At 41.3% G+C, this 130,166-nt stretch overlaps 1 protein-coding gene and 1 long non-coding RNA gene across 2 annotated transcripts; one reads left to right on the top strand and one right to left on the bottom strand.

The window, feature by feature from the left end:
• The first annotated feature begins 18,472 nt into the window (after positions 1 to 18,472).
• On the top strand, positions 18,473 to 76,769 carry MYZAP (myocardial zonula adherens protein). Its single transcript, XM_074917463.1, has 15 exons — positions 18,473 to 18,604; positions 24,509 to 24,598; positions 33,901 to 34,059; positions 36,498 to 36,590; positions 39,205 to 39,318; positions 40,172 to 40,324; positions 43,133 to 43,258; positions 44,102 to 44,230; positions 46,390 to 46,475; positions 49,141 to 49,246; positions 61,698 to 61,781; positions 62,207 to 62,307; positions 71,365 to 72,060; positions 72,701 to 72,923; positions 73,816 to 76,769. The coding sequence occupies exons 1-15, from the start codon at positions 18,521 to 18,523 to the stop codon at positions 73,951 to 73,953; spliced, it is 2,382 nt and encodes a 793-aa protein (XP_074773564.1). The 5' UTR covers positions 18,473 to 18,520; the 3' UTR covers positions 73,954 to 76,769.
• On the bottom strand, positions 27,653 to 35,534 carry LOC141965628 (uncharacterized). Its single transcript, XR_012634489.1, has 3 exons — positions 35,230 to 35,534; positions 33,135 to 33,249; positions 27,653 to 27,757 (listed from the first exon to the last, which is right to left on the bottom strand). It is a non-coding gene; the product is annotated as an uncharacterized LOC141965628 (long non-coding RNA).
• Positions 76,770 to 130,166: the final 53,397 nt, after the last annotated feature.

Raw genomic sequence — 130,166 nt, 5'->3', positions numbered from 1 at the left:
GGGAGAATATGTGAAGAAACGTGGTTGTGAGACATACAGGCCCTAGAAGTTTGTACAAACATCAGAGTTTCTGGTGTATTAGACACAGCTTGAATTCTGAGCTCTAGAGACCTTAATTTTTCTTCAGTGCTACCATAATATCTCATAAACAAACAGACCCAAGCTAAATCACTTTTGATATAAGCTTTAACCTGATGATTTATATAGTGGAGGCATGTCTCTCAGTGTAAGTAATCTCTGATGAACAGTGAACTTTTCTGTCCTCTCTGGGATTAATGGCCTTTTATATTCCACTGAGATTTTGACTGGGTTTATGTGGTGAGAGATTTTTCTATAAAAACAGCATTTCTTCGCATTAAAATTCTATTGTACCTAAATATACATGTTCTTCAAACAGCTGTGTAAGATTAATATTGCCATCTTCAATTCCTGACAACTTGTGCCCTAAGAGGACTTATATGGTCGATTATAATTCCTGGTTTTGAGAATCAAATCCAAGTTCTGAGTATTTTCCACTAATCAGTTACACTCTGGCAGATCCTCTTGATTTTCTGAGCCTACTTTTGTAGATGGGAGAACACAAGTTAACTTCTACAAGAGCCTTTTGATGTTTTAAATGGCTGACATCTGGCAAAGTGCAAGAAGATCTTTCAGTGGCAAATGCTATACAATGCAGAATGTGTAGATGTAAAACAAACAAGTGAACAGCATCCTCCTGCTGTCCATAGACTCCTCACTCACTGTCCAAGTAATAAAATTAAGGATATTCATCACATATAAGGGATTTTAATGCCCTTGAGTTTGGAAGGCATCTCTTCATAAAAGCATCAAGGACTTTCAGACATCATAGCTCCTTCCAGTGCATGGAGAAAGAAAAAGGAAACCTTGTCCTCTTGCTGTCCCCTGTACCTGCTTCCCTGTGCTGCACTTTATTTAAGGAAACCCCTATACTTTGCAAATAATTAGCTCAGCATTGTCAGTTGCTTTTTCTTGTTCAATCACCAGGCAGGTTTCCCCCCCCAACAATGTAGTCTCTTGGTGATGAGACTGTAACTTGTTGATTAATCTGCGAATTCCTCTGATTTATCCTCATTCTTCTCAATTTAATTCTTTCCTTTTTCCTGATTAAATAATCCGTTCTGATTTATAGCTGATTTTCTAAACTATTCTGAAAGCCATGTGCATTCCTTGTTTTTTACAGACCAGCTGTGTGCTTTGCTGAGTGAGCTACGCAGTGCCATAGCTTCAGCTTTTAGGCCTCTTCTGGATCACACAGCACACTGCAGTAATTAAATGTTGATGTTTTTAGCTTAGTGGAGCTTCCTATCCTATGAGTAGAGCTACACATCTCAGCTGCTCAAATTCTACCAACTGTAGTTATCAAGTAACATTGCAAAATGTTCAAAGACTTTGCTGAAAGAGAACATTCTTTTGAAAGTGCCAGGGTTTGTAACACATGTAATTGGTTCTTTTATCCATAAGGTGCTGATTAGGTCACATATAGTAAGGTTATAGTGGGGAAGATTTCATTGTTATTTCAGAATTTATTCATGAGCACTGGGATATTGGGAAAAAGTCATAGAAATTAATAGAAAGGGGTTTTTGTATTACAGGTTTTTCTCTTAGCATGTAAGAAAGGAAAGACTGAAGGAGTAAAGTTCAACAGACAAGGACAAATGGAACAATGAATTGGGCTCACATCCCTCAGAAGTGTGACAGCCCCTTGATGGTTAGTACCACTGAACCTCCTGTGAGTCAGCAGAGACTGTATGTTTTATGTAAGAGGGAACATCTGATCTCCTATCCGCTTCTAATAACTGTTTGCTGTCTTACCCAGCTCTGAAGCTTCATGCCATTAGCAGAAGAACAGGCGATAAAAAAATTTTACTTCTGAGCACAGGTGGATGATGGAAGTTTAAGCTTTCCAAGTTGCCAATAAAAACTGTAGGAACACTTCTATGTGAGTGCAGAGAAGGGACTCAGCTCAGGTAACTCAAGTTTTTCTATGCTTTCTGTGTACTTCTGCTTCTTCAGCAGAATGGGCTCTCTGAATAACACTTTCTGTATTAGGTTACCAAGCTAGTTTGACTAGTTTCAAGCAGTCCTTTTACTTTGGCTGCATGCAGTCTGGCTAGGTTGAACCAACCAACCACAGCATAATGTGAAGTAAAGGAGAAAGCAGAGACCGTCAGAAAGATCAATGCAGGATCCAGTTCTGATTAATTTGATTTTGACCTTCCCTTCATTTCTCTTAAACAGCCTGGCACTGAATGTGGCTTAAGCCATTTTAACCTACAGATACCTAACTGGAGTTGGGATGGATGTAAGATTTTATTTCCAGAGACTGTAGAGGTTCAAGATGAGGATGGCAGGGAGCACACTGAAGAAGTGCACGTTGAAGTAGTGCTAGGAAATGCGTATTTCCTGTATGCATTTGCAGCAAGGATTCTCAAGAGAGTCCAGCTGAGACAAATGACAGTGCTGAAAAAGGAGCAGCATATGTTTCTGATATTTCTGTGGATGCACTGTTAATGGAGACTGATTAGCTGCATACCCCCGCTTAGCACGGGTAGTTCTGTTTTGCAGAATTGCTTTCAGCATCTTCAAACCTTGGGTACCCAAGTGCCTGCCAGTATCAGAGGCACCTATTTTGTGTGACTCGCATCTTATCTTTTTTCCAGAAATACATTGGGTATGTAGTTCTGTGTTTTCCCTTGGATTTGGCTTTTTGTCAAAGATGTGTTTTTACTTCTGTGGGGTTTTTTGTGAGAGAGAAAGAAAACACTGCTGCCCTTGGAGTATAGAGATGAGACTGTTTGGGACTCATCCCTGGGAAAACTCAGTCTGTGCCAGAAATGAAATTTACTTTCTAGAAAGCACTTCCACTGTGCATAGGAGACTGAGCTGTTGACTAAAAGTTCACCTCTCACACCCACAGAGCTGGCTGTTCTCAGCCCAGCCTGGCCTTTATTTTCCTGGGAGATAAGGACTGAGACCTGGAACTTGACTTGGCTGAGGCTGCCAGCATCTGATCTCTGTGCTACAGATGAGATTGAGATTGGTATACTTTTGTTCTTCAAGTCTTTTGGTTAAAGTACAGCAAATATTATTTAAGGAAAAAGGACTCATTGAGTATTCATGACTAGAGCACACACACACACTCTCTGAAGGTGTAGAGGTGGATGTGCATTGCTGGAAGTGCCGCATCAGCTGATTTGGTGCCTGCCTGAAAACATAATCGTGACTGTTTAAAATTGACACAAATTCAGTGGCTACGGCCGCATGTGGTTACTGTAAATCCACAGTTCCACCACAGCACAGACCACCTTCATCTGAGGTCTGGCATTTTCTTGGATATCTACTGTGTAAAAGAGTCCCAGTAAGCCTCTTAATTTGTCTTTTGAATGCTTTACCAAAAGGAAAACAAAGGAAGCTGAACCATCCAGAGAAGACAGGGTGCTCTAATAGTTGGAAGTAGAGCACTGGGAACCAGGAGGATTCTGATTTCTAATCAGTTTGAGCTGCTGCTTCAGTCCTTGACCTTCTCATGCTTTTGTCAATATGCCTCGAAAATAGAGCACAAAACTAGACCTTGAAAACTTGATACTGTGTCTGCATTGAAACTTCCTGGATAAAGATGCTCAGAGGAAATGCCAAGGATCTGGTTTTTCAGAGAACCTGCTTTCTGTGCTGAGGCCAGCCCTCCGCCGTGCAGCCGGTGCTGTGCTGCAGTGCTTTACCGGTGGGGAGCTGTGTCACCTGCCACGCATCCGAGACTGAAGGTCTCGTGCTGGCTCTGCAGTAACCAGCAGGCTCTGTGGAATGTCTTTGCTGCAGGATGACAGCCTTAAAGCTAGATCTCCTTCCTTTATGGGGAATTTCAAATTTGGTTTTCTTCAAATAAGAAAATGGTTTACTGTGTAAGAGGTAGAATGGCTATGAAAAGAGGGAAGGAACAAATAAAGTAAATACAATAAAACTATGTAAAAGCTGTAACATCAACCAAGCAAAGAAAGGAAGCTTCCTGAATCAGGCTATGTTTACTTTAAACATAGCTCACTGTGCCTTGCAGTTTCAGTACATATTGTGTGTGGGATCCAGCTATTTTAAAGATAAGATCAAATTCACAATTGAGATCAAAATGTCTCTCCCAGCTGTGGAATTCTTGAGCATTACTAAGAGTCACAGTGGAAGACCATGGTCTGTGTGGTGCTCTACATGATACTGCATGAGGATAAATATTTGTCAAGATGGCCAAGGGCAGTCTGGGCCTCCTGTAGAGCTCAAGAGAATTATCTTTTCAGTCTGCCTGGTATTCTTTGGCTAGGAAACCTTTTCAGATGGACTGAATTTAATAAGTGTTGTGGGATAAGCAGAGAAGATAAAGGAATGAGTAACAGGGCCACTGCAGCTGCTACCTCTGTGAGGAGAAAGGAGTCCTTGTAGGTGTGCACAAACAGGCCTCCTATATGCATGTACCACACTGGTGCTGTGGATGTAGAGTGGGGGTGGCAGAAGGAAACCTGCAGTCGAGTTAATCAGCCTCCTTTCCTCTTCTGCCCTTACTGCTGTTGCTGGCTTTACTGAGAAAAGGAGCAGCAGGGGCATTGGGACACCCCTGCTCGGTAGTCTCTGTAGGAGAGGAAGCTGTACCTTTGTACATGCATAACAAACCAACTCAAAATGCTCCCAGACTCAACTCCTTCTTTTTAAAATGGAACAGCTTCCATTTAAAGATATGTCTATGTTTGCAGTAGGTCCTGTGAAAGTATTTTTTCAAGGACAAAACTGGATTTTCATCAGACCTGTTGCCCTGTGACAACTACCATGAAGCAAGCCCCAGCACTGTCCCTGCTGGGCCGCCTACTTACCTCATAGTAGCCCTACAAAGACGTGGGTAAGTATCTCGGGACTGCCAGTCCGTGCCACGCTGTGGTGTGCTTTCTCACGTGGCACCTGGCTGACGGTCTCTCTTGCACTCGTCCTTCCTTCAGCAGTCACGAGTGCAGACACTCCACTGGAAGACCCAATGCATGGCATTAGATGCACCAGGACAAGGAGGAAGGGATGAGTCCTGACCACCAGATATTTGGAAAACATAGAGTTAATGTGAGCTTATTCGCAGCAAACACAGGCTCCCAGGTACTGACAGAAAGGTCTGCCTGTTTAATAGGCGGCTGTTGGGATATGTCGCCTTTTGGGGCAAGTTTGGAGTTCTGAGGAGTTTTGTTTTGCGTTTTGTTTTGGTCAGAGCTAAAAAAAAAAACCAAAACCAAAACTGAGCCTGGGGAGGTTTCTTTCTTGGTTGTGTTCCCTAGGTGCCTGCTAGGCCTTATCTCTTTAGTGGGTGAAATCTTCACTACATGTATGGGATGTTTTTAATGTTTTTAGCTTACCACAAGAAAAGTGAGAGGCAGGCAGTATCTGCAGGCTGCTAGTATAGGCAATGTCATGGTGCACTATAGGATGACATTAAACACCTGTCTTTCAGCTTATTTGAGCAAAATAATGAGCTTTTTTGTACCCGTGCGATTACCGCTTACCCAGCCTCTTCTGGAAACGTGTTGTATTCACCTGGAGGGCTTTTATGGAAAGCTTCACAGGGCTGTTTCCAGGAAAGGCAGGTGTGATGACTCAAACGTGGGATGGCACAAGCTTCGGGAGCCTGCGTGTGAGCTGCATCCGTGGGTGTCGGTGTCCCATCAGATGAATGACATTAGCAGTTGCATCCGAGGGGCAGTGCAGGTGGCAGGAGGGAACCGAGTACCTGGAAACTCAGTGGGGTGGGGAGTCTGCCTGGATCTCTTCTGTGTGGTGTCAAGCTTAGCAGTAGTGCACAGGATGAGGAGCTCCTGACAGGGTAGGTCTCCACACTGAGTGATTCAGGAGAGCTCTACCTCCTGTCCCTGCCAAGCCTAGAGCATCAGATACCAGGTATTGAGCTTTGATTCCAGAAACTTAAATGTTGTTTTAGCTTTTCTTCTCAAGAATACCAAGGTGCCACCCAGACAGGGGGGTGCGGTTGATCCCGTTACCCTGCCACGCTGCAGAGCGCCGGCGGGAGCGAGCTCGGCTGCGCGCAGCGCCTGGGAGGCAGCGGGCCGTGCCCTGCACCTGCCGGCAGGGAGGAGATGGAAGCAGCGCGCTTTAACTCTGACTGGCGCTTTATCTAGCCAGTGTGATTGTTCTCGTCGCCTTTATAATTTTTATAAATTTAGAAGTAATATGGAGCAAAATGGGAGATTGATGCCCATTAACTTTGCTGCCCCTCTGAAACTTGTGTGCTTAGCAGAGCTTGACGTTTGAGAAGAATGGGGAGGGGGGAAGGCCATAAAAAGGGAAAGCTGGCACGAGTTTTCTTGAAATAGGAGGACTACTTTTCCACAGAAAACGTTTGAAAGTCTTCAACGTGGGAAGTGCAGTCGAGACCGAGGAGTCCCTGCGCAGCAGGCGGCAGCAGAGGGCAGCGGTACCCGGGGGGAGCCCCGCCGTAGTCTCAAAACTTCTGCGAATGTGCGTCCCAGTCCCATTTTGCAGGTATGTTTTAATAAATACATCGTGAACTGTGTTTACTGACACAGCGCCCTCTGCATACCGTGACTGCATGCCTTCTGTGAAAATACAGGGGTTTGTTGCAAGGAGTCTCACGCTGTGTGGAGCTGGTGACCACTTCCCAGGGGGGTGATAAATTGCCAGTGGCTCTACTGCCTTATTCTGTTGCTGGCTTCCTTCAGTCTAGTGAGGATGACGAGATTCATCCCTCTGCACTGCTAAGCAGCCAGGAGTCCTGCTGTGGCTGTCCCTGCAGCTGAGGTGTTGCACCCTCCCTGTTGGCTTGGGTTAATCATGCCCTAGCAGTGCACCTTTTGTCTTGTTTTCCCAGGCAGCAACTGGTGTGCAGCCAGCTGTGATGCTCCCTCTGCAAAGAGGGTTCATATATAAACCAACCTAAAAGAGAGATTGACAGGCTAAAGGGTATCTTGAAGCTTTAGAATCTTGAGATTGAGCTCCTGCCAGAGCACAAGTTTCTTGCAGGATGGGGGAAATTATTTAATCCTCCTTGGATACCAGTTCTCCAGTGATGAAATACAATACAGAACAGCCAGGTTGACATCGAGAAGTAGTCTGTACAAAAAGTGACCTGCTGCTCAACAAAGATCCTTTTCAGTATAGAACCACAGTCTAAATAGCATTCAAGATGTTAAGGTGCATGAAGTGACTAACGTGAGGATGGGTATGGTGCTTTCCTATGAAAGTGCAGCTGCTCTAAGAAGTACTCGGATACAATTGTGTGACTCTTGAGAAAAAACTGGAGAAATCAATTTACAAAGGACAGAAGGAGCATGGATAGCATCTGTTCTTTACTGGTTTATAACACAGAACAGAGCAAGGAGAATTAAAATTGGTATTTTTATACAGTTTGATTAGACACACTGGTGCTGATGGTGACAATTTATCAAGAAACAAAAGTTCATAGCTGGCAAGAATATCCATTATTCATGAAAATGTGTCAGCAGGAGTTACTAAACCTATAATTCAGGAAGTAAGACAGTCTGTAATGATTAGAAATCCAGGGAGATGTTTGGAGGGAATGGAAGGATAATTAACATCTATCTCCTGTGAAATTCTTGCATATCTTTCTGAAACAGGAAATCCTGGCCACTGACAGAGAAGACAGACAGCAGCTCTGATGCGGTCTGGGCATTTGTACTACTCTGCATAATACTGAGTGACAACCTGGGAGGCAGTATGAGGTAGTTTGTGGCTGCATTATGACTTGACAGAAAGCATTTATCGCAAACCACGTTGTCTTTTGTCTCAACATTTTAATGTATTCTCAAACAAATTATTTTCAATACTGCTTTAGACCTGGGTTCATTTCACCTAACTTCAGGGACTGACCTAGGAAGATGTCAGCAGTGTAAGAAAAGTATAAGCAGGTATGTTCATGCTTTCATTAGGAACTGGAGCGTTTACACTTCTTGTAATCTTTCTCAGAAGTTTCCCTTTCCTATGTCTGACGATAGATCCTGGTGTGTCTCTCTTTCACTGAAAACACGGTACGTTTGATGGTTGCTTACTGGAATAGGGGTCACCGCCAGTGGCCCGCCCAGTTGCAAAAGATACTGTTTGTCAGAGTAAGACATCTGCAGACTGGTGAGTTTTGAGCAGTCACCATTTCACAGTGCAGGCCCTAAGAGTTCCTCTGCTTTTCCAGAGTTTGCACAGGACAGTGAACTGTAGTGAAAGGTGTGTGGTTTGTTTACTGGTGGTCTACACTAGCTGTGTCATCAGGTATCTGTAAACTTTTATAGATTAACAAGACCACAGTTTCTACTGGAACAGGTTCCCCACTTTGTATCACCAAGCTCTGTACAAAGTCATGCTGTTCTACCCCAAGAGGGACCTCAGAATTTCTACACAGGGAAAACCTTACTTTGTTGGAAGGTTTTACATTAAAACGATCAGCTAAAAATTCAGCCAAAGCAGTTATAAGCATCTAGACCATATGTGGCTAGAGAAAAGATGGAATTCAGGTTAAATCTACATAACAGGGTAAGTCAGTGAACCTTTGCGTTGCTGTTGCAAAGCGGTTGCCGGTACCCAAACATGCTAACTCAAAGGTAGCCAGGAAATCTGACCTCTGTACTGCAGCTGTTTCCAGCACTGTCAGACAAAGAGCAAGCTAACCACAGGCTGAAAACTTTCCAGATAATCTGATGGGATCTGTGGAAACTATGCCAAACACCTGTGGTATTAATAGAAAATTAATAAATAACATTATATATATAAATAAATAACAAAAAAGGTTAAAAACTGAAGAAACTGTATAGGTTCTGTAGATGGGGGAATTAAAAATTGAACTATGCCAGCAGTGCCAATTTTGGCAGTACAGAAACAGATTTCAAACATCTTAAAGTATTTTCTCTCTCTTGTTAATTCATTAAAATACTGAACGTGAATATTAACACAGGATACCCCCAAAATTCATAGACTTCATAGCTCCAGCTGTATGAGCAGTAGGAAATGTACCAACACTACTCCTTAGGAGCTTGTTAGCCTGCCTGCTGTCCGAACAGTTCGGTGTACTTCTCATTCTAATGCCTTAGCAGAAGTACACTCTGTGTCATAGGACTGTGGATTCAAGATTTCTAAAGTGTTTGGTATTCCCCCAAATGATTTACTCAAAATGAGCTAGAAAATGAACAACCATCAGGTGTTTTCGATGTATCCAGTGCATGCTAATAATGTATGATATTAGTGCATTGTAGCCTCTGTGCAAGGTCTGTAGAAATTACTGGGAATTTTTCTACTGATTTTAGAGAGATAAGGATTGGACCTTGTGTTACTATATTAATCCTTTGGTAAATATTTCTCTATAAGGTAGGAATATAGAAATTTCCAGGGGCAGAGTGATGGTCTAACATCCTGTTTTCAGTAGTGGCCAGTTCCCAGGACCACACAGGAAGGCAAATCCCCTCCTTTCCTTCCCGCCATGTCTGGTGTCAGTTGTCTCACAGGAGGCTGCTGTCAGTCTCTCTCTGGTCATTGCTAGCCTTCGGGTAAACCCACTCGATGGCTCTGCCTGATTTCATGCCAGCTAGCTCACCATTTTGTCTGACCCAAACCTGTATACATATCTGTATGTATCTCCTCCTTCAACACCAGTAATTTCTTTATTCAGTGACCTATGGCAGCAATGGATCTTCAGGTTAATTATAAAAAGCAATAAGATACTTCCTTTGTACTACTTTAATTCTATTAACCCACATTAATATCCAGAGCACCTCCGTTTACTTCTTGGTTATTATCAGACAGATGCTAGTAAAAATGAGAGCAGAAGTAGGGCAATTGTCTTTTCGTCGTTTTTTGTGTCTTTCTGTTCCTGTTCTGCAGTAGGAGAGTGGGTGTTCCAGGCAGGTCTGTTCTAAGCATTCATTACCAGCTATACCCCTCTTACATCTGCTTTCTCTGCTTACATTAGAAGAGCACTGCAGTTCTAAAACCAGCAAGATCAAATTGTACTAACTAAAAGACATTGGTAATCAGCTGTCACGCGTGTGACTCTGTGTGTCTGCGTTTATAAAAAGCTTTGTGGGTTAGACCTGGACAAAGCTGATGGGAAAGGAACGCCCCTTGCAGAAACTGCATTTTGGAATAAATACAGCAGCCCCTTAGTGCTTGTTTTCCATGCTGAAATGGAAAAACCAAACCCACAACAGGGAAGAATTTAACTAGATCTCTTGAGAGATGCCATGTCTGTTTCCCCATGCCGGGTGAAGAGGAGATTCTGCCCAGCAGGCTATCGGATACCCGCCCCACGGGGCCATCTCTAGGAGGCCTAACGGAATCGCAGTTGTCTCTCTGTCCAGCCACTCTGGTAGCTTTTCAAGCTTTCAGGTAATTCCTCTCAAAGATTTTTAGAGGTGGGAATGGTACTCTATTAACCTCTAATAGATTAACTTCTTAAAGAAATAATCTGGGTAGGCCAGAAGTGCAGCAAAATCCCTAAGCACGGTGAAGTTATGAGAAAATATTAAAATTAATTTGGGCAACTAAAAACTTCAACAAACATGGCCTGAATTTTTTTACAAAGGCATGTCAGAAAGACTAGAGGCAGGGCCAGGTATCTGAATAGAAAGAGTAAAATAAAGTGGAGTTAAGAGCAGTACGAAAGAGAACCGGCCTTCTCCAGAGCCTGCAGAGAGTTTGCCATGATATGATCACTGTGCATGGCTTTCTCTGTACTTTTTTTCCTGCATTTCTCTTGGATTCAAGTAGTTATATTAGGCACAGTACATTTTAGACACATTCTGAAATGCAGGGGGAGCAGAATTTTATGGAGACTTCTGCCATCCAAATGTCCTGACTGGAATAAGTTTACGGAATAAGCCAAAACCCAAGAGAAGTGTTTTGATCAAGTACTCGCTACTTGTTTGTGGTTTCCTCTGGAGAGAGAAACCTGATGGGAATAGTTCTACTGCAGAATCAATTTAATTTCACAGTAGAAACTTTAATTTCTGAATTACGAGTGATCTTGCAAACTGGTTGATTTCCTTTTGTAGACCAGCCTTTGTCACTCTTTGTTTATTTAGATTTCCCATTATCATCAAGCAGTCAGAATGTCAGGAAATGCTGCTCTACAGGTCCAAGTCACTGATACCAGCTTGATCTATTTCAAAGTCTGTAATATTTCTTAAAAGTGCCTTTCTGTAATAGTTCAAATCTCTTGCTCTGTGATCAGGACCCAGAGACATGCTACTCTCAGCTGCAATGTTGCTAACTGGATGATGCACTATATGCAGGTGAAGAAAAAACACACTCCTCCTCCTCCTGGGCTGGAAACCTGGGGAGTGGCCACCCAGACCCACAGATAGAGTGTGTGACCAGATGAGTAAGTGCTTAGGTGTGTGAATCCATTTCCTTCCAGACTGGGTCTGTCCTTAGAGGGGCATTTCCCAAAGTCATACTTAGTCATCGTGGTTGAGCTATTAACAAGTACCCTTAACTATTTAGTCCTCCCTACACTCCCTCCTTAATAACTTTACTTCAGTTAGGCCCAACAATATCCTCTGTACTGATTAGAACTTTACTTCTTTTTCTATTATTGTAACGATTTATGCATTATGCATGGAGGAAATGAGACAATTCTTGGTGACAGGATAAGAAAATTTCATTATATTGTAGATACAGGTAGGTTTGCTAGAATGTTTTTTGGAGCTGGAAGGATCAAAGTTTTGCTGATGAAAGTCCCCTGACATCAAGAGTCCATGTGACCTGATGTTTTATAGTTAAAAATACCTCCTCTTCCACCTTATTTTCTTTTTACATGACTTCTAATAAAATTCTTTTTAGTATGTAGAAATAAAATAAATAGAACCAGATCTTCCACTTGTACTTCACAACTATCAGAACTGTCCCAGCTACGCGTGTGAGCAGGCAATGGGCTGGGAGAGTCGCTGAGAACTGCAAAATTCCCACGTGTATCGTTCTGTGATGGGGAACATGGAGGCCCTAAACCAAGGGGGAGGCCAAGCAACCAAGAACTTCTGTAGCATCTGTGCAGATGTTCTAGACAAATGCCTGGTTGCTTTGTTGGTTAGAAAAATGCTCCATCATCCTCTGCCCTAAAGCGGAGCTGAACTCCACCACTGCTGTTCTGGCCTTCTGTCATAAAATAGAATGGAAGCAGAACATATTTTTTCCCCTTTTTCCTCTTCTGTGTTTCCTTTCCTGTGGAGAAATAATGCTGAAGTGTGTCTTGTCTTCCCCTTTGTAAGCTAAAAGAAGTCAGTCAAATACATGTCGTGTTTTCCTGTCCTTAACGCTCCTACTCCCTGACGTATGTCCATTCCTTACACTCACAGAAGAACTTGCACTCCACAATTTATTTCCAACTCAAAAATTTCCTTATTTCCTGCCACAATGACAATACTGAAATCAATCTTTCAGCAGAGATCTGTCCTTTGGTATTACCTTCAGGGAGTGGACTGCGATTTTAAATGGAGCTACCTAACAATGTACCTGTGGTGCTAATGGTGGGGCGTGCCTGTTTTCTGCTCTCCTTCCTACCCTAACCAGTTCAATTACGTGACCTGGCCGAGTCCCACCCCTGTGTGAACAATGCTGCTGCTCCTCCGCTGTGTTATTTTTACATGACATTTCTGCTGAACTGTCCTGCTCGCGTGGGCTGACTGGAGCAAACCCTGCTGCTGCGTGAGCCGCGGGCTGCTAGCGTGGCACGTGTGTGGTGGGGCACGCTGCTGAGGGCTCTGACCCAGTTGTTAACTCGGTGGCAGACCTCCGTGAAAGAGGAAATGCTGAAGATGAATCAAGGGGTGGTGCTTTTTCTGCTGAATCAGAACTGGATTGCTGCCCTATATGCTTCAGCAAAATCTGAAGTGATGTTATCTAAATCCCTAAGAATTCATGACTGAAAAATGACAGTGCTATTTTTTCATTCATATGCGGCCACATATTCATGAGAAATGAAACTGTCCTATATTTGTTTCAATATATTTCATATCTCTCAGTTGATTTTGGTAAAGTACAAGCTTTTGTCTTGTATTTAGTAACATAAAAGCCATGACTATAGCTCTGTAAACATTATGACTTATAGACATGCTCAGTCAAAAGCCATCCCAAATGAAGCTAAAAATATCTCTTTTTCCTGAAAAACATGCCCTTCTAGGGCTTTGGAGCCTTCTTTAAAATCTTAGCAGTAATTTTTATTTCACTATAAACTGCTTTTTAACAGTCTGAGTCTGCAATTCATAGCTACCAGGTGTAATCCTCATTTTTCTAACTTCCAGATACACAAACTGTGTGAAATACACCGACAGAAATTATGTGCATAAACGTACAGGGCAGAATCCTGTTACCATTATTACCTGATTGTATTTGATGGACTCGCTCTATGCTCTTGCCCAGATACAGCTTTGAGGGACTAACTTATTCTCGTTTGTCCTTTCTGTCTCTTCCAGGGGAAATGATAGTGCACGTTGCATTATATTATTTGTTGAGCTATCTAGCACTGTGACTTTATTGATACACAGTTAACAAGTACTCTGAGAACCTCAACAAGAAGATGGACTTTAAGTAGACAGTAGGACAACAATTAAAAGCAGAAAACATTAAAACAAGCATTTATTGCAATTATTGCAGTTATAGTCTGTGACTCTACATTATCAGTAAATATGGAATCAAGCTGTTATTGTAAGTAACTTCAGGAATTTCTTTTTTTATTCAATTTAAATGTAACTAAAATAATCACAGAAAATGGGTACTGAGGGCTTTGCAAAATAAAATGCATATTCTGCTTTTTAAACTCCTGCTGTGGGAATTGCTAATTACAGATTTGTATATGAGAGATCAGCAGAGCAGGCTCTGAGTTTCTGTAGCAATCCTGTATTAGCCATGTACCAAGATTGTTAAGTGACAGCAAACAGTTATATTGTTAGGTTCGAGGAGTGAAATGATGCTTGCAGCTAAAGCAAGCTGGAATTCAGATAGCTCTATGTGTTGTGTTGCTTCAAAAGGGTAACTGCAAAACCACAGTAGCTCCAAATGCAGCAAAGATGTATTTCCCAGTGAAAGACAAAATATTGCTCAAGACAAGGCATATTATGTATTTGTTTGTATATTGCATATAGGGCAGCCTATGACTACTGAATTTGGGGGCTCAGTTCTGATACATGTCCCCTAACAAGCTGTTTTATCACTGTTAGCAGGCTAAAATTTTCATGCTAGCTGCAGTGCCCCAAAAAGAGAGCTTGAGAGTTACATGATGCTGAGCTAAGTGTGTGTCTGTAGAATACAAGGGTAAAAGCTAGCACAAAAAAAGGAACAGCTCTGAGGAAAAACAAGTGATCAAGCCCACAGGTCTTACTGAGCCTGGTTCTGAAATATTTTACATGCATCTGTCCATTTGATAATCTCTGCAATAAATGAGTTTCATGCTTTAGGGATGATGGAAAGCAGAACAGATTTTAATCCCCCTGGAAAGTAAAGGCTATTAGAAGTTAATTATAACACCTCATTTTTGTAGCAATACAAATGGGACTTTATAGCCTTAATGACCACAGGTGTGAGTTCTTGTTCAATTTGTAACTCTGCAATTATTCCCAAATCCCACAGGATTAATATTCCAGTTGATCGAGTGTTATTGGAACTTTTCTTCTTCCTCTGGACTCTGTCAGCAGTTAGCCTGAAGATGGAGAGGAGATTTTAATGGGAAAAAAAAAAAAAAATCAGCCTTTTATCAAGCTCACATTTAGGCAATTTGTTGAGGTAAGACCAGGCTACCCGCTCCTGCAGAGATTCTTTTATGATCTGCTGTTCTGTGAGGGCAGACCTACTTCCCACTCCATGTACTGAATGCTCTGTGGCCCATCCTGTGACTGAGGGCTTTTCATGTAAAGGCCTGTTGATTCTGGGACATCCTCTTTCATTTTTCCCAGAGCATGATGATTTTTGGGCCTCCAGGGAAAAGTAAATTTCAGTCATGTTTGTGATGGGGAACAAGGTAGCCTGCAAAAAAATGAAGGTGCTTACACTTTAAATTTCTTGCAGTTTCTGTGTAATTATATTAGTTGTTTCACAGCAACTATTGCTCCAGATATTCATCCTATAGTGTGCTCTTGTAATTAACCTGCTGTGCCTTTGGATCACTGCATTCCCAAAGCACTGGCAGGTTTTGAACTGAAAGCTCAGCATCCTGGCCAGATTATGTTCTGCCATCACACTGGATATTGTCTATGAGCAGTCTGTATGACTGTGTATACCTTTTGTGTAGTCTGTCCAACTGTAAAAATCAGTAGAGTAGTGTGGTTTTAGTCAAACCAGTTCCCAAGTAGTGATTTACTTTCTATTCCCCCATCCTGTTTCTGTAATCAAGTGCCATTTCCAAACCACAGACAGCATGAAATGCTCACGACAGCTTACTATGAGCCTTGCAGGGAAAGAGTGCTGTAAACTGTGGCAAATCTACTTCAGACTGTATCCCAACCAGGGAGGTAAGGTCACGGGTCCTGGCAAACAGGGACAGGCTGAAACCAAGCAGACATTTCTCCCTCATCTCTAAGGGAGTGGAAGGAGTGATTCTGTGGATTGTCACTTCCTGGCTTAAGTCTCCTTTTGGGGTGAGAGAGAATGGCAGATGTGGAATAATGAGCTGCAGCCAGAAATACATGCAGAGCTTGCCCCTAGACAAGGACAGATGCTGGGCATGAGAGCTCCTCTCAGAGCAAAGGAGAACTGGTGCCTGCTAGAAACCTGTCACCTTCACCACTGCTGGTTGGCAGTCTGTCATGTTGAGGCTGAAAAGACAGTGGTCAGAGGTCCTGTCACAGGGGAGCTGCCAAGAAAAGAAACCCACAATTCAAGGACCTCCTGAGTCAGCAGTTGCAGGCATATCTTCGTGTTTTACAGCCCTCATAGCTTGTCTTCCATCAGACTATCCAGCTGTGTTTTGAGAGCCTTTATGCTTTTCATGAGTATCCTCTGTCATAATTTAATTTCGCACATAAATGTGGTGACTCGTTTACTTCAAATCCATTGTTCCCAAGGGTAGGAAATAATGACTAGCCATCCTCCACTCACTTCTGCATACCAGTCATGATCTTCTACACCTTCCCCACCATTGTCTTTTGTTCAAGCTGAAAATCTTAAATCTGTTTATCCTGCCTTCATTCAAAAATAATTTTGTAACTGAGCTTTTTTGCAGCCTTTCTGTGTATGTCTCATATTGCTGCAACATCTTCTCTTGGGCTTCCTATTTCCTACCTGGGGGTACCAGCAGTTCACTCAGTACTAGCAACTGGCTCCATAATCTCTGCAGTGTATCAGAGCTTTGGCAGTGGAGGAAAAGTTACTCCAAATGTTGCTTTCATGCAAAGAGAGGTATTTGTTGCTTTTTACCTTTTCTTGAGGCTCACTTCTACATGTTCATCTCAACCTTGGCGGAGCTTAGAGATTATAAAGTATTTTCAAATGTTTACTACGCACGTAGGACCACACAGCCTGCACAAGGACTGAAGGGATACACAGCCAACCAGCAATGCAGGAAAGAAAACTAATTAGACTCCTTACTACTACACTTGTGCAGCTTGCTGACTGAGGGGGAGGGAAGGAGATGATTCACAGAGCAGCCAAAAAAAGCAAAATACTAACTGTGCATGCAGGTTATTCTTTCTTGGAGGATTTTAAATTGAGGATGTGCCCAAAAGTAGATGCTCCTGTTCCAACAGATACTGATCACTCAGGTAGACATGTCCTGGTGCTGTTTTCTAAGAAATGGGGAGAGCTGCTAGTAATGCAGACAAAACTGAGAAAACTGTATTATCTGCCTTTGTATTATCCATGGACAAGTCTTTTCCTCATCTACACCAATAAGACTTCCATCAAATTTCCCCAAGTTATGCAGACCTTGCAAATTCTCCCAGAGATCCGATCACTGTGCCTTACTCTCTCCTGCTCTATCATATGGGAAGGAAGGTCCTTTCCCACAGGGGGGCACAAGTTTAGTCTCTGTGCATGTTCTTAGAAAAGCAGTTCTCCTGTTTGTAGCTTGCAGTGACTAGGCAGCCCCGTGTACACACCTTTTCCCAGAGGGGAATGGACTCCAGAGGCACAGCTTCTCACTAGCCAGGAGAATCTCTCGGGTATATGAACTCCTTCCCAGCTGAAACCACAAAGGCCACCAGCTGGCTGCATACCGGAATTGAGTGGAGACATTTCTGCTCACCAGAAGGACCAGGAACAAGTAATGACCAGTGCTGTGGAAGAGCCCAGAGGGTATGTTGAAGATAAATGTATTCTCCACCTGCAAACCTACTCTGAAAGCAGCATTACAACCAGGAGCTAAGACAGTGGATGATTCATATGGAAATGCAGTTGTTTGTATGCACAAGACACCTTTGAACAAAATAAAATAATCGTTTAACATGCTGCCAATTTTGAGTTGAGAGAAATCCAAACAAGAGTGTTTGCCTTGGGCTATACGACCTTCCTCAGGTGGAGAAGAGAACAGTAGCTGGGAAAACAACAGAAAAGATGCTGAATACTAAGTGGAGACCCTTCAGTGGTTCCTCTGGGCCCGAGCAATGCTTTCTTCCTCTCTTCCCCAGCTCCCTGTCATGCTGATACTCAGCGTTTTGCCTTGGGACAGGGAACCCGGGCAGGAGAGAGCAGCCCCACTGTGCACAGACCAGGCACCGGGCGTTCAGTGCCGTTTCCATTTTTCCAGTGCAAATCTCTGCCCTCTCTCCAGCACCAGCGTTAACGTCCCAACAGGAGAGACACCGCGCAGACCTAACTGTTTTCTCCTGGCCTTAAGTATTTCCAGGTAATTACTTGGAGACAGAGGATAGTCTATTTCCAGACTGCTGTTACATGTATTTGTTCGGCACTTTCTTCCAACCAGAAGCACCTCCTTGGGTCGCGGCCCCCGTGCCGCGGGCGGCAGGCGCAGAGGGCTGCGGGGGCCGCGGCTGGCGGGTCCCTTCGCCGGCCCCGGGCATCAGAAGTGCCCGAGTCCGCCGCGGCGCCCTGCCTGGGGCCCGCGCCCTCCGGCGCGCCGGGCTCGCCTCCTCGGGGGACCTTTGGCCCTCGGGCTCGGGCTCCGCGCCCCGGGGCGGGCCGGGTGCGGGCTCCCGGGCGGGCGCAGGGCGCCGGCTCGGCGGTGCCCCCGGGCCTGGGGCCGCCGCGCTGGCGCCTGCGGAGGCGGGAACCGAGAGCGGGCCCGGGCTGCCCGGCGGGGCCTCGGGGGCCGGCGCCCGGCTCCCCGGCAGCGGAGCGCGTGTCCCCGCGCCACAGGGACGAGCTTGCGGCGCGGCCCTGGGCGCCGCACGGCGGGGGCGCAAGTTCCGCGGGGCCGGGCGGCGGCGGGGGAAGCGGCGGCGCCTCCCCCCGCCCCGCCCCGCCGGGGCGGCCCGGCCCCTGCGGCCGCCCGCGGCCATGTGCGCGGGGGCGGAGCGGCGCCGCCGGCCCGAGGCAGCCGCAGTCCGCGCCGGCCCGCGGGATGCTGCGCTACGGCTCGGGGCTCACGGTCACCGCCACCACCCCGCGGAGGCCGTCCGGAGACAGCGGCCGCGCCCGGCGGAAGGTGCGCGGGGGGCGGCGGGGAGGTCCCGCGGGCGGCGGCGGGGGGCGACGCGGCGGTTGACACCACCACCCCCTCACGCCTCACCCGCGGAGCGCTTTTTTTGGTCTTTCTAACATCGCTCGTTTGGGTGTTTTGAGGTGCAGCGTGTGGGGAGCGGGTGCTGGGACACGGAGAGCTGTCGGGGCGTCCTGCAGGGCTTTTGCTAGCGCTGGCCCCCGGCTCCGCGGGAACCTGCAGCGGGGCTTGTGGGGACCCCCCCGCCCTTGAAATGCGCCCTCACTGCCGAGAACCTGCTCTGCCTCCCGGGAGGAGCCTCCCCGCAAGGGTTTAGGTGGCAGCAGGAATTTATGTTTACAATCGGTTCCTCAGATACAGAAATAGGAGTTACTGATGTGTGGTTTTGTAATTTTCGTAACTGGGATAAACGGAGATTTACTTCTCTGTAGGGAAATGTTTCTGAAAAGTTGTTAAAACTCCGGCATATACGACAGGAATGTCTCCACAGCCACCCCGCTTTAAATAACCCCTTTTTGCTGCTGGAACCACGCTGCCGTCATTGGGAGTGCGCATTCCACGTGTGAAGAAAGAAATCAAAATATGTTATAAGCTTGTCCTTACAAAGAAATGGGATCGTGTGACCACGACACTTCTTGAATTGCTTAGTGATTGTTTTGAAACTCAAAAAAATACGAGTTCATCATTGAAACAATGAAAAATGGCATGTTGCCATGTTTTACATGATAACGTGAGGGTCGGGCTCTTCTACAGAAAAAAAATCTCTGGCCTTCAAAAAACTGAAATTCCTCATGTATGTGGAAGAACTAAGATGACCTAGAAATCATAGTTATGTCCTGTATGTGTCTTCTGTGTTCCCGTTAAGTTTTCTTGGTTAAGTATTTCTTAAAGAATTTAAGAGAATTTGTGTTTAAGTGATAATTTTCTTGTTTTCCTCTGCACAATACATTTCCCGCGGACAACGTAAAATGAACTGTATTTAATACGTTCTTTTTAAAAGAAACTGGTAAAAACCTAATTTGGAGTGGATAAAACCCACTGGCAAGCAGCTGTTCCTCTTTTTTTTTTTCTTTTTTTTTTTTTTTTTAAGTGAAATGTGACTCCCTTGCCATGAGTTGTCAAAAGAGGGGAGGAAGACAGTTAGAATAACTGCTGAATAAATGAAAGATGTGTGTCACATTCCTGTGTGCCTGTGGTTACAGGAAAAGTGCCCTTTAATTGTGTGGTGAATGCCACAGCAGAGATTTCATGAACAGAGTAGGCTAAGCAACAGATAAATGACCAAATAAAGTACTTTCTTTGCTTTTTAGGACTGACTGAAATTAAACACCCGCTCTTTTTCTACTTTCACCTTCAAAAGCTTAAAACTAACATTGGGTCTTAGGCAGAGGGAATGATTTTTGGCTGTTGAGCCAGCAGGTTAGCAGACAGTTACTCAACAAATGTGTTATCCCCAAACCATTTTATTGTCAGACATTAGAAAGATCAACAATATTAAATTCTGATGATGCTAACTCTAAAGCTGATTTGAAGCAAGATCAAAATTGTACCACATCTTCCCCTGGGTGTACTCTCAAAATCTTAGAATGGGATTGATTGTTGGTAGAACAGCTTGAATTTTTCTGTTGCTGTACTAGTAACTTAGGTTATTCTGTGAAAACATTGCTCATTTTTTAATGCTCGTTCCGTTTATTTCAGTACATAGAAAGGCACTGATCATAGTTAACTAGGTGCTTTGGTTTTTAGAAGGGGGGAAGAAGAGGCTGAGGAACGTTACTCAAACTTAATCTGTCATCTGTATTTGCTTTAAGTTCCACCCTAGTGATTTGAGTAGGATGGTAAACATGAATGTGGATTGTGGATCTGGGCCATAAATTCTTAATATTTTTAACTCACATAAATTGGCTTTTCTCTGAACTGCCATACTGTGGCTGCTCTCATCTGTGCTGTCCCACTCGCCTCTTAGAAATTTGGGAAAAAGCATGTCGTCACCTGTTCATTTCATTCAGCAAACTTTTGCTGTCTGGTGTTGTGCTGGTCTTTGTTTTCCTGTCTACATATTTGTTTCACAAACGATGTCAGATGAGCTTTGGAAATACCACTTGTGGATTGTTGGTGTCAAAAAGCCAGGAGCAAACATAAAATGTTGGCGCAGTTACACTTACATTGTTGGCTTGTCAAAGCCACAGGTGCTGCAAATCAAACTAAAATCTCTAGAAAACTTGATACCTGGTTCTTCTTCTACCCAGTGTTTCTCTTTGAAAGTTACAAAGCTACAATGTCGATGACATAAGGTGGAGGGGAAGCCATGTCTGCCCCTGTTTTTCCTCACTTGTTCTGTCAGTCAGCAGTTGAAGGAAATTGAATCACAGCCTTTTCCCTGCTAGGGGACTCCTATTTCATTATCCTCCCTGCTTTCTCTCTGCATAACCCAATTTGTTTCTGGAAATTACTCCTTCATCCTCAGTTGCACATTATTCTGCCACTGTTTGGCACCAAGTCAATGCTCTTCCTGTTAGGGTTTCATTCCCATTTTAAGGCATCACTGCAGCAGTGTTTTGCTGTTGGAGTAGGGCTTGCTGCAATTTCCCTCTGAGCCTGCTCATTCATTTGGTCAAGTAGACTCGCTGACAAATAGTACAGTGTGTTGTGCCTTCAGGAAGCGCTGCATAGCAAGAATTGTGTAAGTCCAGTATTCATAATTGCTTCTGGAGCTTAGAGGAAAAAGCAGTGCCTGTTGTTTTTCCCTTCCAATCTCTCTAGTGTTCTTGAATTTTAACAGGTTGGTTTGTAGCTCTGTCCTTAGGTAGAGTGCATCAACTGTGGCCTGGGAGTGGGAGTGAGTAGCTACTTTATACAGTTGCTGTTGTTTCCCCAGGGATGCTGAGGAAGTCCTGTTGTTACAAACAATAGCGAGAGTACAGCCTGTATAAGTTTGTCCTAGAATTGGGTGGTACTTTGCCACTGCTGTACAAGCCTCACTGGGCATGACTTCAAAGCTGAAATCCTTAGATGACCGCCAGTGCCACCCTTTGTTTGGCATTTGCATGCAACAGGCTGCAAAGTGTAACATTAAAACTTTATTTTGTGTCAGAAACACTGCTAAAACTGATTTGAGGTGTTTTAAATGTAGTGTGGAAATGAGGAATGGGGGGGAAATGTGATTCAGTGGGTTAGTAGAGGAGGCAATGTGAAGATAAAAGGGCAAGAAAGTTTAAAGGTTAACAACCCTTTGTACAGTGGTTTTAGTCTCAACAAATTACTAATTTATATTTCCAACCCAGTTGTATGATTGGACTGCCATCTGCACTGGACTTGTGTGATTTCCTTCACAGCAGCCCTGTAACACATCAGTTGCTGTGACGTGACAGGCAGTCGGGATTCACTAGCTGGTACACAGGTACATGGATAATTGCCGATGTACAGTCACGGCCCTGTGGAGCTATAAGCGTGTTGGCTAAAATTAGTCTCATACTGGCTTACCCGGCCAGCCATTTACCAGCTTCGGACGATCATGCACAAGTCCATTGCTTCTAACGTTGGAGCTGCTAGCCATTATCTGGTTTTATTTATTTGAGGTGTTTTTCATGTTTTCTCCTAACAATCCTTTCACTCCTTTTAGTCTGGTTTCCCTTCATTTGAAATCGCTGTAAGAAAAAGCTGACCTCATCTATCACTTCCTGCACAGCACAACACAAACTCAGCTCTGTTTCCTACTTGTGGGTCTGCTCTGTCCTTGCCGACGTGGAGGAAGGCCAGACTCTGTTTCCTTTCTTGTTGTAAACAGGCATGGTTTTGCTAAGCTGATGAGAAGAAAGAGCAGGGGGAAATGGAAATTGAATAGGTGAGAAAAGGTGGTATTAATTACCTTATGAATCAGCAAGCCCCGAAGTTGAGGATTTTATTATTAATGTATCTTGATAGCTGGCAAGCAGGAAGCGCCTCCAGCTTCTGGAGTTATGGACAGTCTGGTGTTCTCAGAATGAACATACCAGTCATCAGTGTCTAAACCCAGTGTGCAAGGATTCATAATTTTTAAATGCATTTCATTGTTTCAGAGTTCTTTAGCAAATATGAAAGGATAACCTGCTTTTATGCTAAGTTTGGGGGGTTTATGTCACTTTCTCTGTGGCTTCTTGTTCTAGATTTGCTAACGTATGGCTGAATGATGATGTCACAGTCAGCAGCACACTGCACAAAAATTAGCCTCCACAGATGTGTCTAAAGAGTTAGGTTATATTTCACCTTACTCTTATTATAGACTTTTTTCTTTATAATACAGACACAGCTCACGTATTTTATAGAACTTGCTCTGTATCTGAGGACACTGTTCCTTATGGATAGAAGACCCTGCAGACCTAAAAGACCAAACTGAGAGCAGAAGGTGGAAGGCCATGCAAAGCAGCATTTTCTCAATGCAGTGGTCAGCATACCAGCAGTCTATACACTGTTGATTTGTTGTCTCAACAGATTTAAAGAAAGGCTGGAAGAAAAATAGTGAAAACGCTGCAGATATTTGCAGATAGTTCTTCTACTTGCTTTTGCCTGGGAAGAAAAAGAAGTTAAAGCTTGTTTGAAAAGTTGAAAAAGGTCCATTGTTTGGAAAAGGAAAAATGGGAATCTTTGTCATGATGCTGAGTAGTGGTGCACCCTCTGTGGAGGTTGTGTCATAAAGAGCCTTGAAAGGAAAGTGAACTTAAGTTAGCTTAATTGATATGAGAGACAGTTGGAAGAAATGAATTATAAAATAGTAAAATATGGGGTCTATGAAAAGGACTTTGCTGCTGTGATCTGAATACCTGTGAGCAGAACACGATTGCCATTTTCAGGGCTAAAGGAAATGACCAAGACAGGAGCTGTGAGCTTGGGCGGGTGCAGGGGGAAGGTGTATTTCAGAGGGAAGTACACACTCAGCGTGACTGCGGGTACGTAGTTAGGAGAGACGAGAGAGATCTAGGTCAGATGAGATGCTGGGCTTTAGAAGAACAGTGATGATGGCCCAGAGTAATCATGAGAGAGATTTTAGATATTTTCAGGAAGAGCTTGAAGAGCCCCGTTTGTTGCCAACAGACAGCTGGGATTTCATGGGTAGGTATTGTGTAGGTTCAAATCTGGACAGACAAATTTCTCACTTCATCATTTGCTGTGCTCTGTTTAGGACTTGCAGTTGTTTTCCACAAAAATGTCTCATAAATAGGACTCAGACCGAAAAGTTTTAACTATGTTTCTTGTATGAAATACTTTAAAAATATCATTACACCAAAGTTCTCTCAGCCAAAAGCAAGGGAAACTGAACTGGGACTAGAAAGGTATCAACCCTATTGGCCTGTTTCCTGAGCAAGAGGATGGCTTTTCTGAAATCAGATAGAAAACAATACCTCTTACATTTTCTCGAAGCATTCTGAACCTTAGTTTTTGCAAATAACTTGTATGTGGAATTGCAGTACTTGGTATCCTTGGATCAAATACTTGGATATAGACTGAATGGAAAAGAAATATTCACTCCAGAATACAGTTTGTTTCTAAATAATCCCTTTTGAAGATTAAGAGTACACAAAATCAGCAAACAGAACTGAGAAACTAGAAAATTATGTCCATTGTTCTGTTATCTCAGCTCTCAATGTCATTTATGAGTATATAAGAACATGTTGATAGAAATGGATTTTTGCTATTTCAAGTATGTAATGATGGGGATGCCCTTGAATTATTTCTTGCCAGCTATAAACCTCTCCAACCTTTAAAAAATAATCTTTCATCAGCTATGTGACAGGAGGTAGAAAATAGTAAATTAAAACTTGAATGTTAGTACAGTTCCTTCTGTAAAGCAAGTCATTAAAACAATTTTTTGTAACACTTAAATCTAAAAGCAAACCTTTGCTTTTCTTTCAGATGAATGTCTGTAGATTACGCTTAACAGTTCCACCTGATGGAAGCTCACAGCCTGAACAGGGAGCAAAGGAGCCTGAAAGAAAGAAAACCGTAAGTTTTAAGAATCAAAGTTAAGTCCTATATAAAGGAGGAGTAACTATTGCCATTCACAGAAGCTGTTATTAGTTGTTTTGGGAGCCCAAAGCCTCGTCATCTTGGAAGACTGAAGAATGTGTGGAACCTGATCAAGTCAGCTGTGAACCTTGAGCCTGAGCCTTAGAGCCGGGGATAGCAAAACTGCACGTGAAATAAGAGAGTAGTAGAGGAACAGCACAGAGACTGTAGGTGATTCGTGACTGAGGTACCTTTAAGACTTGATTATTTAATATTTATATATTAAAGAGTAGGAAACTGCTATCAAGAGCAGGGACTTGCCTTAAACAGGATCTTGATCCTCACCTGAAGGGGATTTTATGTTTCACGGAGGCTTACCAGTGTGCAAGATTTGAGCCTTAATGTGTATGGGAGCTGGCTTGCCCGGGATTTAGGTGTGTTGTTGTGTCAGCTGATTTCGGTAACAGGTGGTATACTAATAGTACAAAATAAAGAATTCAGGATTGTTCTGAAGTGAAAGTGATTTGAATATCAGGTGCATAGAAGGGTTCAGAAGGGCAGTTGTTTTGTAGAAGCAAGTAGCATGCACACAAAAAAGTCTTACAGCTGCTTTGGTGCAGAACTTGTTCTTTAAGAGCTGTTTCAGAGCAATAGATGATGTTTAATTTGTCTTAAGGATGGAGATGAAAAAGGGAAGCTGGCCAGGCTCCACAACTTCAACACATTTGCACTTTGATCAACGAAAATCAAGCAAGAAGTTGGCTAAGTTTATCACACCTGGTGTTTGAATGGCAATGTGGCAATAGGAAGCAAAACAACGATAGGATTTATTTGAAATTATTTCTTAGTGGTACTCCAAAGCAAAAGTACATGTAAGATGACTCAGAAAGACTAACATTTTAAAGCAATAAAAATAAATGCAGAGTAAAATGGTCAGGTTAAAGATTCCTCATGAGATATTTCTTGTGCTGGAATCTTGTATACACCCAGCTTTGCATACACGGCTCTAGCAGAGCAATGGGTCCTTGAGGATCTATATTGGTTACAGAACGGAAAAAAGAGGCCTTAATGCAAGCTAAATTTGGGCCACCATTAGGTAGTAATAATTCATTTTGTACAGAGGTGTGTAGCTGTAGCACTGAGAGTAGCTTCCCCCACCACTTTGTCAGTCTCTTGCCAGTTTGTATGGGATCGCAGAAACCCTCAGCCTGGCCTGAGCATGTGGGTCATTGCCCCAAGAGTACTGCAAGTTTGTTTTTGAGGAGGATAGGTACTGACTCATGGCTTACTCACTTTACTGTGCGAGTAGTGTAATAATAAGAAAGAAGTGTGAATGATTAGGGCTTGGACAATTTGCAGTGACTTTATGTGACCAGTTCTTCCCTCTGTGGGATCTTGTGTTCAGTGAGAGCTGTATTTCTCCCCTAACACAAGTAAAGGCATGTGAGTTTATATCAGAGAATGTTAAGGAGAGGATATGAGCAGTAATAGATACATTATTTGGCTCATTTTACATTCCAGTATATTGCATAGTGATTTTTAAGAGGTGGGTCTTTCATAGTTGAGACCAAAAAGTGGTATGTAATTTAATTATTGTGTGTTCTGAGGAGTTTTCTAAAGTTCAATACTTTTAAACAATTTAAAGACTTTTAGAAAGCATACATACATACAGCCTTCAGAGCTAGATGGGACCTAATTAGTCAATATCCTAGCAATTAAAAACCAGAGTAATTGTGCCATCTACTTGTGTTTTACAGTCTTTGTGTAATTAAAATAAAATAGCCCTACAGACTGTACAGCCATAGCATATAGAAGCAGCTACACAAAAATCACTGACCATGAACTGTGTTTTCCTCATGTCTCAAATGAGATGGGTGATGTATTACCTGTAGATTTTTATTGTCTATGTAATGTAGTGCTTTATGTATTTGAGTTAGTTACACAGTAACTTACAGTGCACACAGGACTCGACTAGTAACGCTGTGATACTTTTCTCTTATGGTAAAATGTAATTTATTAAAAAAAACCCAACATCTCCTAAAAGCAGCGATCAGGTATCTCTGCTGATCCCACCCATGTTCAACCCACTAGTGAAATTGCTGAAAGCACTTTGAGACTGACAGATTTTACAAATGTTAGGTAATTCTCACACAGTCCTGTGAGAACCTGTCTTGGAAATAGGGATAAGAGAGAGAAATTAGGAAGCTACTCATTTTTCTGCCTTGCACTTTGCAATTTAAGGTCAAAAAACCCACCTTCACCAAGAATCAAATTTAACCGCAGGTCTCTTGTTGGAATCCAGAGTTCTGTGCTGTCTCCAGATGCTGAGTATTGAGAAAATGGGAACGTGGAAAATGGTTTTGGTAATTAAAATATTAGTGTGATTTACAGAAACTGCAGGGATCATCTGTGGGATTTTACAGTTTTTGCTGGAGCCCTCAGGCTGCCAGGCACTCTGCTCCTTGGGCAGGACAAGCGCTGGGCAGAGACAGACCCGGCCCTGCCTGCTGCTGGTGGGGGAGGAGGGCAGAGCCTGTGCCAGAGGGAATGCCGGGGCACGGTAAATGTACCATGGCATGACATGGGGTTGTAATCGCCTCTTTCCACCTCTCATTAGAAGAAGGTGATTTTGAGCTGCCCTGATGTGACAGTGATGGCTTAGGGACTACTTGTTACTTGTCTGTGTCTTGCTGCTGCTCAGTACCATTAAGAGATGTTTCTGTTGCAGAATCAGCTGGTGAACTGCACAGAAGCTCCTGTGGTGCTGGTCCTCCCAATAACTTGTTTTGGAGCTTGATGTTAGATCAGAACTGGTTCTTGATTGGTTATGTTAGTAGCTGTTAGCTTAGCCTCTTTTATTGCAGTCCAAGCTTAGCAGAAAATGTATGTTGTATTTCATGAAATCTGTGTCAGTGCATTAAGTTTCTAGATTGACTTTTTTATTGCTATACATCCATGAAATGAAAGTGATGGAGCTGGGCAGTTTTGTTACAACAAAATTGCTGCAGGCATTACTGTACGAGGATGCCCTGTCCCGTCTCCTGTGGAAGGCTGGCAGACGGAGCACAGGAGTTGATCTCAGGGGCTGAAGGGGGAGTGAGCTCGGGCTCCAGTGTGTCCGGTTGGGTTTTTATATTCATATTTAGGCTGTGATACCTTGAAAGAAGCATATGAGAACTGAGGTCACAAGTAGATGTTGGCTGGTTTGTTTGTTTGCTTTTTACAGACTAAAAGCCTACTGCTAAATATCTCTGAATTGTTAGTGCTTTAGGTAGAGAGAATCTGGAACTATCCCGATTTTCTTCCATGACTTGTGGTGATGATAGACAATGGATGACAGCAGTGTGAGGCTCTTTATTTCACCATGGAGTACAGAGGAATATTGTGCTTGTCCGCTTGTATGCAAAATCTCCATGTCCTGAAGCCTGCCTTGTCTTGCATAATAAAGGGCTTCCAGACAATTGCATTGTCCCTGTTTGGGATTGGGTTTATTTTTATCCATCAGTCCCTTTCTTCACTGTCATGGCTAAATTTGGAAGCGTCACTGGAAGCTGCAGCTAGGCATTTGATGGCAGAATGTGGAGATATGTGTAGACAGATTTTTATTTTTCACTCGGACACATGGACAAGAGAATGGAAATGAGACAACACTCTAGAAATTTGTGTCACTTTCCTGTCTTTGTAGCTTTTAACAGAGTTGGAGCAGTGTTTAGTCTTAAACTCTAATTGGTGCTTTGGCTGTTTATATCCTCAAACTTTGCTTCTGTTTTTAAAGCATCACAACCAAGAGCTGAAACTCTTTTTGTTTCATAAGCAGGAATACAAAGCATAGCAAACATTTTTTCCCCAGAAAAAAAGTAGGCTGTAAAGAAGCCAGAAGGGGAATTTGCTCCTGTATGTGATGGAGAATCAAGCAGAAACTTGTGTCAGGCCTGGGTCAAAGAATCTGAGTGCAGTGCACGTGGGGCCGTGGTGCACACTGAACCTGGGACAGTGCCTGTTCCTCTGCTCATCTGCTGCCGCCAGCCCACTCCCATCAGCACACCACGAGTCGTGTGGTAACAGATGCGGTTCATCTGCTACGGGGGGCTGATGTTACTGTTTCTCAGCCTCTCCAGCACTGATGGCTTGATTTTTGGTGTGTACTAGTTAATCAACACCTTCATTAAAACCAGCGCTACACAAAAACCACAGACAGGATTCCACTGACTTCTGTGGTTACTGTCCTGTTTGTTGTATCTTATTTTCTTAGCGGATAGTCGCTGGTGTTCTGTGTGCAGATTTTGTTGATCAGATATGTCTCTGTATAATGCCTGTCGCTTCTATTTTTTGAGATAGGCACCTAAATTCTACATTTAAAGGAGCTTAAAAGTTGGAATGTGTTAAACTGATTCTTACTTAGTGTCATGAGTTTAAGAACACTCATGTCTATGTCTTGGCATATTTTCCCTATTTTAATACTATTCATATATGAAGCATCCCTAATTGTAACGTGAGTTTCATGGGCTGTAGAGGAATACGAAAACCCATAAAAACATAGCTAACTTTTCTCCGAGCACAGTAACGTTCCTTGGTGAGGTCAATATCATAAATTTGTCATTTTACAGAACAGAAAATATGTAACCTAAGTAACAAGATGAATGTTATTTTTCCTTACATAACCAGTGAACACACAAAAGATAACTGGATATTTCAGAAACCTCTGGAATTTGACAGCTGACAGAAAGATAAAGCCTTACTTAACTGATATAGTGAAGAGTTTTTAGATGGTGTAGGTAAACAGAAGATTATGATTTAGCAGAATTTTAAGGAGATACAAGTACTAACCCCAGAATTGTGCTAATCATTACATTAGATGTCCTTTTTCCTCAAAATAAGATACCTCTTCTGTCTTTCTGCTTCCAATTTTGGGGCAGGGGGAAAGTATAAAGTATGGGGGTATCTGACATTTATTTCAAAAACTGATGGAGATAGATTAGGAAGCAAATCATCCCTCAGTGTTATTTCCATAATACCAATAAAACGATGGGCAATACAAAAAGCAGCTAACAACTCACATTTAGGGTTTGCTTTTACAGTGTCTTTGCTTCACCTGTTTCATGCTCCTTGTGCTACTTCCTTAGACAGATGTAAACAGGATGCATGGCAATTATCAAGACTTGCAACCTTGGAGTGTAGGCTTCTGTTTTAAATATTTATTAATTAAGTAAACACAGTCTGCGTTTCTTTAATACCTGCTGTGTGATCACACCGAGTGCAACTTGACTGTTGCTGCAGCACAGACAAGGCACGTTCCTGAAAGCTGCTATAGTATTCACATGCAGCAGCAAGATGTGTTCTTGCTGTTACCTTGGACTGTCATATATAACTGACGAGGTGAAGAGAATTACTCAGAAATTCCTTAAGCTAAGTCTGCCTTTTCAGATCAGCAGCTCACCTGAGAAGGGAACTGTGCTTGTTGCAGTGCCGCAAGTGCATAGGCTGGTGGGGAGCAAGAACTTCCCTGTACTCCGGAGCTGGCTGATATTTTGACCATAAACAGCAGTGGTTAACTGATTTAACAAAACCTTCCATCTTCAAGCACTTTTCTTGTTAGCTTTACAGTATTTACTTGTTCCTAAGTACTTGCATGTGTTTACTTATTCTGTTGTCATCACTGAGATCTCACTGCAGATCAGAGTGGGGACAGGTGAGGACCTTCTCAGAAAAATATCTGAGTTCTGAGAGTGAATATGTATGGGACATAGAGGAAAACAACAAAAAGTATTTGACTTTAAAAGCATTCTGTAGTCCTTGGGGGTGTAGAATATCCAGGATTTTTGGAAAAGGAAACATGGGAGAGAGAGAAGATGTGACAGAGGAAGAACAGAGGACAGGGCAGAAAGGAAGAAACACTGAAGGGAGAAAAATAAAGGTGGGTGGAAATAGCTTAAGAGCAGAAACAAACTGGTGGAAAGTATACTTGATGCATACTTAGTGATGCAGTGCTGTGGAGCAGTTTGAGAATTGAGCCATTCAGCAAGGCTTCCTTTAGAGGCAAAGGTGTATTAATAAAATAGTCCACAATGAAAGTGACCCATCCACCTCTCAACCCTGCACTGAGAAGAGTTTTCTGATGGCGACTCTTCCTCTAAGAGGAGACTGCATCAGGTTAGCCCTTTTTTGTCAGGGCATATGCTGAACCCTGAAACAAGGGGTTACTGGGGGGAAGTTAAGAGTTACTAACGAGAGGGCAGTAGAAGGTAAGCATAGCTGGAACAGCAAGGAAAAAGACTAAAGAAATACGAGAGCGGTTATTTATATAGCTGTTGGTTCACATAGCTTTAAATCAAGCAAGAACTGTACTGAAATTTTAACAGGTGCTTGCCTGGGGGTAGCGGTGCCAAGGAGGAATAAGGAGGGGGTAAAAGCAATATCCTGTATTTTAAGTGGCACACAGTAGAACTGGAACACTCAACAGAGGATGGTGATTCTTAGAATCTTCTGACAAGAGAAGTGACAAAGGCATCTTGGGAGGCTTGTGCAAATATAGACAACAGGCAAGTTTAGCATTGTTGCAAGAGACATGTAACCAGTCTGGCTTTGTGCATGCTTAATCCTGCATGTACTGCCCATTATGATGTAAATTTAAGTCTGTTCATCTGTGAAATATCTAAGTGCCATGGGTGATTCACGAGCAGCAAACCCATTGGTCTGAATTTGTAGATCTTTTTTACTGGGAAGAAAATCCTTCAAAGCATTCCTTAGTAATGTGTTTATAATATTCTAAAAAATAAAGAACTTGGTCATAATTTTCATGCAGAACTCTGCAAACAGCACTTTAAACAATTCTGCTAATGTTTCAGAAGCACAAAGGATCTTGGTAGTTGCTGGTATTCAGCTGTTCACCTCATAAAAAATGAATGATCATGGGTAAAGGGTATGGATTTATGAATTTAGTGTCTGGTGCCTTAGTAACCTCTAAACAATTAAAGCGATTATTCATTTGGTTATCAGGAAGATGGAAACTTGGATGTAATCCCTTTATCCAGATGCAGGGGAGGAGCTGTGATGAAACTATTAAAGAAACTGTCCAACCCTGGAAGCAAACAAACACAAAGTTTTGAGTTGTGTTCCCATCTAGTTTCTGCCTTTTCTCTACTCTGAAAAAATCAGGTGTGGGGGTTTTTGTTTGTATGCATCCAGACAGCAAAACAAAAACCCCAATAACACGTAATTACGAAGCTTCTGATTATCAGGATACGAAGTTTTTACATACAGTGTTTCCAAAGTGCACAATGGTATCTTGTCTAAGTAGGGCTGGTTGCTCAATGTTTTTCCATTAAGTGGTTTTAAGGCTGTCTTTTTAGAATGATTGCTTACAGCTTTGTTGTTCTTTGCCTGAAACATTCTTTATCAGGTGTCTGCTCTGTGATTGCTCCCCTCCCAGCCCTGCACACACACACCCAGAGCTTCAGCAAAAGGTTAAGCTATTAATGATATGGTAAAGGAAAATGGGTGGCATTTACAATGTTGGGAAAATCTGTCAAGGTGGGAGGGACACAATATCAAATAAGTCTATCTTTACCCATTCTTCCTAATGCAAGTAGATTTTCCTGCTCATTTTATGAGAAGAAGTATTTATTCTTACTTTGTCAGCATAGTTCTGTTAGTTTGGCTGCTAAAAACTGAAAGTGCTCCTGCTTTAGACTGCAGATGCTATCATCACCATCTGTCACGGTAAGGACTGGGAACTCTCTAGGATGCAGCTGCAGATATAAGATGCTGAACTTCTTCTCTTCCAGCCTCTGTTTGGTGTCAGAGAGTATTTAGATACTGCTTAGACTCTTAATTTAGTAAAGAATCTCAAAGTTTGTTGGTTTTCATACAGTGTCATTACTGAACAACAAAAACAAAACCAAACATATTCTAAGGTCAACGTAGAAAATATTCTCAAATCTACCCGTATCCTGGTATATCTATCATGAGGAAGAAAGTACAGTGAAATTACCTGTAACTGATTTGTCGCCAGCACTGGTCTTTCAAAAACAACGTGCAAAGCTAAGCAGTAACAGCCCTGTGTCCAAGGTTGTGTCTTTTAACTTTCTGTTCAGAAATAATAACTAATTTATGGTTCCTAGTTTGCAAATATTCAAAGCTGGGTAAGAATATTTTTTCCCCTTCTTTTTAAAAAGTTGCAATGTGGATGTCTTCATCTAAGCTAGTTGTTTAAATTCTTTGTAATCAGGAAGAGAAATTAGTGCTTGTGCAGGCTGACTCATTTCAGATGATTGCTACAGAATGATATTTCTCTGGGTTGATGAGAAGGGAGGCTAGGTGAGTAGTGAGGTCAGATACTTATTTACCTGCTGAGGGAAACGATTCCTACTGCTTGCATGAGTATTTTCTTACTGAGTGTATTGATGAGTAAGAGGAGTCTGTTGCAAAGGGTCCCTTATAGAAAGATACACAATTATTACAAGTACATTTTACAAATTTCTGCGGATCATTAGAATAACAAATGTAGGCACTTGAAAACAGCCTTTCTATTTACCTGTCAGGACCTGATTTCAAAGTTTATTCTCCTGCTGTAGTTATCACACCGGGACACCCCGCGAGTGCTGTTCCGTAGCTTTGCTTTGGCTCTTCCAACGTCAGTTCTACAACTTCTGTAAGAGAAATGCAGCCGAGAAATGAATGTTTGATTGTTTTGGATATCCTTAGGAGATTGTTTTGGAGATCCTCTAAATGGGAACGGAAATTCTGCTTTATTTCCAGGATAAACATATTTTCTGAGCTCTGTTTCAGAAACCTTGAAGAAGAAACTGGTAACATTCTAAAATTTTTTATTAAGCTTGTGAATTTTTGTATCTCCTGCAGCAGGGAGTTTGGGGAATGAGGGGCAAGTCTGTGGTTGCAAGAGTTTAAAGGGAACTATGAGAGCTGACAGTGCTGGAAGGATGTAGAAAAGTAACATATGTCCGTGAATGAAAACCAGCCAGGATAACTTTTTCTCTCACGTGCCTCTACCTCTCCTTGCGTAAATCCAGTTCATTGTCTCTAGCTGTACCAATACTGCTGTCATTAAAGTCAGTGGAAATTAGACATGTCTATCAATTATATACTGGCCATTAATCTTCCCCAAAACATGAAGGTTGATGGTTTGGCCCCAAAAACTCAGGAACTAGTGTTCTTAGGTACTGTTTTGCTTTCACTATAGTCGGCTGTTTTTCTTGGCCCTATGTTACTGTATTTTTTGTTTGTTATTTTTTAATTCTAGTACTGATTTTAAAGTAACTTTTCTTTTTTTTACTTTTAAGGAACTCTACCATGTACCAAATGGCATGTCTCCAGGGAGGCTGTCTCATGGGATGGTGTATGGTGTAGTGCACCGAACTGACAACAACCATAAGAGAGAAATGGTGGTTTATGGCTGGTCAGCTGATCAGCTGAAAGAGGAGATGAATTACATTAAAGAAGTGAGTTATGCTTTCAGCTTCAAAAATTGTCAAGTATCATTTACATATATTCGTGTAGAGCTGTGAGTGGATGTAGGACGACTGATGTCCAGCCCAGCACCTGAATTTGAACTGGGAACCCACTCTGAAGCTAGAGCCTTGCCTTGTTAGTACTCAAGTTGGGAAGAAAGCATGCTATGTACCTGGGAACTGTGTGGTCCGGACTCTGCCAAGTGGCACTTGCTAATGCTTGCTGACTGGGCTACAGCTGGGCAAGCAAACTGCCAAACAGATCTCGGGGTTCCTGTCCTGAAGCCTTCACAATTTTAAATGTGATACAGAAGAAACGATGTAAGCAGACACCTGAAAGGATAAAGTCTCTCTGTTCCTCTGCTTCCCCTGTCCCCAAACCCCCAGTTTTGAAGAGGCTCCTCAATTAGGTGACATATTAAAATCACTTGGGTATATTTTGGGGCAGCCTTAAAATAGTCAGCCTAATAAGGATGACTTTGTACTACTTTCTCTGTGCATGCTCACTTACTGTAATTGGCAGAAGGTCTCCTAAAAAGAAAGAAGGAAAAAAAAACCAAACCAAACCACTTCTGATGCTGGTGGTTTCTGTGCTTGAAACTTAGTATCTTTGCCTGTCAGTCCTTGGCTCTTGGGCTTTGGCAATAACCCCCTAATTAGCCCAGGGCACATAATTTGACCTTCTCTTTCCATCTGCCTTCACCACCCAGGAAGCTGTTGGTCAGTGCTCATTGTGTGACGCTGATTCAAGTGCAGACTGAGTTGGTATAAAAGGGAGGAACACTGACTCAAGCCAGGCTGTAATTATGTGTGCTCTTAACACCTGCTGCTCTACTCGCTTCTCTCCTGTATCACTCACGGTTCGGAGCTCCCAGCACTTGCCATTCTCAGGTTCCTGCACTCACAGGTGCGCTGTGTCACCCCTGCAGGGCCGGCGGGGCACAGGGGCTGCCGGCCTCCTGCCTGGGGACTTTCTGCCCCTCTGGGGGGGTGCCAGGGGCGGGGGTGCGCCGATGGGGAGCAGGTCCCGCTCCCCAGGCTGTGCCCTCGCTGGTGCGGGCAGAGATTGCTTGGGCAGCACCCGCTCCCTGCCCCTCGGGCCAGGGGAGCTGCCCGGCTGGTGTGTGTGCAGGGAAAGTGGGAAAAAGGGAACGCACGTACCGGCCTTGCTCTGCCGTGCTCTGGACGCTGCACTCAGCCGAGCTAACCTCCGCACTCTGGTCTGCCGAAGGGTTTCATCTTTAAAAGCAGCATCTTAAACAAGAGTCCTCCCCTTACGCCGCGTATACGCGGATTTAAACAGGCCAGAAGCGATGGGCTGTGTGGGAGCCGCCGGCGGTGCCTCCTGGCCCTGAAGGAGCTCCGCGGCGCGTGCCCGAGGCGGCTGCGTCCCGCGCTGCGCGTCCCCGGGCGGGCCCCGCCTCGGGCGGCCTGTCCCCGAGCGGCGGGCGGCCTGTCCCCGAGCGGCGGGCGGCCTGTCCCCGAGCGGCGTCCCGCCTGTCCCCGAGCGGCGGGCGGCCTGTCCCCGAGCGGCGTCCCGCCTGTCCCCGAGCGGCGTCCCGCCTGTCCCCGAGCGGCGGGCGGCCTGTCCCCGAGCGGCGGGCGGCCTGTCCCCGAGCGGCGTCCCGCCTGTCCCCGAGCGGCGGCAGGAGGCGTTCCACCACGGCCTGGGCCGGGAACGGTCGGCAAGCACCGGGCTGGTGCTTACAATGTGTGCTCCTGAGAAAACCGGTTCTGTTCGTGATTGCAATGGCATGTAAACCCAAGCTGGCTTTCAGCATGACTTTTTTTTGTTGTTGTTAAATTTAATTTTATTTTTCTTTTTTCCTTTAGAAAGGCGAGGTATACTTCACATCCATAGATCTTAAATAAAATCAAACCAAGTACTCTGGTTTTCAGATTTCAAATTTCATTGGTAAATTTATGCTAATATCTTGTTTAGCTAGATACAAGCTTAAAAGTCAGAAATTAAAAGGTTTATCCTCAAATGATATTCAGGAAAAACTAATTAACCACTTCTAAAAGTATGGAGGTGTATTAAATCTGAAGGTATATTAAATCCACGTGTGGATTTTTTCTTTCAGAAAGAAACCATTATATGCTCCAATTAATTCTGATTCCTTTAGTGATCAGGTTAGAATGAGTTATAGATAATTTAACTGAAATTCATTTTTAAATTATTAATTTACAAGTGTTTAAGTGTGTACAGGGAAGTTTAGAATTATTCAGATGTTCGTTTGTATCATCCCCATGTAGACAAATCTTGGGACTTACGGTTTTGTCTTGTTTTTAAGAGTAAATTGTTGCTGATGAAAAGGTGGATTTATAATGGAAACTGCTGAAAGTAACAATGAAGGACATAGAAAAAAAAATCTCCTAGTATAAACAGAATTATCAATAAGTTTGATAAAGGTTTTTTCTGACACCAGGTGAGAGCAACTCTGGAAAAAGTAAGAAAGAAAATGTATGGTGAATATGATGAAATGAAACGAAAAATACAGCAGCTCACGAATGAACTGAAAGTAAGTGTATGATCATTTGTAGGGAAAGCATACAAGAATAACTGCCCCAGTTGGGTTTTGTTTTGCTTCAGCAGAACAGAAATATTTTCTCAAACCACTCCAGTTCATTGTTTTATGTGACATCTATTCTTTATTTATTTATTTTTCCCTCCAGGAAGGTAAAGTAGGACAGGGATGCTTTTGCATATGGAATTACTCATTGCTTGCTTCTCAGGAATAAAAGAATGATCTTGATAGCATTGGCTGTGGGTATCAGTAATTAGTGGAGATGTTTGTACCAGAAGGTGCCAGGTGAATTGAATAAATAATTTAGATAATTAAGAGCAATGTGCACCTTGGTGTCATTTCAACAGACTTTGCTCTGTTTTACTGACTTTATTGTTTAAACACTATAGTAAAAGAAGTAGCAATATTCTTTAGTATTAAAGTGCTTGACAGTTCTAAAAATTATTTACCTTTTGGTTCTTAACTGAACCTTGCAATGGTCATTCAGTGACCTCCCTTCCTTCTGACATTAATTTAGCAATGAAAACTGCTGCAATCTGTAGAGATATCCTTCCTATTAAACTGCTGATTTCTTTGGTCCAAAAAATCTCCTGGAAAACTTGCTGTGGATTTAAATTCAATGCTGATTTTCACAGTCCTGGTTCAGATGAAGCTCTGGGCATGGGACTGGGGCCCTGACTTGCACCCTTCTGCCATCCCCATTTGGAGGCTGTCCGTTCCCTGCATGCTATGTTACATACCAAGATCAGAACTTGCTGTTAAACTGGTACTTGTATTCCGTGGTAACTAGTCTCAAGAAAAAAATAAAACAAAACAAAAAAACCCAAAGAACCAACCTCCCCCCAAAAAAACCCGAAAATCACCCTGATTGGAGAGGAGGAGGGAGATAAAACTGAATTTCTGTAAACTCTGTTAAATAGTCTTAATGATGCCAGAAGGTGCATCTCCCACCCAGTATTCTTGTAGACAAATGCTGATTCAGATGCAGTTTTGTCATCTTTGCTGCTGGCCCTTCCTGAACAGCCGTGGTGATACCCTGCCCTTCCAGATCTTCTGTCAGAGCACTAGAGATCCAGCATGAGCCTCAACATGTCTCTTAATTAAGGATTTCTGACCAGCTCTGACAGAATCTCCAGTTTTGCAGCAGATGAGCAGGTTATGAAGCACTCCTGATGTAAATGGCACGTTTTGAGACACTCTCCCTGCTTTTTTAATACTTTAGACTGCCTGAAAGAAAGCACAAGTGTTTTTCTACCTAATAATATATGCCTTGGTTGGGTTTTGGTTTTATATGACTGCTATCTTTCATGCTATTTGGGGATTCTGTTTAAAACCCATTATATACTCTTTCCCTCAGCTTTGAATCACTATGCTTTTTTTCCATCCATTTCCAGGACTACTTTTTGTTCATAAAGTTTGTTTGGAATTTGTACTTCCAGTATCCTGCCCTGGGCAGTGTGCTTCTTCACACTGTCCTTAGCTTGTAACTTCCTTAACCCATCCAAAGCATTGCTGCTTTTGTTTGTTTGTTTATTTTTACATGAGCACACATTCATATAGGGTTAACAGTAACTACTTGGCTTCTGCTCCCTGTGCTGACCTAATCGGGGTATGACTTGGTTACTAAACGGTCATTGTTCTCCATATCAGTCCCTAGTGTTCTTACGTTTTTATCAAGAAACAGATCTGGTCCATCTAAGAATGTGAGTTGGGCTGGCCTTCATTAGTAACTTTTTTTTTTCCTCTCTTTGTTATTGGATGGTTCATAATTATTTATGCTGTTTGGGTTTTGGTCTCTTCTTAAAGTATGTAACTTTGTGCCTTTTTTGCTTTTTTCCCCTCCAGTTTTTAAGCATGTGTGTATACATAACCGAAGATGACAGATTTTCACACAACAAAGCCCTGTATTGTTTCACAGAATCATAGAATCATTTTGGTTGGAAAAGACCTTTAGTATCATCAAGTCCAACCACTAGTAACACTGCCAAGCCCACCACTAAACCACGTCCCGAAGTGCCACATCTGTATGTCTTTATGTCACACCTGTGGCTCCAGGGCTGGTGACTCCGCCACTTCCCTGGGCAGCCTGTTCCCATGCTTGACAGCCCTTTCGGTGAAGAAGTTTTTTCCTCATATCCAATCTAAACCTCCCCTGGCACAGCTCCTATGTCTTCTTGATGTTGCTTCTTTACATACCTGATTAGTCAGTTCCTTCTTAACTAAGGCTGTTCTACAGTTCCCCCAAACCTTTTTGGATTTCCTCATTTCCTGCATTCTTCTGCTTTTCACTCTGATATTTTACAATCTGCCCACTCTGCATATATAAACTTTCTGAATAGACACCTGCCAAGTGTCCTCTTGTCCTTTCAAAAAGAACGGCTTTTACAGTGATAACAGACTACTGTGCTTTATTTCTGTTAGCATATTTGGATTCTGTTTTGTTTGTTTGTTTCTGAGGTTCAAGAACATGGTTTGAGGCCTGTATATTTTAAGCATCCAAGTGCTGTGAAAATTAACCTTGGGGTCTTTCTCTTCTGTAGCTCCCTTTGAAAGAATAGGTAAACGTGATCATTATTCTATATAAAACTTTTTTTTTTCTTCTGCTCAGGTGACAAATGCTCATCAGGAATCCTTAGAGAATCATGTGCGAGTGCAGGCTGCAGCCTTAGATAGCTTTAGTGAAATGAACAGCTCCTTGACATCAGCATCAATAGACTTGCAGGTACATTTTAATAGCTGGTTCACAGCTGACAACTGCCTTTTCTGACATGGATTTAAAAGCATACCTAAAACATGGATGACAAATACAGATTCCAACACTAAACAAGCCCATGAAGTACTGTCTTAGATATCTAAGGCAGCTAATTTAGGAAACTGAGAAAAAATAATTCCAACACCTGTGGTTTTTAAATACCTGTTAGAAATAGTGTGCAATAAAAGATACTGATCTGCAGCAGACTGGTGCCACTAGTCATGTCTCTACAAAATATCTAAGGTGAATATGTGAATTGTTCCATGCTGTGCAAAGCAGTACATCTCCTGACTTACTCCTGCCCGCAGTGGTGAACAGAAATGGATTTGGCATGTTTGGATGCGAAAGAATCAGAATTTATATACATGTGAAATGTGGGGGGAGGGAGAGGGTGGGAATTAATTTTCTGTTTTAAAGACTTCCAAATTTCCACGTACCTCAACTGAACGACTTAATGTTCCTGCTTGCTTGTATGTCACAGCTTTTCTGTCTAGTGCATTTAATACATATAGCATGGCCCTTGGAGAGAAGAAAGGAAGGTTGGTGGGAGTAGCACTCACACTGAAATGCATCCGTGTGCCTTTTTTTTTTTATGGTGTTCCAGGACTTGATTTCACTGAGCATGTTCCTCATGGAAATACCTTGTAGTAAACTAAATACGACAAAAGCCATAATTTTAAATGTTAAAACTTGCAAAACTGTTCACACTGCATTGGTACATCAGGAAACTCGTAAATGTTCTGTCTGTCCCATAATCTATTGACTATATTAGTTCACCAAATTATTTGTGATTTTTAATATGTGGTTTGCCTCTTTCTTCTAGAAAACTCTAGTGGATGTTACACTGGAGAACACTGATATAAGGGAACAAATAAGGAATTTAAAACATACACATGAGCAATCTATGGAAAAGCTGAGAGAGAAGCAAAAGCAACTGGAAACGGCTCAAATTGAAAATCAGTTACTGAAATTAAAGGTGCAGTATATAAACTTCCCTAAAAATATTGCACAGTAAGGACATTAGGAGTGTGCTAAATTAATTCCTTGGCCTAATTTGTAAAGGATTCTTCACGCCTTCATCGTTCCTTAGAGCTGAAATATTCCTGTGAATCAATACTGGTTTAATAACAAAGAATCTCAGGAGCAGTCTTTCCATAACTCTACACAGTACTGTGAGAATTTCTTGATGTTTTGTTTGTTTATTTGGTACTGCACAATTTTTAATAGGTAATCTAAGTTTTATGAGCATATGGTCAGTAGATATGTGCTGTAACAGCAAGTGTCTTGGAAAGAGAATTAAGGCATTTCTGTCAGAGAAATGCAAGGGAATAAAAATGCAAACCAAGTGGTTTTATATGCCAGAAGGCTTGACTGTTTTCCTCCCTCATCTGCCAAATGTATTCCTTTAATCTCATTTTTTCAAAAATCAAAAAAACCCTAAAAAACCCCCAAACAACAACCAAACAAACCAATAAACCCCCAAACCAACAAAAAAGCCTCTTCTGGAAACCTGCGGCTCTCAAAATTTCTTGAAATAGGCTAATTTGGATATAGTACTGTATCATAATTTGTCACTGTGAAATTAAGGTGATTGCTGGTTTATTCATGTTTAATTTTGTCAAAGATGTTTCTTTTTGGCTCTCTAGTGACTTGCATTCTTGCTTAATGATGAATGGCTGAAAGAGAAAATACTAACATGTATTTCAACTTAAAATTCATGTTCTATTTTACTCTCATAATGAAGATTTGCAGGCTATAAAAGTAGCTGTATTTTGTACCTGCTATTGTCAGCAGGAGATAAAAGGAAGGAAAAGCCAATTAAAAGAAGAAAGCAAAGCTGATGCAATTAAGATTTCAAAACAGAAATTTGGACTTTATGATAATCTTAAGGACATGCACCAACAAGTCAGGGAAAGGTATGTCTGCTTCTAAGGGCAGAGCCACAGGTTAAGCCCCAGTTCAACTGAATGCCTAAGGATTTGTTTATCTTCAAGCCTATCAAGGTCTGCAGAATACATACCCTGCCTTAATGAGGAAAAAGTTTAAATTTAGCTCTCAAAGTTGCAGTTTTATGACAAAGTTAGTGCATGAAATACCACATTGCTGTCTTTGAAGGTTAAACAGAAAATCGTGTACCAAAGATGCCAAAACATCTGGGATTTCATTCCAAGGGTGCACGTAAGAGGATTCTGTGGAAGCTGGGAGGTCAGCAGCTGAAAGGCAGTAACTACTGTATGCCATGATTATTTTCTGGAAGGGAGAACACACCCACGTAGCTTATTAAGTAGGTTTGGTTTATTCATACAATCATAACCATAACTGAGGTTAGGGATGTTGTTTAAGGGTACTGTAGCAGATGCCCTGATGCCTCTACCCTTTCATGCTTGTTTTTACTCTCCTTGTTGCTCAAGCTATAAGCAAAGGAATGAGGGAGAGGCAGTGCCAGAGACCATACTCCGGTTCAGTGTCTCTTAACGGGTTTTGATTGTTGGCTTTTTCGGAATCCTACAATTCTTTCAGGCTTCCTGAAATGTGGAAGGTTTTGTGTTGTACTGAAACTTAATTTAACTCCACTCCCTTTCACAAAATGCAGGTTACTACCCCTGCCCAGTGCTGGTCCGGGTGAGACACCGAAGGGGGCAACTGCAGTACAAGTGGAGTATTTCAGAGCTCAGTCCCTTTTCAGAGGATGAAACACACTGTTGTTGTCCTACAGGGTAGTAAAACAGTTTGTTCCTGTTCTAAGATAAACACAAGGCTTTAATAAATCTTTCAGTCCTCGAAATAAAAAAACCCCAACCCCCAAAACCTTAATCATAGGAACCAGGTATTTTGTGGCTGTGTTAACTGCAGTGATCAGCAGGGAACACTTTCTTCTTCTCCCAGATGACAGTACATTCCTCCCTCCTGACGTTCTTGTAGCACCCACAACATTTCACTATAACCTTGTCGGATTTATAGTATCTCTAGTAAGAGAACTAAGTCCTAGGCTGGCTTTTTTACTTTGCTTTTGTTGTGGTTTACAGAGTAGATGGGATTAAACTGTGAATATCCTATCTGGTATTTAATCACTGAGGGTGTGGTTCAGTCAGTGTTTTGAGCCCACAGAAGGGGGAAATCCTGTCTCTGAATTAGGATTCCTGCCCTCTTCCCTGTAGCAGTAGTAAAGTTTCTGGTCCTGTGGTTAAAAATTAACCCTTCCACACCCCTGAGTATATTAATTTAGGTCTGATTGTTCCCTGATCTGCTTTGCTTCATGGTCACCTCAGTTCTTGTGCCTACACGAAGAGCAGTATGTGAAAAAGCGGGAGAGAGGAGGGAGCGTACAGCTGTGTCTTCCAGTTAACAACACGCCCTTGGGTCCAGCTGAAAGTCCTTACTGCGGTCGGTGTTCATGGCCATTTAGAAACAGGAGCTGAGCCTAGACTTCCTCTAACCCATGCTTCTGTAAAGTAGGGGAAAACAATCTTTCCAGTGGGGAAAACAAGCCAAGTGACTTGGAGGCTGTTGTGGAAGTAACAGTAAAGAGGCATAGCCTGGTCTTGGATAAACAATGACAACATGAAACTTGATGAAATGGTAACTTCTACAAACTCAAATGACTTATATACTGGCAGAGTGTTGCAAATGGTCTTGATGCTAATGAAAAGCTGCTTTAGCAGTGTCAAATTTATAACAAGGTGGAGCTGAAGTTCAAAGTGTTACTCTGACGTCATGTGAACTCTGTTTCTCTTACTGCCAGCAGTGCTGTACTGACTGATGGATCAACTTTCCCCTCTCATAGGTGGAATCCTCACAGGAAGCCAATGCTGAAGTCATGAGGGAGATGACAAGAAAACTGTATAGTCAGTATGAGGAAAAAATGCGAGAAGAGGAGCAGAAACATAAAGCTGAGAAAGAAATCCTCCTAGTACGTATAGACAGTCTGTAAGAGTGGTGCTTCTCTTGGATGTCATTTCCAATCACTTATTACTGCAGAGCTGACATGCGTTCATTGACTCTTGTCACTGTGAGTAGTCATGCCACAGTTACTAAGCTTTCCAAACTTTTGGGGTTGTAGGGCTAAGAAAAGAATGTGTTCAAACACAGTAACAGTAATGGTAATGTAGATTTAAAAAATTGAAATAGAGTGAGTTGGTTTCTTTAACTTCTGATTCTCTAAAAAAAAAAGGAAAATATAATGTCCAGTTTTAGTGATAATTTAAGAATCAGTTCACTGGATGCTCCTGGAGCAAGAACTCTTCCTGTCCTGTGGCTTCCTTCTACCCTCAAGTAAAACTTTTCTGTGAGCAGTTAGTTACTGGATTTTTCTGATATAGGTAATGACTGATTGAAGGTAGATTCCCCAGTCTCTCTCTATTCATATTGGTTTATATGTGAGGAAAGTACAAAGCTGAACGTGGCAGACTTTGGTGTTTATAATGCTGACTTCTGCAATGCCGTATTTTTCTTAGCTGTTACTTCACAGTACCCTCAGAAGGGAAAACAAATATCTAAGAAGTGGGTAAAAAATTTCAATCAGATTTTCATGCTGATGCTTTACAAATACCTTTGCACTTCAAAATCCCCCAAATATTTTGTTCTATACAGTTGATGTTTAGGCTCACAGATCCTCCAGACTTCTGGGCAGGTGTAGTGAAAAGCTTTGAGCTCTGCTTAAAAACTATTAGCCTGGCTCCGTGTCCTTAAAAAAGAAAAAAGACCTCGTGAATATATTGGATGTTAATGTGACTGTGAATGTTCTTATCCGCAGGAGGAAACGAATCGGCTCCTGAAGGCTATTGAAGAGGCAAATAAGAAGATGCAGGTTACAGAGACAAGCATCCAGGAGAAGGACCAGCGAATCGGAGAGCTGGACCGCCTGATTGAGCGCATGGAGGAGGTATGGGACTTGATTGATTGCCACCTTCAAAGGAAATGCAGAAGTGCAGGGAGGAAATGTGATTTTTTTAAATTTTTTTTGTCTGCTGCTTAGTATCCCTGCTCAGTGACATACTATTGCTGTTTGCATCTCCACTTAGTTTTTGTAGCCATGTAAGTAAATGGACCTGGACTACCATTGAGACACTGATTAAGTGATTCTTCTGTCTTTCTGGTGATCTTTACAGTCAGGGTTGCCTAAAAAGTCAAAATTTATTTAGCAAATTAACCATTACTTTAAAGAAAAAGTTTGTAAAGACCACGCCATCTTCCTTCAGTGTGCAAGGTCTCCTAAGCCTAATGCAGTAATAAACATAAATGATCCAAAGTCTCTTTGAAATACTGTTGATAGGTTCATAAAAATGTGTTTTAGTTAGGAATAGACCTTACTGTTTAGCTATTTATATTTCTGATTGGAATTGTATCTCCAAATTTCTCCACATGGGGATGAAATGCTGAACTGAAAGCTTCAGACTAAAATGTTTTGAGGGTTTTTTGTGGGTATGTAGCAGCCACTTAATCTTCCATGCAGATACCTATTTTATTTAGATTATGGCTCAGAATACCTTGAGGAGAGAAGAAAAATTCATTTTTACTGCCTTTTAATCCAAAATTTAGGTTCTTCCTTTCCTAGTAGCATTAAAAAAATTCTAATTATTACTCTCCCTGGCTAATATTCCTTACCAAACTGTAATTGAGAGCAGGTTTTTTTTTTAAAGCTCTAAAAGCAGAAATGGTTTGAGATGTTTACCTCCTGTGACACTGGCAGCACTACTGTAAAACTAGCTGTAGTGGTTTTTGCATTGTTTCTTTTTATTCCTTGCTTTTCCTTCTCTTTTATGGTCTTCATAGCAGGGCAAAACTCAGACTAGTACTCAGGTGATTATTATTTTAACGTATTGTTAAACCTAAGAGTGTCACAGTACCTCTCCTTGCATCTGAATACACTCCATCTGAATCTCCTTGTTGAACATTTTCAGATATATGGAAAAGCTTTATATCTTCTGTCTCAAATACTTGGGTGAAATGTCGTCTTTGTTTTCTGCTATAATTCACCTAGCTGACAGTGGATGTTATTGTTTAGTCCCTAGACTGAATAGTGTCTCTAAACGGTGTAAAAGCAGCCCTGTCAACAGATTCCAGTGCTTTCGGATGTACTTGGGCATTTCTCATTTCTGTAAATAGCAGGCATCTCATTGTCTTTAAAGATCTGCGCTTTGCTCTCTAAAATACAGAAGCCAAGAGCGTTCTAGTAATACAATCTTCTGGTTTTACAAGGGAAGTGTTTTTTTCATCAGCTTTAGTTTACTAAATATTTGTTACTGAGAAATGGATTTTTATAAACCAGTTTTGTTGGCTTGACTGGTTAGTCTAATGTGCATTTGTACTGAGTCCCTTTCCTCTAATGCTTGCAAATCTATTAGTAGAATTAGTGATTACACTGAGAAATCATTCAGCTTAATATGCCCCTTTAGTAGCTTCATTAACTTCATCTGGGCTTCAGTCTAAAGCTTGCAAGTGTTATGCGATGAATAAAGGATTGCAATGGAGTTCTTAAGTACAGATGAGTTTCTTCACATTGGTTATTTAATTTGCTCTTATCTGGCTGCATCTGAATGCATCTTAAATTCCTATTAAAGGAGACAGCAGACTCCTCTGTTACTTTGTGTTGTCTCAGTCCCCAGGTCCTCATAGATCTTTGTGAGCACTGCGCTGGTGGACACCTAAAAATAGACGTATGTTGGAGAAGAAAATAGAGCAATACCTTTTATCTCAGCCTTGGATTGAGAGATCTTTTTGGAGGGATAGCATGGAAAACTTGACACTTACGTAGTTAAAGACTGTGATGACATCTTTTTATTCAAAATATCCAGTTTCAAGTACAACTGTACATCTTCGAATAGAAAACTGAAAACTCTGATTTTATTGCCATACATAGCTGGGAATTTGATTTTATTATTATGCATTCTGTGCTCCTTGGCTGCAGGAAATGCATTAATTTTGTTTAATCGGTTTCTATTTTCATTTCACAAATAATCTTTTGAACTGGAATTAAATTTGCTTTGTGAAGCCTTTACATTTTGATACATGGAGAACTGAAGGATAACATTTCTTCTTTAGGAACGTCACCAGCTACAAAAGCAACTTGAACTAAATGAAATACAGATATCTGGAGCAAAATCTGACAACAGCTCTGACAGTGAAAGGTGAGATATGTCTTCTCTGTTAGTTTTGCTAGGAAACTTTAGGGGTTGGTTTGCTTTTGAAGACACCTGAATTTTGCTTTTTCTAACTTTAAAACTGCAGTCTGGTAGGGATTGTCCATCTGAATGTAAGTTTATTTACAGTATAAAATAGCGATAGGATGAATTTTTGCAACAAAAAACACTTTCATGCATCTTTCTTGAAAAGTTGTTTGCGAACATGCAGAGTACATTTGAGACAAAACAAGTTGTGATGTATTTGTGGATTGCATTTTTCTTAAATCTGCATTCCCAAATCCAGCACAGTATGATCCTGACTATGAATAGTTTCATTATCTCCTTCTAGACGGCTCAACACAATTTCAAAAGAAAAGACATTCTGTATCCTGTATTAAAAAATGAACTCTTGAGGAGAGTAAGACTTTCGTGTCTAACTGCCAGAAGTGTCTTTTTTTTGTATAAAGAGGGAAAGCAGGGAATATATTTGAGACTTGGAGGGGCAGGTCTACATATGTGGTGCAAGTTAGCATATACACATGAACAGAATGGAGCTGTGGAATAAATTTGTCATGTGGCATCACAGTGCGGAAATAAGCTATGACGTTATTTGGGGAAACTGAGGGTGATACTGGCAGTGAGACCTCTGTGAGTGGTTGTTCTCGAAAGCACGAGCTTAAAAGATCTGGTGGTGTGGGGGCACCTGGATGTGCTGTTTCTGCCCAGAGGTGACACATGCATCCAGAACTACCCTTTGAGACTGACAGAGCACCATGGCCAGGCAAAAGAAAGCTTCAGCAAAGGCAGATGGAAAGTTTCGAGAGAAATCTATCCAACCCTGAAATAGGGTGGCTGCCATTGCAGTGAAAATTGCAGCTGCCACTCAAAGGTTTATATGACACTACTTGAGCGGGTAAAGATGATTTATAAGCACAGACTGAGTAATTGTACTTGATTACTACTTAAATTTCTGTGGCACCCAGGAATTCAGTTTTAAGGTTTTGGCATCCCGCTGTTCTGCAGAAGCATAAACATAAGAGGAGGTCCCTGCCAGGAGCACCTCACTGCCTAGTTGGGTTGATCTGTAACCAGCTTTTCTGGTTTCAGGGTAATAATGGCTTTTCACAGCAGCCTGTTACAATAATCATTTTAAATGAACAGATGTTGCATACAACATGGAAGACGGAGATGAAGGATAATTGCTTTCTTCCTTCACCTCTGGGTAACAGCTGCTCTTCTCCCTTCAGTGAATCCTGCCCCGTCCACTCAGCATGAAAAGTTATGCTGCAGTAGAAAGGGTGAAGGCAGTGTTCAGGCAGGAATTTCTGCAATGCAAGCAAGACACAGATGCAGTCTACACAAGCAATGAATCTGTCTTCAGGTGCTGAAGTCTGCTCTTAAGTTCTCTTTACCTGTCTGTACCCAGCCAGACACTTGGCGGGCTCCACCTGAAGAGGGACCTCAGCTCCATTCCGAGTCTTTCCATGAGAGCCCAAGTTTGTGTTACAATTGCAATCAAAACGTCAGTTGAGGTTTTGTGAGACCTTAATATGCAGGATTGAAAACCTGCAGCAATGCCTTGATTTTTTCGAGTCCTTGACAACATGCTGCAGTTCCAGTTCTGTGGAGTACTTCACTGCTAGTGGAGACTTTTCTGGGGGTAAGAGAATACAGTCCAGCCAGTCACTGGATCATGTCGTACACTTTGCCATCTGCTGCTTTGCCTTAGAGTGGTTGTTCTGTTTGCAGCTTCAACAGTTTCTTCAGCTGTGCACAGACCAAGATGAGAAAAGCCTTTTTGTTTTTGATTCCTCTCCTCCACTTCTCAAATTCTGTCCAGTCTTAAACCCAGGAGTACAGAGTTTATTTTGTAAGAAAGTGATTGTTTACTTTCAAGAGTTTCAAGAATTCTACGTTTAGATGAAAGTGGAGGCTCCCATGACCAATATGCCAAAAACTTACTAAAAATCTTCCCTCCTGTTTCTTTACATAGTCTAAAACAACTTTTCTGGCAAGCTGTCAAACCAGCCTCTGGCAAGAGTTCTTGTGGGTGTTCAATTTCTGTGTTCAACAGATTTGAAAAAATGCAGGATCTATCTAAAGAGTCATACATACCAACTTAAAACATCCATAATTCCTGCTGAGTGTTGATGAGTTAATACTACTCCAGTTAGCAGTCTGCTACTGTTGGCAGCTATGCCAAGTCCTTGACTCAAGGCTACCCTGTAGTAGGAGAGCTTTTAAAAGGATGCCAGGAAATGTGCTTCCTGGCTTTTATTTAATATGCATTTCCAAAAAGTTTGCAGGTGGTAATAAGTCATGATAAATGTCCCTTTCTGATGATAAAGATCTAGTTGTCTAAATGCTTTTCACTTTAAGGAAAAACAGGCATCTTAAGGAGATGAGCTTTGTCACATTGTTTAATTGTCAGCATTTTGGTCTCTGAGTAAGCATGCCAGTATGCAAGACAGAGGTGAGTTAACTGGGGTGGAGACAGCCACTTTGAGTAGAAAACTACTCTTAAAATGTAATTTGGACAAACTGACATCTGTCAGTAGAATCTGACCTGCCTAGTCTTCCTGATTTATGGTGGGATGGTGGGGGTGGTTCTTGTTTTGCTTATCCTGCACAGCTCCCCTCTTACACGCTGAATTCTTCCCTGTTTTGGTAGGTCACAGCACTTGGAGGAGGTAGCAGCTAGCCTCAGGGAGCGAATCAAACATCTGGATGACATGGTCCACTGCCAACAGAAGAAAGTCAAGCACATGGTTGAGGAGGTGAGATCTAGTAAAACAATTCTGAGTCTCTTGGGAACACTGATTCCTTTAGTAGATAATCCAAAGACAGTTGTGTTCTGTGGGCAGTTATGCCACCTTAGTTACAAACACAGTGGAAGACAAGTCGAGCATCTGGAGCTAGTGAAGCAGAAAGACTGAGGTGAAAGCAGTTTAATCCAGGGGCTGTGGGTTGTATACTGTGATATTTAGGCTGACAGCAATTCTGGAACTGTTCATGGTAATCTGGGCAATACAGCATACAACTTGCAGCTTAATTTGAAGCATTCAGAGGGTAACTAGAAACAACGCAGACTAGTCATTAAGGGTCTCCTTCCTGTACAGAAGTGGAAGGCAAAAGCTGCCTTTTTTTATGTGGTTCCTCACACAAATACGTGGGCAAACACAGTTTTTCACCACTCACCTTTCTTACCTGTGTCTTGGGACATCATCTTGGCCGATACAATTTCTTGTAAAATTTTAAATGGCTTTCTGCTGGAAAGCTGCCTTAAATTACAGGCTACCTATGCACCAGTAAACTGCTTAGCAGTCAGAAGGCTGTTACTGCAAACGTTTCTGCTTCTCCAAGTGGAAGAAAGAATGACGTGGGAAATAGGTAAATTAAGTTTAAATTGGAGCTTTACAAAGCAGACTGACAGCACTGTTACACTGAGCCTTGCTACTGCGTAGAGGATAGATGTGAATGAAATGAGTTGTGTGTGGACATCACACACTGACAAGACCACATGTTTGGAAACCACTCTAACCTAAGGCATTCGTTCTGCACTCACAGCCTGCTCATGGGATTTCTGATGAGACATGGAGTTTTTCCATTTTTGTCAAGGTGGTTTATATATATATAAACACACACATATATATACACACCCTATATTTATATTTACCTATATCTGTTTTGTTTTATAAGATTCTGATAAAGTTCTGCTGTATGATCAGATGTGTAATATTAAGTCTCTTTTACACAGAGAGATGCAAAAGTATCTCTTTGCATTAAAGTTCTTCTGTCATCAGTATAGTATAGAAGACTGGTGTAAAGTCTTGAGGTTTTGTTTCTAGTTCAGCTTGCCATTTTCACTGTTTTCAAGCATCATAACAGGTGATCTAAAACTGAGCTAACAATCTTTATACCATGGTATTCTATTAAGGAGAACTTCTCCAATCTAATAATCCAATCCATCTAATTAATGGATTATGGAAACACTTATTTAATCTGTTCTTTATCTCTGTAAACCAACCATCATATTACAAGGCTTTTTGTTCTAACCAGAAGTTTCAAAGGACTTGTGACTTTGATACCTGTGGCAACCCAGATGATTCTGGTAATATATGAGGATGGTGGCCCAGACCTTGCCCTTTATTACCAAATATATTTTAAACTGCTCGATGTAACTTGACCTCTAGTGGGTTGCCCTGGTATAACAAATACTTTCAGTTCCATGGGGGTGCTTTGACAAAAACAGGTATAAAGCTTGAGCCAATTATTATTATTCCATAAATGTTAGGTTTAATGGCTGAGTTTACTGATTCCTTGTCATGTATCTCTTCTTATACACAGAAAGCTCCTCTAGAGCTTTTGGTTATCCTGTTTAACAAGTAGCCTGTTAGGTGACCAGTTCACTACTTAGCTCTCAAATACATCTTCTAACTGATGTCTGATTCCCTGCTTTTCAAAATCAATTAAATATCTGTACAAATCCTTGGCTGCTACGTTGCCATAGGGAATATATTTTTGCTCTCTCCTTTAGTCCTTGTGTATTTTAGTTTTTCTTTTAATCCAGTTTCCTTGAGGACTGCATGAACAGCTGTAGCTACACCTGTATTTTCACTAGTAAGCTAAGTAAAGACTCTCGTAACTGAGGTTTGATCAGGTCAGATGGTACCAAATACATTAGGCACTCAAGGCTTTTTTAATTCTGTGTTATCAGTGGTTTGTGTTTGAGGAAATATCTGTGATATAGTTGGCATGCACTATTTTAATGGACTCTTTTAATTAAAGACCTAAAAGTAGCAGCTTTAATAGTGCAGAGAAGAGTAGCTGCCCACCATGGGGGAAGATAAAAAGCATTTCAGGTGTGTATGCCCTGAGCTATCCACACATGTGGTGTTCTTCATGATTTTGTGCACTTCTCTATGTAAATATTAGAAAAGTATTTTCAGGCTCACTTTAAGCAACACTTAGTACCTATGCCATAGAAGCTGAGAAATCAGCAACAAAAATGCTTCTTAAAAGGTTGGCTGTTGGAAGGGAATGCTGCCTGAAGAGTCTGTTCTGGGGGAATGAAAACCTGCCACCGTACTCATTATTGCAATACTTTTGTGGCTGCTATCTGTAAAATAACATTTCATCTTAGAGTTTATGAGGGTATAATAATGATCAGTAACTTGCACTTTATAGTTGGGAAAGAAAGAATGCTCAAAGCAGCTAGAAAGCCTGCTCTCTGAAATGCTTAGCTTCTCTGTCGCATGAGAATAGACTGAGAACAGGCTAACTCAGGAGAGAAGTGGAAAGAAAGTAAATAAAATTATCAGCAGTGCTTCTGTTAGAAGCTGAAACAGAGCTGCTGTATGAATTAGGTGAGAATGATGGCTAAGCCTATGCTTGCTTGACTACAGGATGAGCTTTATTTAGTATTAATCTTGGTATATTCGGACACAGATCTGAAGTATTAACGAGGGGTTTATTCTCTCGGGGTTTGTGCTGTTATCTCCAGTTCAGACGAAGTGCAGCTAAAGAACATCATTTCAAAGGGGCGCTGAACAAACAAGATATGCTGCTTCAAACTCATGTGGACAACTGCCAGAATTGAACAAGTACTGAGATGAATGTGCTGGCTGAAAAATCACAAAATAGATTGCTCTTCAGGCCTTTCTAGGGAAAGATGATGGATCATTTGCAAGTGAAAGACGCAGGGCATTCTGTAAAAGAACAGCAAGCAATCAGGAGGAAGAGAAAGGGAAGGTTTATGGTGGAGTTCTGTGATGCAATAGGCAGCTTTAACACCTCTGGTGCTGTTATGATGGCATTTAAAAATGTGTTAGGAGGCTGTGGTCAGTACCATGCGTGAGCGGGGATGCTGGCGGAGAAGCACCAAGTGTAGGAGGAGTGCTCAAGCCTTCCTTTGCACAGGACCCATCTGGTTGGGACTCAATGCAGTAGGTACAGGACCTGTGGAATTAAGCCCAGAGAAGAACAATGACAGTTCAGGGTACTTATACTCCCTAGTGAAGAAATCATTTACTTCTGATTTTTTTTTTTCTCTGAAAATAAATCCTTTCATTTCAGGGATTAATAGAATCTCCTTCAACTTGACCTAGTCAGACCAGTCATAAATTAAACAGGAGCATGGAAAATAACTTTCAGAAGAAAATAAATGGAAGAAATAAAATGGAAGTTTGCTGGTGATCTTCAACATCTCTGTGTGTTAGATGCCACACACACCCATTTTTCAGCCTTGTAGGGATTCTCTGCTATGAGAGCCAAGGCTGCAGCCCATTAGAGCACTAGCTGAGCAGAACGTTACGCTGCATGGTCTTAAAGCCTCATGCTCTCGTTAGAGACTGCAGATGATTCAAGGTTGACAGATTTATCCCTGTGTTGAACTTGTTTGCTAAATGAATCTGTTTGTTCCCAGTAGTGCAGTACTTTTTACATGAAGTGCTGGCAGTTGGAAGTGCAGGACCTGCACTTGGCAGGTGTGTAGGAAGCCAGCCCTTTTCTCGTACTGTCTGTACATAGCGAGCTTTCAAAAAACGGGTGAGAAGAGACAGATGGCCAGAGTAGGTCACCCAGAGCTCAGTGCTGAAATCAGTGAGCATTAATAATGGTAGAATCAATTACCGTTTTTTTTTTAACCCTTGCCTTTGTAGACATCTTAAAGTATGGCTGGACAGGGAGAGGCTTTCAGAGACAGTTCAGAAAAAGCCAGTTCAGTCAGAGCAGGAATTTGTGGGGAGACTCACAGCGTGGAAGGTGGAAGCATGCAGACTTCAGGCCATCCACTAAGGAGTTTCCAGTGCAGAGATGGAATTTGGCAACTAGATGCAGGCAAAGGCACCGGGGGGGGCATGGGAAGCTGCTCCCACATTGCTTCTTTCAGGGTTGAAAGTGCTGTTGTTCTATGAGGGGTGGAAGCTTCTCTTTTATCTATTCAGTGTGGGGGTCAGTTTATCCTGTCTGTGCCAGTGTAGGAGATTGGAGAGAGTTTAGTGTAAGATAAAACTAAAAGTCTTCAAATGAAATACAAAACATCAATGTAAAATCAGCAACAAAAGTATTCCCTGGCTTGATCTCAATTTCAAACCTGGAGAGATTTAAGAGAGCTTTAGTTTTGAGATTTGTGGGATTGACATTGAAGTGAATTGCAGTTTTGTGGCACAATAAGCTTATTTTATATGTAATATTGTTTCATGTTGAGAAGCAGGAGAGGGAAGGAAATAAGCATTTACACTTTGTAAGCAAGGTGAGTGGGATGATGCAGATATAGGGAGCTGTTCTGAAGGGGACTGAGAAGAGAAAAGAATATTTGATTCCATGCCAAGAAATTATCTACAGAACTCTTAATTTCACATGAAATTCCCCTAACTCCTGAATTGAACTGTCTCTAGGTCATGGCCCATGAGCTGTTCTCCACCTTTAGTCTCAGATTCGTTGGATAATAAATGGTGACCAATCACCAGGGAGAAGCTGTATCCTGTTCTGTTGTGGAAGATACTTCCATGAAAGGACAAAGTGCTAATGAGAAAATGGTATCCCAAATACAGAAGATACTTTTTATTGCACGAATGGGGAATAAAGAAGAAATTTTCCCACCAAAGACTTAACAACCAGCTGAAAACTTCTGTACCAAGATACTCCAACTCCAGATATATAGCAAAACATTCCAGTTTTAATATGGAAGTACAGTTTCAATTTTAGGTCAAGTCGAAGAAGCCACACAGAAGCACAGAGGATAAGAAGATGGAATTACCAACCACAGAGAGGTGCCAAATTTTTACTAACCAAAATCTGCATTGCATAGTACCTACAGTAAAACCAAAACAACAACAAAACGCAAGGACAAATGCAGAAAGAGAAACCTACCTTGGGAGCTTGGAGGAAGAAGATAAATGGCAGAACATAAATAACTCACCACCCCCCCAACTCAAGTGTTTGGCATGCCTCGGTGGACTTGGGCAATGCAGTACATTGCTTATCTGCTGGCAGAAGTAGAATCGCTGCTGGTGTTTGCTGGGAGTGTTTGTGCATGCATAGCATCAGCTCCTGCAGCTGGGAATTGTCTGGCCAAGTCAGTAATTAGAAAACTTGCACATTACTAGGGTAGCTCTTAATAAGGTGGGTTGAACTGTTTAGACAATGTGCCAGTGTTTGTAACTTGGGAGATCTTGGCCCTGTGAGCCTGCTTTGGCAATAGATGTACATCAAAGGCTGGTGTCATGTGTTCATACAGCTCCTTAGTTCAGGAAGGTCTCTAAGCTGGTGCATTAACTTAAATCAGTTGTTACATTTTCTTTAAATACAATACGAGTTTTAAAATACAAAAAGTATGAGGGGTCGCTCGGGTGGTTTAAGGAGGATGAAAAGGTGAAGGTGCTTTTCCTATTTATTGTATTATGTTTCCTGAAAAAATTTCAACACTCTTGTCTAGCCTCTGATAATTACCACTTAAGGTCCAGTGAAACATTGGACTGAGTAAAATCTTGTTCTCCGTGTACTGCAATTACCTCTGAGAGTTCAGGCTGATGTTGCAATGTCTAGTCTGTCTTGTTTTGTCTCCTATATTATGTGTTTGTCCTGTGTTTAGTCATATTTATGACCAGTTTGCTCATGTCTCTATATCAGTGTTACAGATGCCAAATCCATTCCTGGCAGATGAATAAGGAAAATACATGATACCTGAATAATATATGATACTTAAATAATATATAATAAATATATTAACACTGTTGTGTTCTGATAAATATTTTAAACTAATGGATGACAATATCAAGTAGTAAATTTTACCGAGTTTACCTAACAGCTGGATCTGTTCCAGTGCACTGGATCACTCTATAGTTCAAGCCTCCAGACCTGTGTCTGAGTACACAGAGTAAAATTAAGTTTGCTATTTCAGACTTTCTTTATAAAGGCTCTACAATTGGATACAACTTTCATTTTCCTCAAGATATTTTGTCCTTCTGCTTTAATTGCTTTATAATTCTGTTGACTTCCCTTCTAATATCACTACTTGCATCTCCAGCATTTCTTTAGAGACTTTCTTTTAAGTCTTGCAATTCTCCTCTTAACTTCCTCTTAGGTGTTCTACTCATGAGATCCATTTAATGCTGTTGACTGGTACATCTAGCTTTCCATCTCACTGTAGCAAAATTTAGGTTTTGGTGGAGCAACCAAAATTCAGAAGTGCAGCTCTTCCTAGAAAGTATTTACACAGTCCATGCAAGTAGCATGACAGCTTTGGTATTTGGGATGTATTGGAGCCTCTGTAAGGTGCAGTAGTGAGAAAGAAACACGTCTTCATTGATGGGATGGACAAGAAGAATTTAATTTTCTGGGAGCTGCTACAAGTTGACAGTCTGGATGGAGGTTTTTGAGGGAAATGACTTGAACGTTTCAGAAGGAGGCAAAAGCACAGAGGTGGTAACAGCAATAGGACTGAATTGAAGAGGAGACAGCCTGAAAAGAAGTGCTGTGCCCATATTAATCTTGAGCCAGTGGATAAATTCAGGATGATTCACATTGCATGGGGTGCCTGAAGTGCTGATTAAGATCATTAGAAACTGCAGTGGGTATGTGAAATGCAAACTGCACACCCAACACAATCTGCAGGGAACTTCATGGATCCTGACGTGGCAGGGAAAGATCAGGTGCCTTTCCTGTGCACGGCAGCCAAGTGCTGGGGACTGAAGTGGGGGGGCCGAAGGGCTGAGCTGGGGTGCACCCCGCCAGCCACAGAGCTCCTGAGCTGCCTCTGGGTACTGAGGGACTGAGCCAGGGGGGTCAGCTCTCCTTGTTGGCAGCACTGGGGGGAATGCTTCCCAGCCCCTAGGGTGGCCTAAGAGCACATGATGCCACTGAGTCGCTGGCAGACCAGATAAATTACAAACTGTAGTTTAGTCCTTGTAGCTCTTCCCAGTTTTGGAAGAGTCAGATACATCCCACCAGGAGAAGGGAAAGCAGGAGCAGTGGATATGGTGGGTGGGAGAGGTGAGAGAATGAAGTGATAGGAAAGAGGGTGATTGTGCGGTCGAGCATTGCTAAATTCACATTTTTACAGTTAGCAGGACTGTTTTGAAAGGAGTGAGTGGGTCATTAATGGAAAATGATATTGCTAAGTAGGTCGCCAGTTTTGTTTGAGCTTAATGTGGGTGCGAAGGTTGCAGAAAAGTGGAGGGCAGAGAACAGCTAGTCAGTACAAATGCAAGTTAGGTCAAGAGGTGAGTGATAAGGAAAGTCTATCGGGCGCTGCTCTAGAAGGCTGGAAGAGGAGATGCTGAAGGATGTACCTGAATAGTGCTTGTGGAAAATGATGGAGAAATCTGAGAGGGTGGTTGTGCAAAAGCCAGATTTGGGAGCAAGTTGCTTAGTTGGCGTTGACCTGAAATGCTGAAGTCTGCAGACACAGCAAGGATGAAGTGGATTATAGGCCATAGGCATTCAGCAAAGAAAGTGTAGGAACATCGTGGTGATAATTTTGTCCTGGAGTCAGTCCAGAAGTGACTCGGATCCAAGAGGCAGTCCATGGAAGTTGAGAGTCTTTGGCTTGCACTGATTTGTTTCTGATCCTAGACTATTCTGGCCACCACCTGGGCCCTCAGTTCAGGACTGTGTTTGACCTGTCTCGCTTGGCCTCTCCTTGTTACCTTACATTCAGCCCAAAGTCAAAAGCTATTGCTCTGTCACCTGCTAGTTCTCTTGAAACAAAGACACTCAAGACCTGTATTTGTGCAATACAGGTTTATGGTGCTGTAAGTGTTACCATCTTATTTTAGTTTCCCCTAACTAGCATTTTCATGGAAAAATCGAAATGACATTAAGTAGCAAGGCAATCATTTTATTTTTGAGGTGCTTTTACCCAGTGTCAGCATTATGATCCAGTGTTCTTGTCACATTCCTCTGTCAAAGGAAACGATCACTTTTACTTTATGCAATGTGACTTATATAAAAATGTTGAATTAAGGTTGCATTTTATTTAAAATAGTAATATATTTAATTCTCTGAAGTTATTCCTGTTTTTCCTGGTTTCCTGTGACATGTCCCCTCAAGGGGCAGTCAGACCAGGTTTGCTCACTCCTGGTGCTAATGGCGTAAGATGATGTGTACTCAAGTCCTTATTCAGTAAATAAACTTTTTTTGTGGTAAACAGCTCTGGTGGGATGTGTCATCTCTGTGAGGGCTGTGAGTAGGCCTAGAGGTGTGACCTGACTCTGGAGGGTGTTGCAGTCCTTGGACTGCAGTAGGTGCTGGCCGTGTGGGGGTGCCTGTAGCGTCACGCAGCTGGGTGCTGCGCTCTGGCCCTGCCTTCCTGCTGCAGTGGCCTCGGAGGGTCACTGCTGCCCCTGGGGAGCAGCACTGCAGGACTTCTCCTGGCGATGACGCAGCCCCGCGTTTTACCCACTGCTGAATGTATTTCTCCTGGAATGTATTTGGTCTGTTTGGCTTTGAGTTCATAATATTGTGAAGATCCTGACCACGCCTGTAATCCGCCTGGTCTGGCCGTGCCAGTGGGTTTTACTGCTAGGCTAAGACTTTGTGCATGTGCAGATGGTGCAGCACCACATGGTCTCTGACACACACACACACACACACACGTGTGCACACAGACACACGAAAGGTTTATCGTAACATTCCTGCCAAATTGCAAACTCCTTTTTGGAGTGCAGGTCTGTGTTCGGGAAGGGGGGAGGCTGTTTGTCAAGGTCTTCCTCTTTGTATTCTGTTAGATTTCAAGGTGTCCATGCTCATTTTTGCCCTCAGACTATTCTAGTTAAAATAACTCAAAAACATCCTTAGGGAATTTGTGTCTCTGTAGCCAGTGTGAAGAACAAACAAAGTTTAACTTACACTAAAACACTATATAATACAGGTAAACATAATAGTTGCTGTCACAGTTTATTTCACGTCTTAGAGCCTTTGTATCATAGAGTGAATAGAACTCAAGGTAAATGGGTATAAAACTCAAGAGTTTGGTCTTGCTTTTGGCTAACAGATAATTCAATCACTTATTTGGAAACAGAAATATTTTGTATTTGATGTGAAAACCAGAATAGGCAGCTAATGAGGTATCTTCAGCAACAAGAATGAGTATCTGTCAGGGCAAAAGCCTCCCTGGTCACAGAGCTGTGCTTGGCTTCAGTTGTCTTTGTGTTCTGCTGATTGCTGGTCTTCTAATTATTTTCTTGTATGCACAGTAGGAGAACAGGATATTACTAGAGAAGACCCACTTGAAAGCCCTAAAAGAACAGTTTATCTCTTCTGAAGTGGAATTTATTGGCAGGACTGAAGCTATTGAAGCAGTGAAGATATAACTAGCTTAATTTAGTCATACTGTTAAGCAAAGCTGTAATTAAATATGGAGATCAAAATATGTTCTATGATTTTCTGAAAAGCGGTACAAGCTTTGTGTATCTGTGATTTGAAAACTGAAATTATATTAGCTTTGGATGACATGGCTAGTTTTTACATACACTTGAAAGTAAAAGGAAAAAAAGGAAATACCTGATCTTGGGAAAGGTGGATGATGATAGCACTCGTATATTCTGTAACTGTTCAGTTGAAAACACTTACTGTAGGGAGTTTGCATTTTAGCTTTTCCAGGTAATAACATCATTGTTTCAGTAAGATGTGGTAACTGAAGATCGTGGAGACAAAATTAAAGTTGAGTTGGTGTTTTCTTCTGTTTAATTTATGCATTTGTTTTGCTTAAATTTTTTTCATAGTTCTGGATGGTTTTGTTGAAATGTTTTATAATACCTAGCAGTAAATTTTTGTGAGGGTGAGAGTGCTACTGTTGTTTTGATTATTGTACCTTTGAATGCTTTATCATTCTCTTTTAGCAGATGTGAATATTTCTATTAATCGTTGTTTCCAGACATGCTGAAAAGTTTTACATTGGTGGTTTTTAAGGGGTTTGTTAATGTTCTTTCACAAAATTGATTTTAAGATACAAAGTTAAAAAGTGACTGGTGAGAGTGCATGGAAAATTTGACCCAAGTATTTAAAAATGATCTTTTTTGCATATCAATGTAATATAATGACTGCCAGGAAAAATGAATGTATTCTGAGCTTTCCTTGATTTCAGCTTGGCTGTTCTACAGATTGAACTAGCTTCAGTAAAAGACGACTAAATTTTTTACTAACAAATATTTTTTACTTTTTTCCTTAAAATTGTATCAGTGAAGCCCACAGCCAATGAATAACCTGACAAAGTAAGGCTGCCTCATTTAATGTGGACGTTTATAGAAAATGCCTAGTTTTTATTATGCATAGGTATTTTTATAGGTTTTTTGTGATAAAAAAAGCTACAGGCAGAGATCCGGGGGGGTGTGTGTGTGTGTTTTAACACTGTTGGCATATTGCCCAAAAATGTGAAGGAATGTGCAGGAGAGACACTTTTCCAGTGCTGGAATGGCAGTGTGATTATCTTTCCTCACGTAACACAGCTTCAAGGGCTTTACACGCGCAGTGATAGAGGCTCCACCAAAAGCACTGTGTGTCAGACTGGCATTCCTTCTGTGATCTGGACCTTCCGTTTACTGGCCTGGTTTACTTCTGATTCTGCTTTCAGGCTTAAGATCAGAATCTTTAATTTGCTTTAATGAGTTGTGGAGACAGTTGCCTCAGCGCAGTGTTTGCTGAGGAAGCTCTGGGTGGGCGCTGCCTAGTCAGAGAGCTGGCGTGGGGCCGGGGGGGTTGCTGAGGGTGTTGCAGCACCCACTTGAGAGACACGTTCCGATGGGCTTCGCAGGGGGACCATACGGGCTTTGACTTTCGTGTCATCTGACCTGAAACGGCTCGTTCAGGAAAGGTGGAATGGGAATGGGAAAAATGACAGCCCTGACACCATTTCGTGCTGAAGAACAGCCCGAGCACCCGCTGCTGTCTGCTTCCGTGGCTGCTGCTGGAGCACAGCACCTGCCTGAGCACAGAGCAGTGGGGAACCGTCTCCTCCCAGTTTCTGCCTCCACACGGATGTGGTGCAGAATCCCTTTTCTCCCTCAAACTGATCTTCCAGTGTACTTCTGATAAGTCTCCTTAGACATATTTTTAACACAGCTCTCTGCCTCTGAAGTAGGCTGGAACTACAGCTACAGGGAGCACCTTGTCTTCTGTGCTTACGAAGCGGTGTGTGTCTGCAGGTGCCTGTCAGTAACAACCTGAACTGCCTCCTGGGGAGGCAGCAACAATTGAAGTTGTTATTTAGCTGTTGTGTTGTTTTGCTCTTTTTATTAGCTGCTATTTTACTAGGTGTAGCCAGCAGGGGCTGAGAGAAAATAACAAGTGACTTTTCCTTTGGTCCGAGGAGAAAATCCAGTTTGTTTGCCCAAGATGCTGTTGTCTCCTGAATGCAGTCAGATGAAAGGAGCTCACCTTGTGCTCTCAACAGGTCTCTTGGACTATGCTGATAACAGTGTGAACCTCCCAGAGCAAATCTCACTTTCAGCAAAGGGTTCAAAAGAATGGGAAGCTGTGGCTTCAGGAGCTTTAGAAAGACATTTCCACGCAATCAGAACAGCTTTGGGCCGGCGGCGAGGGAGTAGTATGAAATCTGGGTCATACCTGGTTTCACTGGTCGTACCTGCTTGTGCTGGTTAGTAGCAGGGAAAGATGTAATGCAGAAGTTCTTGTCGTATGGCTCTGTGACCAGCAGAAATTCCAGAACAGAAGGAAGATTGTCTTCTGTTCCATATAGAACAGTATTAAGATGCAATGCTTCTGGTGCAGCTATCTTTATTTTCATTTTCATGAACATTTGTACATAACTTCTGTCCATTCCCTGGGTATAAAATGAAAATGCACTTCTTTTCAAGGAGTCTTGTATGCCAGGAAATAACTGAACAAACAAGACCTTCAGGAAACTAGCAAATGTGCCACATATTTTTATAGTTCAGATCGACGAGAGCACAGGCCATTGAATCAAAGATGGAGTTTTCCCTAGTTTGTTTTGTTACATGCCAATGTTTGAGTTTCCATTCTGTTTCCAGAAAAATACAAATTCTTAAAAGCCATGTTAGTATACATGTGTCATCTTTACATAAAAGATCCTAATTGTATGGGATGGTAGCTAATCCATGGATTGAAGGACTTTGTGAATCTATCTCTAGGTATTCGATTGTTGCTGAACTATAAAATTAAGCATGATTTCTTCCTGTGGTATCTAGGGCTTTTTCCTCCTCATCCTCATTAGACTAAATATTTTTTTATAATTTTTTTTCTTCATAGATTGAAATGCTAAGGAAGAAAGTAAAAGAAAAGGAATTATTTATAGTACAGCTTTTAGAAAAAATCTCTTTCTTAGAATGTGAGGTAAGGCATTACCTTTTAAGTTTGTATTATTGTGATTATTTTATGAAACCAAATAAAATGTGAACTAATATCACCTGATGTTATCTGGATGCATATTTACTGTGTGTTTGCTGTTCTTCAGTATGGAAATCAAACTTACGGCACCCGTCACATGAGGAATGTATGTCATACAAAGTCTCAATATTCATGCTAAGTTTCTTAACATACAATTATAACAGTATTATAATTACTTATAACAGAAGTTTCTGAGTAAAGTTGTTGATTTAATTTGTATTTTTTCCCAGAAGTAAGGATTCCTTTATTCTCTCAATAAATACTTTTACATTATTTCTTGTGGGGATAAGCCAATGTGCAATTTTATTTCCTTTTTTAAATTAACTTTATTTGAATAATATGAACTTGTGATGAAAATTATTGTTTTCCAGAATAAAGAATTACAAGATAAATTGGACTACTTAATGGAAAACCAACCAAAGACCAATACAGAAACCAGAGATACTGGTGTAGGATGTGATCTTCCATATAGGTATTTACTTTTTCTGCTTGTTCGTAGGTAACTTCTCTGTAATGTCCCTTACTGGTGGTGTATTAGTAAACCATTATGCTAATAAATTGTTAAAGTGGATTGTGGAGTTTTGCAAAATTTTCCTAAGTTAAAAGAGCACATCTGCTAGGTGTAATGTACTTCAGTGACTTACGGAGTAAGACTATTTTTTTAAAGATGCAAACATATTGCCTACCCTTGGAATGCTTTTCTACAGTAACATGATTTAAGCCGGGAGTAAAGCTAGAGATCTGGCTTTGTGAAATGTGGGAAATATTGATTAAATGTGTCTGCCAGCAGCACAGCAGAAGACAATGGACAGCTTGACCCTGAGGCTGGTTAACGCTGGCCTCGTGCGCGCTTTATTCCTGGTGTGCTTGGAGATGCGCCCGGGATCATTTTAAAGGGCAGGTAATACCAACACTAGTGGTTTAGGGCAGCAAGTTAACAGCAGGCTAACATTAGCACTTTTGCACTGAAGTGAGTGTCCCTGGTCTGCGGTGGCCGGTGGCTCTGTCTGCTGCACCCCTTCTCCTCCTGAACGTGGCAGCAGGGTTGCCCTGAGCCCTGGCAGCAGGGCTGCGGACTTGCTCGTGAATCTCCCCCTCAACAAGTCACACAGGGAAGGGCAAAACAGAAACAAAATAGTAAGGTAAGGGGGAGTGTTGCACAGAACTTTTACTACCAACAAGTAAACTTGTTCATCTTAACTGCCCTGCAAATTGAATCGTTTAGTTTGAGGAATGTAAATTAGCATATGAAATCAGCAAGCTGCAGTACAAACAAATTTCCTTTCCAGTTTAAAGATACACTAATTTCAGTGTTCAGCCTAGAGCATATTTTAATGGCATGAGTTTTGAAACCTCAGGACCAGTATTTTTTCACTCATGGAGCCAACAGAAAAGCTGTCTCTGTGGTCCTCTCTGGGGCCCCTCTGTATGTAACCACAGCTCCTATTTATCTGATATTTTTCCTATTTTTGAGATTTATCTCTATACAGAAATGTACCTCTCTGCAGTTTAGATTTCACGGAATTAGTCTTCACAGTTAATTGTTTTCTTAAATGTAATATTGCTGTCCTTATTGTTGCAGGATCCTTAGTCCTAGTAGCTGTATTGCTGGACATTCAGTACGAGCTCCAGCAGATGCCTGCATCTAAACTTGTCAGTATCTGCCATGTTTTTTATCAAATATTCTTTGTGGCATTACAGAAAAGAAATACAGAACATATCAAATACACCGAATAGTTTCATTTTAGCCTGTCGATACCAGTAGCCAGGCACAAGGTCACTGCTGTGACGTTTGCAGGCCAGCTGTCTCACACTCTGACATTAACTCTCTGAGCTTTTCTTGTCTCCTGAACAGCACAAGTATTGAGAACGGAAGATCTCCTGAAAGTGCAAGGCCGGTGAGGACGTACACCCCGTTCAAGAGAGTGTTGGAATTTAGCACAAAGAACAGCACATCGTGAGCATTCTAGTCAACACGCTTTCCAAATACGAGCAAATATCTTGCGCCTTTGCAGCTTGATTAGATAAATTTTTATCAAGTCATAGAGAACAGCAGCAGCATGGAGTCTTTCTAAATTTATCCTGAAAGCAGCTTTTTAGTAATTTCGTATCTGAAGTTACTGCTGACATTAACTGTGAGGGGGATGTGGAGGCAGCGGGATGAGTCAAACAGCAGTCAATATTGCTTCTTTAGAAGCTGTCCAGTGCAATGTGTCATTTCAAATGCCTGCAAGGAAGGAGTTATATAGCTGTACAGGGGTTTTTTTCTTCAATTGTGTGATAATTCTGTTGTGTAATGAAGCTCTAATATATTTTATTTTCAGTACTACTGGAAGCAGTATCTGAATGTGTGCTGGCAGAGGGCATTAGTGTGAAAGCTCCACCTGTCTGTACCAGGTGAGAGGGCTGGTCATGCCTGTCCTGGAGACCTGGGAGAGAGAGCTGAGGGCTCTGGTCACCTGGAAAAGGTTCAGCCCGAGCCAGCCCTCCCGTGCTGGGAGGGAGGGATGCAGCCGAGCTGTTTCAGATAGTTCCCCCAGTGCGTGCCGATGAATGGCCTGTTTGTTGCTCAAAACAGAAAGCGATAGAGCAGATAGAAATGGATTTTGCTTTGTTGGACTGAGGCGCTGCTTTGCACTTCCTCAGTCATGGGATGGAGTGATTATTGGTGATACATTCAATAGTAATTGTGTAGGAAAATCCCTGTCACTATTTACTTTTCCATTAGAGGAAGGAATTGTTATTAAACAGAATTTTGCCTACAGCAAGCTGCAGCAGTCCCTGCAATTCCTACAGCAATAGCAATCCTGAATTAGGAGTTTGATTCCCGAGTACTTTTTTTTTTTTTTTTCCAAAGCACTTACAATCTTATCCTTGACTTCAGAGTACCAGCAGGAATGACTGCATCTAGTACTAAACTTATTTAAATATATATATAGGGTATATTTTTACATCTTGATTTCCCAGTCTTAGTGAACTAAAATGAATTATGAATGTTTTCTTGTAGTTCTGTTAACGTGAATGAAGGGCATTTTTAAAATGACAACAACTGCTATAGAAAACAAACAACTTGCATTTTACATGATACTTGTTGTCCCTGCACTGAATGTCAGTCCCAGGAGGTACTCACCTTCCCACGGGGCTTCACAAAGTGATTGCTTTTATCTCCAGTCTAATACAAGTTATTAAATACAGTACTGTCTGTTCAAATAAAGTATGCTCAGTAGAGCTGTATTTAAAATAAGAATATTGACCTCATAATCCAGATCTTATTCCTACATTATTTCATGGGTTTCTGAATTTGTTAGAGAACTTTGTTTATTCTGTAGCTGTGATGTTTAACTAGTAAAGAAGCCTGTATTAGAGGATGGATTGAAGGATGGTTTGATGTGGTACAGGTATTTTGCAGGAACATGAATTGCTTGATATGATCAAAGCATATATAAAATAAAACGGGAAGTTCAAACTTCTCCAGCTTTTGAGCTCAGATCATCCTCTGTTTGCACATAAGCTATTTTTTCCCTCATGACCTGTTCAGTTCCTGAGAACTTAAAATGGTCATTCCTTTTAGAAAAGTCAAACACAATATCGTGGATTGTATTATGCACAAAATTCAAGAAATAATTGCAGTCAAAGCAATTAACAAAAAGGTAAGTTATCTCCTGCGTGAAGGAAGCCTGTAATCTTCACTGGTGTGGGAGTCACAAACATCCACAGCTACTCAATGTTTCTTTAAAAAATAATAATTAAAAAATAGATCGTTAGTTTTAATAGCTCCAAAAGGAAACTCTGTTTACTTCCCATGTGATAAGGGAGTGCAAAATATCTCATAGATATCAAAAGGGCAAAGCAGACCCTCCAGCTGTCACATTTAGTAAGCAGGCATGGTACCACACATTTGCCTCAACAGCTGCTCCCAGAGAATCTCTGGAGTGGGAAAGGGCTTGAAGAGAAGGTCCCTGACGATAAAGCCTATAAAAACGGTCCTCAGACAAAGCACCCTGTCATTATGCAGAGTAGTTGTCTTGTACCCGAATACCAAAGAGCTGGAAAGAGCTGACACCTGGAGAAGGTGTAGCGTTAACAGTGCACAGGGTATTGCTGATGGAGGGTTTGATGCTTCAAGTGAACTTGGGAGAGAGTTTGTTCAACCAAGTTCCCAAATAACAGCTAATTTTATCAATAGTTATGAACAGCTAAGATCATGAAGTGAAACTCTAAAAGAGAACACATTGAAACTCCAAGTGTATGTGGAGGAACCCAAGAGACGAGGGGTAATGACCCAACTCCGATCTCGGCGGTAAGCTTTGTACTTGTGTTACCGTATCTCCCTCTAGTGGCTGGTAACAGCAAATATTTGTATAGTTTCTGGTTCTGAAGACACTAAAAACTAATCCCAACTGGCCACACTAATATCCATCAGGGATGCAGCTTTAGTTCAGTACATAATGCCTTTTAGCATTTTTTGTGCCCAAACAGTCCCTCTATATTTCGGGAATTGAATTCTGAACCATTGTTTGTGAAAGTTACCTTCAAACTTATGAAATGCATGTTGTTGTAAAGGACATGAACTGACAAGTTTAAGTAAGTAAAAATACTTTATCCCTCTGTTTTTGGCCAGAATTCAGAAAACAGAACCTGATGACTGTGAGGTGCTCAGTGACTGTAGGAGAGGGCAGGATGAGGTATCAAAATGCTGTTTTGAGACAGACCTCAAAGGAAGTTCATTCTGCTTTTAATACATCCCTGAGGATCTCCTCTGAAAGTACTGCAAGGTATTTTAATGGAGACATGCAAAATTATGGTCATCTGCTCAAGACTTTACCAAGGCACTAGTAAGGTGTTGAGTATTTCCTGTAAAAGTTTTCGATGTAAATTGTCTTGACTATTTGATATGATTTTTCTCCCTAAAGCACATTGAAATCTGTGCTACATTTTAAGAGCATTTTGACCCGCAGTGAGCTGGATGATTGTCATTTGATTGGACTAGTGGTCAGAGTTTGGTAACTATGAAGAACGGGAAAGGAAGAGTACTTACATAATTGTGTTACGTGTAAATGTAGAGCTTTCCAGTCAAATCAGCAACAGTGTAAATTAGCATAGATAGTAACAAATCTGACTGAAAAGACTTAACACTTCAGTATAAATTTTGTTGATTTGAGATTGGGTTAATTAGTACTATAACATTAGAAACGAGTAAAATTTCTATAAACATGAATAAAAGCCATATAGATAGGTCCCAGAAAGTGCATTAAATATAGTCAATTGTATGACTACATTTGTACCATGATAAGTATTCTTTTGTGATTTATTCCAGTTACTCTGGAAAGTATTTTGGGATACAATTTTCATATGCGCTGTATAAATAATGCAGTTATGTTGTATGCTTTTAATACGTCCTCTATGCAGGATGTGAAAAGGATAAATTCAAATAAATATTGTATTTAAACTTTCTAGTCTGTTGTGTCAACATTCATTGGAAATAAACTTACATGAAAACCTCGCACACTCTCACTCTACACAATCCTGTTTGTTCAGAACATGTGTGAATGCAGGAGCGGTTCCCCTGATTTCTTGCAGTGTTTCCTTTGGCAGAGGGGCTCTCGAGAACAGGAAGACACTCCCCTGCTAAAGACTAAAGACTCTTCCCAAAGCCAAGTAACGAAAGCAGATGAACTCTTTTGTGAAATAAAGAACTACTGACTTGCACAGGATAAACAAGAACTGGGCAGTGCAGCTCTTGCAAAAATACCCAACAACTTCAGACCTGGCAGATAACACCTGAACACGTCTGGGATGGTGCTCACCAGGCTCCAGCGTGGTGAGGTTGGTGTGACTGTGGCCCTTCTTTTTTAAAGTGTATATCCACTCACTGATAACAGAGATTATTTATCTTTAAGACTCTCACAATGGAACAATCTACATGTCAACTAAACGACAAGAGGTCATGCAAATAACACAGTCACAGTGTTCCTGGTTTGCTGAAGAATGAGAAGTTTGTTACCTCGGCAATGCCTCCCTGTGTACATGTGTTCAGTACAGGTTGCCAAAATGACCTCATAAAATCTTGTTGAGATCAGCAACACTCAGGGCTGGACCTACAAACCAGGATTCTGGGAGCTGCATAATAATGCTTTTTGGAGAGGCTCTAAATCCTTGTTTTGACATCTGAAGACTCTTAGACATGGACAGATGAGCACACAGGTAAGAGGTAAGTTTTCTCCACATTAAGTCTGTGATTTTGTACAGGAAACCCCTGCCCCACAGAATGGAGGTGTACATGCTGAGTTTCATTCCACTTACATTTTCTTTCATTCCCATTCAGCACCTGGGGCTATTTGCATGTGTAAAAGAAGAAAAGTCCTTAAGATACCTGATGAGTTCAGGCCCTTCCAGCCCTACCTCAAGCACTAGAACATGGCAGAAACACAAGAAAACAAGGTGATGGGAGCCACCTACAAGTTAAGGTATGTGAAAATTTTCAAAAGAAAAAGTACTTGGTGAATTAAATACGCAGGATTGAACATCGATGAGGTGACAATATTCTACAAAGGTGTGTGTGATGTGTAGCCATGTACAGTAATCTGACAACTGCTTTCCATATGTGAAACGGTACGTCCACAGGTATAAGCATGGGTAGGATTGCTTTTAAGGTATTTGGGGCTTTTCTACAGAAATAAGGGAGGAGTTACTTTCTTTAAATTAAGAACAAATTAATTATTGCAAAGGTGCATCATGCTGATTAAAAAAGTTGGTTTTTAAAAATGAAATTAAAATGATTCAATATTCCATATATACCATTTTTTCTGTTATTTTGGGGGTGGTTTATTTTGTTTGTGTGGCTTGATTCCTCTCCTCCTGACCTCAATATTTTCATGTAGGAGCAGAAAGACTCTTAAGTTTTTTCTCCCCTCAAAACTTACATTCTAAAGTCTCTTTTGCCCCTTTTCCTAGTGAAAAGAAGTAACATTTATGTATTTATAAAGTTGAAGAAAGGAGAAAAGGACAATGGGAATAATACCTTTAACAGAAGAGTGTTATTTTTACTTATAATACCAGTGCTGGACAGCCTCAGATATTTCTGACAGAAGATTTTTCCACCTGAAAAAATTCAGCCAGTTGTACCTCCTGGCCATCTCCCCCGATGCCACATGACCAGAATATGTCAGGTTAGTCGTAACTAGCATTGATAGAAATACTAAAAATTCAAACACAAAGGTCTGTTGTAATCTATTTAAAAATCTATGCTAGAGTAAGTTACTTAGTGATTTGAATGCTTTTCTTTTTAGCTATACTGTGTACAAAGATGGATACTCCTGGGTCACATCTTGCTTTGTGTTGTTTTTTTCATGCGGTTTATTTTTTTTGTTAGGATACCTGATTTTCTTCTTCATTGTCATTCTAATAATTTGTCTTGTAGAAATAATACTAAATTGCATCGTAATTCCAGCTATGCTATGGCAGAATAAATATTTAACTCTAGATATCTAGTGACAGAAAACAGACTGACTGCAAACTGGATCTAATAAAAGCCCTTGAGGTAATGTCCTAAGGGATAAACATAGGAAAGCCCCTTATGTAAGAAATAGTAAACAGGAGCTGAGCGGAGCTGAGCCACCATGATGGAAGTGCCGAGCACTGGTCTGAGGTCGTTCCTCTAGACTCAGGTCCATGCAGGCAGAGGCAGTGCTCTGTTTCCGTGCCCAGCCTGCTCAGGAGCAGGAGGCTAAAAGGCGAGGTGAAGTTCCTTGTTGCAGGATGCACAACTGTTACGCAGGTGCGGGACTTAAGGCAGCAGTTCAGAGACCTTGGGCCCTTCAACAGTGGGCGAGCTCCCGGTGGGGAACACTCAGCCATTCCTCTTCCCTCAAGTCTCGGGACGCACCCGCAGGACTTTCCACAGGAGACAGTCCGGGTTGTGCACAGCAGACAGCAAAATGGTCTCTTCAACCAGCACTTCACTTGGCTTTTCTCACCCGCTCACGGTAGTTTTTCCATGGGTAGCTGCCTACTTGATTAATCTCATTTCCCCTGGCCCTCAGCCTTCCATTCAGCAGGCAGCTGGGCAAACAAAGGGGCGGGCAGCCGCTGGAAAACCTTCCTCCTCCGGTCCCTGCGGGGCAGGCCCCCTGTCCATCCTGCTCATAAAACAACTGGTGGGACATCTCTTGAGAAATGGGGCTCTTCACAATTGCTCGGATCAGGAAACCTCCACTGGGATCAACTTTAAAAGGCTGACATCTGCCACCTGGGAAGGACCATTCACTAATGACCTCATTACTACTCGATGGAGTGGATTTACTAAAGCTCGTAGCACTTGTATCAGTGAGGAAAGTTTGGGGTCGGCGGGCTGACGTTACATCGCGGTCTGGACGTCTGTATTCAGCCTCTGCATCAGACAGAAACACGTTAAAAAACAAATGCCATGGGAAGAAAACGTTACCAATCTGAAAAGTAAACCTCGAGTCCTGAACAGGAACTGATACCGGACACGCGGAGACGGCACGGCGCTTGTCAGAGTAAGCGCAAAAAAATGAGCGCAAGCCGCATGCAAGCTTTTGCAGCTTTCTGAGTGTGCCAGGAGTGCGGAGCTCGGGAACCGCAGCCCGGCCGCTGCGGGCTGTGCCCAGCGCTGGCCGAGGGGGGCTGAGCGGAGCCACCCGGGGGCTGAGCGGAGCCGCCGGCGCGGGAGGGGGCGGGGCCTTCGCGTTCGGCCGGGCCCCGCCCCGCCGCGCCGCCGTCGCTTCCGGTAAGATGGCGGCCCCCACGGAGCGGCGGAAGCGGCGCCGCGGGCGCCGGGCCTGGGCGGCGGCCCCGGTGGCGGGCGGGGCGGCATGGCGGCGGCGGGCGGCCTGCGGGGCCGGGGGCTCCCCGAGCTGCGGGACATGCTGCGGCGGCAGGAGCGGCTGCTGGCGGACCGGTGAGGAGGGCGGCGCGCGGGCAGCGGGCCGGGCCTCCCGCCGGGGAGGGTCAGCCCCCCGTTCCGCTCCCTTCGGGGCCGACGGAGCCTCCTGCACGTCGCTGGGGCTTCCCGGTTCTGCCGCAGCAGCGGCGCTGCGCCCCCAGCGCCTCCCCGCGGGCCCTGTCCCCGCCGCTGCCTCAGGCCGGGGGACGGCGGCGCCTTCCTCTGCGGGCTGCCGGGCCGCAGCCGGGCTTGGCCTTCCCATGGCGCCCGGCCCTGGCTCTGCAGCCTGCGCCGTGTCCGGAGACGGCCGTAGCGGCTTTTTCTGTGAATACGGACGGAAGAATCCGTGTACTCCACTTTGCAGAAAATACTAAATGGTATTTGCAGAGCGGCAGTTACATCTCTGAACAGAAAGAGATGTAGTAGTTGCTTTATCACAGTATACACGAGGCTGCCAGTGCTCTGCATCTTACCACTTGTCAGAAATCTAGTATGTAAATAAGAAACTTACTGTTAGAATAAGAACCCTGCCACACTAACTGTTCTAATAAAATAGTTCTGTGTCTCAGATTGAAATAGAATTGTTTATGCCCTGTCAAATAATTTTTTTTTTTTTGGTCTTAGGAAATTCATTGCTAGACTTCCAGATAAGGGTAAGAAGATCTCAGATTTTGCTGAAAAGCTGAAGCTTGCTATTTTAGAAGAGGAAGAATTAGAAAGGACAGCTGAGCTGTTATCTGCTGTCAGGTTGAAGTTTCAGGTGAAACAGGAGGAGATTAATACAAGCAAACAGCAAGTTACCCTGAATGAGGCCACGCTGAACTGTGAAGATTCCTCAGTCTTCAATGAGAACTCTAAGATTAAAGAAGCTTCTGAGATTTCTTCCCAACAGCAGGAGGCAGAATCTGTTGAGCAAGATGCCACAAATATAGCTCTGGAAAAACAAAGGACTCCGAGGAAAAATGATACAGTAAAGACTGTTACAAAAGAACAGAATCTGGCTTGTGAAGTCATCTCCAAGTCAGCTGCGAGCAGTCATCTGAAAAATGATCAGCGGGTATCTCAGAGCAATATTGAGGATGGCACGGAAAGTACAGGTGCTTTGGACAACAGTAAAGATGTGTTGGTTGATGCCTTTCAAAAAGTTTCAATTGTAGATGGGAATAATAGTGAAGAAATGTTGGAAAAAGAGCAGAATGCAGCTAAACATAAGGGCAGTATCTTTGGAAGCCTGCACCCCAAGACACCACATTATATTGAAGTTCTAGAGTCCAGAGCCAAGAACCCAGTCATAAAAAAAACCAAATTTAAAACAAATGTGTAAGTATTATGTAATAGAAAAACCTTTTGTGAAATAACTGACTGGTATAAAATTGAACGTGGTAAAGAACCGAGCATGGTGGATTTATTTTCCTGTGGTGATTAAAGAGATGTGAAGTCACACAACATGCAAGGTTCATATGTTGGCTCTTGAGCAGTCGGTGCCACAGAATCTCAGTGTTGAGCAGTGGTCTGATTCCACCCATTTGAAACAATTGTCATGACCCTTCAGAGTTTCACAGCTTAAGCTGCAAAACTTTCTTGTGGGTCAGATCTAGAACTTGTAGAACTTTAACAGAAGGTGACCTGTTGCTTTTCCTGCCCCTCTAGGGAAATGACAGTTCCCCTTGTCTGTACTGGTGGCAGCAGCAGTTCATGCTTTGTGTGACTCCCAAAGCATTGCTGCTGCATGCTTCTAACTAATTGGGTTTTGTTCACTGTCAGCTGTAACCTGTGATATTGTCTCCCTGTAGAGAAATCTTTGGGGTTTTTCTGAGTGCTGCTTATTTTTTATTTGTTTATGGTGTCATAACACTTCATATTTCTTTTCAGATTTTGCTTGTTGGAAATAACAGATTTTGGAACTGAAGTTGTTCGAACTTGTGTTGCAAATTTGGGTTGCAACTTTTATCTCTTCCAGATTGTCGGGAGACCCAAGTGGATCGTCGCACAGTTCCTCAGCCAGCCAGTCACCTGGCGGGTTTGGCTCTCCAGTGACTGCTGAGGAAAGGCGACTTAGAGACAAGAAACATTTGAATGACATCACAGCAGCTCGGCTGCCACCGCTTCACCACTCCCCTGCTCAGCTGCTGTCCATAGAGGAATCCATAGCCATTCAGATACAGCAAAAAGAAGCTTATGAGGTACGAGTTTACAGTTTGGTCTGAAAAGTAATTGTATGATTGGGATCACTCCTAAAAAAGAGCATGAAGGGATCTTTTCATACTGATGAATCTGATGATGAAATTAAGATGGTCAGACTTTGAGGAGAGACACTTTTTCTTGTATTTGATTCTTTTAGTGATCTAATAACGTATTAATGCTTTCTGAAACTGTTATTCCTGCATTAAACAAAACGTAGTGTTACTCTTTATGCATTGATACTCTAACCTCATTGCACTCACTTCATCACCGACTAGAAATTTAAATGGGTACCTTGCCTATTAGTCTTAAGGAGGTTTTGGCCCTTGCATAAATGAAGGCCTAGCAGTATTTGTTATTCTTGAAACATGCAATTTGCCTTTAATTATGCTGTGCCTGCAGAATCTGAGTTCTGAGGTTCTTGAAGTTCTATTGTAATGGATTTTGATTTTCCATGTAGTGCCAAGCTAAATTAGATACTAACATCAATGTGTTTGTTGCTGCTTATTGTTTTAGAAGCACTTGCTAATTTAGTCATCTTGGCACTTTAAGGGAAGTAATTTATTTGGAGAATGGAGACCCCTTTTGCTGGTGTTGCTGAATGACAAGCATTGCCACTGCTGTGCGGTTGCTGTGCACAGCTGCTCTCAGGCCGAGTGACTGTGTTCTGTTAAAGCAGACGTTAGCGTATCGCAGGTGAGGAACTTCAAGTCTTGTGAAAAGGTCTTCAATTTTTAGTAGCACAGTTATGTGTAAGTGTGAAAAGAAGCCCACTCTGGAATTACTAATATTATGTCAGGTTCGTACTTTAGTTTTTTCAGGACCAGGATAAAAATGACAAATGAACGCTTTTTTTAACTTGTGTCTTTTTTTTTTTTTTTACCTTCTATATAGGAAATGCAAGCCAAGCTGGCAGCACAGAAGCTTGCTGAGAGATTGAATATAAAAATGCTCAGGTTTGAACCAGAGGGGGAGGCCTCAATGCAATACAGAGAAGTGAGAGATGAAGATTATTTTTCAGCAGAGGACTGAATTCACAGAGGGATGTCTGAGGAGGAGCCACATAACTGATATTTATGCAGTACTTCTTAAAACCCACACCTGGATTTGAGAATGCTTGATCTAGTCATTTCTTTTCTTAATATTTTGACATTACAGCTATGGGAAGGGTTCGCTATAAACCTTGTAAACATAAGTGTTATTAATCCCAGTGTGATTTGGGAACGGATTTTTGAGCACTTGGGGCAGTTAATTCTTAGGGATTGCCCCATAGTTTTCAGCCACATCACAGTGAGCTCTTCAGTACACGTTTGTAGGCAGTGATGAGTCATCTACAAGAAAAGGTTTCTTCTGCACAGAAATGTGAGTGCAAAGGGCATCAGCACACATGTCCATAAAGTAAGCTAAGGTGCCCGTGAACTGCTCGCAGGTGTGAAAGCTTTTGTGTAGGTGTGAGATACTTCTTTTATCTATTTAGGATTATCTTGCTTTTACCATATGGTGAAAATATGTGTCCAGACTGCTACAATAAATACGTGATAGTTGGACTGTAAGTTAGCTTCTTATCCCATGAGAACTTGTTTCTGTGCCAGCACCTAAAAATAACACTTTCTGCCCTTATGTTGTAAATGGGTAAGTTATTTTGTAACTCAAATTCTCTTTGGGCTTTAAGGGACTCTGCTGTTTCATTTTTGGTTGTTACTGCAAAGCACATGAAGAGATCAAGTTATTCTGAAGACTTTAATATTTTTATTAAAGGTCTTGGTGTTTTTCCATACTTTTGTACACTGCTTTCATACTTTGGAATACTATTTTTTCATGGTCTGATACTGTAAATTAAGAGATCCACCCTCTGGTTTTCTTGGAGAAAATGTTCTGTGTATTTTGAAGTTTCAGCTGTTCTTTGAAGATAAAAAAAAAATCTTCCTTACAATAACATTTTCTGCCTTTTAATGTGAATTTTGAAAGATAAGGAACACACCTGAGAAGTCTTTCACAATGATGTTCCACTGTTGACTAGGATATTCCAAGCCTAGTATGAGTTCAGTTCTGAAAAACAAACCTGAGAGATTCCTTGCACAGTCTGGCACTGCTTGCCTAGAGCTGCAGCAGCCGTGAGTGCAGGCAGCAGTGGGCACAGCTCTCCCTGGGTGGCTGTGTGTTCCTGCAGAAGTGGGGTCTCTGGAAACCAAGGGTGCTCCCGGTGGGAGTCATGCAGAAAGCTGCACGCTACCATCCAGAGATGGGGGATGCAGTCCCTGCCACTGCAGGAGTGCACACAGCGCTTCTCTGCAGGCAGTAACTCTGTCCCAGGTGCTCCACGCGCTCTCCCAGGCAGGGCCCGTGGCACAGCCCATACCCTGGCAGTGCAGTTTGATGTGGAACTGCTGCTAAGCTAGTATGTGGTATTTTTTGACTAGGTCATCTGTTGTTCATCTGTGGTGCCTCTTTTCCTGTACCATTTCATCTCACAGGTTTCTTCTCATTTCATTGGCTTCTCATCAGCTCTCTGCCTTCCCTTTTCCTTATAAAACTTCTCCTGTCACTAAAGCAAGTTCATATTCTGCATCTCTGCACCAGCCATTCCCTTTCATAGGACGTACCACTGCATTAACCTTCTGCCATGCCGTGCATGCTCCTGCCATTGCTGCCTTCTGCTTTCTGTAACCCCCATCTAAATACCAGCAGTGCATCAGCTGTGCACCTTGCCACCTCCTACACGCTTCAGTCACTTGAATATCCTGGAGTGACCTGAATGTGGTTTTGTCACAGCTGTGAGAGCCTCCTGCTGAGGCTTTCCTGCCTTATTTCTGATTTGGGTTTCAGACTGTGCAGGTATTTGCTACTTCCAGGCCTTATATCCTCTTTACTGCCTTTTCCTGTTTTTTTACTCTTTTCTGTGCTCTTCATCCTCCCAGCTTCTCACCATCACATCTTTGTCAGCACTGTTTTTTGGCACGTTTTCAGTTGTTCACGTTCATCCCTCAGCATCAATGTTGATGACCCATCTGATCCTCAGTTGTATGTATTTCTGCCCTCAGCATCCTCCTGCAGCGTGTGGCTCTGACCCCACAGCCAGTGGAATGCTCTTGTGGATGCAGTTCGTCTCTCACACCACTGTTGTCCATGCTGCCACCTGCTCATCCAGCCGGGTCCTGGCATCAGTCCTCCCGTTACTGCAGTCTGGTGTAACTGCACAAGGACAAGAGGCCCCAGAAGTGTATTGGCTTTCCCTTTGCTGTTGCATGAAGCACAAGTTACCCCTTCCAGGCCTGTTTGCATCTCTCCCCCTTGCTAATATCATCCCCCTTGTCCCCGTACTGACTGTGCTGTCACACCTCTTTACTGTGTGTGGTTCTCCATGCTGGCTTTTTTGTGCTAAAAGTCCTTGTGGAATAGAGTGCTGCATGAATACAAACCCAAGCTGAAGGTGTGAATTTTAAGTTACTGCTGAAGGGTTTGTACCACTGCAAAACCTGGAAGTTTTCATAGGGGGTTGTTGGTCCTAGGTTCTGAGCACAGGTATGTACTTTGAATTAAGATTTTGTCAGTGATGAGAAAGCAAAGAGACAGGTATGGAGTCCCATGTTAAGGAGGATGTGCAATCCAGGTGTTTGTAAAAGGTTTGGAGAATAAGAAGATGAATCATGGAATGGTTTAGTCATACTGAATTAAGTTTCTGATCGACTGTGGTATTGCTGTTGTGTATTTCACTGTTCTCCAGTTCCAGAACATTTCAAAATGTACACAGAATTGAGGAGCTTGCTCTAATTTTGGGGAGTGGACTGTTTTATTGGAGTGGGCTGTTAACCCAGTAGAAAATAAAGAATTGGTAATATGTTTCTGAAGTTCCTCATGTGAATAATGCTTTGTTTTGACCATGTAGTTTGCAGCCAAATTTTAGAGAAAACCAGAACCTTTTGCTTCAGTGCTCCACAAGGCAAGCGCTGGAGATGGAGTTAGGAGACAATTACTGTGTAGAGAAAGAAAACTTCTGGGAATGCAAATGGATGAGAAAAGATCTGTAAGACCTAAAGCTGGACAGTTGTGCAGGTCTGAAAGATGGCACAGAGACAGGGCTTAAATGGTGTGCTGCAAGTCTACGAGCTGTAGAGCATGTGAGGCAGTACCTGCGCAGCAGCAGCTGTAGTCCCTTGGTTTTTGCACTGTTAGAAGTACCTGAGCTCCAACCTGCACAGAATAAAAACACTATAACAGCTTCTGCTCACAGCTGTAATGTTTCTTGGGGGAGAGAACATGCAGTCTGGTTTGCCAGCTGTGGTGATAACATGATCTAGAGGTTTTAGCAGCCTAAAAGTTAATGTTATTTGGGAAATAACATTTGAAAGAACAAGGACCTAAATGCTGCCATACTGAATTATTTTGAGGGACTATAACTAAGGTAGAAAGGATGCATAAGCTTTTCCTGGGTTTTGGAGTTAGACCTAGCTGACAGGCCAGCAGTTCTGTTGGTAGAACTGTAGCAGTTCTTGTAGGCTTGCCGACTGCTCCTAAGGGCCACGCGATCAAAAAAGGGTCTGTAACAATAAGCTGCAAGTTCCCGTGTGGAGGAAATGGGGCCTGCAAATTGAGAGAATTTGAAAACCATGGCTCTGTGCTGTGGATTCTGAACCTGCCACAGGGATGCCGTAGCAGGAGTCTGGGAGAAGAATATCCAGATGCTACAGAATGAGGAATTGAAACTTCGCTGGGGAGCCGTGGCAGAGGCTGGTGGCAGAGGCTGGTCGTGCTCCGTGTCAGCCCCAGGCAGCAGTTGGGGGTTTCTGTGTGGAACTCGCAGACACACCACAAGCTGGCAGCCTTTACCAGTCTGGTGGAGGGGGTAGGACCTGAGTAGCCCGAGTTGTAGGTGGAGATCTGGCTGGCTGGTTGTTTTGTGCAGGTCCCTTAGGGAGCAGTGCCCTGGATCCAGGAGGCTGACTCATCTCAGTTGTGCACCACGCTGGGTTTGGCCGATGAAGATGATCTCTAGTGGGACCCCGTTCAGAACATTTTTGGTCTCATTTGAGTGGCATCTGGCTCATCCTCTGCCGTTAGCAAGTTATGCCTGCAAGGAGTGTCCTTGGGCCAGGGGAACTGCAATGAGTTCTTGGCCTTTTATATCAAGTGAATGGCATGACGGGGACAGGGTATGGGAGTCCTGTGTAGGAGGGAGCTGTGCCCTGCTCTGTGGACTCTGCTGTTGGAAAAGGTGGCTGTTCTCTGCCTTGCCAACCTCGCTTATCTTTCAGAGCAGTATAAGAAGGAAGTGTAGTTTTTCAAAAGTGTTTTGTAAGGACAAATTTTTCAGGGAGTAGGTCTTGCATGGTGTGGTCTTGTTCCAGGGAGGTGCGAACTGAACTGTATTTTTCCTGAGTTTTGTGGTGCATGTTTTGTTGCAAGTCTACTGCTCTTAGGGTGGTATGCATGGAGATCACCACTGAGATTTCCTGGTTTCCTAATGTTTGTTTTTAGGTTGCGAACTCCCACGTTCTGGGAGAGAAAGGGAAGTAGAAAAGACAGCTGTGTGAAAACAACATTTATTTTGCCGTGGTATTTTTTTCTTTTTCAGTAAGCTAACAATTGTGTTTTATTCTCATACTTCTGCAGTGCTGTGTCACTGCTGACATCATGGCAGGCAAATGTTAGCTGACTCTAGTCCAAACATTTTACATTCACATTGACTTGCCGTGGGATATGAGTGTTTAACTCCATTTGACTCCTTTGTAAATACTGTAATTATTATTCTATATGTAGGCAAAGCTTTAGAGGTATTTAGTCATCTCTTGTTTAAAGCAACTGTTTGGATCATTTGGTTATTAAGATTTCATTAAATTGGCCCTTGATTTGGTGAAGCATGAAAGCATGCATTGAAGTCAAAGCTTGATTCCTCTAGGAGTGTTTATGTGCAAGTGCTCTGTTGAACTGGGACATTGGCTCTGTGCTTTGTTTAATCTCCTTGTGCAAGGGAATTTGTGAATAAGAGTTGTGAACCAATTACTGAATGTGAGGAGATGACACAAATGAGCACAGTGAAATGTGTGTGGGAAGCCAACTGATTTTCAGCTTGCTAGAGTCATTGAACTAAGTATTTCATTTTTAATCATCTGAGTAAATGTGTCCTCCAGCAGTAAGTATAAGAGAGATTTCTTGACAGAGACATTTGTAAGAATTTGTACTGACACCCTCATTGCTTTTCTTTCAGATTTGATATTGGGGACCATAACTGCATCACGCATGAACTGGCACATCTCCACTGAAGTCATGGGGGAGATAAGAGGGGCCGTAATGCTTAATGAACATATTCATACTCCCTCCCTCTATCCACATAGCTGATATTAATGCAGTTGCTTATTACATCGAGGCAGTGGTATAATGTGGCGAATAGCTGCAGTCCAAGGTTTGGCTGAGTCTCTGAAGCTGAGCACTTGACAGGACATACTCTTTGTACACTTCTCCTCAATAGAAATTTCAGTTGCAAAATTTCTGACCATGTTTTTCTTCTTTTGTTTTTTGTTTGCTTGATTTTTCTAAAAGAAAAAAAAAATCAATTTCTCAATTGTTAGTTGATGCTAGTAACATCCACATTACATTTACTCAGAGATCAGTCAGACAGTGGTGGGAGTACTGTAGCTCTGGGTGTAACAGCACGCAGTCTCCTGCATCCATCTCTGAATTGAAGCTCTCGCCTGCACTGCCCTCCCAGTGCGTGGAGGCTGCGTGCAGCTCGGGCTGCAGTGAGCCCAAATTCTGGGACAAAACTTGTGATTCGGCAAGAGGCTATGGGATTTTTTTACTGCATGCACAGAATCACAACAGAATCTGGAGGTGCAGTGACACCATTGTAGCAGGTCTCAGTAAGGGAGAAGGCCTCTCAGAGGGGCTGGCTGCTCAGCTGTTAGGGCTCTTTCGGGAAGGTGGATAAAGCTTCCCCAGCTGACAGGGTCAGGAGAGAAGCAAATTGTATAATCAGTGAGATTTACATTTCCAAGTCCTTTAGACCATTATCCATCGAAGTTGCAAGGTGTCTGTCTCTTGCTGATCAATTGGAGCTAGAATAGGTGACATTCCTCACCAAGAGGGGAACCGGTGTTAGCACCTGGGTACGAACGTGAGAACATGAAGTGGCATTGGCACTATTTTCTTCAGCCATTTTATATCTCTACTTCCATTTATACTGAATTGATTTTCTTCTGTTTTCTTACAAGTCTTTAAAAATAAATCTTCCAGAATTTTTCTACAAACCAAATGAACCAACTGGCTTTGGGCAACAGATATATATAAAAAAAGAGCCGTGTTAGCCAACTCTTTGCATTTGAATGTAGGACGTCTTGAGAGACTGTGTGATAAGCTCTTTCTGTTTAAGTCACTGTTATGAGTGGCCTGTGTTGTCTCCTGGTTACGATAAAAGTCTCGATGTAATTGTGGTTTCCAGAGTTACAGATCTATCAATTCCATTTGTAATTATTTGTGAAATTACTTTGTCATTGGCTTTCCTTCTGCTTTTTCCTGAAGGGGAAAAAAAATCCAACACAGATTCACAAAATCTTTATTATACGTACTAATATTTTCTTTACTGACCCAAGTTATTTCATATTGGTTAGAAGTGCTTATTCCCTGGTTTCACTTGTATTTCTCTGAGCTGCTTTAAATTGGCATTGTACTGATTGTAGTACTGCTTTAATGATAGCTGATGATAAATATTATCCTTGCGCCGACATTGGGCATCATCATGTGTCATGTCTGCAGACCAGTTTTTTGCCTGCACGGCAGAATTTTGTGGCTGTGAGCCAGGAATTTTAATGAAAGAAAACATCAAAGATGCAGAAGAAATGAGAATATTAGTCAAGGAAGATACACAGTGATGCTCTCTGATAACCTCTGGTAATTGACATTAGAACTATGTGGGAGCAACTTAAATAAACATCTGGACACTGAGTTTAGACATTTCCAGTGACAAAACCCAGACAGATCTTCTGGACTTGCAATAATAAATATTTCAGCACAGTCCACATGAATCAACTTAGAATTCTGTTTTCAATTATTCTAGTTTTATAAATATATCATAGTTAATTATTCAGGGATAGAATTTCTTTTGAAGATTAAGGAATTTGATGTTTGCTTCATTCACATAAAGTTCCATTTTTTATTTATATCAAATTTACTCCTGTTTGTACAAAACAATAGTGCAAGCTTGCCAAGAGCCATTAAAACAGAAAGCAACTGAACTTTTCTTGGGGTGGAAGGGCCTTTTCTGAAAGCCCTGGAAGTGTACCATAATTCATTCCAGCTATGGTAACCACTTAAATTGTCCCAAAAATAAAATTATAAATAATAATAATTTTAAGAAGTCATTCTCAATATTTTAAAAGATTCTTTCCTTATATTTTTTTACTTTTCGTAATGTGATAGTGCTAAGAATGTGGAAGAGATGTTGTACCGAACTATTTAAAAGAGGTAGCAATGAAGCTCCAAGGCTGAATGAAACACTGGTTGAAGTCCAGCTCTGATCCTGCTATTACGACTGTGATGAGGGAATGGCTAGTAAAAGCGTGCTCAGGTTTTGTGCAACTTTTGTATTCCTTAGAAAAGCCTCTAGTGTGGGCGGTAATTGCCAAATCACTTATTTCAGAAGGAATTAATCATGTCTCTGAGTTTGAAGAGTTATTTACACACTACATTAAAATGACTACATTCATGCTTTTTTAAAAATTATTTTTATTTTGAGGTGGTCTCTGTCTTTGTTGCCAGGGGCCCTGGACAAGCTGAGGGATTCTTCTGAAGAGTATTCAGGCTTTAGTAATCTTCATTGCCTCTTTCAGTTTAATTTATGCTTCCTCACAGCCCAGGCTGTCAACATCAGCACATGTTCCTGCAGTTTCCTACCTGGGCTGTTCCTGGCAGCAGCATTAGTGTAAGCTGGCTGCCGGTGTTGTTGAGCCACTGGTTGAGTTATGCTATACCAACAGGTTAAGAAAGTTTCAGGGAACTGCAGTGTTAGCCAGACCTACAGGTCATCATCCCTTTCAGAGGTGGAATTGTGTTTGAGTACAGTTCAGAAAGTCGCTTACACGCTAGCTGTCAAACTGTTGTGTCCCGAGTCAGGCTGGGGTTCATGTGGCAGTTCAGGTTAGAAGGGGCCTTGGGAGCGCTCTTGGCCAACCTCCTGCCCAAAGCAGGCTCAGCTGAGAGGCCCCATGAGGTTGCTCAGGGCTTTAATCTAGTCCGGTATTGAAAACCTCTGAGGACGGAGATTATACAGCCTGTCAGGGTAACCTCTTATATGTATGAGCGTCGTCCTGGCAGGGGGTGGAAGGTTTTCTTTAACCCCAGTCTGAACCACTCTTGTTGCAGCTTATGCCTGGCTCTGCCTGTTGATGCCCATCTCACAGGTGCTGGAGGGCTGCTGTTCAATCCCCTCGAAGCCTCCCCTTCTCCAGACTGAACAGGTACACCACTGCCTCATGCAGCTTGATTTTTACCAAGACCTCGGGGCCTTTTCAGCAGGAGAGCTTGTTGTCATTTCTGGACACATCACAGGTGAGCACATTAGGAAGCTGCAGGCTGAAAAGAGAATTGTATTATTCAGTTCTATCACAGCTCTCCCAGATCAATAAAATATGTTTTCTGCTTTCATATTTTGGAAAAACCCCCTAGCCTGGTTATCCTGATCTGAGCCTATCTAAAACTTCAATGTCAATTTAAAAAAGACAATTTGTGCTTTGTAACCTTTTCTATGTACTATAAAAATGATGGATAAGGAAGCACAGTGAAAGCTATGAATCAGTCTTCAGTCTGATAATCTAATAAGAGCATCTCTTCAGCAGTTTTACCTCTTGCTCATTGATCTATAGCTTGGTAATTAATTTCCCCTAGTTTTAACCTTGTATTTATTAGAACACCTAATTCCTTATTGCTAAAACTATGCACTGGAAATTTGTAGTGTTATAGTTCAGACAGTGTAACCTATTCATTGTTATAGGAACACAGAGGAGGAAGACAAGTTATTTAGACATTTATTACTCAGAGGTGCATTTGAGGAAAGACAGAGAATAAAGCTGAATGGATAAAGCTAAGAAGAAAATGTAGATTGTGACTATTAACCAAAAGCTTTTGTAACAGAGAGTTACCTGTTGAATGATCCTCTGTGGGGAAGCGTTAGGTTCTCAGCTGCAGGTGCTTAAAACTCCACTGGACAAAGTACTGCCTGCAGAGACCGGGTCTGTGCTGCCCAGGGGAAGGGGTAGTCAGGATGTGGGGCTCTTGTTCTGTGTGCTGCCCCGTGCCACCGCTGCAGCACACCCTCCTCTACCAGGGCAGCCACTGTGTCTGATCTATTTCTGATTAAAACCTGAAGATCTGCTTTGGCTACCTTAACTCCCCTGGAATTTAATGGAAATTGCTCATCAGATCTTGAATCTGAAATACGTTGACAGGTCTGGTTTCCTCCTCCAGGTTTGTTTTCTGATCTTCCTGAAAGGATGGGACAATCTGAGTAACTGCCTTACTTATCAGCTGTGCCCTGATCCAACATTGATTACTTTTTCTCAAGAATGAAAAATGCTGATAGAAAACAGTAATAAAAAACTTACAATTATTTGTAGCAGATGTAAATTCTCTTTATGTGTTCTTTTTGTGCTTTGTGTAAAGGGAAAAGAGCTGGAGCTGTATGCCTTGACCCCTCCTTTGCCTCAAACTGCCATGCAGTAGAGAGGAAGTGAACTTTATAGGTTTGTACTTAGTGGCTGTTGAGACACTTGACATATGTAAGCTTAAAATGTTAAGTCATTCCTCTGGGTATTTTTATTTCCTAAATTATTATAAAGTTTTGTAGAGATCCAAAGATTACAAACCTTTAAGTACATACATTACAAGCTGATTTTTGTACTTGTGTGCAACATACCTACATTATATGCAAATTTAAAAAAAAAAGCAAGATGTAGAAAAATGTTAATCAAGTAAATATTTCATTAGATGGTAAAGCTACAATTTGCTACTTTATAAATAGCACTTTGTTTTTTTGAAAAAAAAGAAGCAACAAAAGCCCCTGAAAACACCCAACCAAAAAACCAACCCATCAAGCAGCATGTATTGTTGTTAGGATCCTGGAATCCTCCTGCAACACAGAGTACAGGTCAAGTATATGAGCCAGATGTTCAGAGGAGCTCTGTTGTGTATCTTACAAGTAGTTGCTCAGGGTTATCAATTGTGTTTGGCTTTTAGCATAAAGAGAATCAGCAAAGCACCATTTCAGACTTCACCCTTATGCCTGTCTTACGAGGCATCATTCTCCTTCCCCAGCAAAGGGGCTCTGCCTCTTACTTTGTGCTAGAGAGATCAGACTGTGCTTTTACTGGTGGATTGAGGGTATGTGTGAGATCGTCACTGAACTGCACATCTCCTACCTTTTAAAAACTGGGAGATGAGAGATAAAGTTTCATAGGTCTGGAGGGAGCAGCAGTTTGTGTTTCAGCCGGTGTCACATCTGTCTACCCTGTGTATGTGGTCCGTAATTCTCTGCCACAGCTGAGGAGGCAAGTGCTCCAGAGAGCTTCATGTGCTCTCTTTTGCGTGTTGGTGCATAAGAAAGGGTAACTCCAAAATAACTGGAGGCTCTAAGATTCAGTGATGTAGAGATCAGATTGAAATGCTTTTTCCAGACATGTGCCAGGAAGGGGTGCATGTCACTTATCCTTAAACCTAGCCTATACTTAATATTTAGATGTTCCCTGCTAAATTGATGTCTAAATAGCTTTACTGGTGGGAGTAGAGGAGACATATCGTGGAACTTGACATGAAATCAGAACTTCGTTGCCTGGATGTTGCAGTGAGATGGGTGTCAGTGGCAGTAATGTAAGAGGATGTTTGAGGAGTGCTGTATGTCACAGGGCTGCCCTGGATCAGATCACATTTAAATACACTGTACACGGGCTTTGATCAAGGGCCACCTGGCCATGTCTAGCCAGTAGAGAACCAGGAAACTTACTGAAGGACAAACTCTCCACTTTACAGCCTGCCACTGCAGCAGGATGTTTTTCCAGGTTATGGTTTTACTGTTATTAATACTGGTGCTGTATCGTACAGGATCACCCAACAGTACTCATTCAACCAGGATACTATGTGAGTACCCAACTTATTCCTGTTGTCTGTTTAGCCAGAGCAGCCAGTGTGTTGGCTGTGCTGCCTTCATGATTTGATGCCAGCTGCGTCAGGACGGGCAATATTCACTCTGGCACACAGCCTCCCGGGAGCAGGATGTTTTTCAAACAGCTGGAGCAAATGTGAAACTCTCGGGCTCAGTCTGAACCAGTTTTGCCATTTGTTTCACCTGCCCAGTAGTGTTTTGTTTGTGGTCAGGGCTAGGTGCTTAAAACCAGGCTTGCCATGTGATTGAGCCATGGCCTCTGTAAAATCCCAATGTGTGCTGCGAGCTGACATCCCCCTGTGATCGCCCCGCTCACCGCGGCAGAGCTGAGCTGTGCCATACTGGGCATTTTGTGGGTTTTGTCGTTGTGCCAATGGTTTAAGGTTGCCATAGTAATTTTAAACCCTAAGGCAGAGAGAAACTTTTTTTTTTTTTTTTCCCCTCCCACAAAAATGGCCTTGTTTGGAACTTGCTTTAGGGTTTGAAAATTGTAACTATTTTTTTGTATAATTAGCTAGTGCATTCCTGGTGTAACGCCATTAGAGGCATCAACATGGCACCAGGCAGCCCCCCAAGAGCTGCCTCGCTTGTCAGGGCACTGGAGGCAATGCAGCCTCATTAGCGCCGGGCCCGGCCTGGGTTAATGAAGCTTTGCTAATGAATGACAGTGTTAGGTAGTGTACCCTCGTGTCCCTAGAGTAACCAACCAAGGCACATTTTCAATATTATTTAAGAGGGTTTTCAAACGTATTTTGATATTTCTACTGAAAAATACAGGTGCCTGATACTACCACCGTTTCTATTGCTTGAAGAATAGAGCCGACCTGTTGGCGATTTTGGGGTAACAGCATAATACCAACATTAAAACATTTTTTCTGTGGGTTTATGATGTTCTGCCAAGCCAGGCTATCTGACATAATCATGTAATTAAATCTCTAACTCTTTCATGGTACTTTAATTAAATACCAGCTCTCCTTAGGGCGTTCAGAAGAAGGGAAACACAAAGCAGGACTCACCCCGTGCGAGTGACCCGCCGAGGCAGGGGCCGCGCCCCGGGGTAAATCCTGCGGGGCGGGAAAACGCGCCTCAGGGAAATGGCGGCGGGGCCGCCCGCCAGCCCTGCGCTGCTCAGGCGAGGAGGAGCCGCCCGCTCCCCGCCGCGTCCCGGCGGGCCGAGGCGAGGCTGTCCCGGGCTCTGCGGGTGCGGGGGGCGCAGGCCGGGGGGGGCACAGGCCCTGTGAGGAACGCGGGCCCGGCCCTTGAGGCGCCCGGGGCCCGGCCCGGTGGCCATGGCGGTGCAGGGCAAGGCGGGATAGCGAGGCCTCCCCTGGGCTGCAGGAAAGGCTCTGGGAGAGCTGAGGAAAAAGTTTAAATGGGCCATAGCCTGAAGATATTATACTCTCCCTGGCTGACAGCCTCGGCCTGGAGACCAGCCAGGGAGGACGAGAATGGGGCCCTTGGGGTCCGAAGATATTAACAAAATAAATAACTCCGACCGCAGCGCCCCCTTCCACTCCCCTCAGCACATTCCGCGGAGGAGCCGGCAGCACCCTTCCTCTCCCGCTGCCTCCTGAGGTAAATCAGACGCACCGCGTCTGCTTTGTATTATTAAAAGAGGGAAATGAAAAAAAAAAACAATGTAAACACTCTTACAATTGCTGCGGAAACTGGATCTAACCAGGTTATTCAAAGGGAGAAAACGAAGCCATCCGTATATGCCAAGTTTGCCGAGACATCTGTTAATTGTAAAGGGATGATTTTAAATAAAGACAAGTCATGGTTTAGGGCCTGGTTCAGCAAAGCCTGTAAATGTGTACTTCACAAAACCAGGCTGAAATCTGCCCCTTTTCAATGAAGCCCTCACACATGTTGGTGCTCATGGAAATAAAACATTGTTTTTCAGGCCTGTGCTGCGGGAGGGGAGCCAGCCTCCACCTCGGGGCTGGAGCTCAACAGACTGTCCTGGGAAGCTGCGAGGGCACCCCTGCTCCGCCCTTAGCCAAGAAATTATTATTGTAGTTGTCAGTGTTATCCTGTCGGCATTATACGGTAAGAAGAAATGAGCACTGTTTTAAAAACTTTAAAGAACAGAAAATGTCACTGTTGCTACTACTATTATGATCGTATTGTTTTATTATTATTACATTGCTCTTAGATCATCCTCAACACCATGTTTCTGAGTTCAGCACAGTCATTTTAACATCAAATAGTTAGTCTTTTACTTCAGAAAAATCTTTATTTCAGTTTAGCATGTACTGAAATGCTGATTTCAGTAAGAAAATTAAAAAATCAAAATCTTTGTTGACTTTAAAATATCATCCCATAAGAAACACAGTGTCGTCATTGCCCATTATTTTATTATGAGCGTTAAAATATTCAGTAGGGGTTTTCTGGTTGGTGTGGGTTTTTTTGGGTTTTTAACACTATCACCTGAATCTGCCGTATATGAAAAGTTTGGCTTCATTTGTTTAAGGTGATTTTCTATGCCTGAAATCTGGAAACATCAGGTCAAGAGGTAAAATATTTCTTAATTCTGTCAATTCACAAGAATCCGATCTTTCTGATGTTTACAAACAAATAAATAAGTAAATCAGCTAATCCCCATGATTTTCTGTTGGGAAGCTGGCTTAATTTTTACGGTTTGGAATTGTCAGTACTGAAAATAACTAGAGCAGAGATGAAAGCATGTTCTGTGCCTGCTCAAATAAACTCTCAAGATATTTAGGTTTTCAAAGTGGTCTTTTAATTTTAGACAATAAGCTATTTTTATGTAAATATTACTTTCATTAAGTTGTTTAGATGTTTTTCTAATAGAAGTTTTTTTTGTAAACTTTCTTTGTCAGTAGAATAATAATTAAAATGTAAATAAATGAATACTCAATAAGTGGAAAACCTCGCATGCTTTCTCTGAAACAGAACAAAATGGTTTAAGTAACAGTCCATAAAAAATAGTCTTTAATGTGTTGTTGAACTGTTACCATTAAAGCTCTAAATTCTACGATACAAGGCCATTATCCAGTTATGACACAATCCTCCTTTCTAACATCTTTAAATGTACATATTTTATAAGTAAGTTTACATACATATATGGCATTTGGAAGCATTTGGACAAAATGCATTAATGTCATCTTTCATGAGCCTTTGTATGTCTTGCCTTGCTTAGGTACTTAGGGAGCATGAGCATTTTCGAAGATATCTGTGACATCTGTTCTTAATATTCTAACATCTTTCTTCCGTGTACATTTGATAGACAACATACTTTTGGCAGTCTTTGTTATTAGAATTGCCAAAATGTTGATATTAATTTGAGTGCCTTGGTTTTCAGTGAATGCAAGCCAGAATGAGCCTTTTCAGAGACTCATCTTTGGAACCAAGTTATTTCTAGAAAGCCAAATGTTTCAACATTCTTTTTAGGTAATCAGAGATAGATTTATAATAGAATAAGGAAACGATTTCTATTCAGGAACAGTTGTTCAAATTTATCTGCTCCCTCATCTTTATTTCTGATCTGTGTAGTTTTAAATAAAACACTCTGTTAGAACTCCATCCAAGTACCAGGCTGTGGGATTTTGCTTTGCTATATACTTAACCCTCCTAAATGCCCATTTAAAGTGCATTGATATAAGTGTATAAATGGCATTTCATTATGAGATTTTCTGAGATTTAGATGTTACAGTGCTGAGCACTGTGCTGTGCAGTTTTTAGAAGTCTGAGCACGGAGTAAAAAGCACAGCCATGAGTTAAGCAACATGTGAGAAGCCCTCTCTGAAAGGTCCGTGCAAAGTCCACATCACACCAGAAAGCAAAAAGAGAGCCACGAAGGAAGTCTTCCAGGTACTCTGGGTTTGCAGTCTGACAGGAGGAGAGGTTCCTAGGTATTTCTTTTCAGAAGTTAGGTGTTGGTCATTTCTCTGCAGTCACACCACTCAATGATTAGGTGACTGTAGAATTCAGCTGGAATTAAATCCCTTTATTGCAGAGAGCCTGTTCCCTTCAAGTCTATGTCTTGTATGTCTCTGAAGAATTCATTAGCCACAGGCTTGCAAACTATTCTGTATTGGTGTAAGCTTATGTCCTCTGGGGAAGCTGCTATCCAGTTTAGTAAGCCGCAGGGAGAGGGAGAACATGGCCTGGGTTTCTAACCTCTCTGACATGTGGAAGGGAAAGATTAAGTTCCAGTCGCTCTTTGAAGGGTTGTTGTGGTGGACAAGTTCTACAACCCACCTTTTTCTGTTCCAGAAACAAAGATGAGGCTGCAACTGCTTTTTCTGAGGAGGCCAGTGTGAGCAATGTCTACTGGATTACACCCGAGTGATGACTGCCTGATTCCTGAGGGACTCTGGTGTAAGTGCCGAGTTGTCTAGCCCTCCCAGTTGTGGCATGTCAGAATGCATGTAGGAGCCAAGCTTTAGGTACCAAGAAAACATGAAAGTGATAACTGGAGCACAGATGGACATGAGGTACCTTCAGTTAGAGAACAATTGGGAGAGGGGGTTCAACACTGCACTGCAGTTTCTAATCTATGTGTGATACTCAAAGCAGAACTGAAGCCCATGGGAGGTGAGTGTGCATCAGCCTCATCCACTGGACCTGCTCACATAAAAAAGCTGAGATTTAGTCCTGTGTGACTGAGAACGACTACTGGGGATATTTCATACATCAGATACATGAGCCAAAGATCTCATTTTATGTTTATATCCATTTCAGAATCTGCAGAAACAAATGTGAGAAGCCCTTGCAGATGCCGAAATCCTGTCCCTCTCAAGGTAAGAGAAGCATTTCATAACAACTTCATCACAGATCAGATCTTGTAATGTGATATTTAATTTTGGCTGCGGATGCTTCCCTTATTACAAAAAGCAAATTAATTAAGCTGCTTTATTGATAGTGTTCCTCTATGTTACAAATATTTATTGGCCAAATTAGTTTTTATTTTTAATCTTGTAAATTCAGTGATGAGGAATTTGCCCAGAAGTTGAGAAACACAAATCCACTCACAGACGTTATCACCCTGACTCACTGCAGCTCTATCAGACTTCTGTATGTTGTCTCTTCCCCCCACCATTAGCTTTGCTGTTACCCAAGCTGAGATATGCAGACCTTTCCTGTTAATGTTGTAGAATGAAATCCCTAGACATGAGATCTGTAGTAATGGTTTCTGTTCTGTGGCTGTAAAGATGGCTATGGATTCTTCTCTCTTCAGCATGGGGAAGGAACATACTTTATAATGCATGAGATACCAGCAAAAATTGTTCTTTAATTGCTGGAATAGTGTACTGCCATATTGTCATTGTGACAACAGACACACAGATCAAAAAGTGTCTCTGAATTGTCATTTTGAGTACCATTCTCTTAGTAGTGGTATTTTTATTCCTGCCATAGTTTAGCTAAATTATCCATTTCCTAAAAGGAACAAAGGATACAGAAATTTTCAGTATCACTTCTGCAGCATGGTTTCCTAAATCCGGTATTTTGTACTGCGTGGATTTTGGCTTCAGCTGCCACAATTTGAGGGCTTTATGTGCAGCCAGTATAAATTAGGCTTGTGTCCTGATGTACCTGCTGCCGTGTGTCAGTCTGGGCATTCAGACTTCTGTAACTGTAAGAACAAGTCTGCAGCATTTTATATGTGAGGGATACAGCTGTCTCCTGAATGTCCCTTATATTTCCTCTTAAACGTTCCCTATCGTCTCTGTTGACTCACTGACCTTAAATGAAGCAAGTGAACATTGATACAAGTAATGAATAAATATGCAAGCATGCATAAAATGCAGCTGAAAACTAAAATGGCAAACAAGGGCCAAGTCTACTCTCACCCCTTTGCTGAGACGTGCAATTTAACTTTCTCTCAGTAGATGTCAGCAACACTACAAACTTGCCCAGTTTACTGCTTTCAAGAGTCCTGTTTACAATTTTAATTAGTTTTCCAGTTTCAGTTTTGCAAAGGAATAGCCCATCTAAACCTATGGAATCTATTGCCCTCTGAAATAGGATTAGAGATTGCTATTCAGCATCATAGAGTAATATTGTATTCTCAGTAATGCAGAACTCATACAGAACTTAGAAGGGGCTTATTGCTACATTTTTAGCATTTTCTGAACATTTACCTCACATTTGCCCTCCAGGCAAACGTGAAGTAATGTAAGATGTCTAATATTTTGCTTCTTTCTGTGAAGTAAATCAAAACCGTGGGAATGTTTTCATATAATTTGATTTACTCCTGTCTCCTACAATACATCTTCAAGTCTTTCGATTAACTCTCTGCCTGCTACAAGAAAGGGGCACAGTCATATTCTGACTGAAAGCAATGGCAAGTGTTTTGTTGGCTCTGCTGGGAATTGTGTTAGCCCCAGAGGAGTTCACAACCACAAAGGAAGGATGTGGAAGGAAGTTTCTTACTAGAATTTTGTGTGTGTGTGTGTGTATGTCAGGGAGAAAAAGGGTTGTTTATTTCTGTGTGTAAGGAGCATTCATTTTGCTGCATATTTTATAAACAGAAGTATTTCAAAATCATCATGTATGTGAAATAGGGAACAGAGAATAAACATTTCAGTGTTTATTTGGTTAGTAATGAAGAAATTTTATTATCTTCTGATTCTCACAGGAGGGTTTTTTCCTTCGTCTGATCTCCAGCAGGAATCTTTATTTTTGTGATATATTGGGTACTTGTGAAGCATGGCAGATTTGCACTTTTGGAAGTTAAGATCATACCCTCAGAAACAGGATCAGCCCAGAAGGCATCAGTGAACTGCACGTGCCTGTCACCATCTCATTGGTGAGAGCACCAAAATGAGCAGCATGAAGAATTAGAGGCCAGTTCAGCCACAGGCCGTGCTGGGGACATTTTGTGTGGTATCTACTTGTCTGTAGGGAACTGGGCTGTGATCATTTTATCTTGGCTGCAGAGCGTGCTCACACATGAGCTACACGTGCCTACGCTGAGCTAGAGCTGGCCAGCTCCAGAACCAGATTCCTCTAACCAGAGATGCAGCCACAAAACCAAAAATAATGGAGAGGAATCAGGTGGAGTAATTTTAACTTCTGGTTAAGGGAAGCAAAGAGCTGTGCTCCCCAGCTTGTGTTGGATTATCGAAGATAACAGCACTGAGGAAGTCTCATGCTGCTGGCAGCATCGTCCTTTGTTTTCCATGCTGGAACATTTTCGTTTCCAGTTTCACAAACAACATTACAGTGTGTTGCCTTCGAGCCATAGGTTGGGAGCCACCATGTCCGTTCCTTTTGGTGTCCGCTCCTTCAGTGTCCTCTCCTGCCTCGCTGTCCTCTGTTCAGATGCTTATCAAGTGGTCACTGATTCTTCTCTGCTTGTCAGCTGACCCATTCTATATCAGTCCATTTCTCAGCTGCACTTTTCTCATAACCCACTGGCATGGGCTGGGAAATGCTCTCTGGCAGGGAAGCGCTGCCAATCGAGTAATTACCAGTTCTAGGGATTGGTCCAAATCACAGGGAAGCCAGTGGAGTTTAGGCCCCCCCACATGGGCCCATCGATGTCTGGGGGTCAGCCTGGGTAGAAGAGGCAGACAAGGAGAAGCAGTTTGCCAAACTGAGCATGGGGTATGTGGCTCCAGGGTGATGAGGCAGCAGCAACGCGGAGCAAATCTTACTTGAGGCATCTGTTAGCAACCATTTGGGAACTAAACGGAATGACCCCAGTGTAATCCTGTTGCCTCCATTGTTCTGGGCTCCTTTCTTACTTGCATAGCCAGCAGGAGGAAGCTGGTGGCTTTGGCTCTCTCTCTGACTCCTTCTTTGGCTTTCCTTGCTGAATGGATCTGTTTCTGCCTCTGTTGTTCAGCTGTTGAGCAAGTCTGTTTCTTGGGTTTTGGCTTGCTCTGCAGGGTACGAAGCAGCGAATGCTGAGTCTGCCACTGCTTTGCAGAACGTTAGGTTTGGAGGGGCAGTCTTTCCCACTTCACCTTAGACTGAAACTGGAAGGAAACGGAAAGATCTTGTCTAGCGCCTGCCCAAACATGTTGGGGCATATGTCTTCCTGGCCCTTTCTGGGGTTACATGTATCGCTAATAATGTTCTGGATTTACATCTGAGAATATCAGAGGGTCTTGAGATAAATGCCCGTCTGTGTGAAGTTAGGCAAGAGTTGCTTCTGTGTTACAGAAGCTGAAATCAAGGTGCAAACTATTATGAGGTAGCCCAGAGTTTACAAGAAGACTCAAGCACTCTGGTGGCAGTGACAGGAAATCTCCCCATTCTCAGGGCGGTGCATTAGGATGGAGCCAGAAGTACAAAAAAACTGTCGTGGTGAACACCACGTTAGGTTTCATTGTCTTCATGCAGGTCTCCTAGGAAGCTTCTGAAAGATGAACTTTTGCAATGAGATTGGGCATACAGCTATACCGCTGGGTAATTCAGGAGGGTGAGTAGCTGGTGCTTAAGTCACAGTAAGAGTAAAAATTGAGTGTTCCCAACTTCAAACAGTCTACAGTATGAAAGAAGAGATATCTGACTTAGTTTAACTTCATGCTTGTGACAACTTTTTCAAGTCATGATTACTGCACTAGTGGATTGATTTAATTGAAAAGGGAGGTGGTGGCAGGTTTGAGTTTTTCTTTAAATATGGCTTCACCAGAAGAGCTAGCATAAGTTTTTATTAACGCTAACAATATTGAGCATAACATCAAAGCCAGGTTTAACTATTACACAGTTGTATAGCTAAATATGAAAAATAAGACCATGAGTCTTTCTGCATGTGCACTGTTTCCTGATGCTGATTTTCAGGCCTTATGTACATCAACAATAATGGACCAATCCAGCCAAAATTTGCTTCCCCAGCTGCTGGCCTTCGGAAGTTCCCTGGGCCTCTTGTGTTCTGCAGCTGTGGAGGCAATTCCCTGCTCTGAACGAAAGAATCTCCCCTCTCCCGTGACTGCAAATGCTGAATGAGACATCCTGTAACACCCTGTTCAGAGGGGCAGAGCTGACAGCTGACGGCCATCCTTGGCATTTTAGTCTTTGTAGATAATGACAGATGATGCATAACCATGAGCAAGGAGCCCCTTAGGTCCTAAAATAGGAGAAAAGATTTCTGGGGAATTATTATAAAAGTTCATTGCCTAAAGGTTTTGGTGCTGGTTCTGCTCCAGAGGGAGTAAGGAGGAGAGATATTAAGCAGAGTTTAAAGAAAAAAATAATCTGACATATTAGAGTATTGCAACATCTTAGGCGAGTGCAGAGAGCACATTTCTCCACATACACCAAGAATAAGCCCAGGAGAACTGCTGTGTGAAAAGTTTCTTACAGAACCACACAAAACTTGCCTACTTTCAAGTTTTGCTCTGTGTTTAGATATAAAACTGTCTGTTGTAAGTTTCACTTAAATTCCTTAATTTGCACCTTTCAAACAAATTGAAGCCCACTTACGGTTTTGCAGATGAAACCTGATAGTTTCAAGTGAGTTTCAGTTTGAGCTTTTAACATTCTTGTTCAAACCTGAAACTCAAAGTGAAATTCAGGGGGTGCAAAAACACGTATATGGAAAAATCAAAGGAAAAATTCACAAGAACCTGTGCAAACCAAACTGTGAAATTTCCTACAGCTCAGGCTCCATCCATTTACGCGGTTTATCTTCGTCTCCTCTTTGCCTCGTGGCTGTGGAGGCCAGAGGGTCCCATGGTGGTAGCTGCAGGGGCGGGGCTGCCGGAGAGCTGCCATGGCTTTCCATGGTCAGCTGCTGTCGTTATGGGGACAGCAATTCATCCACATCTAAATTTGTCTTCAGATTCCATACATGCATCAGAAAGGCAAGAACAGTTTAAGCTCTGTTGATAATGTGTAACTGAAGCTGAAGAAACAAGGTTTGAAGCTTATTTGGAGCAGGGAAAAGTTTTAGTAACTGAGCTGCAACAAATGGGTAATTACAGAGAGCTAGGTGGTGGGGGTGGGAAACCAGATGAATTATGAGGTTTTATCTAATTTCCATCCCTGCAGCACTTTTGGTTGAAAAACAGAAACTAAGCATGCCTTGTTATTGCATGAAATAAATAAAACCAGAATGCTGTGGTGGCTTCTTGATCTGTAAAGCATGCAAAGCTAAAACCACCACATGCAAAAACGATCACCAGCAGAGTGAGTGCAGGCTGAAGAGTTGGTGATACTCGCTCTTTGCAATGCGCACAGCTCACAGTTCTCAGCACAGCTGACCTCTTGGGAACTGGTAGGAAGTTCTGGCTCTGCTTGAGTCAATGGGAATTTTGCTGTGGACTTCAGGGAAGCTGGAACTTCACAGCATAACCCATGTTGTGAAATATATTGTTCCTGGCTCTTAAAACCTTGCAAAGTCTCATTGATGGGCAATATATGCATTTGTAGTGCTCTGGGTCTTCTGTTTAGCAAGAATGGGAAATTAAAGGCAACCCATTTTCACTACAGCTAGATAGGCTCCTGGTAGTGCTGTACTGTCTTACCCATGAAAATTAAATACATAAATGTAGAACTAACATGACTGTAGGTGGTCTCATGTTGCTCATTCTGCTTGTTTGTACACGCCGTCCTCTCCCTGTGTCTGTGCTGTCATCTTAAGCTGCTTCGGTGCACACAGGCTTTGACAATACTTAGAGGAAGGGCTCCTGGTCTTGTCTGGTCTGTAGGCACTAATGTCCACAGCCTCACTTGCATTCACAATGTGGGCCTCCAGTAGTAGCTGTGATAGTTAATATTCAGTCATGATACTACAGTAATTTAAAATACTTTCTGTTAAGTAAACTGACACCTCTGTAACATTAGCAACAGAGAAATGCCATGTTCAGCAAGTGAGTAGGAATTAATTTTTGGGCCTTGTTCTTGGATATCCTAAGGGATGTGCCACCACCCCTAGGGAAGACACAAGAATGTTTTTGTCTTAAGAATATAATTTTGTCAGCTTTGAATGTGGAGTCCTATAAGTCTGCCAATATTGTTAGAAAAATTTTATCTTGTTCACTCTGTTGAGTTCTTCCTGCTAAGTCAGCCAAAACTTTACTTCCACTGTATGTGAAAGATCTGTCTGTTTTCAGTAGTGTATGTTTGGAGGCAGGGCAAATTCAGTTTGTTGAGCACTTAAAAGCTGTGCATTCGTAACTGAAATGGCTGGGGTTCCTTGTGTCCCCTTCCCCTGTCTCTTATTTCTGCAAAGCTTAGGTACAAGGACGAGATCTAAAATCCTTTGGAGCACTTAAAAATGGAAAAGCAACATACTGTATCTTTTTCATTTAAGTAAGCCTACCTAGGTAAATGTACAGATGAAATGACAAAAAGATGGCAATAAAATGGTGTGAAGCCTGAGGTATGTGTATCTTCTATAGCACGTTGGTAGGGGGCCCAAAGCAGGTCCCTGTGTCCTTTTATATGTGAAAGCTGTAGATGAGTGGGAATTTAGGACTGAATAGCACCATTAGTACCTTCCAGTAATCTGTTCTTGTGGTGGGAAAGGCATTGCTAAGGAAAAAAAAAAGACTGACTTTAATGAGAGTTTGAAAATCGCTTCAGCAAATCACAGTATTCATAAGGTAATGTGCCAGGATGAATTGACCTTGTAAGGTCTACTTCAGGAAATATCATGGTATTATTTCCTAATATTTTGAACCTTGGCCTTTTCCTATGAAAGCTCTAAAAGTTTAACGTGTAGAGGAAGCAGCTGGGATCTTAGAGGTGGAGTCAGCCTGCTACGTTGGTCAATAGATATCCAGATTAAGATGCCACATCAAGAACTTTTCCTTTCAGGAAAAACAAAACAAAATAAAATGTGAGGTTTATTTATGTGGTGGCTCATCTGGAAAAACCCTCTAATGATTGTATTGTGTTCATAAGTATGACACAAAATCAGCAGGGTGTAGCTAGTGGTGTAGGATTTGGAACATTAATTTAAGACAGAAAAGTAAGCAGGAAGAGAACTGATTGCCAAGGGTGTGTGAGAATCAGTTGGGGTAGGATTTGCTTTGTCAGTGTTCTAACCAGCCTGCAAGTGCTCCTTCTGAAGTCTGCAAAGTGGGCACATAATGTAGTGTGTGGGCAGCTGTGGGTTTAATGCCAGCTATGGTTGGTTCCTTTTTTTAATTATAGATGAATAAGGAAAATTATGTTTAAGCTTGTTTTAGTTGGGCATGTGACACATCAAAAGAATTGCCAGCTTATTTTCCCAGACTCGCTTTCTGCAACAGCCCAAATAGCTTCAGTTGCCTCATAAATCCACAGTGATTACAATGTATTTATTTATTATTATCTCTGCAGACACAAAATGACCTCAGCAAAGAAAAAGCCAAAACAATTCCTTGATTTTGGGAGAAAAATGATTCATCCCCCATCTCTCTTCCACCCACAGCCTCCTTCTGGGGGCTGTGACTTTGTCTTATGCTTCAGCAGGAAACGTATTTTTGGCTGTTTGAACTCTCTAGAGTGTATTGGTTCTTACAGGTATACTGTCAAATGGAGTTTGTATTGAACACAGGGTGCTTCACTTGAGCACATCAGAGTGCTAAGGTTTCCTGTCAAATTGATCTTCACGGTTTTCAATACATTATTCAATACATATAGTTATTTACGTTTTGTTGTTACACAGTTTCAAATAATGTAAAAGTTAAAAGGAAGAAATACTTTCTCTGCTGTGTAAGAGGAATGTGGGACCGAGTCCACTTCAGCAGAGAGCTGAGTAAGTTGTTGAGAAGCATGATAGAACAGGACTGTGCAGTCTTCTGGAATTTTGTGGGGGTGATTGAATAGAGTATGGAAATATGTTCATTCATTTCTAAGGGATATTTCCAGTGTATTGATGAAGGGGCCTGAGTTCTGTTCAATGCCATGGATGATATAATCTGAGATCATTCAGTGAATTAGCTGTATTAGGTGTTCCACCCAATCATGTTTTTCAGTGAAAATCACAGTGTCAGACCAGATATTCATTTAATGAAGTACCAACAGTGGCCATTTCTTATAAGGTCAGGTATAGACCCTCTCAAATTCTGGAAATTGGCAGCTTAAGAATATCTTGTGCTGGGTGTTTAATAGACATGGGCATACCCGTCTTCCATGAACTGATCAAATCCCTTTCATAAGACATTCTTGCTTTTGATTTCCACATATCCTATGACAACAAATCATTTCCTTTGTTTATGTAATTTTTACATGGTACTCCTACTTTATTCATTGTGAAAAATAATGACTAGTCATTCTGTCTTCAACCATATTTCCTTGAGGTTATCTCTTTTCAACTAAGATGTTACTTTATTTTGTTTCCCACTGTGTAGAAGCTTTTTCATATCTGTCATCTCTTTCTAGTAAAGATCACAATCAAACAAATGATCTAGAATTAGAAAGTACAGAACAACCTCTGCGTAATACACTCCGTCCTCCAATCCATTGTCAGAAAAGCAATGAGAAAGAAAAATCATTTTAAAATATTCTTCAAGAGGGTAGAAATCAAGATCTGAATCTGTGTGCCACTCCATACTCCCTCCTGTAATGGATATAATGTGCTTCCAAGGCTTGAGAACAAGTGTTAAATACAAAATATAATTAAAGATGGAGATTAAAAAAAAGTGGCAACATGTGAGATATGCTTGCCAAAGTTAGATCATAGCCCTTTAAACAGGTATTTAAAACAATAGCTCGTCTAGAAAAAACTCTTACTGTTCTAGGTGTTTTGCAGCAGAACACTTGCTAGAGAGCAAGCCGGGACTCCTGGTGTTAGACTGCAGGAGGGGGGATTTGTGAGGCACTGCAGGTGGGGAACTAACTGCCTGAAGGAGAGAGGAGGGTGGGTTCAGTGGAGGGGAAAGTACTAGGCAGGAAGGAAGGCTACAAATGAAGTTCCTTGGTGATCAGTCGAGGGACTGGATATGTTTTATAGTTTCATTAATGACTTTGGCATAAAGAGAGAACATTGAAGAAATTTGGTGATGATATACATTTGGGACCCATTGCTAATGCAGAAAGGGCAGGAATAGGAATATCTTGCAGGAAGAAATGGATGGCTTCTAGGTTTGGAGTCACAGGAACAGGCTGAAAGTTAATGGAATGAAGTGCAAGGTTATGCACTTTGGGATTACTGACAATTTCTCATATAAACTGGAAGCTCCTTGTTTGGAAAGGAGTTAAAACCAGACCTGAGTATATTAGGTGATCACAAGATAGGTAGTAGCCAGCAATATGTACCAGCCACAAAAAGGCAAATGAAATTTGAGATGACCAAGTCTTCCCAGTTGAAATAAGGAAGTGTTTGTGCCCAACAAGGCACGATAAAGCTGTATCTGAGTACCGTGTAGAACTCCAATTTTCCCTGTTGAAAAAAGGGGAACTCAAGCTGCAACAAATCTGCAGAAGAGTTACCGGGATCATGGGAATGATAAGCTTATCTGCAAGAAGAAACTAAATTTGCAATGGTTTATTTAGCCTAGCAAAATGAAATCTGAGATGTGACTTATAAATATATCCATGGGAGAAAATATCAGAAAAGCAGTGCTATTTAAAACACAACAATTAAACACAAACAAATCGATATAAACTGGCCTTGAGGAAATTTGAGCTGCAGTTTAGGCTTCCAAGTAACAGAGGACCCAGGTTCTGTAACAAGCATAGTGGAATGGAATAAGATGAACTAACTAGTTTTATTATGGAGCAGTATCAGTTTATCAGAGGAACAGTACAGTACACTTTTCTGTGGATGGAGCTGATGGCATGACCCAAAAGTCCTGTGGAGGAGCTTCATAATCTCTTGATCCTGTTACTCCCCTTTGGTTAATGCTTGGATGGCAGTGTTTTAAGTAGTGTGAGCTTGCATGAGACTTTCTTTTTGATTCAGTGGTTAAACTTGAGAATCGGTAATGCTTTGACATATTTTTACTGTAGTAGATCAAAGCTTGATGCTGTAGGGAGAAGTGCCCTTTCTAGAAGGCCACAAAATCTAACAGATCCTTACGGTTTTGGAAGTGAAAGCATTAAAGCTGCAGTAAAGGTCAACTGTCATTGCCCCTCTGAAAGACTAGCAAATCGGTGTACAGAGCTAGAAGCTGCTCCACAGTGCCAACATTTATTCCAAATTTGATGGATTTCCATATTTTCACATGCTCTGTTATAATTTATTTTTATAACATTAATTTTTCACCAATCTATAGTACAAATGACATACTTATTCCACATAATGCATTTAGATGGACCAGGCATTTTTACTTCCCAATAAAGAAAATATTTCACATTCCCAATTTAACTGGTGTTTATAACTTGCTCAAAAATACCTTGCTAAAGTCCCTTCATACTTGCTTCCATCTCTGAGCACCCAAGGAAGAAAAGTAGGAAACCTGAATAATTGTCTTCTTCCTAAAAGGACTCTCTTAACTTGTACACAGCCAAAATCTTGTTGATAAAGTTGTCAGCACGTTCATGGTCTAATCAGAATGACATGGTATTCAAAGAAGAATCTTTCATAAGTATTTCCCATTCATAACAATAGAATGCAGCAGTGTATGAAAAAATACACTGTGGAAATTTATATAGACATCAATCAGTGTTTTATGTTCCCTGGTCAAGATCAGTTGTTCTGTTGAAATCCGCTAAAAGCTGCTGTAATACTTCTATTTCAGAAGAAAAACAATTGTTATTCTGGCAGGACTAAGCCATGACAGCTTTTCTCCTTACTTTTTTTCTTTCTGATGTGCATGTCACCATAGGTTCATATATGTAAGATTTTTAAAGCCTGGCAATGCCGTAACTCACCCTGTTCTTTTAGCCAGATGTTTCATTTTAGGAACATCTTTTTCAATGAAAGTAAAGTAGATTCAAACTTTTGGAAAGTGGATACCATAAAATAAATATCCCAGAATACTTGCAACTGAAATTTAAGTTCTTCTAACTGAAACAAAAAATGACACCAAAGGGGCTTTTAAATGATGATTCGCGTGCTAATTGGCTAAAATTCTTTTTTTCATAAGCTAACATTTGTGCAGCTGTGTTTGTAATATATCCTGAAAAATTTAAGATGCATTACTTTAGATATATTTGTATGCTTCTTGTGGTTTTAGGAAAACGTTTCTTGAAAGAAGGGCTTTTGTTCAAGGAACTTGCTATGCTCATTACTCACAGGAAGGATGGTGATGTTTTTCTCACTGTTATGTCTCAAAAAAAGCAACTTGTAGAACCCACAGTCTCAAAGTTTGCATACTGGTTTGACATAGTAATGGTTTTCCATGGGAAGCTTTTATTTTTTATGACTTCTGCAGTTGGGACAAGAAATGAATTGTAAAAAACTCTTCATATATATATATATATATATATATATATGTATGTGTGTATATATATATATATATACACACCAGTGCACTGTACTCCCAATAAATATGAGCAACACTGTTGATCAGATCTTCCAAATTAAATACAGAAATACCATTCTTTGATTTACGCGTTCCTAGTCTATATGCAATGCAGGTTAATGCATTCTGACATATCCACACAGCTCCTCTAGAATCCTAATTTGGCTGCATATTTCACAGATAGTCTCACCTGTGTGCAGGTGTCTTGAAGCTTCTGGTGTATAGGTCAGGCAGCATTTCCTTAGTGAATGGTTAAATAAGGTGACTGTTTTCTTAAGGTCATCTAAATAAGAAGATAAGAACTGCCCTACTGGATCCAAGGAGGGCTCTGGCTCCGACAGTGCCAACAGGAGAGCCTCTGTAGGGACTGCACATCAGCCTAGCCCCTTGCTGGGGTCCCTTCTCCTTGGAGTCGCCAGCATCTGCAGTTGTTACACAGGGATATCAGTGTGCATAGCTCACCAATAAGCACTGTATATTATCCATTTATGGACCTGTTTTCCATGAATTTGTGTCATCCCTTTCTGAACCTGCTAGTACACTTTGTCCTTGCCACCTCCTGTGGCAGCAGGAGCAGGAAGCATACTGCCCACTGTGCAAAGTACTTCATCTGGTTTGTATTACATGTTCATTCAGTGCCTCCTAACAGCCCCAAAGTTGCAGGATTTTTGTGAATAAAATTTCTACATTCATTTTTCACACTTCCTTCATGATTTTGGGCATCCTGATTGTATTCCCCCTTTATCAGTCTCTCCACATTGATAAATCCTAGACTTTTTGGTCTCTCCTTGTAAGTCAACAGCTGCAAACCATTGATTACTTTAGCTGTGCTCTCTATATTCTCTAATTCTACTGTTTCTTTTTCAAGATGCAGACACCAGAACTCATCTAATTTCTGATGCTGGGTTAAAATCTGACATTGCTGGTTTCCCTAAGGCCATATTTCATCCTCTGTTGGGCTTAACTTTTCTTACCTTTGGTGCTTAAAGGTAACGGTCAATTCACTGAATTTCAGTACTCTAGAAAATGGACATTGCAGTAGAAGAATTAAAAGTAAGTAGCACAGCTGTTGAGAAAATAAACCAGAGAGCTAAATATACAGTTGTTTAGGCTTCCCAGAAGGAATCAGGTTTGACTGGGTATGGAACTAAACTATCGGAACCTGGCAAAATAAGTGAGGGGAATCTATACATGTGAAAACAGAGTGAGAGTTTGATAAATCTGGCTATAACTTTTAAACCTATTTTTAAATTACTGTAAGTTGATTGTATCTTAATGAGAAAGCTGTAGCCATCTGTATGAAACGTGGAAATAGCTAGATTATTTTGAATGGCTTGATAAAGCAGTTGCAGACTAGCTTATAAAAATGCTTTTCTAGTGCTGTAGTCCTATGACATGGAAAGGTCATAAAGAATTCAGCAGTTTTGAATGCGACCTCATCATTAACTGTGGTTTCTTTTTTGGTGGCTTAGAACAAAGCGTGGCCGTAGTGCTGTGATGGCTGATGCACCCCACAGTTTATACCTGTGTGGAGTAATCAGCCCTTCCTTCTACTGACTTCCAATGCAATTTAAAAAAAAATGAAAACAATCCCATCTTCTCCTCTTGATTGGTACTGAAGGCTGTGATTATGAATTTCCTGAAGGGAAATTTCCTTCTGAGCTAAAAAGCTGACTCTGCTCTTAACTCCCATAAAACTATTTTAATCCAAAAGCTCTAAATCTAACCCATAGCGTTCTGGAAGAGTTACTTTACTAAGCCCCCAAAATATCCTTACTTGAGTCTTTCTTTTTTTAAATCTCATTTTTGGTCTTGTCAAATATTGTTGCTAAACTACTCTGTCTTTCCCAAGCTTCGTCTTCCCTTTCTCTCCCACTCTCTCCCTCTCTCTCTCATCAGACCCAAACTCCTGATGTCTACAGATTTTAATAGTTCAAATTTTTCCACTTTCTCTCATTCTCTCATGTTTACTTGGTTCCTTCTTTCCCCAGCTTTTTCTCCTGACACCGGTGGTGTTCTCTCTTATTTTGGAATGGTCTGACATAACAATATAAGGAAACATAGCTTTATCTTCAGTTTGGCAGCTGCTGGTGTACTTCACATTGCATAAGGACAGGCAGGTACAGAAATAAGTTTTTCTTGAGGTACAAATGCAAACCACAGTGTGTATAGTGTGCTGTGTTAACTGCCTTTGCCACTGCTCTCCTTCTGCCATAAGAGGAACTTCCTGATGCAGTTACAGGTTGAGGAGAGAAGGCCAGGCTAACTCATGACAGTCAGTGGCCTGTAAGAGCACACACAGAAGTAGTTACCATGGAACGACAGACATTTGAGGTGTATGTATCACTACAGATTTAACTGCGCTTTCAGGTAACTTCCTGGCAGTCTGTGAGGAATGCAGATAACTTTCTGTTTGGCTGACATTATAATCCACCTCCAGTTGCCAAATTTATTGCAGTGGTGTAGAGAGTGCCCTCAGCAGGCGAGTGCTGAAGCTGCTGCCCGTGGCTAGCACGGGGTCGTCATCCTGGAAGGAACTTTGGGGCTGGAAGGAAGCAGAGGGACTGTGGCTGTGTAGCAGGGGCCATGGACAAAGCAAGCTTACTGTTCCACTGGAAGGGAGAAAGAAATAGCTGCGATTTTTGGTTTTGCTTTAAAAAAAAGGAAAAAGTAGTCTTGGACATACCTAGGAAGTAATATAGGCAGAATGGAAAGGGCTACCTATAGTTTTGTCTTGTTTCCTTTCATCATTTTAAAGACAGTGCAGTGTTTGGTCTACACCTGTGCCTTGCACCGGTGAAGCCATGCGGGCACCTTCACTGCCCTGTCTCCTTTAAGTTTCAGGTATTGTCTCCTCTGCTGAGGTATGCTTCATTCCTCCATTCTCCCATGACTTGTTTGTCTTCTAAGCCTCTTGTAAACGGACTCTATTTCTCTTACCACGCCTGGAAAGTGGCCAGGAAATGAGCATATTCTGCCTCTATAGAGAAAGAATGAAGGGAAATAAGGAAAATAAATAACAAATCAGGAACAAATAAGGAGTTTTCTCTTTTCTCCCTATTTTCCAATTTATTCCTTGCAGTGTAGGAATAAGTAATTTCTCATTTCCATCACTAAAAAATGCTGCTAGCACTTTAAAATCAAGACCATATATCCCATGGTTGCCCAGGGCATTTCCCAGGAGTACAAAGAAAGAGCTCAGAGGTTTTGAGAAGGCCTGTCTCTGGGGTAATGTTTAACAGAGGTAAGATTGTGTTCAGTTTTGTGTCTTTGTTCTGCAATAAGTGTAAGATAATGCCCTTCACTGAAGTTGGTAAAATTGAGGTGAGCTGAGTTAATCCTTCAAAGAACTAAAGGACTCTGCTACCTTTCCACCTCTCTTGCTCTGCAGAAATGTATGTTTCACTCCAAGTTTTGTTAGTCTTTACTGCACTCCTATCTTACAGGGTGAGGCTGGAGGGACAACTGATATAAGAGACTAATTTCTGTTTCTGTGTTCTAGATACTGAAATACAGGACTGCTCTTCTCTCTACTGGTTGAAAACCTTTATATTCTGATGGTAGGTGAGTGCATAAAAGCACATTTCTGCATTGCTGTGTCTGGGGTAAGAGTAGTGCTCTGCATCAGATGGAAGTAACTTCTCTCTGATTTACTCACGTGGGCTGTGTGATCTGATACAGTTATCATTGCATAAGTACATAAATTATTAATGGTAATATCTAGTTCTGTTTCTGTTACTGCCAAAGCATTATTTATTTCAGTAACTCTATGTGGCAGTGGGTTTCACAGGTTGCATGAAGAAATGTTTCCTTTTCTTAGTTGAAAACTTAACTAAATGAAATCGGGGTCTAAATGTGTATATATAACTCTTGACCTTGCATTCTAAGAAGTGGAGCAGGTCCTCTTTTTTCTTCAAAAGATCTTCACTTGATTAAAAAGTTTTCATTGCCTAAGTTCTGCTAGTCACATCACATACAGCAAAAATAAACACACCAGCTGATGAATGGAGGACATGTTACAAGGCTAGGAGAGCGGGGGTTGTCACCTACATCTGCACAGGAAAATTAAGGCTCATTCTTGCTTTGTTTCTGTATGCAGTATGTTTCTTGCAGCCAAGCTGAACTTCTGCGTTGAAACACATAAACTGTATATGCTCAATTTTAAATTCATTGAGTTAATTTGTAGGACTTTGCCAAGTCAAAGCTTTAATCACACACTTTTTTAAAATCCTGCAACACTTCAAACAATGATCCAGGCATAGGATCTTTGCGTTCACCTCCTAATGTAACAGGAACAGCATTTGAGAATATTATTTTACTTAAAAGATTTGAAAATTAATTGAATTTAAAATAACTATGAAATGTTTTCATCGACAGAAGTCTAAGTATATTTCAAATTAGAATAAGTACCATTATTTTCCCTTTACACCTGAGGACGCGCAAGCACTCAGAAGTTAAGTGCTTGCAAGAGTATTAGAACCCGGGAAACTTATGAAAGTCTTGTTAGTTCATCCTCTGAATCCAGGCCAGAGCCTTAGCCGCAGGCTCAGACTGCTTCAGAATTCTGGCTAAATATACTTGCGTATATTTTCATAATTCTTACTCCTCAATCAAATTCGATATAATAATTAGAGGCCCAGTCATATATGTCTTGAACATTATGAAAGTCTTGGTCTTGAGTTTGCTCATAAGAGTGAACCTTCAATTCCCAGAAGTTATCTATAATTTATAGTGTTTTCCTTATTTCAGGTGTGTTCTATTTCCCAAGCCTTTTCCTGTGAACCTATAAAAGAGAAATAATTCTACCACTTAACAGTTTGATTAGAGGAAGGTTAACCTGGGGGTGGGTTAATTTTTTCAGTACTGCCTTTAGTCAAAGTCCTTGATTCTTTGTGTGATTATCTGGAAGTATCACTATTTCTTCATTTATGACTAGGTTACGTATTTGGGGAGAAAAAAACAGGCTAGCACTGGAAACAAAAACTTTTTTTTAAAATGGCTAATTTAACAAAAACAGGCTATTAATGTAAGCAAAGATATTCAAATGTTTGTTGGACCTACATGTGTTCGAATCATTCTGTTGAAAGGATTTGAAGGCCAAGCTTGTATTCCACATGAGACACAGTAGTGACAGAAAACGATTGCACTTCATTTAGGTATTTCTTCAAGTTACCCAAAGGCATAATATTTGCAACCCCTACTTAAATACCTGATGAAATTATTTAATTGTAAGGAAGCTATTTCACATTGTTACAATACTGTATGTCTTCACATTTGACAAGTGCCAGCATTTAACCTTTTAATTGAAAATTACTTTGGGGATCTTGCCAGAAACTGGAAACTGAAAACACTAACCCCCATGACTGAGTCATGTAATACAATAGGTACAAAGTCAGATGTCCTTGACGGGCACACTCTGGGGCTGTGTGGGTGGGAAGTTCTATGTCCTTCCAGAATTAAATTCCTTCTGCTGCAATGACTACTTACACAGTTTAAGGATTGTTTCATTATTTCTATGTACAGATATGTGTAAGAAGATAAAATGATTATTCCCTTTTTTTTTTTTTTCTCTAGGATTTTAGAATATGTGGATTTTTATACAGGGTGGGGGAGTGAGGGGAGGGAGACAGGGAGGAGAGGTCTTCCTTTACACCTTCCAAAAGAATTTGAGTTGGAAGCTGCAGTAAGGTATGGGATTAGAAGATCTCCAGTAGTAATGGCGTGCGCAGCCACTGCAGTTCCTAAATTCATGCAGCTCCAGACTACGCCACAAGGACTGTGTAAGGGTTTCACTTAGTTTTGTGAAAGATTCTTAGTGAAAAGTTGCTCAGTGTTACTGCTTTGTCTGTAACCGTGTTTTCAAAAGTACTTTGTAAACATGGACTTGAATTGCTGATGATTCCTGACAGTTCCAGTGTTGTTACCTGGCAGTGGGTACCCAGACGCTGAGGCAAAGGAGATGTGTTTTCAGACCCTCAGAGCATTTTGGCTGTTCTGAACACTGAAGCTGTAGGAAAACGGAAGTTAAAAGTCCACAAAGCAGGAATTTTTACTGTGCTAATATAATTCATGGAGAGGTACCAGGGTTACCCACTGCCAATTAAAGACTTTTCAGCGTTGCAGGCAAAACTAGATTTCACTGCCGTGAGGGGGACAGGACCTGGGCCGTATCTGAGCGAGAAGTGGGAAGTTAAGGTTGATTTGGGGAACGGAGACCTGATGAAACAGATCTGCTGTTCTCTGGTGCTTTGAAGATGGTGACTGCTGTTGCTTCTTCTATTCCTGCCTTTGGTGGAAGTGAAAGAAGGAACAAGGCTGGCGTAACAAAACAATCTCGGTGCTACAGCTGTTTTGCCTTCATTGCATTTAGTTGAAACGAGTGAATGGGTTCAAAATTTAATGACGGATGGAAAGAAGGATAGAGCGTCTAACTGTGTAAGCTTCTAACCCCCTAGAAGACCAGTCTGAACTGAAAAAAAGATAGTTTTAACTCACAGCATTTAAAATTTAGATTGTGCAGCTTAAAAACTTGTGTTATTGTGAGCTCTTTCAAATAGAGGCCAATTTCATGAGACAGCATGCATGAGTGCTGCAAAAGTATTTGTGTAAGAATGTGAGCCATGGTTTGATCAAAGTAGAATGCATATAAACTGATCTCATGCAAATTCACTTGAAAAAAGCGTGCAGTGGTATAAACGCTTTCCAGAAGGGAGACTCAAGTGAAGTGAGGAATTGTTTTTTTCCAGCCGGGTAGGGGAGCATGCTGCAGCTTTTAGAGACTTGCATTGGTAACTCCTCTTCCCATGGCTGTTTCATGGAGTCCCATAGCCACTGGCTGGCTATATATAAAGGCTGGAATTTTGGTTTCTAAATACATTCAAACCCAGTGTAGTGTTTAAGTGGAAATACAAAATATTTTTTAAAAAAGTCTTGTCAAGTAAGGAAGAATTCAGTCTGTCAATAACCTGAAGGAGTGTAAATACCCTGGGAATGGGAAGTAATAGGGGATATTTGTGTAAAAGTAGGGTTTAAACTCTAATTATGGGAAGGAATACACAAAACTTGGCTCTGTGAGTGTGTGCTATGGCAATACCTGTGACAAAAAAACGGAATGCGGAGCCTCTGCAATTAGATCTAGAAATAAGCTGTAGTGAGTTAGTTACTTGCATAGGCCTGTCACATGACTGGTGACAGCTTACGTTGTGCATGTCACATGCAGATACATTTTCTGAATGAGTCTACTTATAGAAACATTTTGTTGTGCAAGTGACGTTGTTAGTGCTGCATCCTCACTCAGATCAGCCATGTGTCGTAGCAGAATTAGACCACAAGCTAGTACCTGCTTCTCTTTTCAAATCTGAGTGTTTTAGTCTGGTGACTAAAATGAAAATTGAGTGCTTCCCACCACCCTAGCTTTACTAACAGTTTCGGTTTTGTGAAAGGTCAGTGCATGAATGTGTCTTGTAATGTTACACATTGCCTTTACTCAAACATCCACATGCACAGGGAATCTGACAAAACAGTTTATTTTGGAAAATTAGTAAATCCAAATGATGGATACCATGTGTCAAAATAATCCTTGGTGCACGTGCTTGCATTTTCACATGGATGTTTTTGAAAATTATACTGTGGAAACTAAATAGAGAATCAGTTTGCCAGGGAGCAGGCTTAAGGCCCTTTTCTGTACAGACGGCACGATGGGGTCTCTGTCACTAAACGTGGACGCAAAGCAGTTCTTTCTTTAGTTTAGCCCTTTGCTGTTGTTCTCCAGAGGTGCTGAACAAGGTCTAAAGGACCAGTTAGTGGAGTTAGGCAGAGAAGGATTAAGGCTGAAATTTCAGAACTAAAGATGTGAGGATAGCTAAATGGTCCTTGGGATTCATTTCCCATCCCTTGAACACTCTGAAAGCTTGGTGCTTAGCTGAAGGTGGTTCATTTCTAGAGCCAGTGAGGCAGGCATCTCTGGGAGGCATTTATTTGATGTTCATCCTATATATTCTAAAAGGGAGGAGGTGATGGAGTATGTTCTAGGAAAAGTTCTTGGCCTCTAAATGCTGACAAATGTAGCACTGTTTAAATGAGTGAATAGTCTTTCTCTTATCTGCTTGCTTTAAAACCTTAAGTAAATCTCATGTGAAGCAGTTAATAACTTTCACCTTGGTGAAGTGTGAGTGGAGAATGATTTTGGGGATGTTGAGACTGTGCTGCTGTGTTTGATTACATTTCACTGATGCTTTAAGGACAGACTTGCTTTTTTTTGGGTTTTTTTTTATTTTTTTTGTTCAAGAGCATAAATTCAAAAGTGCATGTAAGCTCTTTGCTGAACCTGTCCAGGGTGATAAGCAAATCTTGAACTGGAAGAATAATGCAGAGTTCCTGAGTTCCAGAATGTTGATGTAACCAACACTGTCCTTACCTGGGAATAGAAGGATAGGGACTTGTTTTGATTACTTTCTTAGGTGTTTTGAATAAAGTTAGTGGAACATTTCTGCAAATAAGAGTATTTTGAAGTAGCAGCAGTCTCTTTCACCTGCATAATGCCCTACATGTGGTAATATATGTAGGCGAAAGGTTGAGGTCTTTTTGGTAACAAGGTCCTAGCCTGCTTTTATTTTAATTCTGGTTAATGTTTGCTCAGTGAGCTGGGAATGGGAAATCCACCTTTGAAAGCATCGTGTTAGTATCATGCTGACAACCAAAATCTCTTTGGTGGAGACTTAAATTTGCTCAAACATCAAAAAAGTTTGGTAGAGTTGGGTTTTCAGTCCTCTTCCTAAAGTAGAAACAGGCTTACTACTGTCAGTCTACACTGTTGCCATGAGAACAGGGCATTGCCTGCCATTTTCTTTCTTATATATGCCTTAAAAAAGATTCTGGGACTGTAAAATAAATTACTGTTTCGTAATTTAGCTTTAAGCAAAAGGAATATTTCAATGGTGACAGTTCTGGAAATGCTTTAACTTTTAAATGCTGACACCAAATAATAAGTAAAACCTTGTGATTAATGTTTCCAGAAGGGACTATTAACATTATCCTACATCTGTTCATGATATAATCTCCAAATGAAAAACACTCACTTTAAAAAAAAGGAGGAAAAAAAAAAAGAAACCCTAAAGAAGTATATGTTTATGCAGCATTTCAGTGCAGACTTAAGTCTAATGTGTGGACATCCTTGGTAAGACTTAACCAACTAATTTTTCATCTGATCATTATTTAGTCAAACCTCTATGGTACTCCTGAGGTTGCTTAAATTTCATTGACAACATGTCGTTTCATTTGCTGAAAAATGTGGTCATTTTAAATTATGCTACATGAAAGAGCTTTTTATTGCTTAGAGTAAAATTAGCCATCTTATTTGATGAAAATACTTAATGGTAGATCAGGCATAAAGTTCTGTGAAACATCATTTCATAATTAGTTCTTGCTGATTTAAATATTTGAGATTGTATAGCAGGGTTGTTTTTTATGACTAGGAAGAATTTGCAGGAGTCCCATCATCTTTTAGGAAACATTCAGGAGTATTGAAGCAGAATTTGTAGAACATATGGCAGCAACTGATTCAGAAAATAATTATTCAGAAAATAATTACCTGTATTGGTTGGGAATAATTTACCTGTTTAAGACAAAATCCTAAACTGATGTATGTCACCAAGACAGCTGTATTAATCTCAGTCTGTATGTCTTGATCTCAAATTTTACTTAATAAGTAAAAGTTTATGGAATTCTTATGCTCTGTGAAAATGTATGCTGAAAAATCATCCTTTCTTTATGCAAGGTGGTGTTTTTGTTGGTATTAAACTACAGTTTGTACCATGCCAAATACTTTCAAAAGTGTATAAATTAGCATTTCTGGTAGCTTTTTTTAGATTCCTGTCAAATAGTCATTTTTATCTCTGTTGAGTGCTATTTGCCATGAAAAACCAATTCACAGTTTTCCAATTTTCTTGCTTTAGCTAGCATAATAAATGAGTGATAACCTAACAATTACAAGCAGTACCACTCATAGGCCCTTGTTTGATATCTTTTTTTTTTTGGATGATGCATCTTGATGCTGTTTCCTGCTAGCATACTTTAGTTCCAACAAACAACGCTACTGTGGTTTGGGTACACAAGTGAGGTGCAAATTGTAAGGCATGGAATGCGGGGTGCATGTTGCTAGGTGTCTTATGCAGGTTTATCATCTAAATCATTTAGATTTAGCATCGGAATCTGCATGTACTAAAATACTGTCACAGGTGGTGTTGAGTATCATCCATGAAAAAAATGAAGGTATCTTCAAGATGAATGATGGAAGAGGAGCAACAGGCTCATTGGGAATCTCAAAATCCCCATTCATCAAGTGTTTAAAGTTAAATTAATGCCTTTGTGCTTTGCTTGTGGTGGCCATGCTTCAGGCTGATTTCTCTGTTGCTAGAAACCAAGCAAGTCCCCTTTAAAATCAGTTGAGTTGAAGGTTGTTCCATAATTTATCTTGCAATACCATTGTTCTAGCCTCTATAGATAGATCAAGATTTATTCCAAGTAATTTTTTGACAAAAAAAATCTAGACAACTCTGGACACAAGACTGTCCATCATACTTAAGCTGCCTGAAATCACCTTCATGGCTTTGACACTATTTTAATGAAATCTAAGCTTCAAATCAGGAAATGTTTTGTTTAACTAACTGATTATATAAGACATGCAGGGTTTTAAAAATTTCTCTCTGTTCACACATACACACACACAACTTGCATATATTACATGCATGAAGCTCAGTAAGAACAGATCAGATTACTTCTATTTCCAGGAAAGAGTATGTTATACACTTAATTTATGTCAATAAGGAAACAAAGTTAAAACAACAATTAAGATAAAATTTATTGAAATCTTCCACATAGTTTCTATCCTCAGTTATTGAATTAGAACAGAATGAAGACATTGCTATTTGGGGAAATACAGTTCTCCATATATAGGCATAGAACTGGACTGAAGAAAAGCTTCAGGTTATTTTACTCTGGTTACACAGTAATGTCTCACATACATCACTCCAGCTTTGTGTGAAAGAATGAATGAACATATATCGTATCTGATCATAGGAGATGACACTGAAGTTATTTGGTTGTTCATACCTGCAGGAAACTTATAAAGAGAAAGCTGCTGTGTTCTGTACGTTCTGACCAGACTGCTGTGCAGTGTGGCCCAGATTGTCATCTTTTAAGCTGTAGCTTGGGAAGTTTGCACTGCTTCCTTGCTTGGTGGTTATAAAAATGGTTCTAATAACAGTCTCTCAACCTGCTGAGGGCTTCATAAGTTCATTATCAATAGAATTTACTCAAAGGTCCTTCATGGAAAAGGGGAATATTCCCGATGAGTAAAAAGAAATGGTGATTATCATGTTTTCCTACAACATAATTCTGCAACCAAGGTGGAGAGTGTATGGTTTGGGACCAAGAACCCAGGTGGTTTGGATGAGCTGTTGGGGGATGTGGGGTAGGGGAGAACTTTGTGGAGTAGGGCTGAGGGTTGGCCTGAGTGATCCCAGGGGTCTTTTCCAACCTGAATGATTCTGTGAAAGAATATTGTTGAGGTATTTTTAGGCTCAACTCTACCTGCATTGTTTAAAGTTAAATTTCAGAGGAACTTAAAGAAATGATTGCAGAATTAAATCCCCCCCCCCAAATCAGCTTAAGCAAAGCTATTTAGATATTATTAAAAAAATAATCATTCATAGCTCTTTCTGCCACTCTGGAGACAATGAAGACTTTAAAGCTGTAAAGTGTAAAGATATATTTTTTTAATAGACAGAATTTGGTGGCTAAATCTGTTTTGGAGAGAAACTGCAACCGGATGCACTGAGAAGAAAGTGTATTTTCATATATAAATGCAATGGTGAGTATGAGTTACTGCGGTTGTTATGCTCATCATAAAAAGAAAGTAAATAAGACAAATGGAAGCATAAACTACTGCCTAAAATGACCTTGTGTTTTAAAACAAACAAACAAAAAGCTATATCTCTTTTCATGAATGTCATATCCTACAAGAAGTTATGACTGTCCTTAGGAAGCTTGTTAACAGAAAAATTGTTAGCCTGCAACAAATGCTGCCAATACTAGCAGGAAATAATGAGCATACTGTTGCCAGAAAGGATGGTGAAGGTTCAAGACTTCTTTAAGGACTGAATTTATATACAGGACCAGTGGGTTTTGTACATAGCTTCACCTGCATCAGCATGGAACTAAACTCAGTACCATACCTTTCTTTAGTAAGTACCTGAGTGCAATAAAGGTTCATGTCAAATCACAAACTGGTCAGTTTAAAGGCTAGGTGTGGTTGCTTCAGCTGACAGATCTGACAACCCAGAGGATGTGAGAGAAAAAACTCTGTTTATGGGATCTATGAATGCAGACTAGCTTTCTGTTGAACATAAGGCTAAAGATATTATCCTCAGAGCATGCTTCAAGAGCAATGGCTCTTTGAGATAAAAAGTACTATCTAATGCACCCACTCATGTGATATTCCCTATGGAGTGCAAACCCTTGAAACATAGATCTTAGACATACTAAGAATTGGCGTAAAAGTACACAGAGTTAGATATAACCTTGGATTTGTAGTTGGTAGTTCTAGAAAGGAAAGGTTTCATGTAAATTATTTGATCCACATGAGTAGAATGAAAATTGGGAGACAGAGTGAATGCATGGGGAAGAAAATTCTTAAGAGGAACTGGACTGCAGAAGTGGCAAGTACTTTGTTGCCTGGAAATTCTGAAATGAGATTCAGAGAAACACTTGGAAATACGACCATGTAGGACCAATCCTGTAGAAGCTTTGAAAATTACAGAACTGGATAATCCAGCAGGTCTTCTGAGCTCTTTCCCTGTTTTAAGAACTCATTTTTTCAGTGGATGGATGTTAGCTTACCACTCTGTCAGCATAGTCTCCATGCAAATAGCTACTTTTTAGAGGGTTTTTTGAGAGTTGTGTGCTTTCTTTGTAATGCTCCACACAAAGAATTATCTTGGTGTGTTTGACTGGCACATCAACTCTAATTCTATCTGGAACAGCATTAGTAGTAAAAGCCGAATGTATGCACACGTTTTTAGAAGGCATTCTTACTCAGCATTTGCGCATGACAAGAAAAATAGAGAGTATGGTATCTGCCAAGCAGGTTCTGAGCAAACATTCTGGGCCTGAAAAAAAGTCTGCTTTCCAGTCTGGGTAGGTGTCTTGTTCTCTCATGTCTTATACTTAATTTCTCTGTGTGGTTTCCCTGAATACTGGTACACGTCTAGGTTTCCACTGATCTAAACAAGAACAGAATTTGGCTTTTCATTCAGCAAGTCCAGTTTAAATTGGTGGAAACACAGAACTGTGTTACTAGCATTTAGCTGAATTGCTTCAGGTTCACTTCAGAATAGTTTACTATTAAGTAAGTAGAGTTTGATCCAAAGTTTAATAACGGGTTTGTACATCTGTGATGTGGACTAAAGGCCAATAAGGGTTAAGAAGATAGAAGCCCCAAATTCTCCTTCATTTTACCTTGGATAAATCTGAGCCCAGGCCTCAAGAGGTGAAAGGCTAGCACATTAACTAGAATCTTAAATGTGTGCTTCAGCACACAAACCTGCAGTATCTTTTGAAATCTATGCAGGTTTCTCCTGCCTGCTGTGCGTAATTTCAGAATATGCTGTCACCATTAAAGAAAAAAAACAAGTTTGCTCTTTCATCTGTGCACCCCACGGCACCGATTGGGGGAATCAGTCCCCAGGCTCCCCTAAAATTTGTGATCTTTGGCTCCTGCTGTAAATTGATTCCGTGCTGTGCCTCCTGACATGTGAACTGGGTAAAATCCATTTTGAAGTCTTTTAAAACCTGGCATTAACCCTGTGGCATCCTCTTAAGTGCCGATGTTTTCTCATTATATTATTTACTGGGAAGAACTTGCCTTTAAAATTCTAGCAGCATTGCAAGCTGACTTGTTAAAATTTCAGTATTAAAGATAGACGCTCTAGTGTGTTTTGAGTTTCTCCTGAGACCTGGTGTTGGGAAAAGTGAGTTCAATTAGTCATGAGTGAGGTGAGTGCCTCACTACTGTGCAAATTGCTTTGGGACCATTTGGCCCATGTCTACTCATGATCCTCCCCCCTCATAAATGCAGATGTGTAAAGTAGTCCATATTTTGTTTAAGCTTATCTTGGACTGATTATCTGAAACCCCCAACATTTTTTTTTTTGCTTCAGTGCCATGTAATAAAAAGACTATTAAATTTTTCAAATTTTTTCTTCTGTTCTTTTATAGGGAAAGTAGTAATGTCTTTTGTACACATATGTCTCTCTCTTTACATCTATTCTGTATGACTTGGTTCACTGCCCACTGAAATGAAGTGGCCTTTGGGATTACAACATAGTAATGTTTTACTCAAGAGTTTGGGACAGGAAGTCAAAATGAATAACTATTTGAAAACTTTAGGGATTTTTAAGTAGCCAGAACTTAATTCCAAAGAGAACATGGCTTTGGACAGAATAGCAAAACCAATAGAAATTCTTTAATTCTAGAAATGAGTTGTAACCCTGGAGTTACATCTTAAGACAACAGCACTGGCAGTGGAGTACCCTTGCACTATAAAGTCGTAATAAAAGGAATTTGTATTTGAACTGATGGTCTTGCATGCTGGCAGATGTTGCTTGCCTTTGTGCAAAGGACCAATAGTGAAAACAGCCTCTCTGTTCTTTAAGCGCTTACTCACTTTGGTTCTGTTTTTAAAAGAAGAGCTGAACTTCTCTTCCCTTCAAGAAAGCCACGCTCAAACCAACTGGACAGTAACTAGAGCAAGGTTTTGAGAACTTGCCAAAGTTATGTCTCGTCTACTCCATCTCCACGCTGCTGTTTATGTAGATGTCTGGCATACAGTTTAGTTGGTAGCAACTGATAAGGCATAATACTGCTTGTTGTTGTATACTAAAAGTGAGGTGAAACTATATTTCACTTTTCCTTTGAGGGAAAGGTTGGTAATACAGGACTTGTCAAGACTCTTTCCTGTGTTTGATAGCTTTATCACAACCCCAGCTCGAAAGGTTAAATGTTTTGGATTACACAGAATGTACATTATATGGAGGGCTTACTATAAATCAACAAGGCAGGTATGTTAAACACAGAAAAATATCTACAGCTGTTCTCTTACTCATCCTGCTTGTTATTTAACTCCGTCTCTACCCAAAGGAATATTTTTAGTTGTACTGTCAACAGTTTCAAAACAAAGAAGCAACTACAACTGGCAAATGAGGAACCCAGCTGGTGCTATGTTTAGGCTCCCAATGAATATACTCTAATCCTGACACCTGCAAGCTATTTAATCAGGATTTACAATTGAACATGAAGGATGAGAGGTCCAGAGGGCTGTGTTCTCGGTGTTTTGATTGCAAATGATGGAGAAAAACTTTGTTATCGGATGTTGTAGTTATTTGAAGTTTGGTGCCCTCTAACCCATGGGGGACCAAGAATCATTTATCACTTCACAGCAAAAGCCAAAAAAAGCCACTATGGCTTACACACTAGCATTCTCCTTTAGCTTTTCCTGTATTCCAGTGTAAACATGCCTTGGATTTATGAACAATGAAAAACAATTTCCAGCAGGCACATGGAAAGGAGAGGTTATATGGAAAGTATGCATTATCAGTTCTGTGTCAAACTGAAAAGATCACTTTGAACTCCTCAGCACCAGTAATGTACATAATGATGAAATGTGCATCTTTAAAGATGTGGGGGAAATTGAATGAAATGAGGGTGTTTTTTTTAAGAAAAGACCTTTTTCCGTAGTGTGATTCTTGAATCTCAAAGTGGCATTGTCAGGGGTGAACGGCTCCCTTCATCAAGGTCTTCACTGCTCCTCCTAAAACGCTGTTTCCCCAAACAAGTGACATAACATGAAGGAATTTAAAATTTCACTATACCGTCTTGTAACGAGCCCAGATGTGCCATTATGTTGCAGTGCTTGTTTATTTTATTTATTTACTGAAGGTTTCTAAGCCTTCTAGCTGAGTTCATGACAAATTAAACACATCATTCTGGCAGTAGCAGCAGTGTGTATACAGGGGGTGTGCATGTGGGGGGTAGTATGCTTTTCTCTTGCTGTGTTGTGCTGTCAACAACACAGTTATGAACAGGGCGGGTGTGGCGTAAGTGACACCCTACAAGAAGTGGTTAGTCAGCTGTCTGAAGTTGTTAGGTAACAATGCTGTTGCCTCTGGGCCTGATCGGATGATGTAATGCCTGTAAGTTATTTTTTGTTGGTTGAGGCTATTGTGTAACTCAATATCCTGCAGAGGGTTTGCATGGCTAGAGTAACAGAATAAGTCAGAATTTATTTCTAACTTGATTATGCTGTTTGATTTTGTTCTTAATTCAGAAGGGGGGGGAAAAGGTATTTCTTACTTTTCAAGGCAAATAATTAGTGGGGACAGCAAAAAAGAGCTCGAAGCAGTCATCTGCATGGATTCTGTAATCAGCTGGAGGCAGACTGGGGGCAGAGAGGTTCCCTCCAGAGCATCTTGTATTCTGGGCTGCTACAGGTTGTGCTGGCCCGGAGGACCCCAGAAAGGCTCTTGTGCGCTGTGACCCCTCTGCTGTGCTGCTCCAGCAGGCCTGCCCTGCCACAGGCCAGCAGGCAGTCTTCTGGGCTTTAAAGTTTTACCTCACGGCATTGACTACAGAGAGGGACTTCATCTTGGGTCTCTTCAGACTTCTAGTTGTAACTGCAGAAACAAATATTTTGGCAGAATGACAGCACTGCCCCTTTTAAACCAGAGGCTCTCATCCTTTGACATATGGATGGACGACACCGCTTACGCTGTACTAATGGTACAGGATCTTCAGTGCTTGTTGAACTGTTGCACTGAGAAGAAATTAAAACTGCTCCCTGAATTCTTCCTCAGCTTTATTTACCTGTTCAGAATTTGCAGTTCCTTTATTCCTACGTTTCTTTAAACAAGAGACTATGCTTTCTACAAGTATTCTTCCTTCTCTCTCAACATCTTCCCTCTAGTCCAGGCATTCAGATGTTGGTGGCATTGACCAAGTATTTCTTGTGGTGAATGCTCTGATTACAAGAATGCCATCTCTCCTGAGGACCTGCCTTAGGGAATTTTCAGCTGTTGTCAGTCTCATGCCAGCTCAGTTCTCTCTGGAGAATCTCCATTACAATCCCTCTGGTGTCCTTTGGTACCTATTACAGCTTGACCTTCCCTTACCTTGTTTGTCATATCCACATATACATTGCATGCACTCATTGTGCTTTTCTGTTGATTCCACAATTTAATTGCTACCCCCAACTCTTGTCAGATTAATACAATACTGTCAAGTAACTTCTGCAAATAACTTTTTTGTGTGGAGTTATACATGCCATTGTTTCTATGGACAAAGGAAACAATGCTCAGTACTGTCTAGGGAACTATAATGTGAAGATACAATAAAGCCACACATTCTGTTCTGGTTGCAGCTTTCCAGGGTGAACAGGTTACTGCCCAGGGGCTCTCTTCTGTTTCTTTTCCCACTCCCTAGAGATCTGCCATGATAACTTCGTGTGTAAATGCTCTCTAGACTATCTGAGAAAAGAGTTATGCATATATTTTTAAAGTGTTTATGCTAACCTAGTAATTTTAATTGAACTAGATTAGGAAGCAAGTAGTGGGGCAGTGATCCTGGATATGCTGGGAAGCAGCTGGGACCAGTAACCTCTTCACTTGAATCAGCTGGGGCCAGAACAGGACTGCTGACTTCTTTATCTCTTGGCACTGGGATAACAGCACTCAGGTTGACTTTTTGTACCCCTGAACTCTCATCCTGTTCATCATGTCTGTGAGATCAGATACAAAATGTTTTCCAAGGCCACTTGTGTGAAGAACTAGCATCCTCAATTCTAAACCTGCATTTCCACAGTTGTATTGCCTCTCTGAAAGGAGCAAGCAATGTTAATGTTATGCTTAGAGTTCAGCTTCTTAAAGGGCTCTGTGAGGAATGCCATTCATGCTCCAAAGATGCAGAAACAGCCTTTCTAGAACAGAAAAGTCAGAAAAGAAATGTGGAAAAAAATGGAGTAATGAGACAAAGAAGGGTTAATCAAACGGAAAGTGTGGTGGAATACCAGAACTGCAGCACATCTGACAGATGAGGAGCCTAAATGACACACTCTACTGAGAAGTGAAAACTTTCTTCTTTCAAAGGTTTGCCTTAGACACACCTATTTAGTAAAATGGCAGAATTCTTGAGTCATCTTTTTTGTGGCTAAGAGAGATGTTTAGTTCCACTGGCACTGCTGAAACGTATCAGTGAGGCAGCTGGATATCACATCAATACGTTGACCTACGCACCTGAAATATTGTCTGTCCATCCCAGCTCTATCATTTAATCGGATAAAGTGTTCTGCTTCGTTCCAGGAGTGCTGCCTTCCTCACAGCAGTTAACAGCAACATTACTGCTGCAGCTTGAGATATATCTGCTGTGACAGTGTTTGAAGGCCTTCTCCACTGCTAGCTGGAGTATTCCAAAAGACATTATACCTTAAAAAAAAGTACTTTGGGAATAATTTGTGTTAATTCTTGGGCAAACACATAGGAGAAATGAGGATTGCTTACAAAGCAAAGCATTTATAAATGATCCTAATTCCCAGTGGTCTGCCATTAGGGTGATGGAATGCTTGATAACATGCCTTGTTACCTTTGGGCTCAAATTTGAAAATTCAAGAATGTTATGCTGTTGCTTTTGCAACACCTAGTAAGGAGGGGGAATCTTTGCTGCTTTACTTAGTAAATGTGCTCCAGTACTGCGTGAAATGATAGAATTTATTAACGGCTCAGCAGAACACTGCATTTCTCAGTTGTGTTCTCCATTTTACTCACTTAGCTGCTTTGTTATGTAGATACAGCTTTTCCTTTTTGAATAACATTTTGGAAAATACAAATAGGGATGGTGAAATGTGTTTCAGACCACATCCCATTTAAAGGTGTAACTTTTATCTTAATGTGGGGTTTCAGATTTAGTATTATGGACAGACACGTCAGTTCAATTATTTAGTTGCTCAAATATATTGACAAACTGACAAGTCAGGAATAAATCCCTTTCTGTTTAACTAAGGGTTGTTAATTACTGCCAGTTTCAACATATGAAAATGAACTTGGCTTTTTCTTTTGAACTCTGTCTTTAGAAGTTCAGGGTGGGGGAAGCACAGTGTTGATTCAAGAAGGCTGTGAATTCATGTACCTCAGCTAGATTATCACTTTGCAACATTGACAGGTAGTTAACAAAACAAATGGCTTAGTAATGCATGAGCTGGGTTCTGCAGTTTCTTCTCAACGACCTGACATGTCCAATGATAGAATTTGTTAGCATTGTGCAGGAGAAGCCTCTGTCCTTTAGATATTTTTATTTTTTAAAAAATATTAAATATGGAGGAAATTCAAATACATGGTACTTTGGTATCTAGTGTTGATCTGAATTACTTTATTAAAGGATCCTTTGCTCACAAGTATTCCTGTTGACAAGTATCTCTCTGGGCAGAATCTGGTCTGCTTTGTATGTATCTATAAAAGATTTTTGAAGATTAGGTCCAAATTACTGATGGGAAAATTAAGCTTAAGAAAATTATTTTCTTGTGGCACAGGAGAAAATATATTGCAGAGTTGCTCCTCAACAAAAACTCCTGATAGACAAAGCAGTGTTGCTGGGACAAATGCTTGAAGTCTTACGAGGAGCATTTCTGTCAAGGGTTTGTAATGTCTAAGTATTACTCAACATATTTCTCTTGGCAGTGACATCGCAGTGCTGATGATTGGGAGTTGCATGGCTTGATTTACTTTCTGATCCTAACAGGAAGTGAGGTATCAGTATGAGTTGCTTTGGGAATAAAAATTTCTCAAGCAGTATTGAAGTTGCATGTGGGTACTGTGTGGTTTCATGTTTTGGAAGGTAAATTGCAGAAAGTAGCAGAAAGGATCAGGTGGTTTGGGTCTAGAATGTCTGTTCTGAAAGCTGTCCCTCCCAAAGCAGATGAAAGTGGCTATGGCTCTAGCCGGAGTGTAAGCTCTTGCCTTCCCAGAGTAGCAATTGCAAAGCCCTAACTGCATTGCTAATGAAGTCAAATAAACCCTGGCAGAACTTCGATTTTCAGCTAGTTAAGTACAAGGTTATGGTTCAGTCTACAGACAGATAAATTCATCACATGGGATAATTATCTGCACAGATAACATAAATCTCAACGGCTTGTTTTGACTGGAGACTTTCCATCTTCAAACAACTGTACATATAAAGTGTAACTCTTGGGACAGCTGTGTGCATACACATCTCTCGCTTTCAGGGAGTTGCATGTAGGTATCTTCTCTTCTGTAGAACAGTACCAGCAGACAGAAGCATTTTCCACATTTTGTCCTCCCTGCTTCTCTCTTCGTTTTTTTCAAAAGCAAAAAGAGAAAGGATAGAGAGAAATAGGAGTATAAAAAACAAATGTCAGTGTAATTTTAATTTTAAATTATAGATTTTAAATGATTTTAAAAGTAAATGAAAAATTATTTGCTTTGACATCAAAATAATTTTGAAAATTTAAAAATCTATTTGAAGTATTTTTTATGTTTTTCAATCCATTCTTAAACTGATCTTTATATATGTCTTTTAAAACTTTTCCAAGCTCCAAGTGACTAGAATGAGTGTCAAGTTATTCTCTGCTCTCTTACCCCAATAACTGATGATCAGGCCTTCCAGAAATGATTATGGTTTTCTGTGCTTCAGTTCTTGAGTGAGTCTTTCAAAATATGTTGCAGGGTCCTTTCAAAATCAAAAATTTTGATCAGAACATCAACAACTCCTACTGGAGGAGTTTCACTGATGTTACTTCTTAGTATATTTGAAATGCCTGAAGATAATCCATACATTCCACTTACAAGCCATGTAAATTACAAAGGAAAACCAAAATTCAGTTTGCAGGCCTTTTTCCTCCTATGATCTTTTTGATTGAAGTTTATTGTGGTTTAGCAGAACACTGGCAGATCCAAAGGCAATATGCTTTCCACGAGTACTGATGCCTGTAAAACCTGCCCATAGTACAAAGATCTGATACAGCCTCTGATTAACAGCATGAGATAATTTTGTGGACAGGTAGATTTGGGTTGGATCATACAGAGAATTCAAAAGAAAAACAAAAGTTTCATAAAAAGCACTTAGTATATATATGGGTAGAATTCATGCAGGTGCAGACATACAAGCAAAATTCAAATACTGTGTAGGTAAACACTGCAGTTTTGCCTGCAGCAGACTGGATTGCGTATGCCAGCTGCAGTTTACATGGTTTTCTTTGTTCTTTAAAAAGTGCAATAGTAATAGATATCTTCTGCTACATCAGGGAGCTAGTGTTTTGATGGGCAAATGAGGAAGAGTCTCTAGTAGATTACATCTCTACACTCCAAAAATTTTGTATGAATATGAAATAGTAAAGAGAAACAGTTGTCTATGAGTATGTTTCAGTTGTTAACTTGGATTAAATGAATATTAGGCTACTGGAAAAAGACCCGGTACATTTGGTTTTAACTGTTTTTAATGCATGATGTGATGGTGCTGGATAGTGTTTTGTGTGTTTGTTCATATGTTGCTTGACCACATTCCGGACTGTTGGTATGGAGTAATTTTTTTTTTAATTTTCATTATGACATCAGATGTAAAAAGCTGAAGAAAAATATGGGCTAGTTTCCAAAATGGCTATTCCTGGGCATATACCTTTTAAGCAACTATACTCAATACAACTTGTCCTGTTTTGATATGATGCCTTTCAAATTAGTAGTCTCCAGTTATTGAGATTCAACAGATTTCTATAAGAGTTTGGGGGATTTCTTGTTAACCTTTGTAAAGGATTATTTATTACCAGAGCTATTAGGACATGGGAAAAAAGCAGGCCCAATAAGCTTATTTGTTAATCATCTCAATAGCACGGGAATTTAAACAAATGTTACATACGCTTGCAAGCAAATGGTCAGCTTCTGAACCATGTGTTTAGTTAGCAAACTTCTGGTTCTCTGGTGATATTCTTTCATGTGCTTGTCGAGGATATGACTCTGCCTGCATTTCTTCTAAAGATGTTAACTTAAAAGCAGCATGACACTGAAGAGAAGTTGTCAACCCTGAGATTGCAACTATTCTTCATTATTCCAATGGCATTAAAAAAATCACTTCTTTCATGAGGAGAAATGAAAGTGTTAGACCATATGGATCTGCAACACATACTCCATGGCCTTGTTCCCATGGAACCTGAATTTGACAGAAAGTGCTGCTCAGCTGCATCCTAGCTTTTAAGGAGAACGCTTTGTGCTTCTGTTTTAACCTCAGCTTATGAAACAAACACCAAGCTTTGAGTCGGGGGATGCAGCTTGGGTTTGCTTTGTTGCTTTACTTCTTATAATCCAATTAGAATGTACACCGCCGTATCTCAGTGTATCAGGGAAGGACTGGGGCGTTGGGTTCTGAAACACTCTGCTTCATTACTGCCTGAGGAGTACTCCTGCCAGCAGGAGAGCTTTCACCATGTAGTGATCTGCTGTTCTGTAATTCATTTTCTGGTATGTCCTCCCCTGTCATTGCGGTCTTCCCCCAACAAGATAGAGTCTGTCATAGCCAACAGCATGAACTGAAGCCCCACACAAACTCCAGCTAAGCCTGAGAAAGCCTGCATAATGCTCTGGGCCCCCACACAGCATCAGGCTGGTGGTCTGTCTTCTCATGGATTCAGTGCTGTTGTGCCAGGCTAGTTTGACGAGAGCCAGTCTTGGCAAGTTAGGACGGCCTGCAGCCGTGCATTGCTGGTGCAGGGACATCCCAGCTGGCTCGGCTCGGAAAGGGCTCCACAGTGATCCTGAAATCCAGCAGCTGGCTGTATGAATACCTGTGTGCTCTTTGACCTCAAACAGCACTTGGCCGATAAATGACGCTACAAAACTGTTTCAGAGATTCCTGTGAGTAGCAGGGTAGAATCTTTTTCCACAGAGAAAAACAATTTTTCAGGTTTTATGTTAAAAATGCTTGAAAAATGCTGAAAGTGTTTGATGCTGAAGAACAGGAAATGTTGTGAGTCCTTGTTCAAAAGGCTGTTAAGTTGCCTAATCTTTCCAAAACTCTTGGGGAGTGGGTTACCAGAACTGTAACTGTGGTAAAGACTGGAAAGCAGGGCCATGTCTATCAAAATGAGAAATTAAACTAGAAATTGTTATTCCTGAATGATATTTTGAATCCTGGATTTCCCATTCCTTTCTGTAGAGTCTTTAGAATAGGGTAGGAGCAGAATTTATACATTTTTCTTAAGATGTCTCTTGAAAACCTACACATATTAGAGAATGACAAATTGAACCTCAGTTCTCCTTGTAGGCTTTGTATGTTTTTTGGTAAACAGTCTAGGTGGAATATTATTAGTATCTATTCTACAAAATAGTGGAAGAACAATGAACTAATAGGATAATTATTTCCTACTGAGTTGTATAGTTCTCCCATAAGCTTTTTCTTTCTGATGTTTATCCCACTAAAAGTGAGTAACGTGCCTGGAGGGCAGAGCTGAGAGGACCTGTTGCTTGGATTGCTGACTACACCAAGCACAGCTGTTCATGTTTGCAGATAACTTGGCCCCACACCTCTAGTCAGCATACAGTCTGGAGGTGACGAGAAACTGCTGAGATCCCTGCTGAGGAACAGAAGAAAGAAACATCTTCTTCTTCACAGCTTTTATCTAAAAACAAGTTAATCAATATGCTAAACACTGATAGCAAAATACACTCACTTAGACTGATGTTCTGAGGAGGTCTGGAAGGCACCATTTGTCCACAGCAAAGCTTTGTCAAGGGTAAAATTGTCTGTGGAAGGGATGGAAGGAATAAGAAGCTGAAAATATATATCTTTGATTTAGGGGTAGGAGTTACCAAATAGTGGTGACTGCAGAAAAACATATCCTCATTGGCCCTTTCGCAGGTCTCTACCACAGTTCAGTAGAGCAAGCAGACAAGAATGGCTAGGGAAATTGTTCTTCATTTTTGCACTGAAATGGTGATTGACATTATCCTCTGCTGGAATGCAATAAAATGAACCTACTACAGCTACCAAATTATTTTTTTCATACTCGCTTCATGCACCGAATGGCTTAATAAACCCACATGTTTATGCAGTAGCTCGCATTTGGGGTGAAAGTGTATAGAATGTTTTGCTGGGACTGTTTCCCTCAGTGTTGGGCCTAAATTGTGTTGTGAAGTGGTAGAATAGTCAAAGGTGTTATTTGCCAGCATGTATAATTTCCTTCATTACGGACCAATAATTTCTTTCTCCATCATAATATATTATCTTCACAAGTTAAGGCACTTTTCTGCAGTAATCTGTGTAACTACTTAAGAGATGGCTGGCCTGCTCACAACGTTGTCCATCTAGGCTGCACGTGTAATACTTTCTGAGGTAGGATGATCCTGGTTTTGCTCTCACTTTTGTTCCTGATGACTATTACCAATCCATTTTCTTTAACCCTTACTGAGCATTGAGTTGATATGAAGAGGTTTTGAAAAACGGTGACTGAGAGACCTCTCTACTGAGAGGTAATAGCTAATATAGATTCTATTTATTAACATGTATAATTAAGGTTGGCTTTAACTTTTTTGCATTTCCTTGCATTTATCAGCACTGAATTTCTCCTGTTATTTTTATTTGCACATTTAATGTCGTGTCACAAACACTTTTTTCAGCTCTTCATAGTTATTTTTAATTTTGTTTATCCTGAACTCTGTGCCATCTTACAAGTCTCTCAATTTTCTGCATAATTTGGAATAGGTTGAACAGTACTGGTCCCAGCTGTTGGGGACCAACTTCTGCTGCATTTTGTGGTATAAAATGACCATTTAATCTTTACTTTTTTCTTCCTTTTAAAGGAAAGGATCTTTTCTCTTTTCACATAACAGCTGAGAGTCCTGAATAGTTCTTGGTTTGATTTCTATTTACAAGAGTCAGCTTGTTCTTCCTTCTATTGTTTTTATCTGTGCACACCATTCTGTTGGCTCTTACAGTGTCGAATCACTTGCTCAGTACGGAAGAAAGGCTTCCTCGTCTTTAGCTATTCAGATTTATCCTCTACTTTATTCAAAAGCAAAGCAGCAATACCACTTTAATCCTTGATGAGATGTCTCTTCTTTATGCCTCCTCTCCTGAAAAGAATCTGTGCAAGGGTGACTTTCAGTAGAGGCAAACAGGAACAGGATGGTGACAGTTAAATGTGAAGCAGTGTGTCTGGTCCTACGGAAAGCTGATCTCTGGGGACCCCTTTGAATGTGGGATCCGGTGTGTTCAGTTGACTTTCATATACTTAAAGCCAACCTAAATGCATGAGTGATGGTAGTATCTCTTGAGGAGACTGTAACCTAGTTAGCCACTATGTTCGTTAGTTTGAGACCACTTATTCATACTTAGTTATACCTATGACCGTCCGTATTACATATATTTGTATCTAATATGTGCACCATCTGTATTGTATATGTGTCCTCAAATGAGGGTGACTGAATGGGAGTAATTAGAGAAAGACAGGTTAAGTGACGGTCATAAATTCATACTTCAAGTCCCCTTAAGTGGAGCAAGAAACTGCCATTGCTTTTCGCTTCTGCTTCTGAGGTAACGCTTGAGGTTATGAATTGGGTAGAAAATGACTTAATTTGCAGGACAAAGCTCTCCAACCATCCTTTTCATGTGCCAGCATTACAGGGCTACTTTTCACATAGAAACTTAAATAGTGATATGGTATTTTTTTTTAAGGTGGGAAGCTGATGTAAGTTATTTGTCTTGCTAGCTCTACATTTCCCTCTCTGCCTCCCCCTGCAGCAAGCTGCCTCCCCAGTTAGTCCTGCATGCATTTGTTACGGGCATGTTAAGCAAAAGCTGAAGGTGCTGTCTTGTGGGTGCCCATCGTTTACTCATTCTTTCTCAGGAGAAAGAGGTTCCTTTCACAAGTTCCTGAGACTCATTCCTTAGCAACAAATTCCAGTTTTCTGCACAGCAGAGGCACTGAAGAGATGATGAGATCTGAGGAAAAGACACTCTGAATGTATTCCTGGTCTGCAGTCAGTCTCAGGCTTAATCAGATTTTTAGCATGGGTTCAGCACTGCACTAACATGGCTACAGGAAACATGGGTATAGACCCTAAAAGTTTCATTTATATAGGAAGTTATTAAATATTAAAGCCTTTAGTGTGCTGCTGCTGCTTCTGTGCGTTCATTTAAGATCCTCTAAGCAATTAAAACTTACAAAATCAAGTCTCTGTGAACTTGAAAAATGTTTTAAAACACCAAACAAAACGAACACTGGAAGAAGCCGCATCCTTATTAGAAATTTCAGCCATTAGGATATAAAATGGCTGTCAGTAGTTACTAATGCTCCCTCTATCTAAAGATGCAGCAGCAGTTTTATGGGTTCATGCTCTGCCTGTTGTCTATTGCATTGCCTAAGAAACAAATTCCTTTGTGCTCCTGACTGCAGCACGCTGGCAGCAGACTCTTTTCACTTGCATGTTCATGCTTCAAGTAAAGATGGAATATGGAAGGAGTCAGGTTTTGCAGTATGTTTGTGTCACAGGGTCAACATAGGGGAGAGGATTGTCGCTCCCTAGCTGTTGTATTACAAAAACTGTGCATCTGGCTAGCCTGCTATGTATTTTAAAAGCTCCTGAGTTCCCACCTATGGGGTGCATGGCTCACCCTGCCTTCACAGCTCCCTGGAACACCCACTGTGTTAATACATTTTCTTCGCCAGGGCATTCACACACTCTCAGATCTGGACAGGCCCAGATGCTAGCTGGGTGAGTCACCACTCAAGTGATCCTGCTCTGGCACCACCAGCTGCTAAGGAGTAAGGGATGGAATAAAAGAACGCACAGCGTAAGAGCACACAATTGCTGACTGTTTCACAGAAAGGGAAGACTTTAACCAGTAGAATCAGGAAAGTATCACAGAGATTTATTAAATGGTTGAGTTCTCCTTAGAGAGTTGGTGGAGTATCTATTTGATCTATTTCTTAGGTGGTTAAAGCTAGATTGGTCAAAAAACTAGAAAGTTTGCTACTGGAGACAATGGAGACTACATGCAATGGCAGGCAAATAGATGCTGTGACCAAATAGATCTTGTTTCTCTTTGTTCCTTGACCACCAGCTTTTAAAAGGAACAGTGTTTGTAAATGTTTGAGTAGAAGTTAGGCTTTTCCTCGTCATCATAAATCTCCAGGTCTTTGTTTAATACCTCCCTCTATTGAATAAGATTCTTGCATACAGACAGCTGAAAAATAGTTCAGAACTCACTGAAGATCTTAAAGTATATTATTTAGCTGGACACTTTAAAGAAGTTGTTCTGTGATAAAATTATTATAGAATGTTTATCAGAGAATAGAGGAATGCAGCTGAGGGGGTTTAGTTTGCCCTATTACTATGGATACACTGTCTGTATGACATAGAACCACTTTAGTGGTGAATACTTTCTCCTAGCAAGAAAAGAATACTGAGAAACCCTGATTATTAGACCACCACAATCTAATCTGTCTCCTTTCCCTAAGTTTGTGGTTAAAATCTGCTGGCATATGGCCCACAACATATTGCCTCTCTTACAGCAGAGCAAAAGTATGCAGAAGTATTTCCTCTAACAATCAAAGCTTCAGTGCAAAAGTAGTGACCCAAATTAACTGTTTGGAAGAAAAAGGTTAAAGGTGTTTTAGAAAAGCATTCCTGACCAAACTGAAATAAATCAGCAAACTTCACCCACACATCCTCCAAACCTGCAATCAGCAATAATTTCATAGAAATAAAACAAATGGATTGCCACATTCCTTCATGTCTGTTACACTTCTGTCTTCATTGCAGAAATTACTCAGAAATGAAAAGTTGGAAGGAAACTTGGCTGTTGGTAATAGCTTTATCACTTGTGCTACAGCAAATGTACTCTCTACAGAAATTTCTAGGATCCACTGTTTCTGGTTCTAATAAGTATTCCTAAACTCTTCATATAAAAGCTTTAATGCTGTTTTTGTACATAATAGTAATGAATTAGGCCTCTGGATAACAAAAGTGGTTTAGAGCTGCAGTTCAGTTACGCCTAACAAATTTTAGCCCCCATACAAGAGAGGAGCTTGTTGTTTAATGGAAGCACCTTAGCCTGCATTGAAACTACATTTTATATAAGGTTGAGGTGCTCTCTGGAACCGGGGCTTATCTTCAGTACAGATTTTCAGATGCGCTATTTAGATGAAAAGATCAGTAAAATGCATCTTTTATGAAATTCTGTGTTTAGCTACAAAACAAACAAATTAAAATAAACACCACTGCGTTTAGTGCTTCGTGTTGTAAGACATGAAAAAGGTGATGAGAGGAGGGTATTCTGAATTATAGCAGCATTAGAAAGATATGTCAACTATTGCTTTTATTTACTTCAGCTTTATAGGAAAGGGATGAAGTCAGCATCTTCTAATTAAAACTAAAAGAAGTCAGTACTTTTCCTTCACAAGTATTAGCTAGAAGGGGAAAGAACAACTTGAGACTTGTCTGGAAGTAGGGCTGTGGAGTAGAAGTAAAGAAGGGAAGATGAGCAGGCCACAGCTTTGGAGGCACTGCCGAGAAAATGCCCCTGGAGCAGGTCCACTCTTATAGTGGGGCGAGAGACTGAGTGAGAGCACAGCATAGAAACCCTGCTCTGTCTGGGACAACCACTGACATTGAGATTCTTACTGACATCATGATACTTTCTTTTATGAAAACCATAGATATGTCAAATGGTACAAGCGT

Source organism: Athene noctua, chromosome 13, assembly GCF_965140245.1.
Source record: "Athene noctua chromosome 13, bAthNoc1.hap1.1, whole genome shotgun sequence".
Classification (NCBI taxonomy): domain Eukaryota; kingdom Metazoa; phylum Chordata; class Aves; order Strigiformes; family Strigidae; genus Athene; species Athene noctua.
This window is presented reverse-complemented; position numbering and strand designations above follow the sequence as displayed.

Bases quoted from the DNA above. Each gene is read 5' to 3' on its own strand.
- MYZAP (XM_074917463.1), top strand. From the start codon at position 18,521: ATGCTGCGCTACGGCTCGGGGCTCACGGTCACCGCCACCACCCCGCGG. The intron at 72,061-72,700 runs GTAAGTATTATG...TATCTCTTCCAG, and splicing joins ACCAAATTTAAAACAAATGT to ATTGTCGGGAGACCCAAGTG. The intron at 72,924-73,815 runs GTACGAGTTTAC...CCTTCTATATAG, and splicing joins AGCAAAAAGAAGCTTATGAG to GAAATGCAAGCCAAGCTGGC.